The sequence below is a fragment of the Ovis aries genome, chromosome 15 (assembly GCF_016772045.2).
Source record: "Ovis aries strain OAR_USU_Benz2616 breed Rambouillet chromosome 15, ARS-UI_Ramb_v3.0, whole genome shotgun sequence".
Lineage (NCBI taxonomy): Eukaryota > Metazoa > Chordata > Mammalia > Artiodactyla > Bovidae > Ovis > Ovis aries.
In genome coordinates this window covers 57,081,646-57,225,824 of record NC_056068.1, presented here as the reverse complement: position 1 = coordinate 57,225,824, position 144,179 = coordinate 57,081,646, and the positions used below count along the sequence as shown (strand labels likewise).

The window sequence follows — 144,179 nt, the reverse complement described above, 5'->3', positions numbered from 1 at the left end:
ATTCTCATCATAAAATGAATCCAATATAAAAGGCAAAGATATTTTATGGTAGATGGGCCTGGTGATGGGGGCAGTTATAAAAGGCTGAGAAGTAACTAAGAATAGATGAAATAAAAGATTTTTGAGGAATGGTGGGCCAGGGGATAGAGAAATAAGATCTCAAATGTAGGGCTAGCTAATTGATTAAGGATTAATCCAAATTTGCTCTTTATCTTAAAAGCAAAGGTGAATCACTGAGCTGTTTTTTAAAACATAATATGAATTACGATCATGGAAATCCAGGGCACCCTGAGAACTTATAGCTAACATGTCTAAACTGGATGGGGAAATAAGGGTAGATCTTACGGAGGAAGTGACAGTGAAGTTAAGAATCAAAGGGGAAGAGCTAACAGGGAAAAAGAGGGTGACGCGTGCTAGGCAGAAAGAATGTAAGAGAGCCGCACATTCAAGGAAGTGAACAAAATCCAGAGATGGCTGAAGCATGATTATGGAGGTATGAAGAGTGAGGTGGCTAGAGAAACAAGCAATGTGTAGATCATGGAAGGCTTTGCAAGATTTCAGAGCTTAAATTTAAGGACAAGTGCTTTGGGCATTCACTGAAGGGGTTAACTGTGATCAAATTCATGTTTAAGAAAGACCATTTCTTGGGCTCCAAAATCACTGCAGATGGTGACTGTAGCCATGAAATTAAAAAACACTTGCTCCTTGGAAGAAAATCTATGACAAACCTAGTGTATTAAAAAGCAGAGACATTACTTTGCTAACAAAAGTTTTGTTAACAGAAATCCATCTAGTCAAATCTATGGTTTTTCCAGTAGTCATGTATGGATGTGAAAGTTGGACGATAAAGAAGGCTGAGTGTCAAAGAATTGATGCTTTTAAACTGTGGTGTTGGAGAAAACTCTTGAGAGTCCCTTGGACTGCAAGGAGACCAAGCCAGTCACTCCAAAAGAAAATCAACCCTGAATAGTCACTGGAAGGACTGATGCTGAAGGTGAAGCTCCAACGCTTTGGCCACCTGATGCAAAGAGCTGCCACATTAGAAAAGACCCTGATGCTGGGAAAGATTAAAGCAGGAGGAGAAGGGAATGACAAAAGACAAGACGGTTGGATGGTATCACCAGCTCAATAGACATGAATCTGAGCAAGCTCTGGGAGATGATGAAGGACAGGGAAGCCTGACTTGCTGTAGTCCAAGGGGTTGCAAAGAGTCAGACATGACTGAGTGAACAACAGCAGCAATTTTGGCTGCAATCTGGGGAAAGAGAAGACAGCCTCTGGTTGTGTCCTTATGGTAGCAAACACAGTATTTCTATGGGATATCTTATCTCTGCTTAAACTTACCTAACTGGGAAAATATCTTCCTTTCTCTGCTAATTTGTTTTTCTTGATGGGATTAAAATAAAAGGGGTCCCTCAAAACTTCCAAAGAAGGAAACAGGATTGCGTGTGCACAAAAGATTTAATTGTATGATCGGGGCATGCTGAATCAGAGCAGAGATGGACAAAGCTACCTAAAAATGAAAGGACTCGGGTCAGAGCAAACATTTGACTAAATGCAAAATTGTATCTAAAAAAAGAATTGTTCATCCTGGTAACCCCAGGCAAAGGGAAATAACAAGGCAAATCTTGGTGTTGTGACTAGCCATCAACCAGGAGAGAGGGAGTCTTCCCCCTAGGGACTTTGGATAATATGGCACCATGGCCAAACCATTGCTCTTGGGGAGACAATTGTGTAGCACACTGATGGTCTCAATCATGATTGACCAAGAAAATCATATGTAGAGTTTTTAAGGAAAAAAAAAAAAAAGGCTGACCCTCATTTTAGGTCTGAGGTAGACCCCAACCTTCTGAAAATTTTGTAAAGGCCACTGGTTTCACAAAAGAGACATAGCCTGTGTAGAGAACCACCATTGTGTCAGGTAATCTTAGCTTGATGCTGGAATCAATTTAATCTCCTTTATTCTGATTCTGTGCTTATCAAACAACCTCTCATTATAATTTGGTGTCATAGGTAGGTCTTTGTACAGAGAAAGAATATGCTAGTTCTTACCACACATGTATTCCAGTTCAAAGGGTTATTACATTTCTTCTCATGAATGGATTAACTAACAATGGCTATTTATACAGCAATCTTAATATACCTAATTAATATAAAACCATCTTTGAGAGAATAATATTTCTCTTTGGGTGATAGTCTCAGGGACTGTAAGCTTTGAAGATGGTCTAACTTCACCAAGATAATATCATCATTTGAGCCTTTGATCAGCTCAGAGATGTTACTGATTTTTCATTAACCCTAACACAAATGGTTTATCCCTCCATTCAGCCTCCAGAAATTATCAAATAGCAATATTTTAAACTCAAGCATATGTAGTAATTGTTTAGAAGCAAAAATCCAGGTACTGGGACATTGAACACATTCCTTAATGAGTCCCCCGATTATACTTAAACTAAAAGCCCCACTTACCTTTAAAAATATTGTTTTCATCATCAAGGGAAAGTGTTCCCTGCAGTGTATTAAGCTGCTCGGGGGAGAAAGGGAAAATATTAAAACTTAAATGTGGAAATGAATATAAAAGACGCATCATAAACTTCACAGACCCAGCAGCAGGTACTAAAGGAAGGTTTTTATTTTATTAAAATATTAAACGACTGTTCAGCTGAGTAAGTGGGACTGAAGCTAAGCTTTAGGAGGTATTGTTCCAGCTTTACAACAGAGTCGCTACCCTTTTTCAAATGTAAATGGAGGGTATCTTTTGTCATCAACAAAAGTTGCAAGGAATAATGGAGAATGGAAGAAATGTCATAAAAGCAAATGTAAGAAAGCGCAGAGGTAGATAATTCAGCAGCAACATCCTTGAAAACGTGCCAAAAATCCTTATCTATGGAGGGAGCTTTGGTGGGGAATGAGAAATGGCATGGGGCCAGAGTAGCCATTCAGAGGAAGTTGGAAGACTAGAGTTTCCTCTAAGGAGGCCCAGGTGAAAACTGAGTTGTGAGTCAAAGGGAAAAAAACAATTGCTCACTGTTTTCTGTGGCTGCCTGGGGAAGCACAGGCCTGGATGCAATCTGGGTGTCCCTGGATCCCTGGGGCTTCTGTAGGAGACACTCCTAGAGATAAAAGAAGAGCTAACACTTCTGCATGGGCTAGATAACAATAGGAAATTGGGCCTCTTAACTACCTGTGCACTCTTAACCACACAGTCCAAGCCTGAGCCAAAAGGAAAATTTACCCAACAGCACCAATGTTCATGAGTGTATATCGGGGCTTCTTTGGTGGCTTAGATGGTGAAAGAATCTACCTGCAGTGCAGGAGACTGGGGTTTGATCCTCTGTGGTCCAGTAGCACTCATGTTCATGCATCCTCAACTTACCAGGGTATTAGAGATAGAGAAATGAGAGAAAAGAGAAAGTTCAGCGTTGTATCAATGCAAGGACCAGGGTTCAATCGCTGGTCAGGGAACTAGATCCCCTGTGCCTCAACTAAGAGTTGGCATGCCGTAACTAAAGATTGTACATGCCTCAACAAAGAAGATCCCAAGTTCCACAACCAAGACCCAGCGCAAATAAATAAATAATTTTTTTTTAAAAGAAAGAAATGTGGGCTATTCTAGAGAAAATAAGAACACTGATAAGCAATATAGAGCATGCATCATGAAGGCAGGAACCATATCTGTTTTGTGCACTACTAAACCCATGGTGCTGAGGTCAATGTCTGGTTCATAATAGATGCCTATCCATTCATTCCCTTCATTCATTCAGGAAGTCAGCCATTCCACAAGTATTTGTTGAGCATGCAAGATACTGTTCCAATAGTTTGAAATACAACAGGGAATAAAATAGGTGAAATCCTTTCCCTCACTGAGCTTATATTCTGTTGGAGCAATTTAAACAGTAAATAAATAAATAAAGACATAAAGTGTCAATCATTGATAAACGCTTTAAAGGAAAATAAAGCAGAATCATGTTAGGGGAGTATAGGCAGTGAAGAGATGGTACATATTGTTTGAGATGGTTAAACACCTCTCTGACGAATGTTCTTTACTAAAGAACTGAAAGACTCGGGGAGTGAGTCATGTGGTTGTCTAAAACAAGAGCATCTAGGCAGAGGAACAGCACATCCAAAGGTATCAAAGAGGGACCATCTTTGCCAGTGTCTGGCAAAGATGTTTCAAGAACTGTCAGGAAACCAGTGTAGCTGGAACAAAATAAATGACAAGGGTGGACAGAGATACAGTCAGAGAAGCAGTCGGAACCTTCAGAGCCTTGAGGAGGAAGAAGAAAATGTAGAGCTCAGAAGTCCTTTAAGGACAAAGGATAAGTCTAGAAGAATATCAGCTTTTGTGCCAAATGAGGCTGGAAGCCCTTGGAGAGTTTTGTTCAGAGGGGCAACTTGAGCTGACTTTGATTCTACCATGATCTCTCTGAGAGTTATGCTGAGGGAGACTGGAGATGCAACACAGAAATGGGCCAGGGTGGGAGCAGGTAAACCGATGAAGAGGTTGATGAAATAACCCAGGTAAGAGGTAATGATGGCGAGAATCAAGGGAATATGGGAGGCTGGTAGGAAGTTGTAGGTTCTGGTTATGTTTCAATGATAAACAGCTGAAAGGATTTGCTGATGGATTGAAAATGGGATGTAAAAGAAAAATAGGTGTTAGGGATTATACTGAGATTCTAACCCTGAGCAACTTGAAAAAATTAAATTGCCACTGAGATATGGGAAGACCGTGGGACAAGCAGATTCTGAAGGTGGGGCAAGAGTCTGCAGTCCAGTCTGGGACATTTAAATTTGAGGTAGTTACTGGATATCGAAGCATCTATCATGTAGACAATATGATATATCAATCTAGCATTAAATGGAGGGGTCTGAGATGGAAGTCTAAATTTTAGAGTTGAGTTATTTAAAAGATATTTAAAGTTATGAGACTTAATTAGTCAACTGAAAACTGATTATAAATACAGAAAATCACTAAAAGCTGAAACTAGGAACTGAACCCCATAATTTAGAAGTCTAGGTGCAAAGAAAAAAATCAACAAACTGAGACCAAGGAGTAACCACTGAGAAGAAAACCAACACAGAGAACTCCAAAAATTAATTTTTATTGAAGATGAGTGAATGAATAGGATCATTGATTTGGGAGAAAATTCCAAGTCATAATCATCCTTGCATTCCTACTTGCTGCTCCTGCTGCTGCTAAGTCGCTTCAGTCGTGTTCCACTCTGTGCAAGCACATAGACGGCAGCCCACCAGGCTCCGCCGTCCCTGGGATTCTCCAGGCAAGAACACTGGAGTGGGTTGCCATTTCCTTCTCCAGTGCATGAAAGTGAAAAGTGAAAGTGAAGTCGCTCAGTTGTGACTCTTTGTGACCCCATGGACTGCAGCCTACCAGGCTCCTCTGTCCATAGGATTTTCCAGGCAAGAGTACTGGAGTGGGGTGCCATTGCCTTCTCCAGCATTTCTACTTACATGTAGTTAAAAGCAATAGGCTTCCCTGGTGGCTCAGACAGTAAAGAGTCTGCTTGTAATGCAGGAGACCTAGGCTCGATCCCTGGGTCGGGAAGATCCCTTGGAGAAGGGAATGGCAACCCACTCCTGTATTCTTGCCTAGAGAATTCCCATGGACAGAGGAGCTTGGTAGGCTACAGCCCATGGGGTTATAGTCGAACACAACTGAGCGACTCACATGCACACACAAAAGCAGTATAATTGTGAAAGAAAATAGTCCTAATTGTAATGTTTCGAAGTAGAATTAGCTCATGAAACCCAGACTACCAGTTTCCGGCCTCACTTTCCCCTCTGAGGCTGTAAACATTCCAGTTAAGAATGTGGGCACAGGGACCAGGCTATGAGGGTTCTCATTCCAGTTCTATTACTCACTGACTGCATGGTTTTAACCAAATTACTTAGTCTTTCTCTGCCTCAGTTTCACCATCTATAAAATGACAATAACAGGATCTATCTCACAGGTTTGTTAAAGATGAACTGTTAAGACATAAACTCTCTGAACAGTCAGGAAGAACTCAAGTAACTATAATCATGTGGCTCATGATAGGTGATCAGTGACTGATCGAATTTGTTTTAAGCCAAGAAATCCCTCAAAAGGAAAAAGAATGGACTAGAAAATAAAGTTATTGTGGGACATTCTCACGGGGCCCCAAACTTTCTGCTTAGGTATATGCACATCTGTTGTATTTTTTAACACATTTTTAACGTACCTAAAGTTCTTTTGCTCATGTAACATTTCTCTTTGTATTGTGTGCGTGGGGGTATGTGCTTAGTCGTGTCTGACTCTCTGCGAGCCCAGGAAATGTAGTCCACCAGGCTCCTCTCTCCATGGGATTCTTAGGCAAGAATACTGAAGCCGGTAGCCATTTCCTTCTCCAGGGGATCTTCCTGACCCAGAGACAGAGCCCACATCTCCCACATCTCTTGCATTAGCTGCTGCTGCTGCTAAGTCACTTCAGTCGTGTCCGAATCTGTGCGACCCCATAGACAGCAGCCTACCAGGCTCCGCTGTCCCTGGGATTCTCCAGGCAAGAACACTGGAGTGGGTTGCCATTTCCTCCTCCAATGCATGAAAGTGAAAAGTCAAAGTGAAGTCGCTCAGTCGTGTCCAACTCTTAGCGACCCCATGGACTGCAGCCTACCAGGCTCCTCCTGGAGTGGGGTACCATTGCCTTCTCCACCTGCATTAGCAGGAGGATTCTTTACCACTGTGTCACCAAGAAAGCCTTTATCATTTTTTAATTAATTTACTTTTAGTTGAAGAATAATTGCTGTACAGTATTATGTTGGTTTCTGCCAAACACCAACATGATCAGCCATAGGTATACATATGTCCCCTCCATCTTGAACCTCCCTCCTACCTCCTACCCCATCCTACCCCTCTAGGTTGTTACAGAACTCCGTTTGAGTTTTGCTGAGTCATACAGCAAATTCCCATTGGCTATCTATTTTACATATGGTAATGTATGCCTTTATCTTTTTAAAATCTTATGAGTTCTTAGGAAAGTCCCCATGTTTTAGTTTGTCCCAGCTGCTAGAACCACACAGCATAGATTGGGTGGCTTATAGACACAGATATTTATTTTTCACAGTTCTGGAGGCTGGGAAGCCCAAAGTCAAGGCCTCAGTATATTTGGTGGCTGGTGAGAAAACACTTTCTAGGTCACAGAGAGCCATCAGTCATCTTCTCCCTGAATCCTCAGATGGAGGACAGGGTTGAGGGAACCCTCTGGGGTCTCTGTTATAAGGGCATTCATCTCATTCGTGAGGACTCTACCTTCACGACTTAATCACCTCCCAAAGGTCTCACCTCCAAATATTATACTGTGGATTAGGTTTCAACACATGAATTTTGAGAAGACACAAGCATTCAGTCTACAAGTCCCAAGTGAAGTTGCTCAGTCATGTCCGACCCTTTGCAACTCCATGGACTGTAGCCTACGAGGCTCCTCAGTCCATGGGATTTTCCAGGCAAGAATACTGGAGTGGGTTGCCATTTCCTTCTCCAGGAGATCTTCCCAACCCCGGGATCAAACCCAGGTCTCCCGCATTGTAGGCTGACGCCTTTACCGTCTGAGCTACCAGGGAAGCCTCAGTCTACAGTCTACAGACCTTGCTAAATTGATGTCTTACTTTAAAAAATACTCTATGCTTTGTTAACATATTAAGGATTAGACTTTGCTATAAAAGCTAATCTAATAGGAATCAGAGGGTTTTTTTTTTTTTCAATCAGGAAACAAAAGAAAAATGAATATTTTTTTCCTGTGTCAAATGGAGGGTGGAAGAGATTTGTATAGTAATTTTAGTTTCATATTATTTCTCTTCACTCTCATGCTGCTGCTGCTGCTGCTGCTAAATCACTTCAGTCATGTCCGACTCTATGCGACCCCATAAATGGCAGTCCACCAGGCTCCCCCGTCCCTGGGATTCTCCAGGCAAGAATTACTCTCATTGAATGCTTAAATTTCATTTTCCTACTCTGAATTGTTTTTCCTTGAAAACCCAGTCTTCCCTATTTGTTCTGCTTCATCTCATAGTCCGGTGAAGGAGTTTAATTGAAGTTGAACACTTCGTACATGTGTGATACATATACAAAATTCTATGCACATTTGATCCTGTTAAGCAGGTCAATCAGAGGATGATAACCTACTTTTGAAGTATATGTTTTTGTTTTTCAAAAGATGATCCAAATAAGATTTCCTCTAAGTCGTTTTCATCTTTGGGACATAACTACTAAATCCATTGTTGAGAATTTGATCCAGTATGTAGTAAATACTTAAGGAATATCTATTTTTGTTAATGATATGGTCTCCCTGATAACATAGGTATTTGTGTATGTATCTGTCCCCCCACTAGAGTCAGGATGGCAAATGGATTTTCTTTCTTGTTCTAACTTAGATGGATTGGAAAGAGCTGCCTAGAGCATCAGGTTTTAAAAGATTTTGAGACTGAATCCAGATTCAGACAGAAAGAGCACCATCATCGATTAGAAATGTCTGACGTGGGAGCAAGAAGGGACAGTGGCTGTCCATGTGCTTTCCACCCTTCACTAGTAGTAAGTGTCTTCAGAGAAATTATGCACTTTTTAAATTACTCAGAGAACATAACACAATTTATGGCATGTGTAGACAGTTTATATTCATTAATTAAATTAAATGGAAGATTAGTGACTTTCAAGACTATTTGCAATAAAGCAAGTTCCATCTTTACACATGGCTGGTACTTTTGTTATGCAACCAGTCCATCTATTGAGCATTTACCAGCTGGAAGAAGTATCTCTATAAATAGTCAAATTCCCTCTCTCCCTCCTTGAAGAAATCAAAGTGTTCACACACACACGTACATACACACACACACACACACACACACCTCAAGCATAAACCCATGATAAGAGAGATTTTGATTCTGCCTGTAGAACCCAAGTACCCCCAGAACCCTCCTATAGTTACCAACCCTAAGTCCATGATCATCCATGAGCCTTTTTAGTCTGCTTCTTTTTGCTAAAGTCGTGACAGAAGGCAAGTAAAACAGAGATAAATGGGTCTGGCCTAGAAGTTGTATAAATACCATGTCATACTTTTGACTTCAGTCTCCTAAATTAAAGGATAATGTTGACACTCCTTTAAACTAGATCATAATCACTAAAAAAGTATATAATCCAAAGATTTTCTAACCATCAGAAAAAGAGTCAGAAGATTAAGAGAATGTTAACTGGTTGAAAATTAACTGATATAAAAATGATATAATATTATTATTACCGATTATAATAATGATAATAAATTTAAGGTCATAAAGACAATCTGGCCTTTTAGCAGGAAACTTCCTGTCTTGAGTGACATATTGAGCAATGCAATAAACCCCAAGGGGAGATCAGCAATCATGTGAGAAATCTTACAAGCAGCACATGACATGCTTTGGATAGCAACACAAATGTTTACTCAATTTCACCCAAATATACTGTTATGGAGCTGGGTCACGCGGAAAAACTTCTGTGAGTCTGTAAATACTCCAAAATTCCAAGCCAAGCTTGGAAATGGGTCCTTTTTCTAAGAGATTCCAGAAAAAAGTCCAAATAGAGTTAGAGGACCCCCTACAGAGACTTCATTTCATAATTCATCATCAGCACCCCTTTCCTCTTTCCATGCCTCATCTCATTTATCCTAACTACAGACACAGTTAGTGAAATTGTTAGTTTTTTCCAATATGTATACTATCTGTGTCAAGGAGGAAATGGGTAACAGGGTCATAGCCGTACAGCAATCGTTTTATCAGTCTCTTCATACTTAGCCAAAGGAAGTGCTCAGTAAACATCTGGTGATGAAAGGGATGAACCATCTATTTATAATAGCAGAGTCATTGAGCTGTTAAGATTATTACGGGCCTCAAGTTAGGGTTTGATTCGGTGTCATTGTGTTTACAACTTGACTCTTTTAAGAGCTACAGATGAAGGAAGAAACTCATTTTACTTCTGAATTTAAATATTACAATAGATAGCAATTAGCACAGACATCAAAGGAGTGGAGAAAATTTCATCATTAAGAGGATAAGGATGTTATTATTATAACCAAAGAAAGATGATCAGATGGAACCTATTATAGCAGCTGCTAATAAAATAAAGCTTCACAAAATGGGTTAAATTACCTCCTTAATATTAAACAAATGATTTTACAGAGGTATCTTGCTGGAATTGAATATCAAGGCAAGCTACGGCACATTGCCTCCTCTGTTTCTGCATTCCATGACGAAGACAGAAAATAAACCAATAAATGTAGTCATGGTTATAGCCACAGTAATGGAGCCACCATAATTTCCAATACCTTTCACATGTTTCATTCCTTTATTAGATTGGGAGGTATATCAGGTCAGGTTAAGGGTGTTTTAAGACACAAGTATATAACACTCTGGAATCTACAGTTATCTTATTAAAGAGGTAACATATGTGGCCCCTGGCAATTTCTAGAGGCAAGTCCATGCCTCTGTCAGAAGGGAAGTTCGACTTCTCATGGCATTTTATTCTCCTCCCATAAATACGTGGATCGATCACTGTGAAAGAATTTTCATATTGCAGGGTCATTCTTTAACACTGAAGGACAACTAATAAGGTTTTAAAATATCCCCAGCATATTATGTAGGCACAGCCTTTCATCCACGGTAATAACACAAAGTCATATAATATTTTTTGTGGTCAAAATTGTTATTAAACCTTAGCAAAATTACATAGTCCTTCAAAAGAAAGAATAAAATGGCTTACAGATTATGTGTTTAACAGCCAAGGACAGCAGTGCAAAATAATTTGAGAAGGGAAGCGAAGTCTACCTTAAGCAATTGAAGAGTGCAGGGAAACTTGAAGTTGTCAGAATGCAATTATCCCTGTTGGAATTTGGGCAAGCCAGCATCTGACACTTCCAAGCAATGCCGTAGGCCTTTTTAATGAACAGGAGCCCTCTAGATTGGATTTCACCTCAATTCAAGGTAGAAAGCGCGCACTCTGAGAATAAAGAGCGCAGAGATGTTAATTAGTTCACTGCTGTCAGATTCAAAATTGCCTTCCTAGAGATCAATAGATCTAAGTCCATAATTTCACAGAAGGAAACTGAGGCCAGGTGAATATCACACAAAAAAGAAATAAGTTAGTAACTTTGTGTTTTTTTAAGCATTTTTAAAAAAAATGTATTTATTTGCCTGCACCGGGTCTTAGTTGCAGTACGTGGTATCGTTGATCTTCCTGGCAGTATGCAGGATCTTTAGTTGTGACCTGTGAACTCTTAATTGTGGCATATGGGATCTAGTTCCCTGACCAGTGATTGAACCTGGGTCCCCTGCATTGGGATTGCAGAGCCTTAGCCACTGGACCACTAGGAAAGTCCAATAACTGCGTTTTGTGTGTTCTTTTTTGTTCCTCTGAGTCCTCTGAGTTTCCTCAATTCAGTTCAACAACTATTTATTAACTCCTCTTTGCCAGATCTCTAGCTGGGGTCCTAAGAATTTATAATGATAAAGGAAACCTGATTTCTGCTTTCTCAGTGCTGCTACTCTGGATGGAGAGACAGACATAGACACAAGTAGTTCTATCAGAAGGCAGAGTGTGCTATGGACTAACGGACAGATAGGGCCTTGGGAATACAACAGAGAGAAAGAGTTCCTTCCCTGGAGGAATCTAGGAGACATTGCTGGGAAAAGCCTTCCTCTCTGTGCTTCCAAAACCCCACCTAACTTCCCAGTGGGTTTGCCCTCCTGATTAGTCTCTTCTCTGCCATTTCTCAGACCTGAGCTTTCATTCCAAACTTCTCTGGAGGACTTCCCTGGTGGCCCAGTGGTTAGAAGTCTGCTTGCCAATGCAGATGACACAGGTTCGATCCCTGGTCCAGGAAGATTCCACGTGGCTTGGAGCAACTAAGCCCATGTGCCACAACTACTGGAGCTTGTGAGCCCTGAAGCTATGCTCTGCAACAAGAGAAGCCACTGCAATAAGAAGCATGCAGACCACAGCTACAGAGTCACCCTGCTCACTGCAGCTAGAGAAAGCCCGCACGCGACAATGAAGACCCAGCACAGTCATAAATTAGTGAAGTGTCAAAGGTGGGAGTTTGACTCTGCGGCAGGCCAATGAAAGCTGCTCGTTTGGAAGATGCATTTCATCCAACTCCACTGGCAGATATAGGTAAGTGCAGCTGGTTTCATTACCATAACTGGAAGAAGTGGTAGCATTACTATCAAAGGAATAGTGGTTATCACCTACAGGAGGCTCACTATCTGCCTAGCAATGTGATGTCTAACACATTAAATTCTCACGAAGCCCCACACAGCAGGGGTGATTATCCCTATCTAACTGATGAGGAAACTCGGATCAAAGATATCAAGTGACTTGAAATAAGAGACTTGTCAAAGGCAGAACTTATCAAAATCCAAATCTTAGCCCAAAACCTTTTCCCTTACTAATTACACCTTACTTCTTCCCCCAAAGTGAGACCTTGTAAGAGAGGCTTGTATAGAGTTAATAGAGCTGTAATATCCAGTAAATCAGTGTAGAAATGTTCATTATATCATTGTAGCAAACTAACAAGAATCTTAGTGGTTCACTTATATCTGCAAGCTTGTTATAACTGATGTTTTTGTGAGATAATAATTCAGACAGGGCTCAGCCAGACAATTCTTCCACTCTACCCGTCATCAACCAGGGTCACTTGAAAGCCTTCAGGGGTAGCTGATGTGGTCTGGAGGTTGTAGGACAATTTCACTCATGTGCCAGCTTCTTGGCAGGACATACTGGAAGGTTAGGCACCACGGGGCCCATTTCTTCTCTATGTAATTTCATGGCTTTGCGCATGGTCTTTCTAACATGGCAGCCTAAGGCTCCAAGAGCAAGCATTCCCAGAGACAGGAAGAGGAAGCTCAGAACCACTTAAGGCCTAGACTCAGAAACTGCCACAGTGTCTCTTTTGCTATTTTCTGTTAGTCAGAGCAGTCACAGAGTCTACCAGGATTTGGGAGAGGAGCACACTGATCCCACTGATGGGAGAACTGTCAAAGCATTTGCAGTCAGCTTCGATGGATCCCAATACTAAGTCTATTGAAGGAAATTTCACAGAAACAGGAAGGCAGAACATTCGGCAGTTTGAAATATGCATTCATTTTCTGGACTGCCATTACAAAATAGCACAAACTGGGTGGCTTTAACAAGAGAAATTTATTTTTTCACATTTCTGGAAGCTGCCAAAGACAAGGTACCATTAGGGTTGGTTTACCTCTGAGGCCTCTGTCCTTGGAGTGCACATGGCCACTGGCTTGCTATGTCCTCTTGTGGTCTTTCCTCAGTAAAAACACATCCCTGATATCTTTCTTCTTATAAGAACATCAGTCATATTGGATTAGAGCTCCGCTTCCCTGGTGGCTCAGATGGTAAAGAGTTTGCCCACAATGTGAGACCCAGATTCCATCTCTGGATTGAGAAGATCCCTGGAGAAGGAAATGGCAACCCACTCCAGTATTTTTGCCTGGAAAATTCCATGGATGGAGGAGCCTGGAGGGTTACAGTCCATGGGGTCCCAAAGAGTCAGACACAACTGAGTGACTAGCACTAACACCCTCATTTAACTTAATCACCTCTTTAACCACCCCATTTCCAAATATGGTTATATCTGAGGTACTAAGGATCAGGATTTCAAAAGATGAATTTTGGGGGGATGCAATTCAGCTCAAAACAAATGTCAAATTGAATGCCATTATGTGAGTAGAAAAACTGAGGCCCAGAGAGAGAAAATGATTTGCCAGGGTCAGAGAATACAGCTGGTAAGAATCTGAATGAGAGTTCTTTCCAGTGCGGCCCTTTTCTAAGACTTGTGTCTTGCCTTACGGGAGGCAGAAGACAGAGACCGAAGAACCAAGAAAGGCCCAGTGTGGGGGCCAGAGATTCCTCTTTTTCTCTTGAAATTCCAGGCTTTTCACAATTATTTTATTCAGACCCAGATCTCTATCCTGCTCATTCCTTTTCCTGTCTCTTGGCTGACATTTCTGGTGTTTAGGTCACTATTTAGATTCTGAATCACAGTAATATTGGAGAATATGATGTCCTTGTTTCTGCCTTAACATAGATCTGTCAAGACTTTGGGAACATCTCTTCAGTGATTTGCAAACTCAGACCCATTCTGGGACTCTGAGTCATCGCATTAGTGCCCCCTAATTTGCAGTGTATACCCCATCTTTGATTTGTAGCTCTTGGGTTTCAAGAATAACCTGCATCGTAGAAAGGAGTTGGCCTACGTTTTGGCAAAGCTTCTAGGATGCATCTGCTCCCTTCTAGGATGGAGATGGGGGAAGGGGTGACTCCAGATGTGGCTTAAGGCTTCCTGGAACGTGGGACCATTAGTATTCCTTGCTCGTCTTCTGGCCTCACCTTGCATTTCAATCTAGCCTTCTGTGTTGTATGAGGTTAGAAAACTAGTCTTCCCAGAGATAAAGGATCAGTTTAATTCTAATTCACATAACAAAATTATATTAAGCTTCAATTATATACCAGCCACTATGTGTTGAGCGGGGTGGAGGGAGGGAGGGGGGCAGTATAGTTAATTAAAACTGGCCTGTGGCAACATTCTAACACAAACTATGATAAAAACAAAAATGAACAAAGAGCATATGATATCACTTACATGTGAAATCTAAACAATGATACAAATAAACTTATTTACAAAACAGAAACAGACTCATAGACAAAGAAAACAAACACGCTTTGCCAAAGGGGAAGGGGGGAAAGATAAATTAAGAGTTTGAGATTAATATGTACACACTACTATATATAAAATAGATAATCAACAGGAACTATGTTCAGTTCATTGTAATAACCTACAAGGAAAAAGAATCTGATAACTGAATTACTTTGTTGTACACCAGAAATTAACACAACATTGTAAACTATGTATGCTTCAATTAAAAAAAAAAAAGCTAAAAAACCCCAATAATGAATGCATTAAAAGAGGGGAAAGACAAGGAGAGATCGTGCAGTCTAGGGCTTAAAAGCACAAGCTCTAGAATCTGAAAATCCTGAGTTTTAATTTCTATTCTATCACTTACAAGCTGTTTGACTTTGGGAGAATTAGTTAACCTCTCTATGCCTTTACTTAGTTAGCTTATTGAGAGGATTAAAAAGATTGTAGGTAATGTCCTGAACACACTGCCTTGCACAGAGTTAGTGTCCAGTAGATGGTGGCTATCATTTTAACTTGTCTCTCAGTTGGCTGTGAAAATTAAATGACCTAGACTCTTGGTCTCTCCTTCCCCTCACCTAAACTGCAAATCTGCTTTTTCTCCGATCTTTTCTACTCAGTAATAATTCTTTCAAACGTTCTCATTGCTCATGCCAGAACCCTCTCTCCTCCTTATCCCATAAACTAATCAATCATCAAGTCCTTTGATGTACCTCCAAAATATAGCTCATATCTACCCACGTTTCTAAGTCTAAGCTACTGTCGTCTCTCACCTGATGCCTGTAATAGACTCCAACCTGGACTCCATACCTGTGTGTGTGTTAGTCACTCAGTCATGTCCCACTGTTTGTGACCCATGACCTGTAGCCTGCCAGGCTCCTCTGTCCATGGAATTCTCCAGGTAAGAATATAGGAGTGGGTTGCCATTTCCTGCTCCAGAGAATGCAGTCTTCATAGGGCAACCAGAGTATTCATTTTAAAATGTGAAACCTGTCATGTAACTCTTTCCACTGAATGGTTTCCCAAAGCCCTGAGAATAAAAATCCAAAATATTCTCCAAGCCCTGCATGATCTAAGCTGCAGACTTGTTTCCCAGCCTCCTTTGGCACTCTTCCCACCCTCTTCCATCATGTCCCAGTGGCATTGCCCTTTTTGGGGCCATATACAAGTTAGAGTTTTTCCACCTATGGTGGCTTTAAAAAGTTATAAAATTCTTTGACAACTTTCCATTTAATAGATGAAGTCTAATTTTCTTCTCTTTGCATGTAGAACAAGACAGGGATTCACTTCTAACATAGAAAGTGACAGAAGTGATGCTACATGACTTCCGAGGAAGGTTATACAGACAATGGTGGCTACCTGGCTCTGTTTCTGGGATTGCTTGCTCTGCAGGAAGCCAACTGCCATGTTGCAAGGACACTCAAGCAGCCTGTGGAGGGGTCCACATGGGGAGGAACTGAGGCTTCTTGCCAACCAGTAGCACCAATTTCCTATCCACGTGAGTGGCTTAGAAAATTAATCTCTCAGTCTCCATCAGGTCTTCAGATAATTGCAGCCCTGGGCTGAAATCTTGACGGCAGTATCATAGAAGTCCTGCCCCAGGGTCTTCCCTGGTGATCCAGTGGCTAAGACACCATGCACCCAGTGCAGGGGGCCCAGGTTCCTTGGTCGTGAACTAGATCCTGTAGGCTGCAACTAAAGATCTTGTGTTCTGAAAGGAATATTGAAGATCCTGCAAGTTGCAGCTAAGACCCAGTACAGCCAAATAAATAAACAATAAATAAATAAAGGGCTTGCCCCACACCACCTCCCCACCTACTTCCTTCCCTCAAGCCAGAACTACCTAGCTAAGCTCAGTAAGAATTCCTGACCCACAGAAAGTGTGGATATAATAAATATTTATTTTAATTTTAAGCTACTAAGTTTTGGAGTGACTTGTTACACAGCAGTAACTAACTAAAACACCACCTCAGGGGCTTCACAGAGGCTAGTTTCTCTTCTTGGAACACTCTCTCCCTATCTCTTCCTCAGGTTAACCCTTATTCAGGATACAGAGGAGGGCAGGGTAGTATAAAAGTGAGAATAGAGAATTCCATGTTGTCTTGGTGGAGGAAGAGGCAGGAAGAGATAATAGCATCACACCTTTCCAAGGAGAAGCTAGAGAGAACTGCTTCCTTCTTCCAGTGACTTCCTGAACTACCGACCATTCACAGCAGTTTGAGATCACTTAAAGCAGTGGAGTGTTTGAGTGTTAGTTACTCACTTGTGTCCAACTCTTTGTGACCTCATGGACTGTAGCCCACCAGGCTCCTCTGTCCATGGGGGTTCTCCAGGCAAGAATACTGGAGTGGGTTGCCATTCCCTTCTCCAAGAGATCTTCCCAACCCAGGGATTGAATCCAGGTCCTCTGCATCATCTGAGCTACCAGGGAAGCCCCCAATATATTTGAAGTGTTTATTTAATGCCGGAAATTCACCCTAGGGGACAGAAGGATGTGAAAGGAAAGTGAAAGTGAAAGTCGCTCAGTCCTGTCCGACTCTTTGTGACCCCATGGACTATAGCCTACCAGGCTTCTCCGTCCTTGGGATTCTCCAGGCAAGAGTACTGGAGTGGGTTGCCATTTCCTTCTCCAGGAGACCTTCCCAACCCAGGGATCGAACCCGGGTCTCCCACATTGCAGGCAGATGCTTTACCATCTAGGCACCGTAATTAAGCCATTCTTGGAAATGATGAGGTTTTTTTTTTTTTTTCCTTTTCTTTTCTTTCCCAAATACGTTCAGATTAATGTAACTTCAAGCCCAAACATTCTGGGAGGTAAACAGTCTGGTAGCTACAAGGGATGAGAGGCAGGATGCGCCCCAGGAGGAAGGGAGCACTGGTGTCTGGCCACTCCATTGACTCTACAGCAGGGCCTCAAACACGAAAGTCCTGAGCAGCTGGAAGACAAAGGACTCCTTAGGTTCCCATGTGAAGGCACTCTGTGATCTAGAGTAATATCTCTTGCATGGGTTGACTTATTGAAAAGACAGGTCATGGTATGGCTAATATTTTCTGGAGAGTTCACTGGGGAATTTTCAAAGTTTCTGAAAAGTGTATATGCTCCAATACCAAACAGACAAAATTGCATGATTATCAACTCAGTGAGTTCTGTATTCCCCTGCTATAAAACGATGGGCTTGACAAGAGTAGCTTATAAGTCCTTCCGTCTCTGAGTTTCAGGGATCATATGAAAATGTTAGGATCTCATACGCAAAATCATGGACAGTACTTTTCTATCAACTGAAAAAGAATGTTTTCCAGGATTGATAAAGAAGAAAAAGTAAATTAGAGGAAGAGCCTTGCAATTGTAATTGAATTTATGGAACCACTTGAGGGTGAAGAGGAAGCAGAAATGTGTTACAGAAGCAAAGTCCTTGAGCCTGAAGAGTGTCAGAAAAGTCCATCATGGGCTATGAGTGCAGTGCTTCTGTGGGATTAATAAATGCCCATTTGAAAATTTTCTCAATGAAAAAAAGAGAGAAGATGCCTCTTTGTCTCCTTATTTTACATCCCTCACTTATTTCCTGATCTAAATTCAGTGTTTACCACTCCTTTTGTGACCAGTGGAATTTTGCCAGTAGGAACACTGCTAGCTGAAGGCCTTTAGAAAAGCTAGAGCCGTTCTTCTGGCCTTCGTTCCTTGCCAGGATCCTTCTCCTCTTTGTTTCCATAAGGCACTCTTGTCGCATCCTATTACTTCCACTACTTTCAGAATGATATCACCTCAGTGAGGTACCATCTTTTCTCTCCTTACAAAAGAAAACAGACCTAGTTTCTTTAACCTTTCAGCAGAAGCAAATTCCCCAAATCCCTCTGTCATTCTGGTTGCCTTCTGCTATGCCTTCTCTAGTTCCAAAATATCCTATTTATAGAAAGAAACCCAGAATGAGCTCAGGACTCAATATGACCTAACCAATCCTCTTTACATGACTAGAATAATTTTCTCTGACTCCTTTTCAGTTGTGCAATGTGCTCAATATATTCCAAGCTGATTCTCTTTTCTTTTCTCCCAATACATATGAAATGACAAACATTCAAACTATGGCAGTGTGACTGATCGATGTGAGAGGTTGATGCCCATTATATTCAGGAACTTTCTGGAATCAATGGATTGAAAAGTAAGCTAGACTTTGTGATTTGTGTAACATTAGGGTTAAAGGAACAGGTCTTTTCCTTGAATTATTTCTTGTTATTTGGCATTCACTTCAGTTAATAAAGAGATTAGCTAGTTTTCAATGAAGTCATAATGCAAACAATACCATAGGCTGAAGTAGCATTCACAAAGAGTGGTCCAGCCTCATCACCAGGGGATTTGTTAAAAATGCCAAAGCTTCATCTTCAGGATCCACTTTTAACAAACTGCCCAGAACACTCACGTGCACACTAATTATGAGAAGCATGTTTCAGCACCTATGAACATTTCTTTCCAGATACTCTAGGCAAAGTTGATTGGAAACATACCTTGTTGGGCCCAATCACAATATGGACCCTTTTACTAGTTTTTACTTGCCTTTCCATGGTCCTAAGTTATATGAGGGTTTCCCTGGTGGCTCAGTGGTAAAATATCTACCTGCCAATGCAGGAGATGTAAGTTCCATCTCTGGGTGCGGAAGGTCCTCTAGAGAAGGAAATAGCAACCCATTCCAGTATTCTTTGCCTGGGAAATCACAGAAGAGTCAGACATGACTTAGAAACTAAACAATGACCACAAAGTTGTATTACTCCTTCGGGATTTGCTTTCTCTTTTTATTCAATTTCTAATATCCTCTTGTGTTCTTTGGAAGGAATGATGCTAAAGCTGAAACTCCAGTACTTTGGCTACCTCATGTGAAGAGTTGACTCATTGGAAAAGACTCTGATGCTGGGAGCGACTAGGGGCAGGAGGAAAAGGGGACGACAGAGGATGAGATGGCTGGATGACATCACCGACTCGATGGACGTGGGTTTGGGTGAACTCCAGGAGTTGGTGATGGACAGGGAGGCCTGGCGTGCTGCAATTCATGGGGTCGCAAAGAGTCAGACACGACTGAGCGGCTGAACTGAACTGAACTGAACTAAACTGAATATGCTCTTACATTTAGCTCAATGTATTTGCTCACAAGCCCTGACCTGACATGCTCTTGACCTGTCTTAACTCCTATCAACTTTTTTTATTAACAACATCACTTCTCCTCTACTTGCCACCCAGACTTCCTCTTATTCATCTCTTGTCTGTAGGATGGTTTAGACAGCATCATTCAGTTCTTCCTCAATATTCCATGTGGTCTTGCTTTGGCCTCATTATGGGGTTGTCTGGTTTTCCTGAAATTGAGTTAAGTCATATCCAGATCTTCTGTCTCATGCTTACTTGTCAGGCTCAGGAATGCACAGAGGTTATTGAAACTACCTCATAACTTTTCTAAGGTTTTCTCTTGCTTGCTTTCTTTTTGATGCTTGGATTGTTTCCTTTCTAACTAAACTAGGTTTGTAGATGGAAGATTCCTTGAGTTCTTTTTAAATATGAGCTCAACGTCAGGTTCTTGGCAATCGCTGCCTATTCTTGTTTTCAGAAAGCCTTCCAAATTGTGCATCGTGATTCTTTGCTTCTCCTTCTATTGCCTGTGGAGAACCATTAGAGATCAGGAAGTGACTAAGAGAGCCAATCTTTCTTCCTACCTGGTCAGAATCACTTCTTATATCATGAGCAGAACTCCTTTGCTACCTGGTTTTGTTTTGTTTTTTTCCTGAGCCTCCCAGACAGTAGCTATGTCACTATCTGAGGCCTTTCTGTGAATACTTTTCTTCATTGATTACAACTGATCCTTAGGTAATGGCTGGGAGAAGGCAACTGTTGACATCTCGGCAATAATTAACCATGTGCGATTCAGCTGTATCATCTTCACCTGACTCATTGACTCTTTATAGATTAGATTTTGGGTCTATTAGACTCTGAGATTCTTTAGGGTAGGGAATTATTAATACATGGATCATCAGCTTCTATCAAAGTACCTGACAGAATAAGTACTGAAGGGGAAGGAGAGGAAATATAAGTAAGGAGGAGGAAAGGAAATAATCTATCCAACACAAGGTGAGATGGAAAGCTCAGTAATTAACTACTAACAGATTTAGGAGGGAAAGCTGGGAGAAAAGAAGAAAGTACTCTCGTTGATTCTGCCTTGACACAGGGGAGGGAGTACCAAAAATATTCTTTTGAATGTGGCTTGCTGAATTTCCTTTTAGAAATTGAGATAGAGGGGACTTTGTCTCAAGAGATATTCCAAGCATCTGCTAATTGCCTAAACAAAAGAAATCCTTTTTCATTTCTGATTTGGTAGACTCCTGTTTTGTTACCTCTCTCCCATTAACTCCAAGACTCCTGACACATCAACTTAATGATATTTTTGTGCCTCCTAGTCTTGATAAGCTCCTTCTTATTAATTTTTGTACCATTCTTCATAAAGGTACAGGCAAAGGATAAACTTTATGGCTTTGGTAGAAAACTGCATGTGAACATCAGACCATGCCCTGATAAAGAACACAGTACTCCTGGTTTGAAAACAAAAATCCTTCCTTCTAGGTTGTATTAATACACTTGCCTTTAAATTTGGCTACACTGTTGCATTAGTAACCTTTAAGAAAGCAAGCTTTGTTTACTGTTCAGTTTGAAATGTTCTTACCAGTACTAAAAATGAATGGGGTCAGATGAACCTAGAGAGGTGTGATATTCATATCATAGTGGACCAAGGCTTTGTGGAGAAAATGAGATGGTCTCAGGAATAAGTGCTCCTGAGATGAACACTGTGGAAGATCCAGTGCTTGGCATCTATCTTAACAAATTAAATGAATGCAACTTTTGCTTATTTTAGAAACTGGATTTTTTTTGCAGATGTTAAAAAAGAAAATATATAAGTGAGTGGATGGAGAATAAAAGGTGGAAGGCTGATAACATATCAAGAGAAGAGAATTCTTCTTCAGATCACTGAGACATCAAGAGAGGAAAATATATGCATGTCAAACACCATCTCTTAACTCCTTTCCCCAACTCTCTATGACAAGTCTCTTTATATAACAGCTCCTGTCTCTCACCAAGGGGCTTCCCTGGTAGCTCAGACAGTAAAGAATCTTCCTGCAATGCAGCAGATACAGGTTCCATCCCTGGGTTGGGGAGATCCCTGGAAAAGGGAATGGCTACCCGCTCCAATATTCTTGCCTGGAGAATTCCATGGACAGAGAGGTGGTCACTAACAGTTGGACATGACTGAGTGACTTTCACTACTTTTTCGTCCCTCATCTTGGTCTATGAGTTATAGGTTTTAGTAATGATTCCAAGAAAGAACAACAATAGTCAAAAATATTCCTTGGGAAATATTTTCAGCACCATCATGTGTTGTCTGAATCATTTCAGACTAATCAGTCATTCAGTTCATGCTTTGAGTCCCCAGGAACCCAAGCTCACAATTCAAGATATCCCACTTAGTATCATACAAAATATGACATTAATTTTCAGAATAAGGATCCATCAGAGAAGTAACTTAATAGTCTCTATACAGACCACAAACTGTTGAGGAAAAAGTCATATAAATATATCATAGATGATGGGGAATAATCATGTTCATATAGTAATCATCGCCTTGGGTTATTTCAAGATTTCAGATCTATACATGAGACACTGAATACTTAATTACAGTATTGTGAATTGCATTCCCAGGAAACTGGTTTTGTCCACAAAACCTGTACCCCAAGACCTCTGAGGATGGCATGTGCCAGCTGTTCTAGTCTTAGGGCAGCATCTGCTGGCTAATTCATGGATCGACAAAAAGTGGCAATTTGTGGACAATCTGAACAGTCCTTTCAGTTGGAGGGAACTGTTACACTGGCGATTGTGAAGATGTGTGGCACCCTTTTATGATGACCTGTCTCAGGTCTCCAGGAACCTGGCAAGTCTAGAACTGTCCCTAATGAGGTCCGACAAGCATTTGTAGAATATGAACTTTGGCTGGATCCAAGTATAAGCTAGGTTGGCTCTGGAAACATCTCTTGAGCCATCATCAACTCAACACTGGGCTTACTTGTAGTAATAACAACCCGGTACCAATGGAGACTCCAACGAACAGAAGTCCGTATACAGAATTGGGAAGTGAAGCCCATTTTCCATAAGGAAGGCATTTCTGGGATGGGAGGGGGGAGGGGAGAGGATCTTGAAGCAGCCACTGAATGCTAATCTTCTGTTGCTTCTAATCATCCTATCGTGTAACTGAGGTTTATTCACCTAAGGAAGCACGAATGTCATTCAGACACAGCACTTTTGATCGGCATAAAGAAACTAGAAATTGGAAACGGTTGGATGGTCTGAAACTTAAGAGCTATCCACCATCTTCTGCAGCATCTCTCTGCCTCATCCCTGCAGTCGATAGCGCCGCGGTCAGGGCCTGTGACGCCGTTGGTGGGCTTCCCCTTCGTGGGAACTCTGGGTGGAGAGCAACATCTTGGTGTTGGTGCCAAAACGACGAAACCTGAAATGCGTCTGGGGACTTTCCAGGGCACTTGCGCTCCTCAGAGCGACCGGCATCTCCATAACAACTGGTTTACAGTCGTCTTCCGTTCCTCTGCTCCGCTGTGGAGGCGCCGACTGGGGGTAGGCAAAGGGCAGCTTCAGTGGAAAGCTACGTTGGGTTAGCGCCTCCCTAGGCCGGGGGGACGCTGCGGATGACCGGGTTATACAGCTCTTTGCCTGAGATTTCGCAAGCTCTCCGCAGGTCTCCAGCAGAGAGCCGCGCCCCCTCCCACCTCTTCCTTCTTTGCCTTTATTTTACACATGGGGTTGGGGTGGGGCGGGGGTCGAGGGAGGTGCGGGTGAGAGGGTGGGGAGGTGGTTTGTTTTCTTTTGCTTTTTTCTCTTCTCCTTGAAGTTCATTCTATCCCTTCTAAGTTACTTTCCGCCAACACGTGACCTCTCCAGCGGGAAGCGCGGGTGCTAACCGCGGGGCTTCCTGGGAGAGCCCCCTCTCGCGGAGCTCAATCCCATCTCCGGCTTCTCAAGCGCCGCTCCGCTTCCCCGTCGCTCTCACCCGGGCACCCTGATGGCCCGGGAGCCCCCGGATGATGCGGAAGCGACTCCGGGGAAGAAGCACCGAGCGGACGCGGAGCGTCAAACCGCTGCGGATGCACCCCTCCCTGCCTTTGCCCGCGGCTCCACACTTCGCGGTGCGCCATGCCGACCTAGCTGCGCACCCGCGCTGTTAACTCACATTGGAGAAGCCATAACCATTACAGCAAACGCAGTCAGAACTTCATTCAACTCGGCCGCTCGAGAGCTCGATTTACACAGGTTCCTGTGGGCAACTAGTGGCTCGCTCGGGTGCCTCTCGCCTAGTCATCAGTCCCTAAGAGGGAAAGGGAAAGTTGCCGGGCTCCTGCGCGCTTCCGCGCATGTGGTTGTTCCCAAGGACAAGTCACTCACCCACACCCCCTCCCCGCTTAGCCCCCATCGCCCCCGCCCCTCCGACTTGATCGTCACTCACGACCTCATCAGCTGGAGACCCTTAGTCATTGGGGGAAGGGGGAGGGGTACGAACTTTTCTAAGAAGTTTCCTTTTTACCAAAGGAGTCACAGTAAGTTGGTCACGTAAACAGCACGGATAGTCGTCGTCGATGCCGCCCCCCGCTTTCGCCCCCCTCCCCCTGCGTTTTTCTGGAATTATTAAAGCGGTAGCCTTCTGGCGCTGATAAGCAACAAGTTCCCCAGCGGTCTTCCCGCCCTAGCCTGTCTAGGCGAAGGTTTTCTTACCTGGCGACAGGAAAATCTCCCGAGTCGAGCTCAGCTTTGCCAGAGCCCCAGGTGTGACCTGAGCAGTGGGCAAGGGAGCAGTGTGCAGGCTGGGTTATTTACATGAGGGTACCCTGAAACTCCCCACTTTCCCCGGGAACTTTCTGTGCCAGGACCCAGTGACCGGCGGTTGGAAGGCAGCCTTGGGAACCACCGCTATATAGCAGGGCACTTGGACAGTCATTGGTAACCTCGCTCATTCATTAGAATCACGTAAGAACTCGAAAGGAAACGTGTCTCTCGGAGTGAGGGCGTTTGCGTAAATCTATAGGTTTTCCAACATCGATGCGAGTTGCTTTGTCTTCTGTAGTCGCCAAGGTGGTTGAGAGTTTAAGCTTGCGGATATTGCAAAGGGTTATTAGATTCATAAGTCACACCAAGTGGTGGGCGATCCACTGAGCAAAGCCGAACTTCTCACATGATGACTTCAAACAAGACACATTACCTTCCAGCATCTGTTGGGGAGACGGGATTTTAAGACACTTGAGTCTCCAGGACAGCAGAGGCACAATGGTGAGTAGCAATAAACCCTGCATTATAATTGAAAAATCTTGACATGTTGCTTAACAACGGGCATATCACAGCTCTTCCTAGCACTTCACACGCCAAAGAACAGCAGCTACTCAGGCCAGGAGAATCGGGTTTTTACATAGTGCAACTTTAATTGGAATCATTTGAGATTTAACACAGCAATGTGGAACTGCGTGGAACAAACTTGGAGTTGGAGGGAGGGTGTGTGTGTTATATTGGCTGTTCAAGGCTGATGCTTCTCTCCCAGCCTTCTTGCATTCGGTTCTTTGCTTCTATGTGTGTGATATATGAGCATATTCTATGATTTATATGTGGGCATGTAACTGACATTCGCAAGAAGATTAATTTCCATCTTAAAACAATAATGCTCTTAGAGTTTGGGGTCGGGGGTGGAGTGGGGGTAAGGATAGGATAAAGACTGGGAGTTTGGGTGCAGATGGGGGTGGGGTTGGTGGGAGAGAAATAAGTCAGAAGGGCATATTGCCGATAATGAAATGGGTAAGCCTCTCATAGGAGAAAAGGGTCTCATCAACATGTGATCAACTATTAACAGGATGGCTTTGGCAAAGCCATCCGCACGTGACAAAACGTAAGGAAGTGGAAGAAACCGTCTAGAGCAATATCAAATATCACTTAATTACAGATTTTTTAGTCTTTTCCTCCCGCCGCGCCGGGTGTGTAATCCTGGAGATACGAGCCCATTCAGCACCTTGGACAGAGCCGACGGATTTGTCTTAGGTGGTTGTACCCCAGGTAGCTGTCTCGGCCCCGCAGTAAGCCAGCCCTGTGTCGCCCTTAAGAAGCGTCTTTTCGGAGGTTCGGCTCACACTGAGATCGGGGCTGGAGAGAGAGTCAGATTTTGGAGCGGAGCGTTTGGAAAGCGAGCCCCAGTTTGGTCCCCTCATTGAGCTCGCTGAAGTTGGCTTCCTAGCGGTGTAGGCTGGAATAGACTCTTGGCAAGCTCCGGGTTGGTATACTGGGTTAACTTTGGGAAATGCAAGTGTTTATCTCCAGGATCTAGCCACCGGGGTGGTGTAAGCCGCAAAGAAGGTAAGCACCGGGGCGGGGACCCCTGCAACCCCAATTTTTGAGCTATTTTGATACTCGATCTTCCCGAGAGGACGCGCGGTGGTGGGGAGGAAGTAGACGGAGAGTGTGAGAGGGGGGTTGTTTCTTGGTATTTGCCCAGTTTGAATTGCCCTAGGTGAGAGCCTTGGGGTAAAGCGAGAAGGGGGGTGGGGAAGCTCAGTTTTCCTGCGGATATAATGAGTTTAGTTAACTTGGACCTGCAAATGTCTGATTCAAATGTAAGATTTCTCTTTTTCTCCCCTTCATCTCCTTCTTTTCCGTTCTCTGCTGGTGTGTGTGTGTGTGTGTGTGTGTGTGTGTGTGTGTGTACAGTAGGTTCATTACTAATTATGAAGCTTTTACCCAACATTCGATTTCCTAAATTTTGACTTTGTACCATTTAGAATTAGGCGGTGGAGGTGGTGTGCGGTGAGGAAAGGGGCGGTGGAGGTTGGGAGAGGGTAGGAGGTAACGCTAAATCTCCAACACAAAATACATCAAGGTAATTTCAGCTCTTCTAGGCAGAAGGATTCATTCTCTCTGTATCCCTCCCTCTCTCTCCCCCTCCCTCCTTCCCGCCCCCCCTCTTCCACCCCGCCCCCTCCTCCTGCCTCCGTCCCTTCCTTTTTCTCTCTTTCCCACCGTCGCCCTCGCGCCTGGCTGGATGTTTCTGTTTTTGTTTTTTGTTTTTTTTTTTCACCCCCCTCTTGCCTTCTTTCCTCCCTCCCGACGAGTTTCGGGTGCTGGCTTAGAGGGCTCCCGCTTTCTCAAGGGAAGGGGAGCCTCCGAGACCGCGCTCCGCTCCCCCGCCGGACTGGATGCCTCTCTGAGCCCAGGTCCGAGTCAGTAGGGGTAACTAAGGAAAAGGGGGCCTCTACTTGGGAGGAGATGTCCTTTACGGGCCGAAGAGCCAGGGAGCGGGCCGGGAAATGGGGTCTGGGCGGCTGGAGGAGGAGGAGAACACGAGTAGCTCCGCGCGGCGGCTGGACCCAGCCACCAATCAGCTGGGTGCACAGACCGCCCAGCCACCGCGAGGTTGCACCCGGAGGCGCGTGTGGAGGGCGGCCCGCTCGCCGCCGCCCGGGTGGGCCAGGGGGCGGGGGTGGTCAAAGCTGCTCAGAGCCTCCCAGTCCTCCGTTCCACCTCCCCTCCTCGGTCCCGGGGGGACAGAGAGCGGCCGGAGAGCGCGACAGCGTTGTCTTGCCTCCCCTCTGGGAGTCCAGGGACTTGCGCGCCCCTGCGCAGGGGCTACCAGCCTCTCCACACTCCTACAACCCTCAACCTACCCACTTCCCGGCCCCTTTGTTCCGGCCTCCGAGCCAAGCCGGGTGGTAATTTTCACCCCAGGGCTTGTGCGTTCTGGACTCCTCCTTCCTGGATCAGCCCTCTTTAATTAAGAGACAAGGCTTGAGGTGGGGGTGGGGGAGCGTAGGGGAAAACCTATTTCCGAAACTCACTGGACTGTTTTAGCGAACGAAAAAGAAAGAATTCCAACTCTGCTCAGGTGAAAAGAATGGATTCATAGGCAACGCGAGGATATTGTGGCGATTTAGAAGGGGGAAAAAAAAAAACAACCAGGCACTAGGATCAGATGACGGTGATAGGCTGCTACGCACACAAAGGGAGCGTTGGGCAGGGTTTACGGAGCAAGCCTGCAGCGAATGGGGCACAGATTGTTCCGAGATCCAGTCATTTTCTCAGTCAGATCTACGCGCAGGGAGGGGAGGGGAGGGACTGGGAGGGGAACGGGGCGGGAGGGGCTGGGCTTGGGGGCGGGGGGATTTCTGATCAGTCTGATGCAATTCCAAGCGTGCTGCAAAGGAACTCCAAGGAGTCCGCATCACCGTCGCCGCCCACCCTTCCCAGATGGTGCTGTTTTAAATACGGATCTGCAGGGCTGAACGCAGAACTGGGAGATTTATTGCAAAATCCCGAGAAGGGGGGGAAACGGGGAATGGAGGGGCAGAATTTAAAGGTGCAACACTTGCTTTTCCCCAAATCAAGCGGCAACCGGTCGGCATTTTTTTTTTTCCTCGTCTGCCTGTCTCTGGATTCTAATTCACCAAGAAAGAGGTGTAAATATTGTGACATTTTGAGGCGGTTTGATGGATGAGAAAAAAATCATCTGTCACTCTAAATTGCAGAGTTCCTGTCTCCTCGAAATGCTTTGCTAGCGAATACTCGCTGCTGCCTAATACAGTTGCTAGGGCTTCAAATGAATGCACCGTTAAGGGAATATTATCCTTTTAGTCGACTTGCCAATTTATCTGACAGTCAAATGGAGAAAATTGTAGATTTCGAGTCTTCGAGAGACAAAGAGGGAAAATGCTTACCTAATTCTTGTAACCTCGAGATCTTTCATAACTTAAACCTCAAAAGTGTCACGTCATCCTCTTTCACACGCGCTCACATACATATCCTTGACTTGTAGGTGAAATGGTTTCGCCTGGTGTTGTGAAAATGAGTATCACTTTAAGAATAGTGCACCTGATCCTCACTGTTTATGTATATTTACATGGAGCTCTTCAGTAGGAAGGCAAGAAATTTCAACTGTCCTGTTTGAAACTAGAGAGAACATTAGAAGGTGTTAAAGAGGAGAGGGGAAGAAAGAGGAAGGGGGTATTTTTGACCTTAAAAAAAAAAAAGAACAGTAAACTAGCCTACTTTTGTGCCCCCTGGTCTTGCATGTTAATATTTCTGTGTGTGAGACTTTAGCTTGGTCTAGCTCCCCCAATGGAATATATCAGTATTGATTCAGATGAAAATATATTCATTTTGCCTGTAGCTTTTTCAGTGTCATTGATAGTAAGACCTACAACACAGCAATTTTTGGAGGATAGAAGAGAATGTCTGAAAGAGCTTTGCAAACTGGGAAGAAGACACTCCATAAGGGGGAGGTATCACTATGTCATTCTGTGCCTACAGCATTTCCATTTCAACCAGAGTGCTAGTTATTTTTAAATATCATCTAATGTATATGGTAAGGCAGTAAATGGGATTTTAAAAGCAAGTTCTTGTTGGCTTACAAAATATTGTTTGTAAAATTGCCTATCTGTAAATTGGAAAGAATACCTTTAAAATATCTAAAATCAAAATTCACATGCTGCTTCGTTCATTTGCCAGACTCTTTCCCTCTCGAATCTGTAATCTGTATTCTTAATAAGAGGAGAAGCTAGTGAAATTTAGTTTCTTTCCTTTTCCTGGCCTGTCCTCTAGGGGAAGCTTAGTAAGAAACAACATTCCAGTATCAGGCAATGTGAGAGGCAAAGGCCTGGATGACCACAAAATAGATAATAAGCCACAAAAAAACAACAAATAGAAACAAGGAAAAAATCATCACTGTGGCATGACTTACAAAGGATTTTTATTTCTAATTCTGTGATTTAGGGACGAGGCTCCAACTTGCTCAAATAACATTCATTTAATCAAACTGCTTACAATATGTCAGTTAAAATGATGTCTAACTGAACATAGTTTTTATTAAATATACTTCTATCAAAAGCCAGGAAAGCTAATCCTTTTCTTTAATTAGGAAAAGCTAATCTAACCATTTAACTGATTCTAGTGAATATGAGCTGATATAATCTGATTTTAAGATTCTGCTTAAAACTAAATTTGTTCTAAAAAGCACTGACTTGCCAGAAAAATATCTATTTTTGTAGCTCTCTTTTCACTCTATGGATAATTTAATGAGTTGCCTATTTTAATTTTACAACTGCTACCTCAGAAGTATCTCAAATTATCTTTCTTTGGCTGGTGTCTTTCTCTGCTGATCTGCTACTGCTGTGTGTATGTGTGTGTGTGCACTTGTGTGTATGGATGTGTTTGTGTGTTTCTAGAGAATTTAACAAGCGGTGAGTCTCTTAAATTTACATGCCATGATCCATGTAAAGGATACTTCATGGCATTTAATAAATAACAATAAACATTAACATTTAGTGAGAGCTTACTGATATTGAATCCTATGGAAATGGGGAGAGGGGCTGTTGCTTTTAAGGGGAGAAAGATTAAATTCTTAAACAATAAAAAGAAATTTTCTCTCCTCTTTGGCCAGAGTGGCCATAATTTCAAAAATATTAAATCTTCTTTTACTGTGGATATTAAAGCTACTGCTTGTACAAGTGTGTCTTGAGAGAAACAGGTAGTCCCTAAAGACTAATACCCCCAAACACCAGGGTGCAAAAATCAAAATGTCAAATCTTTATCCCTGCCTCCATTGTCATTTGGCAATTTTTGGAGTGTTCATCCTGAGTTTTCTAAAGTTCAGATTGACGTTTCCCCTTTTTTCTAACATTCTAAAGGAGTCCTATAAAGAATTCTATATAATGCAGACTTTATTTGTATTTGCTAGTAATAATACTTTATACGCACATAGTGGTTTGAAAGTTCTTCACAGGTTTCCTAATCTGATCTCAGCCAGGAGGGAAGAGTAGGAATTATCAATGACCTTTCACAAATGAGGAACCTCAGGTTCAGGGTTTCCCAAGAGCACATGGCCAGTAAGAGGGGAAGACTGACTCAGAATCTTTCTTCCGATTTCAAGGACCACACTTTCAGCTCTCTAGCCCATGCTGCCTCAAACCCCACTCTGGCATCTGAGGGGCTTGTAGGCATTATTTGCTCCTGTTTTGATTTCTTTAATTTAAAAGGGGGGAAAGGTTATCTACAAATCATTCCCACAATTCTATAGGCCTAATGAAAAGTTTTTGCCAGTCTCTGACCTTTTCTTCCTAAGCCATTCTTTCACTCTCCCATAATTGGAGGCTCAAAGAAGGCAGGGATATTTCTAGGGTTGACACACTGTCTAAGGAACAGTCACTAATTCCCCCCAAAACAACACAGAGAATAAGAGGAGCTGAAGACAAAAAAGGACTCTTGTGAGTTGTAGAATCTGGGGCCTGGCAAGTCTCTCAGGGGTCATTTCTGATGCGTGAATTTATGCTTATTTATGCTTATTTTCTTCTTGTTTAGTTGTCCAGTTGGGTCCAAGTCTTTTGCAACCCCATGAACTGCAGCCAGTCAGGCTTCTCTGTCCATGGGATTTCCTAGGCAAGAATGCTGGAGTGGGTTGCCATTTCCTTCTCCAGGGGGCTCTTCCTGACCCAGGGATCGAACCCATGTCTCCTACATTGGCAAGCAGGTTCTTTACCACTGAGCCTCCTGGGAAGCCCTGTTTTCTTTTAACCCTCTGGAATTTCATCTTAGTGTTGAATGCCTGGGATCTTGCTTCTCTTGATAGATACTCTGATATTTATGGGGATCATGAGCTTAACAGGCCATTTTCCATTTGCCCAAGAGGAATGCTTTCTATAGAGACTCTAATGTTCATAATTTTATTTTGTAAGCATTAACTGACAATCTACTATGTGCCAGGAACTATGCTAAAGTCTGGAAATTCAGCAGTGTGTAAGACTGAAAGGTACTTAGCTTGGGTGGACTTACAGCTTAGAGACCTGATTTGTCCTTTAATTTCCCTAGAAGAAGACAGACTTCTGGATTCTTATCTTTTCCAAGAGAACACAGTGAAGTAGATTAAAAGCCTGAGTTCAAGCTCTGCTCCCAGCTAATTGCCAGTAGCTAGAAAAATCAATTAGTCCCCCTTGATCCATATTTCCTCACACAGAAAACAAGGAGGATGTTCTTAGGATAAACTCTAAGTTCCATTTTAGCTCCAAGTTTGAGTGATATGATGGCTAACTTGTTTCTTGGGCCTAAGTTACCCTAATCTTTGATGATGTAGTTTTGGGCGTCACCAATTTTTAACTTGTTTGTTAGGAAGTACATTATGAAAAATCAAAGCAACATATTTGAATCTAGCATAGAAAGAATCGGGATATTGAACCAATCGTTTTTGAGAAACAGACTTGGAAAGTTTTCATCTGAATGATGATCTCAAACTTCTGCAGGTTATTTTTTGAAGGGATGGGCTGATGAGAGACTCACTAACAAATTAAATGCTTATTTTCTTTGTGCCAGCAGAAGTTCTCATTTTTCAGGTCATTTCCTTTTAAAATCAAAGATATTACACCCTGAAATTGTCTGGGCCTCATGAATAATGCATTATATACACATGATAATAGGTAATTAGATGGACCAACCAGGAGAAACATGAAAGGGAGCTGGTAGCCCAAGGATTGCAGAAGGTGTGTGGGCATTTTGACATCCAGGAAATGCTATAGGTCTGTCCTTAGCTAACTCAGCCTGGTGGAGATAATTAAGAAAAATGTGGGTGTAGAAAGGCTGCAAGCCATTCCTTGGGATTGGCTAGATCGCTGCAGTAGTTCAAAAACAATTGGCACAGCCACCCACACTGGACATGATTGCCCTTTGATGAGGCAGCTATTGACTTTTATAAAGATGCCATATTTAAAATAAGTTCTGATGCGCTCAGGATGACATGCATCATTCTCAAATTCTATTTTAGACAAATGGGAAAATATATTCCAAAGTATTAATTTAAAAATAAAAAAGTTTAAAGTCGAGTTGCTAAAAATCAACAGTTTAGCAGTATGTGACCTCCAAATTTACCTTCAGTCTGAGCTAGGAGAAACCTGTGGCCTGTGTGAGGTATTTTCGACCATTTATGAACATTTTCTGGATCACCCCAGGAGGTAGAAAGTATTTTGCCACTGTTTCTAACCTCTGAGTGAATGTTAAATGCACTTAAAAACCTTCTCACACTGGAAAAGGGAAACCCAATCAATTGCCTGTAACAGAAGAAGAAGATGCTTTGAAATCTTTGTGCCCAGAGTGCATGCTATGATGTTATGGAATTCAGGATTCCTTCAGAGTATGCTAAACCTCATACCCATCAGCACCAGCAGGACAGAAAGGCTCCATAAACATCTAAAGCCTGTGGGATAGGACATTACAGGGCAAGTGAATGGGAAAAAAGAGAGGGAACATGGGAAACATTGAGCCAAAACAGGGTTAGTATTAGAATACTGGGCGTGTTCTTAGATAGACATGTCCTCTCTGAGGGTAATCTTCACATCCAGTTGTCCACTGAGCTAGATCTCGGCCACCCTTACTCCTTACTGTTCTGGTTATGTTGGTAGGCAACAATGATTTCTTCTGCTCTTACCTTTGTCCTCCAGTAAGGGCTTCTTTCTCCCCTAACAACTTCCATAGCCAGTGTTTGAGAATGGCCTTGCTATTACTTCTCCTTGGGGTGTGTTGGATTAACATGGGCTTGGTAACCACTTCTGTGCTGTGGACTCCACTCTTTTGGCAGTCTGGTCAAGTCTAGAAACCCTTCTCAGAAAGTTTCTAAATGAATAAAACTTAAAAGTATACGATTACAAAGGAAGCCAATTACATTGAAATATAGCTGTAAAAATATTTTAAAAGTCGATTTGTATGATATAGTAATAGATATGCTGTGCTGTGCTTAGTTGTATCTGACTCTTGCGACCCTATAGACTGTAGCCTGCCAGTCTCTGTCCATGGGAGTCTCCAGGTAAGAATACTGGAGTGAGTTGCCATTTCCTTTTCCAGAGGAGCTTCCCAACCCAAGAACCGAACCTGGGTCTCCTGCACTGCAGGCAGATTCTTTACCAATTGAGCTATGAGTCAGATGCCCAATATATGTGCTTTCTTAAAGATTAAATAAGATCAAGCAGCAAAGTGAATTCTGTAGTTTTCCAGGAGTGATAAGCATCTGTGTATTTTGGGATATCTATAACAACTGACATGTGGTGTAAAGGGGACTGATTTCTATTGGTGGCAAAGTCTGGCAAATACTACTGAAGCATTTCCCAAACATATTTGACAATAGAACACTTGGGGAAGGGGGTACTTATTAACATGGCATAGATTCAGAAATGTTAATTTAGTCTCTCCCTGCCTTTCAGTATGAGCCATTGAATGTTCCATCCTGGCAAAAGGAAACTGGCATTTGGAGAAAACTTTTAAAGTTCACTTCTGCCACTTAACAAGTTGCCAAGTGGATAAAGAACTAGCCGATGAGATGGCTAAGGTGTAGTGGACATGTTTCTATTAGCTGAGCTTGCTATTGTTGCTGTTTAGTATGTCCGACTCTTTTGTGACCCCATGGACTGTAGCCTGCCAGGGCCCCTCGTCCATGGAATTTCCCAGGCAAGAATAATGGAGTGGGTTGCCATTTCCTCCTCCAGGGGATCTTCCCAGCCCAGGGATCTAACTCACGTCTCCTGCATTGCAGGTGGATTCTTTACCACTGAGCCACCAGGGATGCCTCTATTACTCTGAGGTTTATCTGTATTACCACTAGCACTACCCTCACTGCTCTAGAAATCCATCACTCCACTGATAAAGACAAAAAGTTCAGATTCGGGTCATTAACTTAGGGAGCATTGCCTCAGATTCCTGGTGTGGCTTCACTAACCTCAAGAGTTTATAAAGACTTCATTTCTGTCATTACTACACTATGAGAAAGTACATGCAAATTATGATGGGATGGGATAGCATTCATCTTGCATTTACCCAGTGTTTCCTTTGCATTTGACATTTATTATTTAACCCTCAAAGCAATTCTCTGAGACAGATTCTATTATTGTATAAAGAAGGAAACTGGAGCTCAGAGAGTTTATTTACCCCAAATTATACAGCAAATCTTAAATGGAAAATCTAAAATTCAAACCTAATGTTCTCTAGTTCCAAAGTCCATTATAATATTACACTTCCCTATGGAATAGCTACCACACAGATTAGACTTGGATTCCCCATTGTCAGGTTGGCACACATGTTTTTGTCAAGAGATCTTTAACACAACCCTTTGGTATGGCTGAGAATCTCAACATCAGTGGCCACAGATGCTGCTTTAGAACTATATTGAATCTTTGCTAACTAATGAAAGATTTTCAAACCACTGATTGTCCCCTTTCCTTTTTAAAACCCCGTTTTCACAATCATAATATGGCGAAAGTGCTACTGCTTAAAGTGGGGGAGGATCAAATAAATTAATCATTTAATTTAACTTTGTTGAGTTCACTATGATGAGAGTTCTACATTCCCATAGCTGAGTTCTTGCAACAATCTTTAGCATACCTATTTTAAAGATAAGGAAACTGAGGCAGCCGTTAATCCCTTGAATGAAGTTGCTCAGTTGTGTCTAACTCTTTGCGACCCCATGGACTGTAGCCCACCAGGCTCCTCAGTCCACGGAATTTTCCAGGCAAGAGTACTGGAATGGGTTGCCGTTTCCTTCTCCAGGGGATCTTCCCAACCCAGGGATTGAACCTGGGTCTCCCGCACTGCAGGCAGACGCTTTACCGTCTGGGCCAGTATCCTAAATTAGCAGAGTCAAAAAGTAGTTAAGCTTGACTAAACCCACATCTGTCTAATTCCAAGCCCTTTCTTTTACTCAGTAAACTAATCTGTAAGTCCCTACACAATCTTAGTTGTTCTTATTATAATTGTTGTCATGTTTAAAACACTAACAAGAGAGAAATAAGTATATATTGTCCAGAAATAAGTATATAGTCATTGAAGAGAAAGATTACTCCATGGAATATTTCACCTGCACACTCTTCCTTCCACTTACTTTAGTTTATGAACCCCATGGATGATGTCTGATGCTTTTCTTTAACTTGTTTAGGGCAGTTCCAAGATAGTTGACTTCTGAGAGTTATTGAGTAAGAAACGTTATAAATTGTTTAGATTAGGATTTAGTATGTTTAGAAGCCTTTTCATAAATTTGCCTTTTCAAACTGTTACTGGCTATAGCACTGCAGATGCTGTGATGAGGAATGCCTTCTCCAAAAACCCAGTGGATGACAAACTTCCAAAGCTAACATGTTGTTTACAGAGATGGAGAAGAAGGGGATTGACAAGCACAATCCTAAACGTAATTACAAGGCTTATAGTCCCTGCTGGGGACTAAAATGTTTATTGGCTTTTCTTGTGCAATTTAACGTTCTTCCTCCCAAAGCCCTACTCCAAACTTGGAACTTCTCTGGAATTAGCATCTCGTTTGGGAGAATGCCAAGTATTGGTGTCTGGGTCCTTTGCATCTTTGCACCAACTCAGAATAGCAGCTCTAGAAACTAAGCTGGGAGTAGTCTGGGTAAAGGAGTTAAATATCCACTTGGGCATCTTTCTAATAAATTTCATCCATCTTCCTTGTGGAAAACAACTCTTAGAAAGATGTGGTCTTTAATGAGGAAGTGGATGCAAACTGGTAAGTCCAAGATAGTACAAGTCAGTGGTCTTTGCAGAGTTGCCAAAGTTATATACAGAATCAAGGACCTGGAGGCGATGGAAAAACCTCATCCCACTGCCATTGTGATCTATGCAAGGAAGGATGGCCTGAACTCAGAATGCATTTGATATGTCCCAGAGCTAAGAAACCAGCCCAGGGGGAAAAGATGATATTAAAGGACATTTTGGTATATGAAAAAGTCTACCTAAAACCTCATCAGAGATAACTATGTAGTATAAAATTTAGAAGAGTATGACTCCTTACCTTGGCTCAAGGCTCTAAATTTAGGGGAAATAATTACATGAGTTCCAAGTTTAGTTTACCAAATATATACAGTTCCTGTAAGCAGCTCAAATTTATATGGAAAAAAAGTACCTTAAAGATGATCTAGTTCACAAAATTCCTTATACACTAAAATCACCTGAATTATGTATTCCTTTGAGCTAAAGTCTGAATGTGCCTCTAGACTTGGCAACCACGGCTTATAGCCCGCTGTCCCAGCCTCATTGATCAGGTGACTGAGATGCACAATAGTTAAAACTGTTCCACTTATTCAATAAATATTTCTATGAAACTGATAGTATTGATGTGAACAAGCTTGGGCTGGTGAAGTGACTTTCCAGGTCACATGACCAGAGAGTGATAGAGTTTAAACAAGAACCCAAATTCTCTTGACTACTAAAGGACTTGCAAGCATATCATATGATAATGATACTTCTTCTATTTTCTAATAATCAAAACATAAAACAATAGATAGCCTGAACAAGGTTTTAATTATCTTGATTTTTCAAAATATCTTGATTTTTGTGTCTATACCTTAATTTCTTAAATATAAACATAATTAATAAAATGTTAATAACATTCCAATAAAACATTGCTAATTTCAAATTGTTGGGACAAAACTAATTATAATATTTTAAGTTTCTTCACTACTCCCTTGATCCTACTGGTGGCTCAGATGGTAAAGAATCAGTCTGCAATGCAAGATACCCATGTTTGATGTCTGGGTCAGGAGGATCCCCTAGAGAAGGGAATGGCAACCCACTTCAGTGTTCTTGCATCGAGAATTCCATGGACAGAAGAGCCTGGCAGGCTTCAATCCATGGTTTGCAAAAAGTCGGACATGACTGAATGAGTAACTTTCACTTTCAGGACAAAACTAATTATAGTATTTTAAATTTCTTCAGTACTCCATAGTTACTTTTATGATTATTGAGACGCTAAGACAAGATGAATTGAAACCTCAAGTTTTCATTGATTCTTATATTATTCCCAGTGTTTTCAGTTGGTTCTAGATTTTTATCTGAGGTTTGGCAACAGCTTTATTTATTTATTCTTGTAGCATACTCCCCTCTTACGCTAGGAAAACAAAGCAAAAAAAATTGATTTATTTTTCTTAAAACAACAAAAAATAAGGAAAAAATTCTAAAATTCCTTAAAATCCTTTTTCTTAAAAACACTAGGAAATGTTTACTAATATAAACTTTAAATTTTTTAACTCATATCATTTTCCGAAGAAATATTCTTTGAGACTGTTTCTTTGTACTTCATATGACATTTATACATGTCATTCTGTTTTTAAGATTAATTTTATTATTAAATACTGTCCTGAAGTTGTGCTCTTATCAATTCATTGAAGGGTAAGTTAGACACTTTATAAATTTTTCCTAGGAATGGAGGGCAAAATCATATCAATAAATAACAATTTGACTTATCAAAAACACAGTAACAAAAAGTAAAATTAGAAAAAAATGTTAATTAGTCAAGCAAATAGTCAAAAATATGTCAAACTTTGACATATTTTCTGAGATAAATTGGCATCATGTATGTTAGCATGAATCTTTTTTATAGAATTCAACTTATTTTTACTCACTTTAATTAGTTTTTGTGTGCAGATAAAATGAAAGGCAATGGAAATTTGGCTTGCAAAGTAGTTCTAAGATGATCTACATCCACAATCTGGTTGTAATACCATAAAAATATGTTTATTATGTGAGAATGGTAATTCAAGTTAGCATTCATCATAGACATAAAGCAATGAGCAATGCAAGTTAACTTCAGTTATTTATCCTGGGAACTTTTTTTTTTGCTAAAAAGGCCAGAATGCATGATAGCATTGGCTCATTCTTCCCAAAGCCTCCTGGAAAACATGTCTTTGAAATAAAAGCTTCTCAATGCTAAAAATTTTACTGCATTTGGGAGAAGCATAAAATTTGATAATAAAGAGTTGGGTCTTCATTTTTCTAATTCAGTATGGAGTCTGTTTTGAGGAAAATTAACTGTGGGCTGAATTTGCATCCTAGAAATATATTTAATTTGTATCATAGACTCAAAATCTGACTTCCAGAACTGGGCATCTATTTTCCCCCACCTCTTATATATCACCCCCTCTCCCAGGTCATGACTTTAGTCCAAGCAGAGAAAAATAAATTTCCCTGAGGATATATGTAACCATAACTAAAATGACAATAATAATAATAACGAAGAGATCTTGGAATTTAAATGTGTGGCTCTGCTTTTCCCCATTCATTTCCCACTCTACCCCAGCTCTTTGTCCTCGTGTTTTATGAGCTATTATATTTGTCTTATCCATCTGTATCACCATCACTTTTTCTTAGGTTCAGCTAGACTTTGCACTTCTTGGTACCCTTCTTGGTACACTAAAGTTTTAGAAGCAAATGCTCTCAGTTTAAATCTTTTGGTCACAGAGTGCCTTGACAGTTTCTCCAAATGATGTTAGGAAGGGGAAGTAAATGTTCCCCATTTCTACTCAGTTTCTTTTTAGAGTATTGATTTCATTCCATGTCTGGCATAATTTCTTTTGGGGATTGCTGGATTGATTTTGAAGTTACCGTTGAATTCCTTCAACATGGCCTAAACAGACAACCAGGAGTAGTGGGGATGATATTTATGCTAATTTCATGCTCTTCAACTGGGCTATCAAGAATTAGAAGCCCCAAAATAGTTGGTCACATTGGACTGTGAGATCATAACAGATGTATTCTTGACAAGTGAAATGATCAGTTAAACCTGATTCTAGCAATCATGTAGGTTAGCTTGATTCTCTTTTATGGACTTCAACTTAGTGTTACTGTATTCTAATTAGGTTTGGAATGCAGATGAAATGAAAAGATGGTTCAATTTAGGAGAAAGTTCAAAGTTCAAAAGTCATGTAGTGTTTTGTAGACCTTACGTTCTGAGAGAAATTACTTGAGACTATGAAAGTACTATCCTAATTTACCAGATAAGGTCTACAACGTGGGACATTAAGTGAACAGAAAAATTACTTGTTCTTAAACAATTTTGCTGAGGATAAATAAAAACACAATGTCCTATTAAAGATCTGTTTCTTTTGAAAAATGTTTCATCTGAAAACTAAGGATAGAATATATAGCTTTGACATAAAGGCTCATCTTTTTCTGAAACAACCGCTTCTGTCTCCAAGTTGCAAGGGAAGGATTCATCAATCTGATTGAATCTTCCCTTTAGTTTTTCCCAACAGCTGTGTTCATATAATTCATGACTCCCATGTTTCCTGAGCCCTGGATAATTTCACAGACATGTCTAATACAGGCCTCTACATTTTCAGAAGAGTATGGAAATCTTGGAGGAGGTCCAGGGTAGACCAAAAACATGATTAATGGATTGGAAGTTGGAGTTTATGAAGAAAGATTGTGAGATCTGATTTCTCGCTATGAGAAAAGCTAAGGGGTGACTTAATAACACAAGATGGTTAGGAAGCAGCTGGTCTCTATCTTCACTAAGGTTGGATAAAATGAAATAAAATATAAATTGCAACAAGAACAAAAATATGTTACAAGTGGGAACTTCCAAGCACTATGATGACTGGATTCTTAGAAAAGTCGTCGGAGGAAGTCGGAGGAAGTATGTGTAGTCTATTTTCCTGGTCTGTTGTGATAGGCCTATGAGTAGTGAGGAAGAGGAGATAATCTTGAAAGATCCCTTCTGGATCTATCTTTTTATAAGTCTGCATGTATACATGCTAAATTGCTTCAGTGGTGTCTGATTTTGTGTGACTCTGTGGACTGCAGCCTGCCAGACTCCTCTGTCCATGGGATTCTCCAGGAAAGAATACTGGAGCCAGTCACCATGCCCTCCTCCAGGGGATTTTTCCAACCTAGGGTTCAAACCCTTGTGTCTCCTGCATTGGCAGGTGGGTTCTTTACCATTAGTGCCACCTGGGGAGCCCATTTTATAAGTCTACCTAATCATATTTAGAAAAATTATTTTCCCGATCTATGTCTCATTTTCTCCCTATCACTAACTCTACCCTAATTTCTTATCCTTTGTCTGCCTTCTGTAAAACACTGCTAACCAAAGATGGCTAGGGCACTGATCAACCCTGAGGGGCCCTCCCCAGCTGCTAGCTTCCCTTTCAGCTTTGGGAGCAGGTTTCTTGTCCATCACTACTACTCCTTGACCACTAGGATCATGCTGATGGTCATCTTTCTACATAGTAAACCCAAGGCAAGGGGAAACAAAACTAAATAAAGCATAATTTCCTACTTTTAACTAACTCATATGTGGCCCAATGGATTAAAACACAAACCTTAGGTGTAGGATTTGAGCAGCTGAAGGGCTAAGATGTGTTTTACTCATTTGCATGGATGCTAGTCCATAGAGCATTGTCTGGCAGGAGGTGCTCAGCAAGTTTTCATCAACTGAATGAATGGAACTATGAAGTGAAGGTAGTAAACTGAAGTTAAGACAATCAAGAGTCTCAGAGGTTTCTAAATGATTCTGTATGTGACACAAATCTAAAACCTAATCCTTGCATGGGTACCACTGGGGACTTTATTCCTACCACATCTGGGTTACCCAGAAGATTTTGACAAGAGTACTTGAGTCCTTCCTCCCAAAAAATAGTCACCATAGACACTGTGTAGATTCAGAATCATGGAAAAATAGGCCAAATTCTTGGTGTGATTTTTAAAATATGACTTTAGGAAGTTCAGTAATTATTTTTTCTAAATTATCTTTTTGCATACGTTGCTAACTTTCTCCATGAAGAATATAAAATTTAGCAGTAGAACATCTCTCACTCCCATCATCACACAACCTAAATAGTTGGGTTTCAAAAATAAGGTAACCTGCTCCTTACAACCTGATTCAATGTCCTAAAACGCTTTGGTTTAAACTTACTATGGTTCTTTCTGGCTCTTCTCCCTGCACAACCAGCAAACCATCAGCTACCATTGTCAGTCCTAACTTTGGTCCTAAAGCCCACAGTCAGGTCCTTTCTGACTATCCTTGTAGAAACATTGTAACAAGTAAACCAATTTATTGCTCACTATTGGTTTTTAAATGTTCTGGGGGAGAATCTGGTAACTTGGAGGGCTACAAGTTGATGACTCTCATATGCTTGGGAGTTAGTTGTTTCATAATGGTTTTTGTGCCTTTTTTTTTTTTTTGATCCAGCTAAATATTATTCCCAGATGGGATCAGTTTTTGACCTTTTTGCGCTACTCTCCTAATCTTGGCGCTTCTAATATTTTCTTACTGTGTTTTTCTTTTGTTCATCACTAATGGCCATGCCTGGTTACATAATTTCTGTAACAGGTGTTGACCCATTTGGATGTATTTCAGTATGGCACACAGTTATGGTTCATGAAAAGCTTACCAGTAAGAAGTACACCTCATATTAAGGTACCATCTGATGAAAAGGGATATTATTTCTCCTGTAAGATTATTCTCAGGACGGCCTTGCTCAATAATTTGTAGGATTGAGTGACAGTTTCTCAGGATTGGCCCTTTGAAACCATACATCATGAATTTGAAAACATCTTTGCCATTCTGCTCAGCAGGAGAGTTTTCTGTTTACTTATTATTTCCAATATGCCAATTTTCAGCAGTTTTTGAGGTCAGTTGATTTGATCCTAGACATTTTTTTTTTTTTTTTGCAAGGAAGACTGAAGACAGGGGTAACTAGGAAACTTAAGTAAACATAATTAAACATAAAATGCTTATAGTGATAGTAGAATTGACCTCAGCCAATTAAAATTATTAATAGAAAAAATATGTCAATGTCACATCTAAGCTTACTGCCTCTGCTCCCACTTGGGTAATGAGGATTAGTTCATATTTCCTGACAAGAATAGATGGGAATTTCTCCCTGACCTTTGTCCTTCTAGAATATCGTGTTAGAAGGATTGATTAGATCCAACCAAAAATAGAGATTTTGATTAATTCAAAATTAATTTTGTAGGTCCCACAAAAGTAGAATCGAGAGCATTTTCTTTTCAAGCAGTGAAAATTTTCCCCATTTTGGTGACTGAGAAAATATTCAGATTACAAACTTGGAATCTTTGCTCCCACAGCAATCATGTCAGAGACCAATCTTTAAAAATAATCAGAAATACGTGCTTATATTTTCAGCATCACCCTTGATCACAATAGAAAAATGATTTTTGTAAAGCATTTGATCTTAGACCTCTAACACTATCTGTATATGCCACCTGAATTAACCAAATAAAAAAATTATTCAGAATTCCAATCAAGACACTGGTACAACTTTATCTTGGCATCATTGTTTTTAATGTAAGATGTATTTTTAAGGCAAATAGGCAAGCATTTAAGTCTGTGTTTTTATTGTTTTGGTAACACCATTATCACAAATCAGAAAGTTGGGAAATGCTCATAAGTGTCCAGAGGTCTGATTCATCAGAAGGTTTATCTGAATTGGCATTTGATCTTCTTTTATTTTTAAATATTCTTGCCATTTCTGGCTCGTCTGCCTTTTCCTCAGTAAAACTGCACCACACACTGGAAAGTAAGGATATATCCATCTGTATAACATCGAGGGAGAGTAGAAATAAGAAGATTGGCTATATATACAACCAGAGTCTCAGAAATAAGAACACTCCTTGCTTCAGCAGAAATGCTGACGTGGCAATGTGAATTTAGCAGGTAGATTTGCCATAACTTCTCATTTAGCAGTATTGAGAATGCTCAGATTCTTGATATTCACTGGTTAGGAATTTCTCCAGAAGGAACGCAATTACAAAGGAGCTTAAAAACCTGGGGAAATAACTCATTTTCAAGTGAATTTAAAGTTGGAAAGTAAGCACTGGTTTGAAGTCATCATAAAGTCATAAATGTATATATATATATATATATATATATATAGAGAGAGAGAGAGAGAGAGAGCGAGCTTAGGGTAGGGCTCCTCCAGTATTTTATAAAGCAGTACAGTTTTTTTTTAAATTTATAAACTAGCCTCTCAAATTGTTTTGCCATATTAAAAGAAATTGGGTTTGCACTCAGCCTACACCCCTAGGAATCAATTTGTTGTTTAGTCACTAAGTCGTGCCCAGCTCTTTTGTGATCCCATGGAGCCTGTCAGGCTTCTCTGTCCATGGGATTTCCCAGGCAAGAATACTGAAGTGGGTTGTCATTTCCTTCTCCAGGGGATCTTCCCAACCCAGGGATTGAACCCAAGTCTCCTGCACTGCAGGCAGATTCATTACCACTGAGCCATCGGGGATGTCCTAGGGAATCATACAGAGGTTTTTTGAGGGGGCCAAGCTGGGCTTCTTGACCTCTGTCCTTCATTGCTTCCAACTAGCCTGTATATTTCACATACATTAAATATTCCACAATATACTTCACCATCTGTGCTGCAGGGTAGTTTGTGCTGGTCATGTATACTGTCAAGTTGATAGAGGTGCAAAGCTAAATGTGTGACACTCTAAGAATATGCATATATTTGAATAATTTGACTATTCAGTCCAACAATTTGCAAAGAGGCGCTGAAAGATCGCACATCTTGGTAACACTTCCAAGAAACATAGCTTCCCTTATTGGGGGTGGGGAGAGGCAGGGATATTTCTAGCTGGAGTTCCTTATTTATTAAAGTCTTGTCTCTGGCATTTTAGCTGTGTGAACTCGGGCAAATGATTTCGTGGCACTGAGCCTCCGGTTTTCATTTATAAAATAAGAATAGTAATTTCTGTGACTGGTCTTTAGAAGCTCTAAAACAGCTAATATAAGTGCACTCATTTTTTTTTTTAAACTGTAAACCCTTAGGCAAACTGAACTGAGTATATAATGATATTACATATTCAGTTCAACAGCACATTCTTGATAACCACAGAAGGGTTCAGGGGAGGAAACTGTTTATAATCTTTCCCTTTCCCCAAATTAATGTTGGAGTGTTTAGAGAAATTCTTAAAGCAATGAGTCTTAGCAATGATTAGGTCAAACTCCTTTGAGATTACAGAAGAAATGCACATACTCATAAAACTGCCTACCAAATTTGGGGGAAACAAGAGATTCCTATGACACCCAAATATGCATTGCTTAAGAAAGAGTGCTTCTCAAATCTGACCCCAGATTTTCTGCTTCGCAATCGCTAGAGGTGATTGTTAAAATGCTAATTTCTGGACGCTGCCCCACCCCTACTAAATCACAATTTCAGGAGGATAAATCTACATTTTAATAGGCAACCCAGGAGGTTTTTTAGGCTTCTCTGGTGGCTCAGAGACCTGGGTTCGATCCCTGGGTCAGGGAGATCCCCTGGAGAAGGAAATGGCAACCCACTCCAGAATTCTTGCCTGGAGAATTCCATGGACAGAGGAGCTTGGAATGCTACCGCCCATGGGGTCGCAAAGAGTTGAACACGACTGAGCGACTAAAACACAGGTGGTTTCTATGCTCGAAAGAGGTCCCAGGATTACAAGTTAAATGTCAGGGTCTTTTTCCGTTCCTTATTCTAAATTTTAAGGTCTGTACTCTCGCGCAGGAACTGGTCGAACTAGTGGGAAGAAAATTCCGCCTTCAAGCAGGAACCTAGATTGACGGTTGAAAGCGTTTGTCCGATAGTATATTGAAAGTGAATATGAAGTTCTCTGCAAGGGTCTTGGCTACCTGCAACTAAGAATCAGAAAGACTGCTGCGGGGGAAGAGGGGCGAAGTGAGGATTAATTGAGCCAACTGCCCACCCCGAGACACACACACACACACACACACACACACACACACACACACTAAAACAGAAGGCTTTTTATTTATCTTTGCTACCCAGGTTCTTTATTAAAAGGGTTGGTTTATGTGTGTAAGTTTGCTAGGGAGGGAAGTGAAAACATCTGCAGAACCATGCAATGCCCTGGAACGGAACTCTTCTAATAAAAGATGTATCATTTTAAATGCGCTGAATTTTGATTCTGGTAATTCGTGCACTAGAGTGTCTATTTCGAGGCAGCGGAGGTATCATATGACAGCGCACGTCAAGGCACCGTGGAGCCCTCTCGTGGACTCCCACCCACTTTCCCATTCACCCGGAGAAGGCTGCTCGCGCAGCCGCTCCCCCCACAAGCTAGCATGAAATCTCCCAGCCTCTGCCGAGATCAAATGGAGCTCTTCGCTCAGGGGGTGCGAGTATTACCTCCGCCATGCAATTTCCACTATCAATAATTTAACTTCTTTGCTGCAGACCAGAAGGAGTACATACCGGGCACCAAAGACTCCCCTCAACCCCACCCCTTCTTTTTAACCAAAGGGAACGTGAAAAAAGAATAGAGTCTGGGAGTTTCGGGGCCGAAGTCTTCCCCAGAGCAGCTGCCTTGATGTTTACTTTGACAAGTAGTGACTGAAAAGGTGGGTTTCTTTTCTTTCTCTCTCCGTTTTTTCCTCTTGTTTGGTCGACTAGAAAGCGTGTGGCTTGAGTGAGGTCTGTCATTGCCTCGGCTTCCCGACTGGAGCAAGTAACTTGGTGTAACGTTATCTGCGGGTGTTCATGAATAAAAAATGCCGTTATTATCTTGATTGGATTCCTATTAGGCAAACTCCGGAGAGGTCAGTGCACGAACTCTGTTTAAGCCGCGGCGTGTTTAAGGCAGCGGAGTAAACCAATAGCCCCCCTGCTCTGTGCGATTTCATTGTGTGCTCGCGTTGGCAAGCTCCGTCGTGCGGGAAGGTGCGGGAAGGTGTGTCCGTGGCCCGGGAAACGCACGCCCTCTCCCACAGAACTTAGGTGCCGGGATGAAGCGGGGGGGAGTTGCCACAGAGGGGAGCGAGACCCCGGGGGCGCCCGATGCGCGCTCGCTCCCTTCAGTCCCGGCGTGGACCGCCCGGGTTTCCGCGGAGGGCCCGGGACGCGGGGTTCCCCCGGGGCCGGGGCTAGGTCACCCATCGGAGCCGCGGGCGTGGCGCGCGCGTCCCGTTGAGGCGCCCCAGGGACTGGCGCGGGGCTTACGGGGCCACATCGCGGGGCCCGGGGGACTGGCCGAACGGGGGCGCGCGGGTCCGGGGCGCCTGGGCAGCCCGGGGACTCCCCCGGGCCGAGCCGGGGCGAGGAAAAGGCGCGGCGTTCCCTTTAAGCGGCCGCCCCGCACGGGTCTCAGTGGCGCGGACGAGCTGGGGGAGGGGGGGCGGGGGGCGGCGCCGTTTGACCAATCGAAGCTCAACCGAAGAGCTAAATAATGTCTGACCCGAGCTCCAGGCGCAGGCTGGAGCTCCGGGTCCCGGTTGCCGCCGCGCCCGGGCGCACCCGCCCGCTCGCTGTCCCGCGCACCCCGTCGCGCCGCGGGCTTCCGGGCGCGGCCGAGGAACCGGTCCGGCGCGCCCCCCACCTTCTCCTCGGGAAGCGTTGATGAGACGCTTGAACTGCAGCTGCCACCGCTGCTGTGGGGCCGGCGGCGAGCGGCTCCGCGACGGGGACCTGGGCTGGGCGCAGGGGCCAGGAGCAGGACGACGATGTGACTCCGCCGCCGGGGACCCGTGAGCTTTGTGTGGACCCGGAGGTAGGCGAGCATCGGACGTGGGGCTTGGCTCGGGAGCCGCCGGTTCGCCGGGGAAAGTTGGCTGGGGCGCGAGGGGTGGGGGTGCGAAGTTATGGGGAACAGGCCAGAACTCCTTTCTTCCCCTCCAAAAGAAGGGGGCATTTTGCGTTGTTCCTGTTGAGCTTTCTTCTCCCACTGCACGATCCAAAGGGGTAGCCAGGACGCCCGAGAGAGAGGGGACCCCGGGAAGCCCAGAAGTGGCGGAGAGAAAGCCAAGAAGAGACGCAGAGCTGCGCGATAGAAGACGGCGCCCCGAGTACCCCCCAGAAGAGGAGGGGTCGTGAGAGCGATTTAGGGCGCCAGCTGTGGGGGGCCCCGACTAAGGTGACGGGGTTGGGGCTGAGATATGAATCTTTCCCAAGGGCTGGGCGGCCCCTGCGCAGGTTTTGGGGGGCCGCTTGCTCCTTCAGCCCGCTTACCGCGTCCCCGGGGCTTCAGCAGGGCTGCACACCATCAGCTGTTCCCCAGGAGTTGAGTTAAAAGCGGACCTATACGGGTCCAGTACGAGTTTATCTTGGGAAACTTGACACACTCCTGCAGCCCGGACCTGAAAGGGGCTGCGGGACTCCGGGGCTAGTTGTGCTCACGCGTCTCCCCACCCCGGCCACCTCCCTTGAGGCACCTTGCAGAAAAGTGAAAAGTTTTGGCTTTCAGGGGCTGGGAGGGATGTGTGTATATGTATGTGTATGTGTTTGGCGGAGGGTGATGTTCTGACTCGGGTAGGTCCCCGGGGATGCCATGCACAGCCGGGAAGAGGAAATGGGTGAATGAGACGTGCGTGGAAAGAAATAGCTGAGGGTTGGAGGCTCTTTGCTCGACGGGCAGAGAAGGGGACTTCCAGACTGGTGGCACCCCCTAGGGAAGAAAAGCCTTGGGACTGCCTGGGTGAACTAGAGTCACCGTCGAAGGATGCTGTTTGTGTGTTGGGGGTGGAGCGGGGTGGAGGGACACTGTTGGAGGGGCCGCGAGGAGGAGGGGTGGGGAGAGCGGCGCTAGGGAAGGTAGAGGGTGCCCTCTGCCGGCTAAGCTGCCCAGAGCGGCTGCAGGGGCGGGAGGCTGGGGGGTGGGGAAGTGGTAAGAGATGGCTTTGCGGGATCTCTTCGGTAGCTGGTAGGAGGGACCTGTTGAATGACGCTTCTGACTCCCGACTCGGATGAATTTCGACTCCTCGCGCCTCCCTGGCTGCAGTGCAAGTTTTCCTTGAGCTGGGGGAGCTTTGACAGGCTATGGTTGGTGGTGTGTTAGGGATTCCTGGATCTCATTTTAGGGTCCTTCAGGGATCTTAACACTTACTCCTCAATGTCAGCAGTAAACAGCGAATATTTTCTGACAAGAGTGCAGGAATGTTCTTGGCCAGAAGCAAAGAAAAGCATATTTCTGAGTGTGTATTAATTCTCCTAGTACAGTTACCTTTTTCTAGCAAAGTCATGTGTAATTGGGAACGTTGATTTCTTTTTACTGCATATAAAACTGCATATTGATTTTAAATAGGAAGTAATGTTATTAAATGAGACCTTCAAATTGGTTTGACTTCTGGGAAAATATCCCCTTACCTTTAATTTTACCCCCAAAAAGTATTTTTATGTGAGTCTGTTATAAAGTCAGAGGCCATTTTGGTCTTAAAATTATATCTGTATATACTTATATTTTTTGCAGTTTAATTTATTGAGGTATAATTACTGATTTAATTCATCTACAGGTGTTTGTTTACCTCATGCAACATTATGATTTTTAGGTTGAAAATTTATGAGATTATGGGATGTAGTACTCCAAATTATTATAAGCAATGGATCATAAAGTTTTTACCCAAGGGACCATACCCCTTTAAAAGCGTCATTAATCCTGTTCCTTGATTTTGCAAATACCTTGCTTTAGATTCTTCTTTTGCAAGTTTAGCTGGAGGTAAGGGAAAGGAAAGAGACACTTGTTGAAATGTAACCATAACCTTTACTGGAATTTAAAACACGTTGGTCACCATTACTGGAATTCCCAGGCCGTAAAGTCGTCTTTTTTTTTCTTCCACTTTATTTTGCAAAATGTGATAAATGTTGGTAAATATAGACCTGTACTAAGTATTATGACAGGAGAAGCATTATGTATGTAGAGCTATTTTAAGTCATTACAAAACGTTTTCTATTTATAAATGATATAAGCAGAAAGAAATGATTTCCAGATAAACAAGACTTACGTACATGTTTTGAAGCATTAGAACATTGCAGACACACTTAGACATCACATTTTTTTAAAAAAGGAAAATAACAGAGTAATTTTTCACATACCTTTGGAGGCTTTCATTGCCTATTCAGAGCTGAATTAGTGACTGGAAATCTCATTTATTTTAAGATTATTTAAGACTTACAGCAGGTCAACATTTGGGTGTCCAGAAAATAAAACATTTAGGAACTCTGTTTTAGGATGTCTTTTCAATAAGTGTGACTTTTACTTGCAAACAGAAGGAACCAAGAAAATGATCATTTGCCAGAAATACAATGACCTCACCTCAAATGATTCATTTGTACTATGTGAGTTAATTGCCTAAATCTCAAAATAGCCAAACAGGGGTGGGGAGATGCTGGAATGTTGCTGGTTCATTTGATTCACCTGGAGAGAGGGAAGTTCTGTAAATAATGCAAATTTCTAAAATCCTGGCTCAAAACCCTTGAATTTTCTGCTTAATAGGGGCACCATTAGAATGTAAGTTGTTCTCTTCTTCCTGGAATCTTTGAAGAGTTCCAGCTTTTCAATACTCAAAAAGCAGATGATTGGTAATCTCATTTCTTTTAAATATAAATAGCTCTGGTTTTCAGCTTAACACACAGCAAGTTGAGCATGCCCGCCTCATAGTACAGCAAACAGCTTGTTGATATTTTGGGTACTTTTGTCTTTAGAACCTACTGTTAAGTATCCAATACCTCCCCCCCCTCCCCAACCCTGGTCATATACACACATCCACAGCGCTGTATGCAGGTGTGAATTTGTGGAATGTAAGAGCCAGCAGCTTTGGATCTCAACCATAGACTTAATCTTCTACTAAGTTTTAGAATATCGAAGACGTACACAATGGAAAGGTAATCTACAAGTACTTCATTAACATTTTAGTTTTAGGAAGTTAGTCCCACAGCAAACAGACTGATTTTAGGCTGCTTGAATGAAAACAGAATGGAAAAGTATATGAGAGCTCAACTCTAAGTATCTTTTAAAATGAAAACCATTGCCGTTTCTGATGTCCATAAAACTGAATTTATTTTAATGGGGGAAACATTTTCAGCTAGTGTCTCCCTGTGTAGAAGATTTCCCCTTCTGTGAGGGGGCTCTCCTAGCCTAGCTCTGCCCAATGCATGTGAATGTATCCCTCTAATAGGGTAATTGCTAACTTGTCTCAACTTGTTGTCAAATGATTGTTATGGTTCCCTCAGTTTCCACTAATTGCAAAATTGCTGCTTAATTGAAGGACTCTCAGCCATCTAGTGCAGTCATTCAGCCACCGGCAGACTCTGTAATCTCAAACTGTGAATTGCATTTTAAAAGAGGAATGGAGGAGAAAATTCCAGGGAATTCTAGGTTTCAAACGGCTAGCTGTTGCTTCATGGAGGAAGAAATCTTTGAATGTTTAACTGCATTGTGATAAATTTTCTCCATTAGGATTAATAACATGCCCAGATGGGCTTCAAAAGTGAGTGAGTGAACTTCTTGGTTATACTCTGCATCCATTTACTCTGTTTAGGATGGAGTCACGTTAAACAGTAAATGATGGCAAATGAAATCAGTATGTCATTTGTACACGGGGTTTAACCCTAGGAAACGGAGGAAGGCTCTGGTATTTTTAAGCTTAGACATATGTGTCCTCAAAGTCTCCTTAAACTTCCTCTTAAGTCATAAAATTATTTGCTGCCGCTGCTTAGTCACTTCAGGTATCTGACTGTGTCACCCTATGGACTGTAGCCCACCAGGCTCATCTGTCCGTGGAATTCTCCAGGCAAGAATGCTGGAGTGGGTTACTATGCCCTATTCCAGGGGATCTTCCCAACCCAGAGAGCGAACCCTGGTCTGCTGCATTGCAGGCAGATTCTTTACCACTGAGCCACCAGGGAAATCCTAGAATTGCTTAATCCTAAATATGTATACTTTGAATGCATCCCTGGCTTTCCAGAATACTCACACCAAAGGCTTAGAAAAGTCATGGACCTAGTTATTAAATATATGGAATCATTATTGATGCTAGATATGGAACAGTGGAGCTCACTAATATATGGACTTTGGAAAACTTATGGGGGTGATGGAGTGGTAAATGGGCATGTTTTCTAAGTGAACTGGAAGGTATTCTTGTTTCTGTAAGAAAAACATGAGTATCTGTCAAAGAAGTAGTGTGGAGCTTTCTTTAAATGAAAGTACTCAAATTCAAGTACAAACTCTGCGACACTACGCTTTTGGTGAAACAAATCTGACCCGATAACACTGGATGCTAAGAAGTGGCTAGTTGCAGTGATGTCTCATCTATACATTGTCTAAAGTTTAAGCATGGGTTTCATTAGATGAATTGGGGGGTGGGTGTCGGACAGCAGAGTGACTGGAGGTGGGGAAGCAAAGTCATTTCATAAGGTTCCATGACAGCCATCATAAAATAAAAGTTTATTTCTGAAGAGCCCAGAGAATAATGTGTGTTATGCAGTTTTCCCAAAGGTTCACTTGAAAAACCTTTTCATTGGTTGTCATGGTAGTAATGTCCTGATTTTGAGAGCTCGCAGAACCTAGTAGCTCTTAAATGTGCTTTCAGCTTGGTTCCTTTGGTCTGGCTGAAGCTTCATGATGCTCCTCTGTGTTTCTGACATGCGTCTGCATTTTAAAGGGAGGAGGTCAGGCAGAGGAAGATTCCTTAACTCTAAGACAACATCACTAGGAAATGTGTAACATCAAGTGGTGAAAAAGTCACTTTACTTCAAAATAGCTTATTAAAATCAAACTGGAAGGCAATCTGTCATTTAATTACAACTAGTACATATAAAATTAAGATTTATATGATGGAAATAGAACATAGACAGTTGCAAGGAATTTAATCAACTCATCAAAAGTGGAATAGCGCCACCTAGAGAACAAAATCACCAGCGTTACCAGCCAAACGGATTCTGTGCCATATGAGCCTCTTTTCCAAGGCTACGGTTACTAGGATTGCCTTGCCACCCTATTCAGATTTGGTGAGTGTATGTGTTGGTAGGCGTGTGGTGTTTGTGTGTGGGTGGTTTAGGATGCACTTGGGTTTGTAGATGAGATTTTAAAACAGGCACATACATACCTCAATATCTACACCAAGTCCCTTTTAGTGTTTTAATAGTAGCCAAATGTAGAATAACCTGCCAGGAAGAAGAGCTGGCCTCCTTTTAAACGTTTTTTATTTTCAACAATATATGCTGAGGCACTGAGTACAAAGGTTCTGGTTTTGTTTACTTGCTACAGAGAGTTCATTGCCCTTTCTGAGATATAATAACACCAAATAAATTGAATAGAACTACCTTAAGAATGTCTTTGATCTGTGATCTAATTTTAACTTTAATGATTTGAGAATTAAAAAAGGGTCATATATGTAGCAAGACTTTAAACACCAAAAAAACAAGGGGGTAGGAGGAAGACAAGGAGAAGGCATTGTATGTAAGAGCTGCCTCAACCTTATGAGCCAGCTCCAAAAATTTATGGAACCAGGAACCAATCATTACAAATTAGCTTAAAATTATTTGATGCCAGAATCTGCATTTTCTTCATTTTTGCATGCTTCCGCAATAGTATCCAAAATGATTCTGGTCGGAGAAGAAACTCTTCAACAAATATTGTTGAATGAACAAATAGATTGATTAAGAGCTGCCTCAGATTCTGACAGTGTGGACAATGAAGAAACTTTGTAATTACAAAAAAAAATATTTTTTGCTGGCAGAGAGGCAGAAATTGGAGGAAATAAGTGTAATATTTTTGTTTTCGTGGTAGGTATTATAAATGTCCTTCAGTTGGGTGAATTCTAAGGTTGCTTGTGCCCAATTTGGTTCACTCATAAAGTTGTCATGTTTGGAACATGAAATGTTAAAGCCGATTTAGATAGTAGCAACTATAAACCTGTTGGTGAATTTTCACTTAATGTTTTCAATTTGAGGTACTGGTGGCGATGCTGATCATTGTGCTTCAGGGAACAGAAAACAGTGTATGTTAAGTGAGTGTCAATTTCTGGTAAGCAGATAACCAAAGGAAGTTATTATATTGTCTGTGCATTGTGTCATGCATAGGAGCAATCAGGTGCAGAAAACTTAACTTTTCCGGAGAAAAATCTATATATCTCACACATACAGAGAGAGCAAGATGGAGGGTGGGGTGCGAGAGGGAGAGAGAAAAAGAAGGAAACTCATAGAGTAAAATTTTTGCCACATGGGATTTAATCTAATCACTCTTGATTCGGAGCTGTTACCATCAGCATTTGCTGCCTGTTCTGATACTTGCTTTCTGCTTTTGAAAACTGAACCTGTGCCCAAACTGAAACAAGTTTCTCTGTCTTTTCACATGTTCATTTATTTCTTGAATTATGGGGAGTGTTTTTAAACATAGATAAATTTCTTTTACATCACACAGAATCTGAAGGTCGAGAAATTTGCTTCACGCTGCTGGCAGAGATGCTTGGCGGAGTCCCAGGCCACATTCCTAGACCAAACTGTTGAAGGTGTTCTCTCTTATGCAACATGGGGAAGGCACATTCAGCCTTCTCGCACCGGCTGATAATGTATCTGAAGGCACAGACGACATGCTTATCATTTTGAAACATAAAGCCAGCAGGCATTCTGTTGAATGATAGAATCTGGATCAGCTAAATGTAAAATACTATGATTAGTTAGGTTCAAAGTCAACTGTATAAATAGAGAGAATATGGAGTTGGGACCAGATTTGGGGGGCTGACTTAGACTGCACAAAGGAAACTCAGAGGTTTTAAATGGTCGAAGGCTATGAGTGTGAGACAGTGGTGTGTCTATATGGCCGTGGGGGTGGAGGAACTTGGATATAACTACTGCAGTTTAGGGCCTCCCAGGCAGCTCAGTGGTAAAGAATCAGCCTGCTAATGCAGCAGACCCAGGAGAGACAGCTTTAATTCGGGTCAGGAAGATCCCCTGGAGGAGGAAATGGCAACCCACTCCAGTATTCTTGCCTGGAAAATTTTGTTTACAGATGAGGCTGGTGGGCTACAGTCCATGGGGGTCGCAAAGAGTCAGATACGACTTAGCGCACACACACACACACACACACACACACACACACACTGCAGTTTTGGTCTGCAGTTTTAGTTTGGGGAAACTAATAATTTCCCCCCATTTCTCAAGTAAACTATACCTAGAATAGTACAGGGAAGTCCACTCAGTGTTAAGTGGCAGCCTGGACAGGAGGGAAGTTTGGAAGAGAATGGATACATGTATAAGTATGGCTGAGTCCCTTTGCTGTCCACCTGAAACTGTCACTACATTAACTGGCTATGCTCCCAATAAAAAAGAACAAGTTTCAGTTCAAGAAATGAAATAGGTTGCTTTCGGTACAACACTGACGAAAGGGTATATATTGAGATCAGTGTGACCAGGATGCATAGGAAGTTGGAAACCATTGCAAGTAAGCAATGACTGAGGAAACTTGGAATGGGTGGCGTGGGGACAGGAAGACTTAGGCTGGAATGACAAATGTATTTTTGTCTTCTTTAGTCTAAATTCACATGATGGTAGCTCCCAGAAGTCTGGGTTAAGAAGAGTTCTGAACCCAAACCTAGCCTAATGAGAAAGAATATCCTGTCACTGCCCACCATGTCTGGGGGACTAGGGGGCAGCGTGTCTGACTTGTTCTTGATGTCCAGTCTAGAGGACCGTCTTCACAATTGTGAAGAACTGGCATATGGAGGAAAGAGAGAGTTTACTTTATGTTGCCCCAGAGAGCAGATCTAGACCCAGTGATATAAATTTAAGTACTGTACGTGGTATCTAGAAGAACTTTCAGTTCGATTTAATTAAGTAAATATCACAGGCTCACCATATACAAAGCATTGAATTGAGTGAATTTATGATTTAACAAAGAAAGAATATGGAATATGTTCAGCTTCCTGTTATAAGCACAGACTGAAACCCTTTTAGAAAGGAGAGATATTAACATGGAAGCTTGGAGTTAGGTATATTCTGAAGTACCTTTGTACTCCTAAGTTTTTTCAGATATATCGGTCATATCATCAGTTTGCTCCTTGTTTTAGTTCGCATACAATCCTGATGACAATCATGTATTTCTTTGGGTCTTCTGCCTGAGATAGGTGCAGCATCATGAACTGAGCATCAGAAATCCTTCCCATTTCTTTGAAAAGTGCTGGACTTTTGCTTTTTTCATACTTTCACGTGGGTTCTCAAAAGTAGTTATTTTTCCTTTGGATCATACAGAATGGAATGTTTTAAAAAAGAGTCCTGATCAGGTTCAGACACCCAAATTGCTTAAGAAATTAGCTTTTGACGTTAGATTTTTTTAGAGTTCAGTAACTGAACTAAAAAAAGCCCACAGCACTCACCTTCTTCCCCCTCTCAAAGTACGGCACCCTTGGCTATTAACAGTTTTCCAACGAGTTTCCTTTTCTAAATGTAAACTGTCCAAGAATTGGCCCCTCCCTCAACCTTTTCATGTTTCAACATGGATAGATTAACTTTCTTTTTTTTTTTTTTAACAACTTATTTTGCTCTTCTGTTGAACAGTCAGAAATTAATTAACCCACATTTAATATGCAAGTTTAGACCAGAGGTTTCACAGCCCACTCCTAGGAGTCATGACGGTTTTATTCTGCATGGTGGTCTCTCATTACTGCTATCAAATATTCATATTTTCAGTCAGCAAAGCAAGCAGTTTACTGTTTACATACTCTTTAGAGCTTCACATATTTTATAGTTCATGTTGCTGCATGTATGTTTTCTCCTGTTTCAAAGCTTTTCTTTAAAGAAAGTAAAGGTGTTATACATGGGGAATGATTCTTTTATTTATTAATTCATCTAGCATTAATTTAGTGCCCAGTGGATGCCAGGCACTGGGCTAGATGGATCCATCCATCATCAGGTGCTCCCTAGTAAGCCACTCCATTGATTCTCCCAGGTAAGGCTTCCGTTACTTCCTTATATACTCACTTCAAAAGAGTATTTTTAAAAGCTGTTGAACAAATTCTCTGAGTCATTTCAGAACTTCCTGCCTGTCTTGTATTTTCAGTTGTGGATTGTAATATTTTGGAAAAACTTATGTCACTCTTAAGAGAATAATCTCTTTTATATATATAACAATTGAGTATCATTTCATGTTCAAATTAAGGCAGTGAAAATGCTTAGACATTGCCTTAAACATTTCGCTATTGGTATTCTTATTTATTTCTGGAGGAACTCACATTAACGGTGCTGGTAGAAGCCACAGTAGAAGAATTTCTGGACTAAAAATGCCATTCATTTCCACTGGTGTTATGATGGAGTTTTTTCCTTACTTACAAGGACATGTTTGGGCCTCTTAGTATCCAGGAATGTGTCTTTTATTTGACAGTGTTTATAAATCCCATGTGTTTCCCCCCTAAAGGAGCTAAAATGTGAGAATGCTTCCATTTACTAGAATCTGGTTTCATGATTCTCCTGAGTAAGAAAAAGAAGGAAAGATCAGTGTTGTGAATATTATCATTAGTCAATAATATGTTTAAGTTTAGTAATGGTATTTTTTAAAGAGTTTACTGAAAACCACTTTTCAATCTGTTGGGTGGTCTCCTTTCACCATGAAGTCAGGAGGTATTTTGACTCAAATATATGAAATAAATAAGAATACCATGTGGTATTCATGGATCGTGTAAATATGTCAATGGAACTAGAGCGCAGTTTGGCACCATCAACTCAGAAATATTTAACCTCTTGATATACAGCAAGGAAGCAAACTCTCACATAGTTCTCTTTTGAATCTCAAAAAAAAAAAAAAAAAAACAAACAAACCACCAACCCAAGCCAAAATTAAAAACAAAAAACCCACAGGATTAGGAAGTGGTGAGAAATCCCATTTTCCTGCTAATACCAAACCTATAGCCGTGTTTCTAACCTTCTCTTTCCCTCCTGAGCAGGGGAATCAGATTAAATTATAAACCCATAAACACAAGAGAGTAAGCCATAAATAGTGACCGAGACCTTTGCGTTCTTTGAGACAAAACCAGAGGAGTAGACACAGATCTTCTAACCTCCAAATTAGTAGTATAGATGTAAATAAGTAAATTGTAGGACTGGATTATTCTCGCTCTGACAAAATCTCCAGTAGAACCCCAATGTATAAAACAAAATAAATAGTGCTGGGCTCGTTGAACTGTAAGTGGGAACAGCAGAGTCCTGCTTCCTTGACCTTGACTTTGCCCCTTGCAAGAAGCCTCTTGATACTCTTCTCTGCAAAACCATGTTGGAAAACTGTTGTTCTTGAGAAAAGTCAATAAGTAGAAATCCCCAAGTCCTAAATCTTTCTTCCTTCCTCATGGAAATGACCGTCCTGCCTATTCTTGCAGCCATTCTCTCGCATTCAGGATTGTGTTCATCTTTTTGTTTAAATTATGCAGAAATGGAAACTCGGTAACGTAGATATGGATATGTGAAATTTTCCCTACTGGATAATTTTTGGTAATAATCGTAGACATGTAATGGCTTAGAAGCAATGCAGGGTGACCTTATCTTAAAGATTTTAATAATCATTTAAGTTTATCATCATTAATAAAATTTTATCAGGAATTTCCTGGAGGGCCAGTGGTTAGGACTCTAGGCTTTCACTGCTGGGGCCAAGTTCAGTCCCTGGTCTGAGAACTAAGATCCCTAAAGCTACGTGACATGGCCAAAAAAATAAATAGAATTTGTTTTAAAATGTTCTTCCTAAAATACAAGTATATTTTTCTGGTTTTCACATCCCTGGCAATGATTTTCTTAACACTTGAAAGTGTCTATTATTCCAGAGTATTTGATTGTTCTTCAAAACTAATCTCATGTTGAAATTTAGGGGAACCCTTGCCATCACTGCTTCAAGCAGTGTCAGAGGTTTTGATAGCTTGTCCTAGTGCCGCGCCCCGATAGACATTGGTACTGGGACCAAAATTTAGTTGACTTGTCATCATTAACATTCCTACGTGAATGTATGTCATATGTAGGTAAGATTTTATGTACATGCTAAGTTGCTTCAGTTGCGTCTGACTCTGACCCCATAGAAGGTGGCCTGCCAGGCTCGTCTGTCCATGGGATTCTCCAGGCAAGGATACTGGAGAGGATTGCCATGTCCTCCTCCAGGGGATCTTCCCGATGCAGGGATCATAACCCATGTCTCTTATATCTCCTGCATGGGCAGGTGGGTTCTTTACCACTATCACCAAGGTTGTACATTTCAATAACAGTCTTGTCCACAGGTATAGTGTTCCATACATTAAGAAAGCTTTTTTGCATTTCTTTTCCATGGGGATGGTCTTGATCCCTGTCTCCTGTACAATGTCACGAACCTCATTCCATTGTTCATCAGGCACTCTATCTATCAGATCTAGGCCCTTAAATCTATTTCTCACTTCCACTGCATAATCATAAGGGATTTGCTTTAGGTCATGCCTGAATGGTCTAGCGGTTTTCCTTACTTTCTTCAATTTAAGTCTGAATTTGGCAATAAGGAGTTCATAATCTGAGCGACAGTCAGCTCCTGGTCTTGTTTTTGTTGACTGTATAGAGCTTCTCCATCTTTGGCTGCAAAGAATATAATCAATCTGATTTCGGTGTTGACCATCTGGTGATGTCCATGTATAGAGTCTACTCTTGTGTTGTTGGAAGAGGGTGTTTGCTATGACCAGTGCATTTTCTTGGCAAAACTTTATTAGTCTTTGCCCTGCTTCCTTCTGCATTCCAAGGCCAAATTTGCCTGTTATTCCAGGTGTTTCTTGACTTCCTACTTTTGCATTCCAGTCCCCTATAGTGAAAAGGACATCTTTTTTGGGTGTTAGTTCTAAAAGATCTTGTAGGTCTTCATAAAACCGTTCAACTTCAGCTTCTTCAGCGTTACTGGTTGGGGCATAGACTTCGATAATTGTGATATTGAATGGTTTGCCTTGGAGACAAACAGAGATCATTCGTCGTTTTTGAGATTGCATCCAAGTACTGCATTTTGGACTCTTTTGCTGACCATGATGGCTACTCCATTTCTTCTGAGGGATTCTTGCCCACAGTAGTAGATGTAATGGTCATCTGAGTTAAATTCACCCATTCCAGTCCATTTTAGTTAACGCATTCCTAGAATGTCAACATTTACCCTTGCCATCTTTTGTTTGACTACATCCAATTTGCCTTGATTCATGGACCTGACATTCCAGGTTCCTATGCAATATTGCTCTTTACAGCATCAGATCTTGCTTCTATCACCAGTCACATCCACAAGTGGGTATTGTTTTTGCTTTGGCCCCATCCCTTCATTCTTTCTGGAGTTATTTCTCCATTGATCTGCAGTAGCATATTGGGCACCTAATGGGGAGTTCCTCCTTCAGTATCCTATCATTTTGCCTTTTCCTACTGTTCATGGGGTTCTCAAGGCATGAATACTGAAGTGGTTTTCCATTCCCTTCTCCAGTGGACCACATTCTGTCAGGCCTCTCCACCATGACCCGCCCATCTTGGGTTGCCCCACAGGCCTGGCTTGGTTTCATTGAGTTAGACAAGGCTGTGGTCCCAGTGTGATTAGATTGACTAGTTTTCTGTGAGTATGGTTGCAGTGTGTCTGCCCTCTGATGCCCTCTTGCAACACTTACCATCTTACTTGGGTTTCTCTTACCTTGAGCGTGGGCTATCTCTTCACGGCTGCTCCAGCAAAGCACAGCCGCTGCTCCTTACCTTGGACGAGGGTATCTCCTTACCGCTGCCCTTCCTGACCTTCAACGTGGGATTGCTCCTCTAGGCCCTCCTGTGCCTGCACAGCCACCACTCCTCGAGCAAGAAGAGATAAGAAAGCCTTCTTCAGCGATCAATGCAAAGAAATAGGGGAAAACAACAGAATGGGAAAGACTAGAGATCTCTTCAAGAAAATTAGAGATACCAAGGGAACATTTCATGCAAAGATGGGCTCGATAAAGGACAGAAATGGTCTGGACCCAACAGAAGCAGAAGCTATTAAGAAGAGGTGGCAAGAATACACAGAAGACCTGTACAAAAAAGATCTTCACAACCCAGATAATCATGATGATGTGATCACTAATCTAGAGCCAGACATCTTGGAATGTGAAGTCAAGTGGGCCTTAGAAAGCATCACTACGAAGCTAGTGGAGGTGATGGAATTCCAGTAGAGCTATTTCAGATCCTGAAAGATGATGCTATGAAAGTGCTGCACTCAATATGCCAGCAAATGTGGAAAACTCAGCAGTGGCCACAGGACTGGAAAAGGTCAGTTTTCATTCCAATTCCAAAGAAAGGCAATGCCAAAGAATGCTCCGACTACCACACAATTGCACTCATCTCACATGCTAATAAAGTAATGCTCAAAATTCTCCAAGCCAGACTTCAGCAGTACGTGAACCATGAACTCCCTGATGTTCAAGCTGGTTTTAGAAAAGGCAGAGGAACCAGAGATCAAATTGCCAACATCTGCTGGATCATGGAAAAAGCAAGAGAGTTCCAGAAAAACATCTATTTCTGCTTTATTGACTAAGACTTTGACTGTGTGGATCACAATAAACTGGAAAATTCTGAAAGAGATGGGCATACCAGACCACCTGACCTGCCTCTTGAGAAACCTGTATGCAGGTCAGGAAGCAACAGTTAGAACTGGACATGGAACAACAGACTGATTCCAAATAGGAAAAGGAGTACGTCAAGGCTGTATATTGTCACCCTGCTTATTTAACTTCTATGCAGAGTACATCATGAGAAACACTGGACTGGAAGAAACACAAGCTGGAATCAAGAAAATATCAATAACCTCAGGTATGCAGATGACACCACCCTTATGGCAGAAAGTGAAGAGGAGCTAAAAGCCTCTTGATGAAAGTGAAAGAGGAGAGTGAAAAAGTTGGCTTAAAGCTCAACATTCAGAAAAGGAAGATCATGGCATCTGGTCCCATCACTTCATGGCAAATAGGTGGGAAAACAGTAGAAACAGTGTCAGACTTTATTTTGGGGGGCTCCAAAATCACTGTAGATGGTGACTGCAGTCATGAAATTAAAAAGAGGCTTACTCCTTGGAAGAAAAGTTATGACCAACCTAGATAGTATATTCAAAAGCAGAGACATTACTTTGCCGACTAAGGTCTGTCTAGTCAAGGCTATGGTTTCTCCTGTGGTCATGTATGGATGTGAGAGTTGGACTGTGAAGAAGGCTGAGTGCTGAAGAATTGATGCGTTTGAAGTGTGGTGTTGGAGAAGACTCTTGAGAGTCCCTTGGACTGCAAGGAGATCCAACCAGTCCATTCTGAAGGAGATCAACCCTGGGATTTCTTTGGAAGGAATGATGCTAAAGCTGAAGCTCCAGTACTTTGGCCACCTCATGCGAAGAGTTGACTCATTGGAAAAGACTCTGATGCTGGGAGGGATTTGTGGCAGGAGGAGAAGGGGACAACCCAGGATGAGATGGCTGGATGGCATCATGGACTCGATGGACGTGAGTCTGATTAAACTCCAGGAGATGGTGATGGACAGGGAGGCCTGGTGTGCTGCGATTCATGGGGTTGCAAAGAGTCAGACACGACTGAGCGACTGAACTGAACTGAACATTAAGAAAATGCATCCACATGTTCTACTTGATCCTATAAATAACCCTTTGAAAAAAACTGGGCACACCTTATTCCCATATAACAGTTGAGGAAACTGAAGTTTGGAGTAAATAAATTGATCTAAGTGGCACAGCTGTAGAACCAGAGCAAGGATTACAGCTCTGTGATCCTAATCCAGCCCTCCCACCATCACACAGGCTATCTAAACCATGACCTGCAGAATTCAAGACATCATATTCCACCCTTGTTAACATGAATGCTTGGCACAGATGGAGACGAGTGTCATCACCGTGACCTAGTCTCCGCTCTCTAGAAAAGAGATTGGCAAAAAGTGATGGTGGGAAGATTAAAAAGAAATGTTTATTTTACGGACTTTTTAAAGTTCCTTGTTTTAAGGAAATAAAATACTTGAAGAGAGGAAAAGGGCATGTCTTGTTCTTTGAGCTTCTTAGTAATAATTTTGCTTAAAGCTGAGGATCCTATAAGTGAACTATTGGAGAGCATAGCATGGAGCAGTGGTTCTTAAAGAGGGTGATCATCAGGGCCTTTCCTTGGTGGTCAAGTGGTTGGGAGTCCACCTTGGAGTGTAGGGGACGCTGGTTCAATCCCTGGTCCAGGAACTAAGCCTGTGTGCCACAACTGCTGATCCTGTAGGCTCTAGAGCCTGTGCTCTCCAACCAGAGAAGCCACTATAATGAGATGCCCTTGCATCACAACAAATAGTAGCCCCTGCTTACAGCAACTAGAGAAAGTCCACGAGCAGCAATGAAGAGCGAGCACAGCCCAAACTAACTAACTAAATAAAATTATTTATTTATTTTTTAGAAAGGTGATGATCATCAGAATTACCTTTGAAATTTAAAAAAGAAAATTCACAGAGACTTTTCTGGTGGTCCAGTGGTTGACTCAGTACTTGCAATGTAGGGGGTGTGAGTTCAGTTTCTGGTTGGGGAACTAAGATCCCACATGCCACCCAGTGTGGCCAAAAAATAAACATTAAAAAAACAAACAGATATCAGGTTCTAGTCCCTGAGATTTGGAGGTTTGGGCTGCAGCTTGGGCATGTGTTGTGTTTAGAAACTTACACAGGTGGTTCAGACTTGCAGGAAGTTTGAAGAGTTGCTGAGCTTGAACCCGAATACATTTTAAAAGACTCATCATTGACTTCGCCGTCCAAATACTTGGATTTGAACATGGTTAGAAGGGATTTGCAGCCTTATAAATAATCAGAAACTCCAAAGCTTTGAAGTAGGAGGCCTGTTGAAGATAATCTCCTGACTTGAAAGATGTTTCCTAATCATAGACTTCCATGCAGCAGCAATAGAGTAGGCCTGGCCCAAGGATGGAGTAGGATTCCATGGCTACCACTTACTTACAAGGTCTGGGACCTTGTACAGACTATGTCTAATCTCTGTGCCTCAGCCTCCTAACAGGGTTGCTGTAGGGATTGTTGTCGTTGTTTAGTCACTAAGTCGTTGACTCTGTGCGACCCCATGGACTGCAGCATGCCAGGCTTCCCAATCCTTCACCATCTTCCAGAGTTGCTCAAACTCATGTTCATTGAGTCCATGATGCCATCCAACCATCTCGTCCTCTGTCGCCCCCTTCTCCTCCTGCCCTCAATCCTTCCCAGCAGCAGGGGCTTTTCCAGTGAGTCAGTTCCATCAGGTGGCCAAAGTATTGCAGTTTCAGCTTCAGCATCAGTCCTTCCAATAAGTATTCAGGGACATTTGACCCATGTCCTTTAGGATTGAATGATTTAATCTTTCTGTCCAAGGGACTCTCAAGAGTCTTCTCCAGCACCACAGTTTGAAAGCATCAGTTCTTTAGCGCTCAGCCTTCTTTGTGGTCCAACTCTCACAACCATGCACAACTACTGGAAAAACCATAGCTCTGACTATACGGACCTTTGTTGGCAAAGTGATGTCTCTGCTTTTTAATCATCTTTTTATGTTTGTCATAACTTTTAAGGAACAAATGTCTTTTAATTTCATGGCTGCAGTCACCATCTGCAGTGATTCTGGAGCCAAAGACTTATTGTTGAGACTATTAAGAAGTTTATCAATGGGCTTTCACGGTGGTCCAGTAGTAAGAATCCACCTTGCAATGCAGGGGAGCGTGGGCTTAGTCCCTAGTCTGGGAAAATCCCATGTACCATGAGTGACAGATCCCATGAGCCGCGACTACTGAAGCCCAAGCGCCTAAAGCCTGTGCTCTGCAGCAAGAGAAGCCACTGCAATGAGAAGCCTTCACAGCACGAAGAGCAGTAGCTCCTGCTCTCTGCAAGTAGAGAAAGCCTACACAGAGCAACGAAGACCAGTAAAATTAAAAGAAGACTTTATTAGCATGCTCCCTGTCTAAATCTGCTTCACTTTGCTCCAGCGGTAACAAGAAAAGAGCCCTGTTGTTGTCATCTTTGGAGGCTAATTTGTTTACTCATTGACTTTCTCTTCCTTTCATCCAACTAAATCCGACTCATTGTTTAGACTCAGCTCGAATTCAACTTCCTCTGGAAAGACTTTTGCCCAAGAGAAACCTACCCTATTTGGATTCCTGAATCATTCACAGTCTCTATCTTACAACAGTTAATTATATAAGCAATAATTGTGCGACTGTTAAACACTGGGTACCTTCTCTGTATAGGTTCTCTGCTAGGAGCTGTGGATGTGAAGTTTAGTCTAGAAAAACATTCTAGAATATCCTGCTTAGGATAGTCTGTGACTTTAAAGGAACATTTCTTTCTTTCTTTCTCTTTCTCTCTCTCTCTCTCTCTTTTTTTTTTTTTTTTGGTATACCTTAAGGTACATTGTGTTTTTATTTTTAATTTTTTAAATATTTATTTATTTATGGATTTTTGACTGCATAGAGTCTTAGTTGTGATATGCTGGGTCTTCCTGTAGCACGTGGGATCTTTCATTGCACACAGTCTTAATTGCTTCATGGCTTGTGGGATCTTAGTTCCCCCACCAGGGACTGAACCCCTGTCCCCAGCTTTTGGAAGGTGGTTTCTCAAACAAGGCCACTAGGGAAGTCCCTAAAGAAACATTTCTTAAATAAAAAGTTCATGAAACAGTCTCAGCCTGGGACCCTGCATCTCTGGAGCTGATGATCAAGTTTCATTCCATTGCTCAATAGATCTATGATCTTGGGCAAGTTACTTAAATTCCTTGTGTCTAAAATAATGAGGGAAATCCTCTTCCCCCTCCTGTGTTTCCATGAGGGAACTTGATCTGAGGTAGTAGGAAATAGGCCCCACTGCATTTTCTAACACAGCTTTCCTAACATGACTCTGACCCTGTATTATTCCCATTTGACGTCTTATTTCAATTCTGTTCTCAGCAGAAAATCCCAAGGAGAGGAGGGGTGGTTAACCCAAACATTTACTAGTGGGAAGAGTTAAAAAGAAGTGGTAATTTTTTCAAAGTTGAGTGAGCTCTATGTCCCAAGGAAGTTGTCTTTTAAGTTAGGTTTTTTCTTTTGTGTATTTTAAGCAAAAGCTTTATCTCCTATATTGTCTTTAGTCTCCATAGCACATAGCTGACTGATGTGCACATAGAAAGTAGGGGGTTCCACAGCTATTTGCTAAATAATTTAGCATGTCTTTTTCCCTGGAAAAGATAAAGATTCCAGCATTGTGATATTCAGCTAAAAAAGCACTCTAAATGGGAAATTGGTTCTATGTAAATATTCATAAATGAGCCTTTTGGTTTCCAGTTTATAAAGCCCATCAACTCTGGACTTTTTGTGGGTCCTTCATGGGTGGTAGATGCCAAGCAGGTAATACAATCTTTTAGTGTCTAAAACATGATCTATTTTAAACAAAAACTTGCACTGACAATTTCCTCTCCTCTCTCACCTTCCCTTCCTTTACTCTGTAAGGAATCCCCATGTGCATGTCAATTACAGCACGTTCTACATTGAACCATAATTGTCTGTAATATGTCTAACCTGTTCCCCACCCCTCGCCCTCCCGCCCTACCCTTTAATAGTGAAGTCCTCAAAGGCAAGGATTCTGTCTCATTCCTTTTGGTATTCCCAGTGTCTGTGCTCAGAGAATGTCTATTAAATGAACAAAAGTTAAAATGTCAATTTCAGGAGAATCTAAGCCATAGTCATCCTACGTTATAGTCACCCTAAGCTATAAATTTGACAAGTTGACATATCCAAATAGAAGATAACCCAGCCATAGAAAGAGGATGATGACCTTTGTAGCTATGAAGGGAGAAGAGGCCAAAATGTAGCTTTAAAAATATTTGTAGGTTTTTTCCCTCATGGAATAAACATAGAGTACAACTTAGTTTCCTTCTCATGAGGAAATGACAGAAACATAGCCTGTTATGATCTTCAACTTCAATAAAATGACCAGAGCTCTGCTGATGAAATATGAGCTTGTATCCTTGACCCTGACATATACCTTGGAAGTGTTAACGCATTGTCCCTGTGTTTCTGTGAACATTTTTTTTTAAAGAATTGTTTTTGATCTAGTGAATCTCTAACTCAGTATTTAACCATATAATATTGACTATTTTGGGGTAACATTGAAACACCTCCCTTGAAAGCTATTGAGTTAGCTGGGCGTGCACCCAACCTCCATAACTAATTTTTTTTATTATATTTGAAAATCAGTGAGAATTTAAACTCAGGATTCAGTCACTTGAAGAATCTATTAAGAGTTACCAAGTTAATTATTCCTGCTTTACAAGAAACTTACTTGAAAATTATTTTCCTAAAGCAAAGTGCATTTAAACTTGGTAAGTTCTTAATAACCTGTGCTGAATGAATAAATGAATCCTGAACTAAAATAGAACACATTCTGATTCTTAATCAGAGGTGGTTTAAACCTTTTGTGCAAGAGGGGACTCTGACTTGAAATAATACAGGATAGTAAGCCTCCTAGAGAAATTTCTGTAAGGAAGCATGGGTTGATTGTGAAAATGAAGCTAAAAGTGAGAGGACATGGCATTTGACCCCAAGGAGCCTGAGAACGTCTCAGCAGGGTTCATCAAAGTCATTAAGTGGTGGTCTCAGAATGCATGGTACTGTTTCGACTACCTAGACCCAACTGGAATCAGGAACCTTGCTCAAAGACCTTCCTTAATCAAAGCAGAAAGGAGTTCTTCACTTTCTTCTGAGTTCCAAAGAGGCTTCTGGTTTCCAGGCATCTAGATAGCAGTACCAAGTTAGGGTACCACCAGTGAACTTCCTCCTGTGGTTACTTCCTACTTCTTGGAATGTTTCACTTCAGGAAGGTGAGGAAAGCAACCTTGGGGTTTTCATGATGAGTTTAACATTGTGGTGCAGCTTTGGCCATCCATTTCATAGGAGATCTGCTTTCCAGATGATGTACAGATGTACATATGGAGATGAGTGGGTTTTTCCCTTTCTTGCCTTTTTAAAGAGTCTTTTTTTTTTTCATTCTGTTTCTAAATTTGGTGCGTAAGGTCCTCCAGGGAGCATTTGTAAAAGTATCTGAAGTTTGCATCTGATTTTGGAGGAAAGTTGGAGGCCTACCTGCATGTGACAGGCACACGGCTTCAGCGGCTACACTGATTGCAAAGATAAGGGCCATCCTTTGGGATCATTTGTTTGACATTGATCATGCATCTGTATTCAGGTCTGAATGTTTGCCCCATATATGTTTCCCTGATTTCCCTGTTAAGGCTTCTGGATTTTGCAGTATATTCCGTTGCAGATGACCACATATGGAGTCATTTAACCACGTGTTTTCCTCTTCAAAGTCTTTCTTTGGCATTCTACTCTTATGTTCTGTTTAATTTAGGTTCCATCGTGTAGAAGTCTTCTTTCTTCGCCACCATCTGAGTATCTCAGAGACTTTGGGGGATGGGTCTCGTTCTCCTCCTGTGTTTGGCCATCACCACTCAGCTTGGTGTTATGCTTTACTTGCAAAGGTTCTTTATAGGACTGCCCTTTGTTGGTGACCCTTGGCGTGATGCTGTGGCAGGTAGGGTGAGAACTCTGACCCTCTGCCTGTCACAGAGCTGAGGGAACAGAGTCCTTGAATGGGCTCACTCGGGAAGGTTCACCCACAAATTTGCCCAATTTGTTGGTTAAAAAAAAATGAGTAGTTATCAGCCATTTCATAGGGTCAACTTAATAGCAAGTGGGAAAAATAGGACCAGAACTCAGATCTTCAGCCCCCTAGCCCCAGAGACTATTTTCTACATCCAACCATCCTACTTTAGACTGGTTTCTTCCAGGAAAATATCTCCAAAATTGAGATGGGTGGCCACCGCCACCCAGAGTTTTTAAGATCTTTCTTGAATTTGTTACGATATTACTTATATTTTTATGTTTTGGTTTTGGGCTACGAGGCACATGGGATCTTAACTCCCTAACCAGATGTTGAACCCCCTGCACTGGAAGGTGAAGTCTTAGCCACTGGACCACCAGGGAGGCCCGCCTTCCCCCAACCCAGAGTTTTTATTTTAGTTACCACCAGGTGCCAGAACTTCTCTGAATCTCTGGAGTGTCTGTTGCATCAGAGCAGTTTGAAGGATTCTTTGGTGCCAAAAATGAAGCCTCTAGGTTAAACATTTTAATTGGTTATTTTTTAAGTTTTTGATAATTTATTGACATGATTCATAAATCAAAATAGTATTAAAATGTCTGCATTGAGAAGTCTTGTCCCACCTGTGCTATGCTCGCTTGTAACCCCACCTGACACATACTTCCTGTGGGGTGGATATTTGTTTCCATCTCATGTGAATCCTTTACAGTGTGTTTATATGGAAATACAGGTAAATATGGATATTATTTATATTACCCGATTTTAAAGCAAAAGATAGTATGTATATGTATACATGGGCTGATCTGTATCTTGCTTTTATCACTTACCAATATATTTCAGAGAGCTTTCCATTTCAGTATATGGAAGCTAACTTGTTCCTTTCAATTGTGTGAATTTATTATGAATATGTACTATAGTTTATCTGTTTTCCTTTAGCTAGAAATGGGGCTTCTTTTTAGTTGCTATTCTGTGCTTTATTGCAATTAATAACCTTGTGTATTCGTCATTTTGTACATATGTACCTACCTGTTACTGTACATGTATTCTCAGGGAAATTCATTTAAAAGTTTGATAAATATTGCCTTACTGTACTGCAGAAAGGTCTTGAACTGTTTGTATAGCCACCATCCGTAAATGAGAGTGCTTGTTTCAGTACCAACCTTATCAACAGAGTGCATATTAGTCTGAAAGATGAGAAACAGGAGGTGACCTTGTAAGTGAGGCCTCAGTCTCTTCCCTGGCCTCTGGTTTGCAGCGGGGATGCTGCCCAGTTCTAAGAACTGGTGCCGGCATCAGTTCCAATGGAAGTAATGTCTCAGCGTGGCCATGGGTGTGTGCCAGCTCTAGTGACACACATGGAATGGACCCGCGTTGCCACTTGCAGAATTTCCTGCAGTGGGAGGTTACACCTGCATTCATTATTCACCTAATAGCAATACTGGGTCGAAAGAGCCCAGCAGTGTTTACTGGGGCAGAAAAGGCAATTGTCCCACTGCAGTGCACCGCGTACCAGGCTTTCAACACTTGTTTCCCACCTGCTAACCTTATTTCTAGGGACTGAGTTCAAGAGAGAGATCCCAAATCACAGTGGAAGTCTCCCTAAGCTTGAAACTTTCATTCCCACGGGGACACTCTTTTGAAAAATAATTTTGTGCTTCCCCCAAGAATGGCAATCCACTCCAGTATCATTGCCTGAAGAATCCCATGGACCGGAGAGCCTTGGACTACAGTTCATGCGGTTGCAAAGAGTCAGATACAACTGAGCAACTAACACTACTAGTACTAAGTCTTTTATAAGATAAATTTAAACTATAGGATAGAATGTTACAGTATTGCTAGACTTCTCCAGCTGTAGGGAGTTTCCTGCATGATGCCAACAGGCCATCCTGTAAATGCAGATTTGTACCCTAGACAACATCTCCAATTGTTGAAGAGCATACATATATTCCATGTCATCTTCGCAGGACTCTCTGCCACTTTCACTGCTAAGATTGATTCTCCATTACTTTTCTCTGTGAGTTCCTGAATTTAGGGGAAAAAACTCCTTTTCATTCCACTGCATAGAGAAGTGTGCCAAATGAGACTGGCAGGATGGTTATTCAGTCCAAATGAAACTTCTTCTTTCTCATAATTTTTGATGGGGCCACTTTAAAGCAGAAAGCCACTCCTCTCCCCCTGTGAGGACCAGTTGCACTTGGGGAGTTGATTGATGACTGTATCTGGCCTACACAAGAAACATGGAATGATTCCTGGGCTTAAGGGTGGACTGCCAGAAGCTAGCTGACACACCACTGACAAATGTAGATACACATTTTCTTTTGTTAATACCTGTCAAGGCTTCACAACAGGCATTTCCAGTTTTGTTCTCAAGCTCCTTACAGCTGCTTCTCTAGAAGCTTGCTGTCTTCTGAGGGTGACTATTGCCAGAAGCAAGGTGTTGTTTTAGGCCATCATCATCTGACCCACCACACACATTCAGGACATCATCCCAGGTGTATGTTCTGCATCAGCTCTGTAGAGCCATGGGGTCCGTTTTGCCTAGCCCACATGGAGGGCCTCAGGGTACCAGTTGGGTGGCAGAGAAGATGCATGAGGCCTGCATTCCATTACCCTTCTTCCTTTGGCTTTTTGGCACGATGGTTCCTATTAGCGCAGTCTGAGAGTCCGCCGTTCTGTCTACACTGGACCATCTGGTCTCCTGTCTTTGGGGCCCTAACTTGTCTGAACTGCTCCCCGAGAATAACTTTGACACTCTCTAGCCTTACGTTCACTCCCGTCTCAGACCCTCAGCTCTACTCTTTTTTTTTTTTTAATTTTTGACTTCACTGGATCTTTGCTGTGGTGCTCAGGCTCTCTAGTTGTGGAGCGTGGGCTTGGTTCCCCGCGGCATATGGCATCTTAGTTCCCGGACCAGGGATCAAACCCGTGTCCCCCTGCATTAAAAGACAGTCTCAACCACTGGACCACCAGGGAAGTCTGCCCACAGCCCTGTTCTTGAGTAACAGGACAAACTGCACGGATCAGAAGCGGGGTAGCCTATTTTGCCAGGTCTCTACGCTTGGAAGGGATCAGGTTGAGATACTAAAAAGAAAGATTTTTATGTCACAAGTATTTTTTAAAGGCACTCGGGTGCTTCTTGATTGAAGTCATTCTTGCATATGTGGAGCTGACAGGCGTGTCCTTGGTAGTTGTGGCTCCTAGTCTGAAAAGCATGTGGTTCTTTTCCAGTGCCCAAAGAGACCTCCAGGGGAAAATGTCTGGCCATGTCCAATAAATTCCTGCAGAGTTTTGACACTCTGCCCTGTTAAGTATGCATGTATGGTTGGTACCTTGAGGGATAATTCAATATTGGGAAGAGGGTAGTGAAGAGGAAACCTTAGGATTATATTCAACCTCTGTGGAATTAGCATGTAAACAAACTACTTATTAGGAATGATCACATGGGGCTTTGCTTAAATAAATAAGAAACTGGTGCAATGGACTTCCCTAAAAATATAAGACACCACATCCACATCTGACCCCATATGGATAAAAGCATGCAAGCCAGCCGGGTTCACATTCCATTTCCACCACATGCCGGGCATATGATGTTAGGCAATATGATTTATAAATCTCTCTGAGTCTCAGTATTCTCAGCTGTAAACTTACTATTCATAATTAGATTATTTACCTCCAGAACCAATAAATGTTAGCTATTATTTTAAATCACTTTCTAATTCGAAGAGAAGTTTGACATTACTTATTTAATGTAATGTCCCAGAGCATCTTCCGCAAATCCCCACTATATACACCACTACCAATACTGTATGTCTTTATGGTACTGTGTCGAAACATGGCCTTCCTTACCTTGCTTAGATTAAATATATTAGTGTTAAGAGTCTGCATGTCTTCAGTTCAGTTCAGTCGCTCAGTTGTGTCCAACTCTTTGCAACCCCATGAATCGCAGCACGCCAGGCCTCCCTGTCCATCACCAACTCCCGGAGTTCGCTCAGACTCAATGTCCATCAACTCAGTGATGCCATCCAGCCATCTCATCCTGGGTCGTCCCCTTCTCTTCCTGCCCCCAATCCCTCCCAGCATCAGAGTCTTTTCCAATGAGTCAACTCTTCGTATGAGGTGGCCAAAGTACTGGAGCTTCAGCTTTAGCATCATTCCTTCCAAAAGAAATCCCAGGGCTGATCTCCTTCAGAATGATGTAGGCGTCAATGTTGAGTGAAAAGGATTGGAGGCAAGCAGATGTTCTCACAGTCCTCATACTCATGAAACCACAGAATTGAATGTTTCCTATAGGTACAGTCTGTGATGTGGATATTTCCTGACCAGCCATATGGATCTTCTGTCATCTGAGATGTTAGTATTTTCCTTGTATCTTATAGTAGCTCTGGAGCACAGCCAGTTTCTAGAATAGGGTCCACCTGGTTCATTATGTTTAGGGCCCAGAAACCAGCTTCCCTGGGCTCTTCAAATGAACGGTGACACACAGAAGAGTTAGGGGCTGGGGTGAGGGCAGTGGGCGGGGGACTGCAATTATTCTTGCTCCTGCATTAAGCTACAAATAATGAGGACTTTCCTGTGCTTTATAGTAAGCAATTAAAAGAAATTATAGAGTTGGATGCAAAAATAACCTGAAGGACAACTCTGTGTGTGGAGCCACCAGCTTTCTCCATGTGTGGAAAAGGTTAATCCTCGTGAATGCTCAGAACACTGTGTTGCTGCAGACAGGGTGGCGTGTCCACACATGTTTGGCCTCTACCCACACGCTTCTCTATGGTATGACTGTGCATCCCAGAAGGAGGGCTGTGGCTGTGTACTGGTGCTGCAGTGGAATTTAACAAACTGATTCCTGAAAATGGTCTCATAAAGGTGAGCTTTTCTTCTCTTGCTCACTTTATCTTTCCCCTAGGATTTCTTGGTAGTGGCTTCTAAAGGAATGTTATTCTTTTGATTCTAGAGGCAACTTATCCATCCACATTCTTCCCCTACCTGTTTTCACCTCTCTTGCTTTGTTAAAAATTAAAATTTTGTGTATTTCCGAAGATGGGGTCTGATCTAGAGGGAGGTCTCTTCATGCATCCCATTCTCTTTCCACCCCTTCTGACTTAATGACATTGAAGCCTTCCAGTTTGGACCTAAGATGGGTCTAATTATGTGCGGATATTCTTTCTATATGGAAATTGCTCAGATAACTAATTAACCACAGGCATACATTGGCTATGGAAATTTTCAGGAGCACCATCTGTGGAAACACTGAGAAGGGCATGCCTTTACCGCAGCTCTGGGGTCCATTAAGAGCGTGTTTGTGTGGCGACGGCGTCGAGTGGGTGTCGGCTCACAGCTGTCAAACTCCCCACAGCATCTCCTGGCAGGAACTCAAGAGTTTTAAGTCCAGCAGCACCCTGAGAGCAGCCCATCGATGTGACATTGCCGCTTCTGAAGAAAAAGACTGAAATAGGACAGACGGGTCTTAACTTTCTTCTCTGCTTTTTTTTTTTTTCCCCCAATTGTAATTGTTCTGGCATGTTCCCAGTCTCCACATTGTGGCAAACTTCTTAAAGGGGGCTTTTCTTTATCGTCTGGTTTGAGTTACTGCATGTTCTCCCCTTAGGGACAGAGAATGCAGTTTTGTTACCCCTGCATTTTTTTTTTTTTAAGATAGAGCATGCTCCTTCCTGGATCCAGAAACCTAGAAGAAGATCTGGGTTCTGCTGTGCTTTCACAACAGCCCCTGTCAGTAGGCGCGCCTTGTTTGGGGAGGCAGTCCCTAACAGCACTGACGTCTGTGTCAACTCTGTGGGGCTCAAGGTGTATCTGGCTGGGAAAACAGGGTTCTGTGGCATCTCAGCCCCACCCATTCACCAGTGATTTAACAGCCACGATATCAGGGTTCTCCATGTGAGTCATTCGCATTTGTACCGGTGAACTTGGTGACTTCTTAGGCTTTGGAAATTAGCCATCTTTTCAGTCCTTTGTAAAAGCCTGAACAGTGGACCAGTCTCCAGTTCTGTTTATGAAACTACCCCATCAACTTCCTGATAATGTCATTCAACTCAAATTTTTTACTTTTCTTTAGAAATCTTTTTTTTTTTTAAGCATTTTTGGTGCTTCCATCTTGAAACAAATGATCCTAGATGTTGGAACTCAACTGAGAAATTGAGTTGCTCCTGGGTACCTTATTGAAATAAAGACCGACTTGAGTTGTGGAGGGGATTTTGATGCTTTATACTTTCGAGTTTGACTATTTGCTGCTGCTGCTGTTGTTTTTGTTTGTTTGTTTGTTTGTTTTAGCCTCACCGTTTGGCTCGCAGGATCTTAAATTCCTCGACCAGGGATTGAACCCTGAGGTTGAGCCTCAGCAGTAAAAGTGAGGAATCCTAACCACTGGATTGCCAGGGAATTCCATGTTGTAGTTTTCTTTTGTGAGTTTTTGTTTTAATTTCATAGTACTTGGTAGGAGAGAGCTGGATCTGTTTGTTTTAGGACAAGCCTAGAAATAAGAAATCTCCATTGAGTGGGTGAGTCTGTTCTTTCTGCCTCTGTTCCATTATTTCAAGACAGAAGCACTCAAAAGGATCAGAGACATCTGGCTGAAAGTATTTGCCTGGATATCTACTAGCTGCTGTAACTAGTCATATCGTTTCCAGTGTCATTCTGCTTGAGTCAGTGGTGTTAAGGTTGCAATGATTAGGGAAGCCAATTATGCTTGCCTTTGCCTTGTAGCACTGAGATAAAAATTAGTGACTGAGTGGAAGTCTGGATTTAGGTCAGTAGTACTCTATAAATTTTCATTCAGCCTGTCACATTTATAGGTATCCTGCGCTTTACGGTATAAACACAATAGTGGAAAAGCCAGTTGACATAAAGGGAACCCAGATTTTACTTAACATTATAGAAGCAAAACTACTTTCCCACCTAATAAATGTCCAAATAAAACAAGTTGAACCAAGGAAGATACTTAAGTTGATGTTAACCCTATCATTTCTGTGTCTTATCACTTAGTCCAGTGCTTCTCAACTTTTAATATGTATGTGAATCACCTTGAAGTTTATGAGCCTTGTTGAAATGCAGATTCTGACTGAGTGGATGTGTGGATGGGATGGAGCAGGGGAAGCCGAGAATCTGCTTTTCTTATTAGCTCCCAGGTTTTGCTAATGGTATAGGCCTGTGGATTCCACTTTGGGAAGCAAGACTTCATTTAATTTCAGCCCATGGAAACTGATCCCATACCGATATTTCCTAAAACTTATTTCAGGCTCCACAGGTTTTTCCTTCTGTTGTAACAGATTGGAATTGCATTAATATACTTAGCTTATAAATATAGCACTAAAAAAATTATCTGAAGTTTGAGACTTTAGGTTGCATGAAATAAATTTTATAATTAATTTTTTTCTGTAAATTCAAAGCCTGTGTGATTAAATATAACTTAAATGCCTATGTTATAATGAGGTTTGTATCTCCTTATTTACTATTTCCACGGTTATTTCCCTTTGTAGGATAATTTTCCCTATGATTTCACAGGATTTGTAGAGATCAACACTTGATAATTTTTTCAGGCCCTTCCTTACACAGTGGATTACTAAAACTTCACAGCACCAGGTAGACAGTGTCTTCATAATTAATATTACTGTCTACCCTGTGTGGAAATTTGATAAATAATTCCTTGCTTTGGATCATTTAATAGTCAGAACATTATTAAATATGAACTTTATTTTAGATCATTATGATAAATTCCACCAGAGATTCTAAGGAAAACAAAATCCTATTAATAATTAAAGAAGTTAGTTTTTTAATTGAATGTTAACTGCCATTTGGTTCTTACAATCTAACAATTGGTAGTTTGTTTTTTTTTTAAAAAAAGCATCTTTTAAACAGTCTGCTTACTTGATACGCACATGACTTGCATATGCCTGAGACTTCTTTATTAGAGGCTAGAGATGTGCCCTGTGGGGCAGTATTAGCGTGCAGAGCATGGGTAAGACTGCCAGCTCTGTGCAGCTCTGCTTTCAGGGATGCTCCCTTGGTTCTAGCAGAACAGCAGGTTTCCCAGGGCAGTAACGATGGAAGCACTTGGAGACCTTCACACGGCGACAGCTGTGCCCAGGGTTAGACTGCCAGGTGGGGTGTTCTCTGCCCAGACTTGGTTCATCTGCCAGGCATTTTCTGTCTCTTATTCCAAAATTCAGTCCATCATTGTCATTCACTTCAAGTCTTACTGTTCTAACTTTAATTGTGCTCAGTCGCTTCAGTCCTGTCCAGCTCTTTGCGACCCTGTGGACTGCAGCCCACCAGGCTCCTCTGTTATGGGATTCTCCAGGCAAGAATACTAGAGTGAGTTGCCATGCCCTCCTCCAGGGGATCTTCCTGGCCCAGGGATAGAATCTGAGTCTCCTCCATCTTCTGCATTGCAGGTGGATTCTTTACCTGCTGAGCCACCAGGGACACCCCTTACTTTAACTGCACCTTCCTGCTTTAATTGTGCCTCCCTAAAAACCACGCAAATGTTGCCAGCACAAAGGGAACAGCGTCATTTAGCATGTGTGAGGACGTAGTTTGTGCAAGGTACTGTACAAACTGCATTAATTCAGAAAATGCCTAATCCTTTGCTGATGGAGAGTATGATCTAGTTTGACTCCTGGATAAGGTGGGTCTCCAACCAGTGAAAAAAAAAAATCATTTTTTCAGAAATAGGGTGGGGAATAGAAAGAGTGAATAGAGGACCAGAGTTATACGGCTTTCTATCAAAGGAGTATGTACATCTGTGTATTAAATTTATGCTTCAGGGAAATACACTTTCTTTCCATGGTACTTGCATGTATGTGTCACTCTGGGTTTGAACTAAGAACCAGCAGTTTCTCTGGCACTCCTGGTGAGGCTAAGTAATGTCCCCAGGTGTCACTCATCACCATGGGCATCCTCAGGGATCAGAGAGTAGTGTGAAGCACTGTGTTTTATAGGAAGTATAATCAGATGCTCTTGGACATAAACTATGTTTTGGTTTAAAAAAAACTACGTTTTTAAAGGAACTTTCTTCACAGCTTTGGAACATGTACATGATCAGATATCATTTACTGAAATATTGATTAGTTTCAATTGATTGGTCATTCAAGTAAGTAGGTGAACATCTGAGCTTTTCCCTCTCCATTTTATTTATGGATTCCAGCGACCCATTATTTTAGTTAAGGAATGTGAGGTATTTCTGTTTTTAAGTCTTCTTGGCTAAGCAACATGTACCTAATGGGCAAACGATACAAAAATAATGCAGAGGGATAGAAGAATCTAGTCCCTGTAGGTTAAAGCCAGGTTTTCCTCTGGAATCTGAGATTCTGACCTTGTTCTATCAGGGGACCCACAGTGAGTGGATGAGTTGATTAAAAACTCTGGGTCTCTTTCCTCTTAGATGAAATGGGGATAATTATAGTTACCTGCACCTCTAGGGTACTATGAGTCTTAATTACTTAATATTTGCAAAGCATTTAGAGATCTTTGAATTAAAAGTGCTGAGCAGTAGAACCCAAGTTCAGTGTAATCATAATTGGAATGAGAGTTTATATTCTTGCCTTCTCTCCATCTCCCTCTGTTCTGTTCTTTTGGCCAAGACAGACATGGCTTGTGGCTACCACCTAACTCTGCATACTTCTCTCTAACCCCTTTGCTTTTGGCAACTAAAGCCTAAAAATACATACATAGAATAAGTTAAAAGATATGTCCAGGCTCTTAACCCCTACTCCATACGTACTCCTTAATATTTACTTTCAAAGCTCAATAGCCACTAAGAATAAAATCAATTAATTAACTTGTCTCTTCCAGTGTATCATTTCTTTCAGGTTCTCCTACACTTGGTGATAAACTGAACTTCTCAAAGCATTCCTCCCACTCAGAAACTCTGGTTGATTCTTCCATGCTTGTTTGGCAGGTTCCAAATTCTTTAGCATCACCCTAAAAGAGTCTTTCAAAACCTGTCAGTCATTCTCTCTTATTCCTCCCTATTCTAGAACTCTTTTCCCCAGAAATATTGTTGTTGTTCAGTTGCTAAGTCATGTCCAACTCTTTGCAGCCCCATGAACTGCAGCACACCAGGCTTCCCTGTCCTTCACTATTTCCCTGAGATCCATTGAGTCAGTGATGCCAACCAACCATCTCATCCTCTGTTGCCCCCTTTCCTGGCCCTCAATTTTTCCCAGCACCAGGGTCTTTTCAAATGAGTCAGCTCTTTGCATCAGGTGGCCAAAGTATTGGAGCTTCAGCTTCAGCACCAATCCTTCCAATGAATATTCAGGGTTGATTGCCTTTAGGATTGACTATTTTGATCTCCTTGCAGTCAAAGCTACTCTCAAGAGTTTTCTCCAGCACCACAGTTTGAAAGCATTAATTCTTTGGCACACAGACTTCTTTATGGTCCAATTCTCTCATCCATACATGACTACTGGAAAAACCATAGCTTTGACCATACAGACCTTTGTTGGCAAAGTGATGTCTCTGCTTTTTAATACATTGTCTAGGTTTGTCACAGCTTTTCTTCCAAGGAGCAAGTATCTTTTAATTTTGTGGCTGCAGGCACCACCTGCAGCGATTTTGGAGCTCAAGAAAACTGTTTCCATTGTGTTCCCATCTTTGTGCCATGAAGTGATGGAACCAGATGCCATGATCTTAGTTTTTTGAATGCTGAATTTTAAGCCAGCTTTTTCACTCCTCTTGCACCTTCATCAAGAACCTCTTTCATTCCTCTTCACTTTCTGCCATAAGGATGGTAGCATCTGCATATCTGAGGTTGTTGATATTTCTCCCTGCAATCTTGATTCCAGCTTGTGAGTCATCCAGCCCAGCATTTTGTATGATGTACTCTGCATTTAAGTTAAATAAGCAGGGTGACAATATACAGCCTTGATGTACTCCTTTCCCGATTTTGAACCAGACTATTGTTCCATGTCCAGCTCTAACTGTTGCTTCTTGTCCTGCATACAGATTTCTCAGGAGACAGGTAATAAGTGTACTCCATGCCTCTAACCCAGCTGCTGTCCATCCAGTGGGATCCTTTCTGGATACATTTAAATCCTTTCTATCCTTCGATGTCTTGTTCACAAAGTATTCTTCATTCTGTAGCTAGAAGTAACCTCGTTCTCTTTATAGAACTGTACCTGTAATTTCCTGGGTCATTTCTACCCTTATATCTTAGTTACTTTACATATATGTTCTACTTCCGTCCTAGACTGTAAAGCTTGAAAACAGATCATGTCTGATGAATGAACAACAACAGTAAGCCTAATATATGCATGGAATGAAACTGGATACAAATTAAAGATTATTGATATTGACTTGAAAGATTTTGTTAAGGTGGCTCTTAATTGATTTGCATCATGTATGTTAGAAATTAAATATTAATTGATAATTTTGCCAACATTACCATTATTCTTGTTGCTTATAGAACTAACATAAGCAAGTATATCTTTAAACTGTGTTTTCTTTGACTACATGCTCATAGACAGAACTCAAAGGGATTGGGGAACAAACAGAGCTTTGTAGTTCTCTCCCTGTATTCCCGAATTATCCATATTATTGTTTGGTTCCCCTTCTTAGCTCTGGCATGAAAACTTGGCTCCAGCATGCGTAAATTTTTGCAAAGCTTTCTTTTAGAGGAGGACTGAATTGTCTGAAATTCCATCTGCTGAACTAATCAAGCCTTAAAACTGAAGGGTCTTGAAGGTCAAAATATCATCTTAATGGTGCTGCCTTTAGAAAGTTGGACTCTGAGATATATACAACCAGAGAAAACTGTGTCCACACTTTATAAGCTTCTTCTTTGACCACTTTTCATAGCACTGCCTCTCCTCCCTGCAGTTAAATATTTTAAATTTAAAAAATATTTAGAACATATATCCTGATGGTAAAAATGTAGACAGTGAAACAGGTAACCTTTTATTAATAGCTGTATGATGTCTGACAGATTACTTGACCTCTCTGAACAGTAATTCTCTCATCTGTATAATGTGGATAATAACACCTGTTCTATCTCCTTGTGACAGTCAAATGATGATTGTGAATGTTCTGTAGTTTTTTAGACAAATAAAAGCTATTACTACAGCATGCTGTCATGGATATTCATCTGGTTGAATGTTTAAAACTTGTGAGTAAGGCTTAAAAGCAAACCTCATTTCTATTTCATTAAGTTTCTTTTTAGCCCTGTGCACTGTGTTTAATTTTTCAAGAATGGGGCTAAAAACAACTTGCCTAGCATTTTATACATGTGGTTGAGTTGATTGTTGTAAGGCTTGGAACAGAATTAGCAGCAATGAATTTTGTTGTATATAAATAGATATATAGACTAACAATCTACTTAGTAATTTTGCATAGCCTCTTTTATCTCCTGCATAATAAAGGCTCATCTGAAGAAACTGTCAAGAGAAGAAAATTGTCATGGAAGTACTTACTTAGCCTTTTATGATTTCCTAATATGGTATATAGAATCACTCATTAAAGAGGTAAATAGAAGAAAGGACATTAAAAGACTGAAAGTTCTAATTTTTGCTATAATTATTATTACTGCCCCCTTTTCAAGTCTTCTCTTACAAACAGCTACACAGGAAGTAGTGTTTCTCTTAGAAACAGCTACACAGTTAGTGTGTTATAGTATTATTTGTAGTATTATTTGTTTTTTAAAATTATTTGTAGTATTTTTAGTAGTTGTAGTATTATTTGTTTTTAAAAATTATTTATAGTATTATTTGTTTCTCTTAGAAACAGCTACACAGTTAGTGTGTTGTAGTATTATTTGTTTTTAAAAATTATTACTCAAGTAAAATTTTATCCTATTAGAGAAACTCCATGGCTGATAATTACCATCTATCAAATACTTTAGAGCTTATAATTTGGGATTAGCACAGCCTGTACTTGGCCTAATAATTTCGGTGAGTTCACTGGTACGTGCCATGTGGAAAGACTTCCTATGAAAATGATGTCAGAACTATGTTTTCTCATGATTTAATAAAATGGTCAGTAAGTTTGGCCTGAGTACCACTGTATTATTCAGTGTTAAGCATTATGGGGGAGTCACCTACGATTCAGCGAGCTTATCATCCAACTGAAGACTGACCATAATTAACAAACACTGTTAACAATTAACAAGTGAGTACGAAATGAAGTACTAAATGAGACGTCATGTGGAGTTTTAGAGGCAAAGAAGGTCAGTGTGTGCTGGAGCAATTAGAGAAGGTGGCACGTGTGATTTGATGCTTGAAGTGGGTCATGAAGAATAAGCAAGATTTAGTCAGAGAAAAAAAGAATTTGCCAGAAGAAAGGAACAAGTCACTTCCGGGTAATGATGTATATGGGACCCCAAGGACACTGGCTTGATCAGAGCAGAGGTGATGGAACACTGAGTAACATAAGAAAGTCAGCTAAGTGGGATGATGCCAGGTTTTGGAAGGTGTTGAATACCAAGTTAAAAAAAAAGGATGGATTTGATCTGGTGAAATAAATAATCATTGCATGTCTTCATATAAGGGCCTAAGATGAGAGGTTAGTCAGACAGTGGTCATCAGAGTTAAGTGGAGCAGAAAGGATGTCCTGTACATTGAAGGGGATGAGAGGATTATAGTCAAAATAAGATGGTGAGGGCTGTGCTGAGATAGTGGCAGTGGGATGGAGAAAATAGGATGGACAGGAGACATATTTTAGAAAAATGAGCAGGATTTCTTCATTGACTGGATTTAAAGGCTCTGAAAGAAATACATTATCAGAATTGATTCCAAGATTTCTAACCTGCATCTTGGGTGGTCCAAAGTATCAAGAAACCATTGTCAGAAATAGAAGAGTTAGAAAGGAACATTGTTCCTACAGGAAGTATTGACCTGATAAGCCAGCAGGCAGGCAGCATTGTAGAAAGGTGGCGGGTTGGGGGGAGGGGGGGTTGGAGGGGTGTGCAGGGAGGGCTTTATCACCAGGTGGGTTAATTACTGAATGTCTCCCGATGTTCTGCTCTAAGGAAGGCCCATGTTTGGGCTCAGGGTGAAAGCCAAATTATATTTACTCAGATGCCATTTGTTCCCCTGAAGTACTTGCTTGTGGAACTAATGAGAAAGTCATATATGAAGTGCTAACTACTTTTATAAGCCAAAAGTTTTTAATAAAAAGACAAAATGAGACAAGTGAAAAGCAGTAACTTTACAGTGTCAGCTTCTTTAAGCTAAGTATAGAAAAAAGGATCATTTAAAGACTCACTATGATAGTGATAATAAAATAATTTTTCAACTGTATAGTTTAAGATATCTTAATACCTTGGGCCATTTTAAGCAGCAAGTTTGGGAAGTTAGTAAACATTTACTAAACTTACCCATTTTGTTAATTCTAAGATGCACATTTTCTTATTCATTTTTTTAAACATCTCTGAATTGGCTCGTGTCTTACAGTTAATGTCATTTTATTGTCACGGGCTGTGCAGCAGTTGCAACATAGTTGTCATTGCCTTAACCAGGTTATTTTGCTTAATTTTCGTTTTTACATATGCACAAAAGTTATCTGGAGAAGGCAATGGCACCCTACTCCAGTACTCTTGCCTGGAAAATGCCATGGACGGAGGGCCATGCCTGGTGGGCTCCAGTCCATGGGGTTGCTAAGAGTCGGACACGACTGAGCGACTTCACTTTCACTTTTCACTTTCATGCATTGGAGAAGGCAATGGCAACCCACTTCAGTGTTCTTGCCTGGAGAATCCCAGGGACAGGGGAGCCTGGTGGGCTGCTGTCTATGGGGTCGCACAGAGTCAGACACGACTAAAGCGACTTAGCAGCAGCAGCAGCAGCAAAAATTATCTATGATAAAATATGTCCAAATAAGTCTAAAAGAGCTCTTTTCCATTCTAAGTGGTAATGAAAGCAATAGTTTATCTGGCTGCATTTTTTTTGTATCCTAGTGGTACCTAAAATTATGTGTTTTATAAGGATGGTATCTTAGATTTCATGAAATATGGTATTAAAAGATAGCTCAGGGACTTTTCTGGTGGTTCAGTTGTTAAGACTCTACACTTTCATTTCAGGCGGCCCAGGTTCCATCCCTGACCAGAGAACTAGATCCCTTAAGCTGCAACAAGGACCTGGCACAGCCAAAATAAAATTCTTTTTAAAAAGGTAGCTCATCACAGCAAATCTCAGCCAGTATGATATAGAGGGCAGGAGTAAAATATTCTATATTTGTCTTTTTTCAGTGACCTGCATTTGAGGTGCCCCTTGGGTTGCTTTAATTTGGACAGGGAATGCTGGGAGAAAGGGTTTTCATTCAGTGTGTAAATACTGCCTGCCAGGAATAGAAATCTCCTTGGAGGATCCAGTTCTTTGATGGTGTAGAATCCAGAACCTTTCCAGAAGCTCAGGTATTAGCAGAATGGATATCTGTGTTTTTTCCAAACCATTGTGTCTGTGCCAATCTGAGACTGTGAACTCCAAGTAGCTCCAAGCATGCTTGCTATTTGCACAAAGCAAGAGTGAATCTGCAAGGAAATTGGTTGGTGTCTGGGGACGATAATTAAGTCTCAAAGAGGGCTTTCATGATATTCATTACCTCTGGTGGCTCAGAGGTTAAAGCGTGTGCCTGCAATGCAGGAGACCTGGGTTCGATCCCTGGGTCGGGAAGATCCCCTGGAGAAGGAAATGGCAACACACTCCAGTAATCTTGCCTGGATAGTCCCATGGACGGAGGAGCTTGGTGGGCTACAGTCCATGGGGTCACAAAGAGTCAGAGACGACTGAGCGACTGACCCCCCCATAGTAGTAGAAACTGTGATTTCAATAAAAGTAGAGGACAGACACCTTGGCTCCTTATGCCCAGAGTTTCAGTTCTTTCTGCAGCATGACCTACTGACTGGAGGTAGGTTACCTTCCCTGGCAAGTGACATTTCATGGGCAGACAGGCAGTCCCCTTTCCTGCTGATTGACACAGTATAACAGCTATGGCACGTGAGTGTCTTTTTGTAAGTCCTTGCTCCAGAACTGAGGAGTAGGAATAAGTTAGAGTGTCCAGGTGTGGGGGGCGGGGAGGATGCTTCTCGTTACTACTCAGGGATGCGATGCCTCAGGTAAGTGACTCTGATGTCCTCCACCATCCGACAGTAACCTTGTGTCTGTAGGTATGTTCTCATTTCACTTGTTCGCTCATTCTAATTGGCTTCCCAGAGCATGCTTGTAAAGAGAGAGTCAAATTTAGAGTATAGCTACCCTCTGGCAAACAGGAAAAGATTAATTTTGTGGTGTGCTCTTAAGGGACTTCCCAGAAAACTTCAAAAGCCCAGAAAGAATCACCAGCTGCCTGTACCAAAATGTATACAATGCTCCTCGGCCTTTTAAAGGTACGATCAGCTCAGGGCTTGCGTGCATCCACACATGCACACAGGCCACATTCCAATAAAAAGAGAGGCTACGCTCTCTTAGATGGGTCTGCATATGAGCCAGAAAAGCAAGGGGCAAGGGGCCAGGGGAGTTAGTAGAGATGCACATGGATGCACATATGGCAGGCATTGGGAATTGCCTTCCAAGCTTTTCGATGCCTCCTTCTTCAGCTCTCTCTTAAGCAGACACATTGCTTTCATGATAGCAGCCCCAGGCATAGACGCATCATTAAAATCAACATGTAGCAAATGATTTCTGTTTGGGAATAAGCAAAACTTATATTCATTACGGCCACCCAAAGTGTAGTAAGGAAAATAAGTAGAAAGACACTAGAGCTTGACTTGGGAGCCCTGAGTTCTAACAGAAACTTTCTTCATGATGGGAGGCAAGTCCTCCGTGGCCTTTGGTTTTTTAACAGTAAAACTGGATGGCTTGATGAAATGATCTTTCTGGTTTTTTTTTTGGCCATGCCACACAGTTTTGGTCGGTTTCCTGACCAGGGACTAAACTCAGGCCACAGCAGTGAAAGTGCAAATCCTAACTACTAGACCACCAAGGAAGTCCCTCCTTCCTTCTAATGTATTATCTCCATGGGAGGAAAGAGTCAATGGGAAGACTCCTTGTAGCTCCCTGACTCGTTTTCTCATTCATGCCTGGATGGTCTATAGCTAGAAAGGCCCACCCCCCACAGGCCACTACTGGTCCCATCACACACTCCTGCCTTAGAGCCATGTTGCCAAGCTGAGGGGAAAAAATTACTATTGCCCCTGCAGTTGTTGCTTGGTAACATTTTTGATGTGTTTCTTGTGACAGCCTGAGCAGAGATCATTAAAAATTAAACTTACAAAGCTGCTCAAGTGGGAGGAAAAAACACTCAAAGCCATAGTTTTTTTCACTTGCTCAGGAGCCATCAAATTTAGGGTTTACATGCTCAACCTTGGGACCAGGGCTGCACAGCTCTGGTTTATATTAAAGCCTACTGCGCACACTACTGACATTAACCCGTGCCTGGTGCAGCTGCAAGTTTATCGCCAATACAGCAGAAACCTTGACCTTGCAGAAGGGCCTGGAATTACAGTCGGAGGGCTGCCTTGCATCCCAGCAAAAGAAAGCCCTAAACCGTCTTGTGTCCTGTCTCTGCTCTCTCCCTACAGTTCCACCAGGTGAGAAGAGTGATGACCATCCTTTTCCTTACTATGGTTATTTCATACTTCGGTTGCATGAAGGCTGCCCCCATGAAAGAAGCCAACCTCCGAGCACAAGGCAGCTTGGCCTACCCAGGTGTGCGGACCCATGGGACTCTGGAGAGCATGAATGGGCCCAAGGTGGGTTCAAGAGGCCTGACGTCCTCGTCGTCGTTGGCTGACACTTTTGAACACGTGATCGAAGAGCTGTTGGACGAGGACCAGAAAGTTCGGCCCAGCGAGGAAAACAATAAAGACGCGGACATGTACACGTCCCGGGTGATGCTCAGCAGTCAAGTGCCTTTGGAGCCCCCTCTCCTCTTCCTGCTCGAGGAATACAAAAATTACCTGGATGCCGCGAACATGTCCATGAGGGTCCGGCGCCACTCGGACCCCGCCCGCCGCGGGGAGCTGAGCGTGTGCGACAGCATCAGCGAGTGGGTGACCGCAGCGGATAAAAAGACCGCAGTGGACATGTCGGGCGGGACGGTCACGGTCCTTGAAAAAGTCCCCGTCTCGAAAGGCCAGCTGAAGCAGTACTTCTACGAGACCAAGTGCAATCCCATGGGTTACACGAAGGAGGGCTGCAGGGGCATAGACAAGAGGCATTGGAACTCCCAGTGCCGAACTACCCAGTCGTACGTGCGGGCCCTCACCATGGATAGCAAAAAGCGTATTGGCTGGCGGTTCATTCGGATAGACACTTCTTGTGTATGTACACTGACCATTAAGAGGGGAAGATAGTGGCTTTATGTTGTATAGATTATATTGAGACAAAAATGATCTATTTGTATATATACATAACAGGGTAAATTATTCAGTTAAGAAAAAAAATAATTTTATGAACTGCATGTATAAATGAAGTTTATACAGTACAGTGGTTCTACAATCTATTTATTGGACATTTCCATGACCAGAAGGGAAACAGTCATTTTTTTGCGCACAACTTTAAAAAGTCTGCTTTACATTCCTCAATGTTGTGGTTTGTTGCCGTTGCCAAGAATTGAAAAACGTTTAAAAAAAAAGTTTAAAAAATACTACTAATAAATTGCATGCTGCTTTAATTGTGAATTGATAACAAACTGTCCTCTTTCAGAAAACAGACAAAAAAAAAAAAAGAAAGAAAAAAAGTCTAACAAAAATTTGAACCAAAACATTCCGTTTACATTTTAGACAGTAAGTATCTTCGTTCTTGTTAGTACTCTATCTGTTTTACTGCTTTTAACTTCTGATAGCGTTGGAATTAAAACAATGTCAAGGTGCTGTTGTCATCGCTTTACTGGCTTAGGGGATCGGGGATGGGAGGGGTATATTTTTGTTTGTTTTGTGTTTATTTTTTGTTTGTTTTGTTTTTTAGTTCCCATAGGGTGTAGGGATGGGGAAAGAATTCCTTCCATCTATATTCTGGTTGATAAAAAGATTCATTTGTCTGTTGCAGAGATGTTGGCAGTATCAATCAGATGATTGGAAAGTGAATAAAATTATGACAAGTAAATGAAGTGCTCACTCCACTTCCCATGGCGCACCACTTAGGCGCCCACTCACCCTCTGGGCCTTGGTCGGTGGGTGGGGGTGTGGGGGGATCTTCTTCGGTCAGAAAGATCTTCATTTACTCTGAGCACATTCTTTCCCCCCCACCCCCTCTGGTCCCCTCCTTGTTTTGTTTTCTCTTAAGGGAGAAACACCAATTGCAAGCTCTGAAGTAGTTTACCACTGCTGCAAATGAGTAGACACGTTTTGTCACACCGTGGTACTCATAAGCCTAGAGAATAGTGATTTCTTTCTTTTCTTTCCTTCTTCTTCTTTTTTTTTTTTTAGAGGAGAGAAAAAACAACAACAAAAAACTCAAAAATGAAAATTCTTTTAGATGAGGGGTAAACATCTGGGTCAGTCATTATAAGGATTAAAAAAAAATCATGGTAAAGTTTAAAACTGCCTTGGAAGCAAAAGGTAGAGTTCTATACAGACCCAGAAACACCTAGATATAGAGCAGGAGTCCACACTGCCAGTGAAATGAGACTAAACAGCCATCTGGAGGCTGTGTGGAGCGGATGTATCCTTTCCAGGTGGTGCAGGAAAGATTTCTGAGTGGTCATGCTGAGGTCTAGATGGGGGTGGGGAAGGGGACTTGAGACATTCCAGAAGGGAGACCTCTAAAGGACTCATCAGGGGTGGCTCTGGCATGACACGTGTCAAGTTGCTTGGACCTCGAGCTTTAAGTGCCTACATTATCTAACAGTGCTAAGAGGTTCTCGCTGGAGGACCCCGCTCAAGCTGATTATACCCTCCGCCCCTGAATAATTTTGCATGAAGCTGTATTAGCCCAGAGCATTTTTGGAACCACATGGGTGGCATTGTGATCATGAAATGGATTCAATGAGTTGGGAGATGTTTGCTACATGAACATTGATTGCTTTGAAATTAGACATGAGGAAACCAGGGTTTTGTCTTTTGAGAACTTCAGTAAAGGGGAAGGAAAAACAGGAAAAGGTCCCCCCAAAACTCAGGTTGGATGACCACAGTTACCAATAGAAAATCTTGTCCAGGGACAAGACTTTGGAACAGTGTCTACCCATCCAAGATACCAAAGGCTTAAAGGCACCTTGCTCGGTGGGAGAGACCAGGACAAGCTGACAAAATGTTGCTCCCTGGTGAAATGATGCTCCCCACCTCCTGACCATCCTGTCTGTTCATGGAGAGGGTCCCTACCTTCCCTCTGCCATCTTGGGTTAGGAGAAATCGAGTTGGGAGCTGGAATAGTGGTCCTGGTCAAAAGGGATCTCAATGACAATTAGTGCTAAGGCCCATTTAGCCCATCGTGTAAACTTGAAAATCTCCTGGGCCCGTTCTGGAGAATCAGAAAGCCTCAAGAAATTTGCTGCATCTTAGGGTAAGGGATAAACAAAAGAGGCTGTCTACCACAACCCAGGGAGTGAAGATACCATCAGCAAATAATGTGTAACTTGTTCAGTCTTTCATTTAGAACAAGCCTATCTTTTATTGTACCATCCAAATACCTGTCTTTAAAAGAAGGGATAACTTTATGTAGTATAGGTATGTTTTGTGCTGTTTGAAATTATTATCTTTGTAATTATCTTTAACATGTAATGAATTCTCAAAATATCTGCTGTCAATTTTTCCCAGCCTCCTTTCGAGGGACAAAATTCTAAAACCAGAAAGAAGTCCCCATCACAGTTTTAAAGTGTATTGCAAAGGCCGAATCTGTGGCCAAGTAGGAGACATTTCAGCAACCATGTGGTCAGTGGCCGTCTCTTACTCAACAACCTACATCACAGTCACATGCTTGGTGGTTTACATTGACCTAAGGTTGATTTTGTTCAAATCTTTCTCTGTTGCTGTTCATTTGTGTTCCGTTTTGTTTGGTTTTGTTTTTTTTAAAAGTCTTGCTGTGGTCTCTTTGTGGCAGAAGTGTTTCATGCATGGCAGCAGGCCTGTTGCTTTTTTTATGGTGATTCCCATTGACAATGTAAGTAAATGTCTGTGGCCTTGTTCTCTCTATGGTAAAGATATTATTCACCATGTAAAACAAACCAACAAAAAAATATTTATTGTATTTTAGTATATTTATATAATTATGTTCTTGAAAAAAATTGGCATTAAAACTTAATCGCATCAGAAGCCTATTGTAAATACAAGTTCTATTTAAGTGTACTAATTAACATATAATATATGTTTTAAATATAGAATTTTTAATGTTTTTAAATATATTTTCAAAGTACATAAAATCTGGGGGTTCTGGGTTTTTTTCTCTTTACTGTAAAACAAACATGAAAACGTGTTTTGTTAAATACGTGTGTTCCTTGCCTTAAGATCAACCTGACGAGTTTCAGCAATTGCACAGCCCTCCAGAAAGGTTGCTTATTTCAAAGCATGGGAGGCCAATCCTGCAGTCTGCAAGCTTTCAAGAAGCTCTAGGATTGGGCCTGTCTTCCACAGTGGAAGACGGGGGAGTGTCATTTTCTAGGACACTTGAAAGTTTTCCCCTTTGAAGTGATATACTTTCATCAAATACCAAGCCATGTATCCTAGCAACACCAGGATCCATGAATCAGGGCTGGCTGCCTCTATTTGATTATAAAATAACTGTTTAAAAAAATCAAAGTAGGTTTACTTAGGGATAATGAGGATAAATTGGCCCAAATTTAGAAAGTCAGTGACTGAAAAAAAAACATAGAAATTCAATATTTAGAGGCAGGTCATGTACCCTTGGTTTAGAAATGGTGCCATTTGCATTATGTGCTCACATCCATTGCACTGATTTAATTTTTCTACGTGGAACACGCAGATTTTATATCACAGTACCCACAGTCTAACAGATTGCTAGGATTTCTAAAAAGATTTTGCCTCATTCATGGCTGCCAAGCCACTGGGTAATTTAGTTAAAGTGTTTAAAGTTATCACTAAATCTTAGGGAAATAAATGGAAGGATTTTACATGAGAGAAAGGGCCATTAAGGGAAAAAAGCATCTGTTCCTACTCTTTAGACTCCCCGTTTGAACACTGACAACCCACCCCAGAACGTGGTGAACTATATCTGTGCAATGTATCATTTCTATTTCAAACATATACACACATGGTTTCCTCTTGTATTGTCTTATAAATAAGGATCAAGGAAGTCATAACAAACAGCCCTGTGGATTTGGAGGAGGCAGATCCAAAGACAGAATTCCTCAATCCTAAAGGGTCCAGCGAGTTTGCAAAATACTCTTAATTCTAGAAGTCCCAACAGCCAATCAAGACAGGAGCCCAGCCATGGAATTAGAACTTAGGGAAACTTTGAATCTTGAGTAAAATGAAGTGAGAATTCAATGTGACATTCAAACTCTTTAAAGTTAAAGGAGTTTGGTAAACATGATGGGAAGTTTTCATCAGAAGAAGAGGTCCAAGGAACAAACAAACAACGAAAGATCAAAATTATCCAACTTGAACATAACAGGAGTAGTCAGTAGGTACTCAAGTCACTGAATAAGAAGGTAAACCTCTTTCATCATGAAGATGCCTGGAAATAACCCAGACCATTGTTATTGTTTATCGCCTTATTGATAAGCCTCTCTGGTCATAAGCAGTGTCCATGAAGTCTTTTATTAGCTGTACTGATTCTGAATACTGAATTCTGTCACAGTTCTGAGTTAGAATCTGAATTATTAGCATGGATCAGTGTTAAGTTTTCCCTGGTTCAGTGGTTATTAGACTCTGGATAAAATGTCAACACCTTATGAACTGTAACAGAAGCCTTCATGCCTGGCCTCAGCTCAGCCAGTACCCCAGCACCGTTAGGACTCAGGCTTAATTAAAACATACATGTCTTCTCCATGTTCATCAAGCCTGTCCTGTAAGTCAGCTAAAGTGGAAGTGGCTGCATGTTTTGGTAAGCCATGGTTAAATAAAGGAGGTTGATAACTCGGATAAGAAGCAACTTACGTACATAATGTAGGTAGATAAATTATTTAGCTTGGAAACAGTGATCCACAGATTCGCTCTAACCTTAAACTGTTGAACAGCAAAATTAGTGATGGAATCTGGGCTTTTTCTTTTTTAAGCTGTGGGTTGTTTTAACTTGTTTTAAAGATTAGGTGGTTGGTTTGGGGGAGAAATAATTGGGAAACTGACTGCTGTTGGTTACAATAAGCTAACTGGTGGTTGGGGCTATGAACTCCCCACCTAAGAACCAAACTCTGGCTAGAGTAGATGCAGCCATTCCAAACCAGCCAGCCTTTATGTACCTTTCAGCTAATAAATGCGTGACCCACACCTCATCCCTTGTTCCTTCAGTTCTAGCCACTTTTCGATTTGTGAGTAGATGCAGTAAATTGCCTGAAGAATATGTTTAAATACTACAAAAATATGTGGCCTTACCCATGATGTTCCTCATTAAGAAAAAAAGCCATTTATGTGGCTCTATAGGATTTCCATAGGCCTTTACCTCAATCCCTCAAATTATTTGCTAGGCACAAAATCCTAGATCAGGAGCTGTGCAGCCTGACATGTGCTTTTCTGACAATCCTGTGTGCTTAGTAATGTCAGCAGCATAGACTTGTAAAAGCTGGTCTTCCAGTTCATTAAATCTTATCCCACCCATCACACACATGCAAAATAAACAAATAGGACCTTTGCATTCATTGTCTATTTAACTGTGAGCTGCTAATTTTTGCATCTGGCAAAACAAAAGTACTTCTCCTTTGCAAAAATAAGCCCTTCTGTCCTAAAACACCGCAAACAGAACACTGTAGTTAATGACAGGGTATTAATAATCATAAGCCTGTAAGTGACAAGAAAAAAATGTTGGTTGAAAGACTGAGCTTGGGGTACATGTTCTGCACTTAGAAATCATCACAGGGATGCTTCTGCAGCATTGCATTGTGGTGCTGTATGCTGTTCAGATGGTTCCTTAGGAACCAGGAGCTGGTCTGCATAGAATGGCTGAACTCAGGGGAAATATTTTTGTCCAGCTCAAGTGCTCATATTTTGGAAAAATCCATATCATGTACTGAGGTACACAGTCAAATTAATTTAGTCTACAGTCTCGATTGAGCCTTAACATTAAAAAATAATCACAATCGTTTCTAAACTCTAATTTGGTGCTTAGCGACAGGGGAAAAGCGAAAGACACAAAACAAAATAAAAACCCTCAGACAGTAAAGAGTCTGCCTGCAATGCAGGAGACCCGAATTTGATCCCTGGGTTGGGGATATCCCCTGGAAAAGGGCATGGCAACACATTCCAGTGTTCTTGCTTGGAGAGTCCCATGGACAGAGGAGTCTGGCAGGCTCTTCTGTCCCAGAGTCGGACACTACTGAGCGACGAACATCAGAGATCTTCTTCAAAAAGTACCGAGATGTGTTTACCTGAAGATCGTTCTACCTGTTGTAAAGTCACGCGGTCGCCCCACTCTGCAATCCTATCTGTATGTGCCTCTCATTCAACTAAGCAATGGTTCTCAAGGTGCGCTGTTCAAACAGCAGCAGCAGCAGCACCCCCAGAGACTTGTTAGAAATGCACGTTCTCAGGCCCTACCCTAGACTTACTGAATCAGATGCTCTAGGGGCAGGGCCAGATCAGAGTTTTTAACAAGCTCTCCAGGCAATGCTCATGCATCCCTGGCCTGAAGGGAGTAAACACCCTGCTACATATGCTAGACAATAAGAAGACTCCACAGCCCGAGAAGTTGGAACTGTGAGTTTCAATCCCAGCCACACCTCGACCTCTTTCCAGGGCCTTGAAAACATCATTCAAACCATCTAGATTTTCGTTTCCTAAAAAACACCAGAGCAATGGCTGCTCCCAGGTGGAGCAGCGTTCAGTGATGGGAGATGGCAATGTTGATTTAAAAATCGAGCATGGAAATAACTGCTGGGAAAGCTCACTGCAGCTGACAGTCAATATATTTTTTTTTCCTTTTTTTCCCAAAGCTATAGCAACAGTGGATTCAGGACCCAGAGCATGTAGTCGTTTGTAACACATTTGGAGTGACTGTGAGAAATGAGAAGCAACATACAGCAAATTAATAAGAAAAAGATTATTCCATCTGGGGAGCTGGTCTCTGCATCTGCCAACACAGCCTTCTCTTTGCAAAACAGAGCTATATTGGTCACAAATTAAATAAGCTTTCTGAATTAATCAGCTATTAACGTCCAGCTGAAGAGTCCTAGGTTCACCCCTCCAGAATGACCAGATTGCAAATGCAAAGGGCTTCTCCAGTCTCCGTGGCAAACCTTTTCCTAATCGTAGGAACTATTTCTGGAAAGGAGGACAGGAGAATAATGTATTCTCACCCTCACCCCATCTGTGTGCGTGTGTCTGTGTGTGCATATTCCTGCACATTTAAGACACTGCAAACTGCATTTGAAGAGTCTCCGTTTATGGGCTGGGGTGGAGGGTGTCCACATAGGTATGTGACCTATTTATTAAACAACATGGAAACCTGAGCACTGACAAGCCTACCTTAGGAGCCAGGAATCCTTGTAGTTCAGTCTTTAACTAGAATGGCCAAAGCCATTTCTGATCTCTGAACCTTCAAGCCCTCATCCGTTGCAGGAAGAGACTGAATTGGATGGTCTTGGAGGTAAATTCCACCCTGAGTCTATCATTCTGACCTGGGTTCAATCCCTGGGTCAAAAAGATCCTCTGGAGAAGGAAATGGCAACCCATTCCAGTATTCTTACCTGGAGAATCCCATGGACAGAGGAGCCTGGTGGGCTACAGGCTATGGGGTTGCAAGAGTCAGACACAACTGAGCGAGCACACAGCGCAGAATGTGTCATGAAATTGAAATCAGGAGGCCCTGTCAAAATAAGAGTTGAGGAAGTGGGGGAGATGCCCCCGGAAGTTTTCCCTTCACACACAACTATGAAACTGTTACCAACTCTTTGACAATTGGGCAGGAAATTCCTTGGCAAAGATACCCATATATTCTTCAAGGTGCAAACATTTTCTGCCTGGCTCTAAACTTGCTTTCAAAGCCAGACAATGATATGTGCCTATGTTGTATGTCACTCCATGGCGGAAATGGTTCCTGGGAAAAAGAGATCTGGTGTGTTTTGCTGAATTATGGTCAGGAAACCCCGGACCAAACTGCAGGATTTGCATCCTGTGAAGTCAGGATGCAAAAACCTCCAAAACAGAAGAGACTTGCCTTTTGATTCCTTTGGGTTTATAACTTCACCAAGGTCATGCAGCTCTCAACCTGCTTCTCCCCCCAGCACTCTAGGTATAGCCTCTTTCTGGAGACAATGGCATTGAAAATAAGGGTGTCACATGATAAATCATGGCAACACCACACCCAATAGACTTGTTCACAGCAAACTTTTAGGGAAGGTCAGTCTGAAAAGAACTTTGGCCTGCTTAGGAGACAAACTTCTCTAGATAGGCAAGAATCTGGAATTCCTTGTCTAGTCTCCCAACTTTGGCTTTGGGCCTGAATCTCTGAAAACCTAAATTTTCTTTCTAGTTCCCATGTATGTCTGCTCCCAGTTCATGCTGATTTTCCCTTCTTGGTGACCTCAGGACACTATTTATCCTGGGATCCAACTTATCACCCCATCAGAGCACAGGACTGTGGATTTTGAAGCCTGAGGGCAGGGTTCTGAATTTCAGCTCTGATACTAGAGCTGTGTGTCGGTGGGCAAGTTACTTAACTTCTCTGTGTCCCAATTTCCTCACTTGGAAAGGACAGGTAAAAAATACTATTACTTACTTCATAGGGTTTTGTGAAAATCAAATAGGTCAATACACGTGAAACCCTTAAGAAAAATGATAGACCCATGGAAAAGTCTCAAATTCTATTGACTGCAGATAAGCTGGGCTCATCTAGACCAGATATTAGACTGTTCTCTAATATTCTCTGACCCCTAGAGGGTATCCTATTTCATCTGTGTTTCATTAGCATCTAAGACCACTTTGCCTTTTCTGGAAGACTCAGGAAGGCAACTCTAGTGTAACCCCTTGCAACATTCCTTGACAATTAAACTGTGGCCAATACTCACACTTAGGCAAATGGAGAAGGAGATGTACTACAGTCAAAGATATCTTTCTAGACTGTACGTTAGAAATTATCCTTTAAGTGTCCATCCCAATTGAATGGAAAAAACGGAAGCCAGGGTAAAATGGATGAACTCACAGAGTCATCCTTGGAAAGAGATACAAGGTGCCAGAGCCACGCTTATAACAATAGCCACTTCCCATCAGGAAGATCCCACCTCATCGTTCAGCTGCAGGTCATCCAGCCCTTCACACAGTAAGAATGATTCGTGCTGACTGTTAGCAGGCAACATTCAAGGCGCCTTATGAAGACGTGCTCACTTAAGAGTCCATAGACTAGATGGTTGGATTAGGTCTCCCATTTTAGAGATGAAGACACAGGGTAGAGAGTTCAGTGAAGTTGCCAAAGTCACTAGTGAGTAGCCGAGCACGGTCTGGGATCCAGACAGTCTTGGTCTGGAGCCAGTCTGTTAACTCCTGAAGAATTTAATAGAAGCCATGTAAGGGCAAATATGGAAACAAGAGAAATGGAAGTAGCTACTTATTTCAGAAGAGTTGGACCTCCATCAAACAGGTGGAGCACTAGTGATGCTTATAGTTTTTAGCTTTTGAAAGAACACTGGCTTGCTCTTTTAAGGGTTAAATGCCAAGAGGCTCATATTGGCTGGTGTCCCTTCCAGAAGTGGACACACTCTAGTCTGTGCTGAACAACATGAGGGCACGATTTCTAGAACTCTGTGCCAGCTGAAAATGAGACACCTATCACCCCTCCCATCTCATAGCAGCTCAGAAGGGCTTCCTGTGAGTGGCCAGGACTGAGTAGACAGGCACAGTGTTCTAGAACCACTTACTAAACTTATGAATGCCCAGTCCTTCTAGGTTAAAACTTTATAAAGTTGTTTTGTGTTTGGGCTTGGTGGAGGAGAGACAAGGTGGTGATCCAGGCCCTGCTGGGTTGGCATCAGGAGAGGGCCTATGTCCCCTATTCATCCATGTTGTCCTAGCAGAGTTTAGGTGTTACGCTCTGTGACCTTAAGTGGAACAGAACTGACGCAGGAGATGAACTCAGTTTGCTGTTCAGATTTCCTCAGTTTCTCAAGAACAGATCCAATAGGTGATGGGACCCATCAGGCAGCAAAGTCAACATGCCGAGGATTGGATATGCCCATCAGGTTGGAGCAGAATTGGGGCATGAAAGGACAAAGCATCTTCTACAGATGTGTTCACAGAGAGTGAATTCCATGGGCTTCAGACAGGTGATCTATGTGGGAGAAGCCCAGAAAGAAGTGATCCAGGCCCTGCTTGATTGAACATGGGAAAGAGTTTGACATTCGCAATAATTTACATCATTCTTTTGTACCAGATGCCAGGCTAGGTCCTTTGCATGCTATCTGAAATACTTGTCAACTGTGTGATACATATAATTTTAGAGACAAGGAAACTGACAATAGATAGCCTACATAACTTGCCCAAGGTCACACAGTTAGTAAATGATAAAGTCAGATTTGAAGCCTCATCTATAAAATCTCAGGGTCCCATTTTTTTCAAATCAGCATTGTTTCCTTTCGGTGTTCATATGCTACCTACAAGTTGCTGCTGCCTCTGTGTTAATCTCTTGGCATTCTCATTATGACCCTGGCATTTTTCTCCCCACCTAGATTTATTAAAGTATAACTGACATGTAACATTGTGTAAATTAAGTACAATGTGTACCTTTGATACACTTATATATTACAAGATGATAACCACCATAATGTTAGCTAACACCTGCATCACAACACATAATTACTGTTCTTTTTCGTGGTAGAACTATTAAAGATCTATTCTCTTAGCAACTTTCAAGTACACAATAAAGTATTATTAACTATAATCACCATGCTATAATTCAGTAGTTCAGTCGCTCAGTCGTGTCTGACTCTTTGCAACCCCATGAATCACAGCATGCCAGGCCTCCCTGTCCATCACCAACTCCCAGAGTTCACTTGGACTCACGTCCATCCAGTCAGTGATGCCATCCAGCCATCTCATCCTCTGTCGTCCCCTTCTCCTCCTGCCCCCAATCCCTCCCAGCATCAGAGTCTTTTCCAATGAGTCAACTCTTCTCATGAGGTGGCCAAAGTACTGGAGTTTCAGCTTTGGCATCATTCCCTCCAAAGAAATCCCAGGGCTGATCTCCTTCAGAATGGACTGGTTGGATCTCCTTGCAGTCCAAGGGACTCTCAAGAGTCTTCTCCAACACCGCAGTTCAAAAGCATCAATTCTTCGGCGTATACATTAGTGTCCCCAAAACATATTCCTTCTAATAGTTGCAGGTTGTATCTTTTGCCTCGACCCTCAACCCCTGGTAGCCGTCATCTAGTCTCTATTTTTATAAGTTCAGTTTTTAATTTTTGTTTATTGTGTAATTGATTTACAGTGTTGTGTTAATTTCTGCTATAGGGCAAAGCGATTCAGTTGTCTATATTCTTTTATAAAAGAATATAAAATGCACATGTACACATTCTTTTCATATTCTTGTCTATTATGGTTTATCATAGAATATTGAATACAGTTCCATGTGCTATACCCTTGCTGTTTATCCATTTTATATATAAACGCTTACATCTGCAAACCCCAGCCTCCCAGTCCCTCCCTTCCCCAACTCCCTCCTCCTTAGCGACCACAAGTCCGTCCTCCATGTCTGTGAGTCTCTTTCTGTCCCATAGATAAGTTCATTCGTGCCATATTTGAGAGTCCACGTATACTTGCTATCATATGGTATTTGTCTTTCTCTTTCTGATTTACTTCAGTTTGTATGGTGATCTCTAGTTGCATCTGTGTTGCTGCAAATGGCATTATTTCATTCTTTTTACAGCTTAGCAGTATTCCATTGTATATATGCACCGCATCTGCTTTATCCATTCATCTGTTGGTGGACATTGAGGTTGCTTCTATGTCTTGACTTTGTAAATAGTGCTGCAATGAACATTGGGGTGCATGTGTCTTTTTGAATTAGCGGTTTTTTCTGGACATAGGTCCAGGAGTGGGATTGTTGGATCATGTGGCAATTCTATTTTTAGTTTTTTGAGGAACCTCCATACTATTTTCCATAGTGGCTATACCAACTTACATTCCCACCACAGTGTAGAAAAGTCAAAGTGAAAGTCACTCCATCATGTCTGACTCTTGTGACGCCATGGACTGTAGCCTGCCAGGCTCCTCTGTCTATGGAATTTTCCAGGCAACAGTACTGGAGTGGATTGCCATTTCCTACTCCAAACAGTGTAGAAAGGTTTCCTTTTATCTATACCCTCTCTCGTCTGTTATTTGTTGACTTTTTAATGATGATCGTTCAGACTGCTGTGAGGTGGTACCTCATTGTAGTTGTGATTTGCATTTCTCTAATAATTAACAGTGTTGAGCATCTTTTCCTGTGCTTATTTACCATCTGTATTTCTTCTTTGGGAAAATGTCTATTTAGGACTTCTGCCCATTTTTTGACCGGATTATTTGATTTTTTTTTTTATTGTTCTTGAGTTGTACATGCTGCTCGTGTGCATGCGTGCTAAGTTGCCTCATTGTGTTCGACTCTTGTGACTCTATGGGCCCCTCCTCTGTCCATGGGATTCTCCATGTAAGATTCTGGAGTGGGTGGCCATGCCCTCCTCCAGGGGATCTTCCTGACCCAGGGATCGACTGTTCATCTCTTAAGTCTCCTGCATTGGCAGGCAAGTTCTTTACCACTAGTGCCACATAGGAAACCCAGTGGCTTATGTAGTTTGGAAATTAAGCCCTGGTTGGTTGCATTGTTTGCAATATTTTCTCCCATTCTGTGTCTTTCCTTTTATTTATGGTTTATTTGTTTATGTTTGTTTTTATTTCTATTGCTTTGAGACTGACCTAGGAAAACACTGGTCTGATTTAAGGTTCAGCTTTTTTAGACTCCACATATAAATGAGATCGTACAGTATTTGTCTTTCTCTGTCTGACTTATTTCACTTAGCATAATGCCCTTATGGTCTGTTCTTATTGTTGCAAATTCCAAGGGCCCCAATCTTAATCACCAAACCAGTGGCTCTTGATCAGGATCTATACACTTGAATCATTAGGGAACATTTAAAAAATATTTATGCCCAGACTCCACCCCAGATGAGTTAAATCATAATCTCTGGAGAGGGGAGCAGGCATCTATTAAAGTTTCCCAGTGGTTCTCTTGACGAGCTAGGGCAGAACCACTGCACCAAACTCCACTTCCTCCAGGTAAGCATGACTAGGAAACATCAGAGAATTCTAGTCCTAACCTGGTGCCTAGGACTTGGGCATGGGAGTTTAAGGCCTGTATATTAACCAGCTAGGACTCTAGGCCCAGAGGAAATCAAATAAAGTAGAAGCCACCATAGAAACAAGAAAAACAATTCTAGATATAAAAATCAGCATTCAGAGTCAGGAAGGGATGACCAGAAAGCTCAAACACTGAATCCCAAACTAGGGTCCTCAAATTTCTTCAAATTCACTGTGATCAGCAGCAGGAGACACAAACTCTGGGGGCTGAGCCTGCAGATGAAGGTCCAGTGGCAGCAGTGCAGAGAACAAAGCTCCACCGGCCAGAGGGCAGACAGGTCATCACCTGTCCCACCTCCAAGCAGCCCACTCTGAGCGAGATGAACTCCCATATGTCGTTTCACTAAAGCTTGGATTGTTCTGCAGGACTCCTAAGGCCTTTGTAAAGCTTAAGCAATACTAAGATTCAGTTGTTTGAAATGTCTTCTCTGCTTTCAGATTGACCATTAGGTTTACACTCGGGTTTGTCTTCTGCCCCTTCTAATTTTTCTATCTGCCTCCCACCTCTACCTCAAATTGCCAAGCAATCAGTCTGATTGACTCCTAGTAGGAAAAACACCTCTGCATATCTCACCCCTTCCAGGAGGGCTTCTTTGAACAGCAGTGCCGGACATAGCCAGCTTTGCTAGGCCACAGGGCTCATCGGAATTGGCACATGCTCTGTGTCAGCAGGCTGCAGGGTCAGCTGGTGAGAGCGTGAGTGGGCAAGTGCCTGGCTTCTTCCCCAAATTTTTCAGAACAGGAATCTGAGTCCCAGGAATCACCCGCCTCTGGGACCAGAGGCTATTTTGGGCCTTCACTCATCCAATGGAAAGTCAGGGGTGGTATCATCTGAAACTGCCAAGGAATATCCTATTTCACTGTTATCCAGGACATGTCCCTAGAGGAAATGGAAGCAATGTCAAAGGGACCAAATGCTGGGGTCAGAACTTTTCTTTGTTTTTATTTCAGGGTCATTTCTCCTCATCCATTTCTTCCATTTTCAGCTCACCCTTTCCACTACTCTGATTCAGGTCTTCATTACTTCCAGTCTGGACTCTCAGAATAGTCTTCTGGTGCGTTCTCTACCTCCAGTCTGTTACCCCCATCCCAATCTGTTCCCTCATGATAGCAGAAGGATCTCCCTGAAGATTCAATGGAAATCATGAGAAAACAGTTTGTAGCACATCTGAAGAAATAGCAACACCTGTATACTGACTTGGCAGGAGAGAGGGATGCTGTCCTTACACCCTGGTAAGGGCACTGGTAAGGCATAAAGTCCAGTGCTTTTGCAAAAGGTTGAAACTGACAGACTGAGTGGAATATTTTAGGGTAATAAGGGTAACAGTTGGTACACACAGTATTGGCGCTTTCAAGGAAGGCCTCAAGAAGTCATTTAAGACGACCTTGTTTGCTCAGCACTGTGTGATAGCATGATAATCCTGATGAAAAGGATAGGATGAAGACCTAATTATGCCCATTTCTCAAGAAAGAGAGGCTGAGGGAAGCTGGATGATTTGCCAAACATTGCTCAGTGAACACGTAGCAGAATGAGAATATAAATTCAGAGGATGTGCGCTTTCCCATATGCCATATTCATACAGATACACTGATGCAATGATGGATGGATGGAGCAATGGATGGATGAATGGATAGATGGGTGGGCCATATGATTTCCCTTCCTTTGACATATTGAAGGGATTTCCATTGCTTACAGAGCATATATCAGTCAGACTGGCATTCAGAGCCTTATAGATATGTTTGTAGATTATTTTCCTACTGTATTGCCCAGACAACTCCCAGCCTGCCCTTCGCCATCCCCCAATACACTTTGCATTCTCCCTTTTCCATGCCTTTGTTCACTTCCTGACTCCCTGATTGTGAAAGCCCCACCGAGCATAAACCACTGCCAGATAAAATACAAGATTCCCAGTTAAATTTGAATTTCAAATAAATATTGAATAATATTTAATATAAGTATGTCCAAATACTGCATGGGACATACTTAAAATATTATTTGTATTTATTTAAATTCAAACTAAACTTGATGGAGTTGGAATTTTTATTGCTAAATCCAGCAGCTCTGCCCTTGAGATGTTGCCTCATATGTGTCTTCCGATTTTACTCAGCCCATCTCAAAATGGGACTCAGCATCTTCTTTGTATTTTCCACACATAATTCACTCTTACCAAATCATTGATGAACAGTGCAGATTTTATGGAAGGTTTCTTAGTAAACATGAAAGGTAGAATTCCCATTCCATAATACCTAAACTTTCATCTTCAAAAATCTTATTTAAATGGACTCCTGAGCCACATTTTTTTTTTAAATTGGTTTTGTTTTTACATTTTTAAAAACTTTTAATTTTGTACTGGGGTCTAGCCAGTTGACAATGTTGCGTTAGCTTCAGGTACACAGCAGAGAGACTCAATCATACATATACAAGTATGCGTTCTCCCCCAGATTCCCCTCCAGGCTGCCACATAACATTGAGTAGAGTTCGACATGCTATACAATAGTGCCTTGTTAGTGTTCCATTTAAAATATAGCAGTGTGCACATGTCCACCCCAAACTCCCTAACTATCCATTCCCCTCCCCTTCCCATGCCCCCACGCCTCCAGGCAACCATAAAGTCACAAGTCTGTGAGTCTGTTTTGTCAGTTCAATTGTATCATTTCTTTTTAGATTCCACATATAAGGGATGTCTTACACTATTTCTCCTTCTCTGACTTCCTTCACTCAGTATGACAGTTTCTAGATCCATCCATGTTGCTTCAAGTGCTGAGCCCTAGTTCTTGGTGAAAAAGTCGCCAAGTGTTCTTTTGAGCTCTTCTCTACAGGGCATTCAGCCCTGCTTTCCAGCTCCCACTCTCTGTTATGCAGGGACACTTCCATCTTGCAAATGCAGACACTGGCCGAAGGCGCTTTTGAACACGATGATGGACTTACCGAAGCACCCTTCCCATTAAGCAGGCCTCTCCTCCCCATAGAGCTTCCCCGGTGGCTCAGACGGTAAAGCGTCTGTCTACAATGCTAGAGACCCGGTTTCGATCCCTGGGTCAGGAAGATCCCCTGGAGAAGGAAATGGCAACCCACTCCAGTACTAATGCCTGGAAAATCCCGTGGACAGAGGAGCTTGGTAGGCTACAGTCGCAAATAGTCAGACACGACTGAGCGACTCCACTTCACTTCACTTCACTTCTCCTCCCTATAAGTGAATCATCTACTAAGAAGATAAAATTGTTCCCACATGTTATAGAATCTTCAAGGTTCAATTTTATAAGGCCTTTAGGATTTTCCCAGGAAAAAGTAATTGCTGCCTTCCCAGGCAGTAGTTATTAATGTCTAGGAGATTGAGGCCCTTGTTTTACCCTACATTCTTCTAGGACCACGGGCATTTTCATTCATCTATTCACCCCCTGCAGTCCATCTAACCATCAAGCACTCAACAAGTGTCTATGGAGATTGAATGACGCAGTGTAACACCACATTTTGAGGGCATTCAACCCTAAGTGTATACAAAAAACTTAGCAGCAGCAAAAGGATGGGCCGCAGCAGTCACGGAAAGCTACTGGATCATCCAATTGAGTGGTTTTCCATTCTACTTGCATGGTACACATCTGGGGAGTTTTGTAAAAAATCTTGAGGTCTAGATGCCATCCCAGATCAAGTGAACCAAAATCTCTAAGGGTGGAGCTCAAGCATCACTACTGTTTTTAAAGCTCCCAAGTGATTTTACTGGCCAGACAAGGCTGAAAATGATGACTGGTTGGTAGAGATCAGGACCAATATTCTTTGGATCTAATCTATTTAAAGGAGTTAGAATGGAGTATGAGGGAGAGTTACGGATTTCTTTTCATTTTTTCCATATATTATGTTTACTAGTTCACACAGTGATTCCACACAGGCACATGCCACACCCACGAGCCAGTCCAGCCATTGAGACTTCACCATGTGTTCCCTTTGGGAGTGTGAGAAGCGGGTGGATGCAGCCATGCTGTGCAAAAAGGAAGTTTTGGCTTTGACTGGGTTGGGCCCAGTGCAAAGTTCCCGATTCCGCTTTGACTGGCTTGGGCTCTGGCTTCACAAAGACATCAATAACTGGGATACATTTCGGGGAGGAAAGGATGAAGGACTTGCCAGAGCAGAATTGGCCAGCTCCCCACACCTCCACCCCACCACACACCAACCTGAACTGACCGTCTCAGGAAAACCAAGGACACAGCTTCAACCTGGTATGGATACATTCCACTTGAAGCTCCTCCAGGCTTTGTGCAGCAGAACTCCTTTCAGTGTGTGTGATTATAAAGAGATGGATTCTTGAAGTGGAGACTCTAAGGAATAAGGATGAGTATGTACAGAGAGAAAACATGGGCCTGAGAGTCAGTGGACTGGAATCCCTGACCTTACTCTGCCCTTCTCCAGCTGTGAGATCTGGGCAAGACCCTCCTCACTTCTCTCAGTCTTGGTCATCTCCTCTGCAACAGGAGGACAGTGGATTTGATGATCTTAAAGTTCCCCCCAGCTCTAAATACTCCATGGATTCTATCTTGAAATAGCACATGAGAAGTCTGTTGGAACTCTGCGAACCAACCACTCCTAAGAAACTAAATTCTCCCCCGAGCCCTGCTTACGCATGTGCTCAGATGATGTGCTAAAATGAGCATTGGATGGGGAGCAGAGGATAAAGTCAGGGTCCAGCTCTGCCTTGCTGTTGTCTAGTCATTCAGTTGTGTCTGACTCTATGCAGTCCCATGGACTGCAGCGTACAGGGCTTCCCTGTCCTTCACTATCTCCCGGAGCTTGCTCAAACTTGAACTGGTGTCATGTTCTTGAGAAAGACATGCTCCCTCTCTGCACCTTCGTCTTCTCAGCTGTAATCTGAGGTTATATCCTCTCTTGACAGTACCTTTCAGCTTGGTCATGCCAGGGATATTGGGTGTGCTGGTGGCTGAGAATTCACGATGCAGTGAATGTGAAATTTATTTATTTATTACAAAAATTTTTCATTGCGGTATAGTTGCTTTACAATGCTGTGTTAATTTCTGCTGTACAGCAAAGTAAGTCAGCTGTAGTTCAGTTCAGTTCAGTCGCTCAGTCGTGGCCGACTCTTTGCAACCCCATGAATTGCAGCACGCCAGGCCTCCCTGTCCATCACCATCTCCCGGAGTTCACTCAGACTCACATCCATCGAGTCCATGATGCCATCCAGCCATCTCATCCTCGGTCGTCCCCTTCTCCTCCTGCCCCCAATCCCTCCCAGCAGCAGAGTCTTTTCCAATGAGTCAACTCTTCGCATGAGGTGGCCAAAGTACTGGCGCTCCAGCTTTAGCATCATTCCTTCCAAAGAAATCCCAGGGTTTATCTCCTTCAGAATGGACTGGTTGGATCTCCTTGCAGTCCAAGGACTCTCAAGAGACTTCTCCAACACCACAGTTCAAACGCATCAATTCTTCAGCACTCAGCCTTCTTCACAGTCCAACTCTCACATCCATACATGACCACAGGAAAAAACATAGCCTTGACTAGACGGACCTTAGTCAGCAAAGTAAGGTCTCTGCTTTTGAGTATACTATCTAGGTTGGTCATAACTTTCTTTCCAAGGAGTAAGTGTCTTTTAATTTCATGGCTGCAATCACCATCTGCAGTGATTTTGGAGCCCCCCAAAATAAAGTCTGACACTGTTTCCACTGTTTCCCCATCTATTTCCCATGAAGTGATGGCTGTATGTATACATATATCTCCTCTTTTTTTGATTTCCTTCCCATTTAGGTCACCACAGAGCACTGAGTAGGGTTCCCTAAGCAATACTTACTATAGGTTCTCATTCAGGTCAGTTCAGTTCAGTCGCTCAGTCGTGTCCGACTCTTTGTGACCCCATGAATCGCAGCACACCAGGCCTCCCTGTCCATCACCGGCTCCTGGAGATCATTCAAACCCATGTCCATTGAGTCGGTGATGCCATCCAGCCATCTCATCCTCTGTCATCCCCTTCTCCTGCCCCCAATCCCTCCAAGCATGAGGGTCTTTTCCAATGAGTCAACTCTTTGCATGAGGTGGCCAGAGTATTGGAGTTTCAGCTTTAGCATCAGTCCTTCCAATGAACACCCAGGACTGATCTCCTTTAGTTATCTATTTCATACATATCTATTTCATCCCCCTTTCCCCTCTTGGTATCCAAACATTTGTTCTCTACATCTGTGTCTCTACTACTGTTTTGCAAATAAGTTCATCTATACCATTTTCTAGATTCCACATGTAAGTGATATTATACGATATTTGTTTTCCTCTTTCTGTCTTCATTCTGTATGACAGTCTCTAGTTTCATCGACATCTCTACAAATGACCCAATTTCATTCCTTTTTATGTTTGAGTAATATTCCATTATATATATGTACCACATTTTCTTTATCCATTCCTCTGTTGATGGACATTTAAGTTGCTTCCATGTCTTAGCATGAAATTTAAACATAATACAACATTGAAAATGTGAAGGAGAGAGCAGAATTAAAGTTGGAGAAGACACTACTTGTCCAGGACAAAGGGGTAAGCTAAGTTCAAATGCAAGCAAAAGGAAGGGACAGAGAGAAGAAGGGTAGGAGGAAGGCAAAGAATTCACAAGTAAAGTGTAAGTTTTAGGTATATTTTATCCAGCCTAGGAAAAATACCCACAATAGTATTTTCATTTAAATAGTGGAAATTATATCACATTTCAGAAAGAAAGCTTTTCAAACGAACAAGTATTTGTTTGCAAAATCATTTCTTTTTGTGGTTAAAAAAAGCTTTTTTTCCCTGTAAACTGATGTGACTTTTTCAGAAGAGATCTGGCTAGATCCATAAGCTCATATTTTGCCAGTTCTCACTGATAAATGATAACCGTGTCTAAGACTCTTGGGTCTTACTTTTTTGTTTTCGTTCTTTTTTTTCCTTTCATCTCTTTAAGGGCCATTTTAGGAAACTCCAATTTGAGGTTCCTACACTTTTTAGCTTCGCACTTGAGGCCCGTGGTGATCTGGCATCACTTAGGGTTTCAGAGCCCTTGCCTCCATGCTCCCCTGCACAGCCCTCAGGATCCAGTTTTCCTGAAACACCCACTCCCTGCTTCACATCAGTGCCTTGCCCTTCTCACCCCTGGCCCTTTGCTTGTCCTTGCTTACTCCTGTCCTTGGATAACTAAGTCCTTCAAGATTCAACTTCAGTGCCACATCCTGCAGGACGTTGCTCCTCATTTTCCAAGCTAGAAACCATCTCCTTCAGGCCCTGTCCTAAAGCCTCCATCCCACATTAGCTCTTGGTCTCACTGGACCTCGAGCATTTTCAGTCCTGCTGTAACACTCCTAGAACACAGTTTCCTTTTTTAAAATGTATTTTATTGAAGTAGAGCTGATTTACAATGTCATGTTAGTTTCCACTGTGCAGCAAAATGACTTGGTCATACATATATATACAGTCTTTTTCATGTTCTTTCCATTATGGTTTATCATAGGATGCTGAATAGAATTTCCTGTGCTAGACAGTAGGATGTTGTTGTTTATCCATTGCACATGTAATTGTTTGCATTGGCTCATCTCAAACTCCCAACCACCCCTCCCCCTTGTCAACCAAAAGCCTGATCTCTATGTCTGTGTCTGTTTCTGTTTGGCAGGTAAGTTCATTTGCGTCATATTTTAGATTTCACATATATATTATATCATATATCTGTCTTTCTCTTTCTGACTTACTTCGCTTGGTAAGATAATCTCTAGTTGCATCCATGTTGCTGCAAATGGCATTATTTTATTCTTTGTTATGGCTTAGTAGTATTCCATTGTGGAGAAGGCAACGGCAACCCACTCCAGTACTCTCGCCTGGAGAATCTCATGGACGCAGGAGCCTGGCAGGCTCCAGTCCGTGGGGTCGCTAAGAGTCGGACACGACTGAGCGACTTCCCTTTCACTTTTCACTTTCATGCATTGGAGAAGGAAATGGCAACCCACTCCAGTGTTCTTGCCTGGAGAATCCCAGGGATGGGGGAGCCTGGTGGTCTGCTGTCTGTGGGATTGCACAGAGTTGGACATGACTGAAGCGACTTAGCAGCAGCAGTATTTCATTGTATATGTGAACCACTTCTTCTTTATCCATTCATCTGTTGGTGGTCATTTAGGTGGTTTTCATGTCTTGGCTACTGTGAATTATGCTGCTCTGGGGTGCATGTATCTTTTTGAATTATTTTTGGATATATGCTTAGGATTGGGATTGCTGGATCATGTGGCAAGTCTATTTTTAGTTTTTTTGAGGAATTTCCTTACTGATCTCCATAGTGGCTGTACCAGTTTACATTCTCACCAACAGCATAGGAGGGTTCCCTTTTCTCCACACCCTCTTCAGTTTGTAGACCTTTTTTTAAAAAAATTATTTATTTATTTTTAAATTTTAAAATCTTTAATTATTACATGCGTTCCCAAACATGAACCCCCCCCCACCCCCACCTCCCTCCCCATAACATCTCTCTGGGTCATCCCCATGCACCAGCCTCAAGCATGCTGTATCCTGCATCAGACATAGACTGGCGATTCGATTCTTACATGATAGTATACATGTTAGAATGCCATTCTCCCAAATCATCCCACCCTCTCCCTCTCCCTCTGAGTCCATTATACACATCTGTGTCTTTTTTGCTGTCTTGCATACAGGGTCGTCATTGCCATCTTTCTAAATTCCATATATATGTGTTAGTATACTGTATTGGTGTTTTTCTTTCTGGCTTACTTCACTCTGTATAATCGGCTCCAGTTTCATCCATCTCGTCAGAACTGATTCAAATGAATTCTTTTTAACGGCTGAGTAATACTCCATTGTGTATATGTACCACAGCTTTCTTATCCATTCATCTGCTGATGGACATCTAGCAATCCCACTCCTGGGCGTACACACCGAGGAAACCAGAATTGAAAGAGACACATGTACCCCAATGTTCATCGCAGCACTGTTTATTTGTAGACCTTTTAATGATGGCACTCTGACTTCTATCAGCTGGTGCCTCATTATAGCTTTAGTTTGCGCTTCTCTAATAATTAGTAATGTTAGGTTCTTTCCATGGGTTTGTTGGCCATCTGTATATCTTCTTTGGGAAAGTGTCTATTTCAGATCTCTGCCCATTTTTCAGTTGGGTTGTTTGTTTTGTTGTTGTTGTAGAGATGTATGAACTGAACACAGCTTTCTTGACAGCAAATTTGCTTCTCAGGACAGTACACAGTATAGTGGGTATGAGAACAGGCCTGGCTGTCAGACAGACCTGGGTTTGAATTCTGGTTCTGCTGCTGGTTTCTGGGTGTCCTTCAAGAGGTTACTTGCACTCTCAGCACTTCAGTTTACTCCCATGTAAAAGGTGGAGGGTACCAACTTCATAGAGTTGCCAGGAGACTCAATGAGGTAGTGTATGTGAAACAGCAATACAGCTCTTATTGTATATCATGCACTGTGAACACCTGCTATGTATTAAAATCAAATAAGCCCAAATAATATCTTGCTTTTGGCAATTTAATAGTCAGACATTGTTAAATATGAACTTTGCCAAAAGAATATTTAAACCACTGCTAGGTGAAGCCCATCCTGACACAGGAAAAAGCAAAAGGAAATGGTATTTATCAGTGTCTAGTCCATGTGGGGGCTTTCCTGGTGACTCAGTGGTAAAGAATCCACCTGCCAATGCAAGAGACACGGGTTCAGTCCCCAGTTGGGAAGACCCTCTGGGGAAGGAGATGGCAACCCACTCCAGTATGCTTGCCTAGAAAATCCCATGGACAGAGGAGTCCAGCAGGCTACAGTCCATGGAGTTGCCAGAGAGTGAGACATGACTTAATGACTAAACAACAAAGACTCAATATTTAATTTGAAGAAAGCCGCCTGATTAGATGCCTGTTGGCCGGAATGCAATTGGCTACTTGAATGGTCTATTTGTGGTGAACTGAGAAATAAGTGGTGAGCTTGCAAGCTTTTCTGAATTCTGTCTACTGCCTTATTTCTACCATCTCCACTGGTGAATTTAAGATACATAGCATTGCCCTTGAAAGAAAGGATTTCACTTGAAAAATTGTTTTCTTTCCAAGGACATGTCAATATACCAAAGACATCAAATGTTCCCAAGGAAGAATAATGACATGCAAAGGTTACATTTCACTGTGTGAACTTAGGCAAGTCATTTCATGTCTCTCAGACATAGTCTTCTCATCCATAAAATAACAGAGCTGAACATAATGATCTTTAAGCTCTAAAATTTCATGATTCTGAGTTGTTATACATTTCTCTCTTCTTTTGATAGCTCAATATGTGCCTTAAGGCGCACAGGATACAGAAATATAGAAATTTGACCTATATAGGATGTTTTTGCCAAATGCAAAGAACAAAACAGAAATAAAAGCAATTTTGCTTATAGAGTTGTGGTTTCCATTGCTACTCATAAATTCGTATAGTATTAGTAATAATAGCACCTCCTGAAAATTTAATAATACCTTTGCATTTGAACAGGGCTTTTTGAGATTTTTCAAAGGCTTTTATGCTCATTGTTAAGAGGTCACCAGACTATTGAAAAACATTGCTACAATAACATGAAAGACCAATGCAGAGAAAGCCTGAATTCTATCTGTATATCTAGCATTTATTAGGCATCCATCATTTCTAAGTTTTGTAAAGAAACATTAAAAACACACCCTGGGCTCAAGACTCGTGCCATCCAAGAGTTAAGATGTGCAAACACATTCAGCTACCAATTGAGAGTATGAAAGTACTGGGCAAACAATGCCTGCTTAAAACATCCCAGCAACCAGGCCACAGGCCAAAAGGTCATTCTAGGATTTTTCTGCCTTAATAATAATCTCTTCAAAGTGTGCAGTGCTTTAGAGGTTCCAGAACATTTCCCATGCATTTCTTAATTTAATCCTTAGAACAGAAACACACATATACCATCACTGCCACCACTTCCATATCTTTGCAGTATTCTAGTCTTCTTATTTTATAGATGGGAAAACTATGATTCAGCATTGTCAAAAAAACCTGCCTTAGGTCAAGAAATTAATTTAACGCTGACGCAAGATTCAAATCCTTATCTTCTGACTCCTAATACTGCTTTCTTATCACTTTTTTCTGACCTGAGAATTCATGGAGAATGAGGGGGTGGTTGGAAAATTCTGGACATTTTGGTTACCGTCAGGTTGAATGAGAGAATAGGTGTGCCTGGATGAGGCAGGGAAGCCCAGATTCGTGGAGGAAGAGAATGAGAGCCTTTAGTCACTTAAACCTTTTAAACTGGAAAGGTATTTTTGTGTCCATTTACAGGTCAGGAAACTAGACTCAGATCAGTCCAACATCACATATCTAATGGCAACCTCAAGATTTGAACCTAGATGTGCCAGACTTTAAATAAAATAAATAGAAGCATAAGTTTTGGCTTGAGCCCTGCTACCTACCGAGATCTTGGTCTAGCCAGCTCCCAAAGCCTTGTATCTTCATTATGAAATGAGGCTAATAGTAACCACTGATATTATCTTGTTTTACATATTAGGTGAGATAATTCCTGTGACACACTCAGTATGGTATCTGGTGTATAGGAAACGTTATGTAACTACTAGATACCAAGATTGTTTGCTAGATCTCACTATTTCTTTTAAGTACCATCCCTCCCCTCCTCAGTGCCATTCCAGGAAGATTCAAGTGAATGTAAGAGATATGATCAGGTAGAATGATGGATGCGTTTTACTGCACTGAGACCATCTGTCTAATCCTGTCCTCCCTTGGACTGAGTTTTTTTTATGGTTTTTTTTTTTGTGTGTGTGTGCAAGTCCTTACTATTATCTTGCCCACTAGGCATGCCTGGATGTCAGTGCTGAATGTGGCTCAGAGTTTCGTTGGAACACCTGAAGTCCCCTGAACCCTTTCTCTGCAGATGGCCTTTGACCCATTGACACAAGCATGTGGGTTGGACAGAGCTAGGTAGATCAGAGGTGAACATGGATCTAAGTAGAAACAGCCAGGTTCTACTCTCTGGAAGTTTGAAAGTGGCATTGGGAAAGACGTGACAAGTTTGCTTCTTTCTGGCTCTCACATGTAAACCTGAGATCTCTGGGATGGCCATACACCTTCCTGTCAACTGAGGATGACTGTCTACAGAGAAAGGGGGTGAAACCAGCCTGCTGAGGAAGGCAGTGGTGTGAGGGTTTCCCACTTCTGTCTCCTCCTAAGGCCCGGCTTTAACCTGTCTTTGGGCTCCATGTCTTGTCCTCTGTGTCACCTCAGGAGTCCCTCCTATTACAGCAGCAACTGGGGCCCTGGGGCCCTGTTACTCAGCCCACACAGTGCAGGAATCTAAACCCCAAATCTCCTTTGAATCATGAGGCTTTCTTCATTAGGAAACAGGACACTGAAAGTGCATACCCAAGCACCCGGAGGAGCACTTAAGCCAACCTGTGTCTGGACTGAAGCTGTAAAATAATCCTATTTCAGATGATTTGGGCTTTAAGGCCATGAGATAATATAAAATGCTACCACCTAAGATTTCAGGGGTTCCAACTGAACTCTGAACCACATTCATCACTACCATCCAGACATGCCTAGAATGGGTAAGATAATAGTAAGGGTTTGCACAAAAAATTCAGTCCTAGGGAAGACAGCATTAGGTGGACTGTCTCAGTGCAGTAATATAGCCTTAGTCATTGAAGGAGAAGGGCAGACTCCAGCTCAGTATCGTGCCTCCCAACCCATTTCCCCTGGGCATCGCCTCTGGATTATGTAGAGCAATGGGAGGGTATATCTGGAGGGAGAAGAGTGCTGTGACAAAAACCATCAAGCTTAGGACTTCCCTGGTGGTCCAGTGGTGCCTTGCCACTCAGAGGATATGGATTTGATTCCTGGTCAGGGAACTAAGATCCCACATGCAGTGAAGCAACTAAGTGCACGCAACAATTAGAGAGTCCCTGCACCACACGATGCGAGACCCCTGGGGCCCACTGAGACTCAGCAGAGCCAGATAAATAAACATTAAAAAAACAAAACAGGCTTCCCTGGTGCCTCAGTAAAGAATCCGCCTGTAATGCAGGAGACCCAGGTTCCTTCCTGGAGAAGGAAATGGCAACCCACTCCACTATCCTAGTCTGGGAAATCCCATGTACAGAGGGGCCTGGTGGGGTTGCAAAGAGTCGGACATGACTGAGTGACTAAACCACCACCAAAAAAAAGAGAAAATTCGAGGTCAGACTCTCTAAGAACTGAGGCTACTGGCAGTTTGGTAGCCACGCTAAAACATCACACAGAAGAGGCATTGGTTCTACCACGACTGCACAGAACTCATATGACCTTGACTTCCCCCTTGGCCAGGGGGTCAGGTGAAACACTGTGGTGTTTGGCAAAAGCAGCTCCCTAGGAACTTGGATGGAGAAGGCAATGGCACCCCTCTCCAGTACTCTTGCCTGGAAAATCCCATGGGCGGAGGAGCCTGGTAGGTTGCAGTCCATGGGGTCTCGAAGAGTCGGACACAACTGAGCGATGTCACTTTCAGTTTTCACTTTCATGTATTGGAGAAGGAAATGGCAACCCACTCCAGTGTTCTTGCCTGGAGACTCCCAGGGATGGGGAGCCTGCTGGGCTGCCATCTATGGGGTCGCATAGAGTCAGACACGACTGAAGCGACGCAGCAGCAGCAGCAGGAACTTGGATAGAATGAGGCAGGTGTCCCAAAGAAACCCAAAGGATAAAAGTCTGATACACACACAGTAGCCTTTATGGGCTCTTAGAAATAATTAAGGGAGGGAAGTCTTTAAAAAATAATACCAGAAGTACTTCAAGAGCAGTTAAGGCTAGTGGGGAGGTGGGAGCAGTAAAGCATAGGTTGAGAAATGGCAGTCTCTTCTAGGGCATGAATATGAACTCAGGAAACACTAAAGATTGGGACTGAAGGACCTGAAAGAATGTATTGAGGCTGAAAATTCAGGCCAGTGATGTCAAGCGCAGATGGCTGCTGAGTTGTAGGACTGAGAGTCATCCAACTTCTTAACCTGAAGCTCTTCACCTTAAGGCAAATGGTAACCTGGCTGACTTACAGAGAACCTCTCCTCTTTGAATATCACTACACACATCCTCATCAGGGATTAAAAGAGCAGAGATGATGCTAGCCAGTGCAAGACTCTACTTGGATTTTCCTGGTATCGAGGATGATGTTTGGTATAATATTAATGCTGAAGGGCCTGACAGGTGCCCTAGGGATTCAGGAATGAGTGGGTATCCTATTCATAAGGAGGAAGAAGATCACCAGTGAGGTCGTTGCGGTGGAAAGGCAGAGTGGGATTCTGTGGTTGCACACCTCAAATGACAGTTCTACCACTTAGCAACCAAATAACATTGAACATGCTAATTAACTTCTCCTCCAATTTCTCTTTCTGCAAAACTTGATAACAATATATGAAGGCAATAGTTGAAAAGTGCCTTTTATTTTTCCTGTTATAAACTGTGACTCTCTTGTAATCCCATTGCTACTTTCCTTTGCTCTTTCAAAGCCAAACTGCCCAGGGGACCAGGCAAATAATCAGGCAAATAACTTGAGTGTGTGGAGCCATGAGCACCGAACCAAGGCTGCAGGAGAGTGCCTGTCCTGTCTGCAGAGGCTTCCTTAGATCCAGCCTACTCTCACTGTGGAAATGCCAGCCTGGGATCATCAGATGTGATTTTTCAAGAGATGCCAGAAATGTGGAGTTTCATATGCAGTCTCTCATTTTAAATGTCGCAACTAATTCCTTTTTTTTTTTTTAAACAAACACATTATGAGGCAAATCCACAACAAGCTGCACTCAGTGTGTGGCTGCTGGCTTGTCTTGAGAGAAGAGGGAGCCTGAGATCCATCCTTAATCTTTCCTCAGAAACCAGTTCAAAGCCCTGAGGCATCATTGGTTTCCTCCAAACCTAAGGCCAGAAACTGAGGGAGGAGGGAAGACTAGATGCAGGGGTTGTTCCTGGAACTCCTAGAGGGGCTCTCGGTGACCCATGTTGGACCAAGGAAGGGCTCTTAGGTCCCACCTGCAGCTTTCCGATGTCCCAGGGGATGGATGACATCTATTCAGTTTCCATCTTCCTGCTCTGGGACTCAAATGCTATGAAACTCAATTTCCCCCATGCATGACATTCCATGCTCTAGGAAGTGTTCCAGCCTCCTGGTTCTCTTCTGGGAGGCCTCACCACTCTCGCGAGAATTGGGTTGTCAAGATTATCCTCTACGCAAACCCAAGGGATGTACAAAGTTTGTGGAGGGATTGATGGATTTTGACATTATCTCTCAAGTTGCTCAAACTCAAATGATAAACAAATCATGTTGGGAATCAGGTAGAAGAGGAAATGCCACTGAGAGAGTCAGGTGCAAACAAATGCAGATGGAGGTCTCCTAGAGGAATTGCCAGCAGAGAAATTCAGCACATTACAATAAGGTCATGTGATTTCTATAGATTAAGATGCTATCAAATTCACAAAGAACATGGCAGTCTTTAAACAAATCCTAGACCAGCAGAGGGGGAACACTTTTCCAAGGATTTTATCTTTAATAATCAAATGACTTTAAAATCATCTATGGCTAGTACTGCAGGCAGAATGAAAGCTGAGAACTCACGTGTGTTAAACATATACCGTGCTAAACCATGCATGATGGTTATATAGGTTCTCTAGCTATGGGAGATGACACAAGTTACTTCAACAGACTGAGACTCAATTTGCATCTGTAAAACAAGAATGATAGTATATCTATCTTGTAGGATTATGCTAGGAAATAAGGCAAAGTGTATGAAAACCCCTGGTATTGGGCGTGGTACATACTAAGAATTCAATAAATCATCACTATCATTATCTTATTACTTTAGTGATTCCTCACAACAGCTGAGGGATATTATTTGCATTTCAAGATGAAATTTTAAGTGCACAGAGACTACTTCTCTGAATTGCTTGCCCAAATTCTTTGAGCTATTATAATAAGGAGCCAGGACTGAAATTTGAGTTTGCTTTTTTTAAATTGAAGAAGAAGATATTAGGAAGAGGTGGCAAGAATACACAGAAGAACTGTACAAAAAAGATCTTCATGACCAAGATAATCACAATGGTGTGATCACTCGCCTAGAGCCACACATCCTGGAATGTGAAGTCAAATGGGCCTTAGGAAGGATCACTATAAACAAAGCTAGTGGAGGTGATGGAATTCCAGTTGAGCTGTTTCAAATCCTGAAAGATGATGCTGTGAAAGTGCTGCACTCAATATGCCAGCTAATTTGGAAAACTCAGCAGTGGCCACAGGACTGGAAAAGGTCAGTTTTCATTCCAATCCCAAAGAAAGGCAATGCCAAAGAATGCTCAAACTACCACACAATTGCACTCATATCACACGCTAGTAAAGTAATGCTCAAAATTCTCCAAGCCAGGCTTCAGCAATATGTGAACTGTGAACTTCCAGATGTTCAAGCTGGTTTTAGACAAGGCAGAGGAACCAGAGATCAAATTGCCAACATCCTCTGGATCATCAAAAAAGCAAAAGAGTTCCAGAAAAACATATTTCTGCCTTATTGACTATGCCAAAGCCTTTGACTGTGTGGGTCACAATAAACTGAAGAAAATTCTGAAATAGATGGGAATACCAGACCACCTGACCTGCCTCTTGAGAAACCTGTGTACAGGTCAGGAAGCAACAGTTAGAACTGGACATGGAACAACAGACTGGTTCCAAATAGGAAAAGGAGTACGTCAAGGCTGTATATTGTCACCCTGCTTATTTAACTTATATGCAGAGTACATCATGAGAAACACTGGGCTGGATGAAGAACAAGCTGGAATCAAGATTGCCGGGAGAAATATCAATAACCTCAGATATGCAGATGACAGCATTCTTATGGCAGAAAGTGAAGAACTAAAGAGCCTCTTGATGAAAGTGAAAGAGGCGAGTGGAAAAAGTTGGCTTAAAACTCAACATTCAGAAAACGAAGATCATGGCATCCAGTCCCATCACTTCATGGCAAATAGATGGGGAAACAGTGGAAACAGTGGCTAACTTTATTTTTCTGGGCTCCAAAATCACTGCAGATGGTGATTGCAGCCATGAAATTAAAAGACGCTTACTCCTTGGAAGGAAAGTTATGAACAACCTAGGTAGCATATTAAAAAGCAGAGACATTACTTTACCAACAAAGGTCCATCTAGTCAAGGCTATGGTTTTCCAGTGGTCATGTATGGATGTGAGAGTTGGACTGTGAAGAAGGCTGAGCGCTGAAGAAATTGATGCTTTTGAACTGTGGTGTTGGAGAAGACTCTTGAGAGTCCCTTGGACTGCATGGAGATCCAACCAGTCCATCCTAAAGGAGATCAGTCCTGGGCGTTCATTGGAAGGACTGATGTTGAAGCTGAAACTCCAATACTTTGGCCACCTGATGCGAAGAGCTGACTCATTTGAAAAGACCCTGATGCTGGGAAAGATTAAAGGCAGGAGGAGAAGAGGACGACAGAGATGAGATGGTTGGATGGCATCACTGACTTGATGGACATGGGTTTGGGTGGACTCAGGGAGTTGGTGATGGACAGGGAGGCCTGGCGTACTGTGGTTCATGGGGTCACAAAGAGTCGGACGTGACTGAGCAACTGAACTGAACTGATAGTCAATTTACAATATTCCAGGTATGCAGCAAAGTGATTCAGTTACATATATATATATATGTGCTAAATGCTGCCTCATATATATATATATATATATATATGTTCTTTTTCAGATCCTTTTCCATTATAGTGTAAGATATTGAATCTGGATCCCTGTGCTATACAGTAGGTCCTTGTTGTTTATCTACTTTATATACTATAGTGGGTATCTGTTAATCCCAAATTTCTAATTTATCTCTCACCCTACTCAGGTTTGCTTTTGCTTTTTTTTCCTACAAAGTTCCTTTTCTGATTTGGTGATGTTAGAAACCAATTTGCTAAATTTTTCTTGTCAGAGTTATTTTTCTCTTCAACCAAAATGGAATGCGGCAGCATTTAGCACCTGAGTAAACCTCCCTATGGCCCTTGGTTCATCCTTGCTGCCTTCCCCTCCTCCACCCAAACTACATCACCTCCTTAAGGCCCAGGGCCAGGCCCACTACTGTCAGTACCCCGTGGCCATGAATCTTGGTTCTGGGGTGTCCATCGCAGGCCAAGTTACTCTCACACCATGCAGCTGTTTTCTCACACAGGAGAGCTTCCTGGATGGATCTGGAGGACTTCCTGGAAAGATCTGCCCCTCAGCACAGGGTTGATACTCATTTCTTGTGACTCTCCCTCCACTCCTAAACTTTGTCTCCTGTCCATCACAATTTCCTTGCTCCTTCGTCCTGACATCTGATCTGGCTTCTTCATCTTGACCCTCAGATCCCTGGTTAGCATGGCTCCAGCAAGCCTTGTTCCACTCTTAGAACTCTCCACCCCACCCCACCTCCCACAACCTGCCATGCTTATCCTTGACTGAGGTGAGACTGAAACTCAGTGAGCTCAGCAGATCAGCTCCTAAAACAAACATTGTCAATTTTAATGGGAGAGCCCACCATTTCTTTACTAACAGCTGATTTTCTGAAAGCAAAGCAGATGGGGTGACAAAACATTTCAGTGTGAAGACTAACTCACCCTGACTTCAGAAGCATTAACAATGTTTGCTTCTCTCTCCTCTGTGTGTATGTCTGTATCTGTGTTTTCTTGGGGGCACTGGTGGGAGTATGCATGTTAGGATAAAGGAAGCATATTACTACACTTGAGTGAAATTTTTGTTTTACCCAGAGTGATTCTTAAAACAAAGCATTTATCTGTAAATGAGTAAAATCAGAGTCTCTGTTCACTACCTCTGTTGGGCTTCCCAGGTAGCACTAGTGGTAAAGGACTCACCTGCCAATGCAGGAGACAAGAGATGTGGGTTAAATCCCTGGGCTGGAAGATCCCCCGGAGAAGAGAGTGGCAACCCACTACCAGTATTCTTGCCTGGAGAATCCCAAGGACAGAAAAGCCTGCTGGGCTACACAGTCCATAAGGTCTCAGAGTCGAACACCACTGAGCAACTTTCCCTTTCACAGAAAGGCAGGCTAAGCCCTGCACTCACTACAAGGGATGTAGGCCCGAGGAAGAACTCTCTGTCCGTAGGAAAAGACAGACTCTTATATGGAAAATACCAGCATGATGTGTTCAGAAGGGGCCTGAGCCCTTAACCCAGTTGGGGGTCTCAGGGCTAATTCCTTCAGTGAACTTTTGAAGGGTAATAAAAATGATAACTGACACATATTAGAGAAGTATTATGTAGTAGTAGGCACTGCTCTAAGTGTTTCCCATCCATTACCGTTTAATCCTAAAAACTGTTTCATGAGATAAGGATTATCATTCCACCTATCACAACAAAAGAGGAAACTGAAGCCCAGAGAGCTTAAGTAACCTGCTCAAGGTCACACAGGCAGTGAGGCGCAGAGGCAGAATGCAAACCTAGGATGTCTCAGGGTTGTAAGTTAACCAGATAAAGAATGGAGAAAGGAGAACATGAGCAAAGGCAAAGAAGAGTTAGGTAGCAGACACTGGTCGTGGCATGCTCATATCCCAAAGCGGTGTTCCAGAGAACTCTTCCTGTACTTTTTAAAAAAAAAATTATTTTATTTATTTATTTGACTGCCTCAGGTCTTAGTTGCAGCAGGCAATATCTTTCTGCGTTGCAACATGTGGGATATTTAGTGGTGGTATGTGAATGCTTAGATGCAAGAAATGGGATCTAGTTCCCTGACCAGGGATCAAACCCAGGTCTCTTGTGCTAGGAGGATGGAGTCTTAGCCACTGGTCTACCAGGGAAGTCCCTGTTCTTGTACTCTTGATTGATCTCCTCTCACCAGAGGAGGCAGAGATGCTGTGCATGGTAGGCTAAAAGTGCTGCTAATTAGTACATTATAGTATGCTGGTGAGAGGTGGTGTATAAACACCCCAGCTTCCTTGCCCTTCTGGCAAGATAACTGTACGGCAGGTGTTTTTTACCTTTTCCCAGGACTGCCTTTGGGAATAAGCTCCAGACATCCATAATGACAGCTGTCCGCATCCACCCTATATTGGCCACTTTCCTTCACTGCAAACTTTCCCTACCCCTTTAGAGGTATTTCCTGAACTTTCCAAATATCAACTCCTTGAACTTGAATTCTGGTCCCAAGGTTTACTTCTAGGGAAACATAAGCTAATACAAAGACGGTATTGCTAAAATATAGTGTAAGAGGCTGAAGAGGTATGCATGTGTGCATGCTAAGTTGCTTCAGTCGTGTCTGACTCTTTGTGACCTTATGGATTATAGCCCACCAGGCTCCTCTCTCCATGGGATTCTCCAGGCAAGAACACTGGCGTTTGTAGCCATTCCCTTCTCCAGGGAATCTTCCCAACCCAGGGATCTAACCCACGTCTCTTATGTCTCCTGCATTGGCAGGTGGGTTCTTTATGACGTAAGCGCCTCCTAGGAAGCCCCTGAAGAGGCATAGTAGGATCCAGAGCAGCCCAAGGTCAGCCGTATACCCACAGATGGATGCTGGTTACCGCCCTAGGACAGTGGATGTTTATGGACTCAAAGAGCATAGGATACGTATGATATGACTGCAGGAAGTCCCTGGGAGGTCCTCTGTGTGTCTCATCCCCACTTTACTAACACACCTAAGACCTTGAATGGGAAGTGACTTGCCTGTGTCATGTAGCAAATTTGTGGTGAAGTCTAGGTTCTTGTTGCATAAACACAAATGGTGAGATACTGCTCCAAGAGGCAAACGAGGGAGCTGTTTGGAATAAATTTTGGACCAACTGCACCTCCTTTATCAAACTTACAGGAATTAGGAACTTGAGAAATCCATTTTAGGGGCTCTGTCTTTCTCTAAAACCAGCTTGTGCCAAACCACCACCAGAACAGGCCATAGCCCATGGTACAGGATTCAGAGAACTCAGTTGCAGTTTGCAAATAAATCTGAGTGCTTAAGCTTCGTTAACCACTTGGTCAAGCCAGTCAGTTCACTCCTAGAAAGCAATGGCAGGAAATTAACAAAACAAAGACATGCATATATGTGCATAACACAACATGGTTTGTAAGAAAAAAATCACAGAAGCAACCTGAACATCGATCAATAGAGCAATACCCAGTCTCATCAAATAGAATAAGATTAATCTAGGAAGATGCTATACTAAGTGAAAAAATGAATTTGTGACTACATATGTTTTTTGTCTATGTCCGATGCAGGATACAGGTTGCTTGGGGCTGGTGCACGGGGATGACCCAGAGAGAAGTTATGGGGAGGGAGGTGGGAGGGGGGTTTATGTTTGGGAACACAAGTACACCCGTGGTGGATTCATGTCAATGTATGGCAAAACCAATACAGTATTGTAAAGTAAAAAAAAAAAAAAAAATCCCTTTTTGTTTTTAAAAAAATAGCTTAATGTGTAGATAGATATTTTGTTTTGTAAACACAAGAAAATTCTGAAAGGATACTCACCAAGGTTTCAACAGTGTGTGGTGATTTAGTTTTGAGAATATTAATTTCTATTTGTCCCACCCTGTGTTTCTTCCTTTCCTGCATTGTAAGCAGATGGTCAGGCCTTTCTGTGGCCTCTTGCCATAAGAGAGACTTTCGTCACAGGGCCAGAGGCCAAAGTTGTCTGCAAAACATTTCTGATCTTGATCCAGATTTTTATAAAACCTAAACCCAGTGAGGAGATTACCTTTGGCATTCTGGAAGGAGCAGAAGAAAGAAGAGAACTTGGAAATGGAAATGGAGTGGAAATCTGTGTATCCTGGAGTACTCCCTGGAGGAGGAAGATCTCAGATGCACAGGCCTAAGGAGCTGGGAATGCTCAAGCCTCAACAAAGATTTTCCTGGCTTTAAAAGAGGCAGCATGGGACTTCCCTGGTGGTCCAGTGGTTGAGACTCCGTGCTCCCAATGCAGGGGGCCTGGGTTCCATCCCTGGTCAGGGAACTAGATCCTACCTGCAGCAACTAGGATTTTGTATGCTGTAACTGAAAAAAAAAAAAAAAAAGATCCTGCATACTGCGAGCAAGATCGAAGATCTCACATGCCACAGGCAAGACTAAACACAACCAAGTAAATCAATTTAAAAATAAATTAATAAAAGAGGCAGCAGAGGAGCCAGTACTAGAAGAGGTCATGTGGTCTGAGATTGTGGATGCCTCAGCTGTAAATATCACAGATGAAATCCAATGGCTAAAGAGACCTCCCGAGAACCTGTGTAAAACTCTGGCACCCTTGTCCACCCCATGAGGATGACAGTAATGGCTGATATCGAATTCCTAATTACCTGATAGGATGAGGAGAGTGGCTGCAGGCTCCCATATGCTTGTGTGCATGCTAAGTCACTTCAGCTGTATCTGACTCTTTGTGACCCCATGGACTGTAGCCCCCCAGGCTCCTCTGTCCGTAGGATTCTGTCCAAGAATACTGAAGTGGGTTGCTATCCGCTCTTCTGGGGGATCTTCCCAACCCAGGATCCAACCTGCATCTCTTAGGTTTCCTGCATTGGCAGGCAGGTTCTTACCACTAGCACCACCTGGGAACCCCAACTGTAGTCTCATAATTATATTTAGTTTACATAAAAGGAATAAAATTCTATTCCTTGCACATCTGAGTTTGTAACATAAGATTCATACTCGGCACAAGAAACAGGCTGGAGATTCAGAAGGGAGAACTTTACTTCTCACGTCATATCATTTTTAAGTAATAGGACTGTGGATAGTTTTGATTCCCCCCCCCCCCACCACAATGCCAAATCCCCAGTATTTTTCTAATAAACCAATTGTTAGTGTTCATTCAGGCATCTCATCCTCTCAGGCTGGTGACAACCTTTCTGGAGGGTCAGAGTCAGTTGCATAAACATCATTTCTGACCTTGAGACATGAGTTCTGTTTATTCATTTAAATGTCACTGGAAAGATCCTCTTGCTCAAACAGTCTGTGACACTAGCAGCAATAAGAATGCCCGCTCTCCTGGTTCTTGAATTTCTGGTTCTCCAGGATGCAATTTCTCTGCTCTCTCACAAAGGAACCCTCGTATCTCTTCATCCATCTCCTGACTCAAGCATTCCCCTCAATGTTCATCAAGTTGTGAATTTACCTTCGTACTCTTTCTCTTGGATTTCCTCAGTGAGATTCTTTTACCGTTTCTCTAGAGGGCTTTCCACTTAGGAAGAGAAAATGCCTCTGAGGTGGGTAGGAAGGAGAGAGGGTATGCTGATGGCTGGAGACAGCTGTAGGCAGTCTGATGTGGATGCTGCTGTCACTGTGCTATAGAAATGACCACTCTGTTTTGAAAAATGCAGGGATTCCAAGCCCCTGCATGGAAGAAAAGGAAGAGGCACTCTTTTACGCACCGGCCCTTGGGTCCCCCACCCATCCAATCTTAGTACCCACTGCTCTCCAGGGCGCAACCTCTCGACTATCAGGCTGAGGCTCTCCATTGATCCTCTCAAGGGCACAGGACCCTAGGTCTTGCACAAGCTGTTCCCCTTCTTTTTTTTTTCCAGATTTTATTGGAGTGTAGTTAATTTACAATGTTGTGCTAGCTTCAGGTGTACAGGGAAGTAATTCAATTATACATATACATTTTTAATACTCTTTTCTCATATAGCTTATCACCAAATATTGAGTAGAGTTCTCTGTGCTATACAGTAGATCCTGTTGGTTATGTCCCTGATACATAGTAGTGATGTTCATCCCAAGCTTCTGATTTGTCCTCCCCCCAGCCATATTTCCCTTTTGGTAACCATAAGTTTGCTTGCTGTATCTGTAAGTCTGTTTCTGTTGTATGAATAAGTCCATTTGTGTCCTTTCTTTAAATTAGATTCAGCATATAAGTGATATCATATGATATTTGTCTTTCTCTGTCTGACCTACCCTCCCTAGCACAATAATCTCCAGGTCCATCCACGATGCCACAAAAGACATCACCACTGGTTCTCCTTTCTGATGAACCACTTCCATCATACTTCTAAACTAGTTTATTTCTCAGTGAAGCTTTTTCTGTCCCTTCCTGGCCATAGTCAACTTCTCTGAACACAGATGTTACCTATACACACCTGTATTAGTCAGCACTCTCCAGAGAGACAGAACCAATAGGAGGTGATTTTATGTGTGTATACAACTGACCTTTGGACAATTCAAATTTGAACTGTGGTTTTCAGTAGTAAATATTTATAGTACTACATGGTCTATGGTCTATATATGTATGTGCTTATATGCTTGCTCACTTAGTTGTGTCTGACTCTTTGCCACCCCTTGAACTGCAGCCCATCAGGCTCCTCTGTCCATGGAATTCTCCAGGCAAAAATACTGGAATGGGTTGCTATTCCTTCTCCAGGGGATCTTCCCAACCCAGAGATAGAACTTGGGTCTCCTGCTTTGCTGGCATATTCTTTACCATCTGAGCGACCAGGGAAGCCCAATATGTATGTATATATGTATGTATGTTATATATATTATATATAATATGTATGTAACACATTATGTATATATGATAACATACAGTATAATATAATATATATCTGTTTTTCCAGAGAGAGAGATTTATTTTAAGGAATTGGCTCACACAATTGTGGGGGCTGGCAAGTCCACCATCTGTAGGGCATATTGCAAATTCAGATAAGACTTCAGCTGCAGTCTTGAGTCAAAAATCCACCTCTAAAAAGATGACCTTTACAACAATATATTGACTGGACTGATGTTTGATCAGACAACTGAGCACTATAGCCTAGCCAACTTGACACATGAAATTAACCATTAGAGTCCTTCTCAGTTCAGTTCAGTTCAGTTGCTCAGTCGTATCCGACGACTCTTTGCAACTCCATGAATTGCAGCACACCAGGCCTCCCTGTCCATCACCATCTCCCGGAGTTCACTCAGACTCACGTCCATTGAGTCAGTGATGCCATCAAGCCATCTCATCCTCTGTCGTCCCCTCCTCCTCCTGCCCCCAATCCCTCCCAGCATCAGAGTCTTTTCCAATGAGTCAACTCTTCACATGAGGTGGCCAAAGTCCTGGAGTTTCAGCTCCAGCATCATTCCCTCCAAAGAAATCCCAGGGCTGATCTCCTTCAGAATGGACTGGTTGGATCTCCTTGCAGTCCAAGGGACTCTCAAGAGTCTTCTCCAACACCACAGTTCAAAAGCATCAATTCTTTGGTGCTCAGCTTTCTTCACAGTCCAACTCTCACATCCATACATGACCACTGGAAAACCATAGCCTTGACTAGATGGACCTTTGTTGGCAAAGCAATGTCTCTGCTTTTCAATATGCTATCTAGGTTGGTCATAACTTTCCTTCCAAGGAGTAAGCGTCTTTTAATTTCATGGCTGCAATCAGCTTCTACTATTCTATTATTTCACATATTTGATTCATATCTCCTCAATGGGATTTTATTCTATTGGAAGGCAGGGAACAGGATAACATCATGAATCAGACAGGGATGAGTCTATTGAAAGCCCTCATATAGTAACCAGAATCTCAAATACATTTCCTGTGACTGTGAACTTAACCTTTCAGGGATAGAAAACGTGGGCTTCTTATTCTTTCTGCTACCACCTTCTGGAGCTTGCTGTGGAAATGGGGTTTTCATCAAAGTGTAGTTCAGGAAAAGAAAAGGAAGCAATCTCAGCTTAGCCTTTAAGTTAGCAACTGACATAAGGGGTCAGTGGGAGTAGATGGTTTAAAGTTGTGATAGAAATACAACTCATTTCTGGATTTCAACTGGATTTCTTTAAGCCATGCTGACCATGATGGAGAATACACAGGGCTAGTTGGACAACTGGTCAACAGTAGGTCAAACATTAGTCAGTCCATCCTCCCTTCCCCATCTTCTCTACCCTCACCTCTACTATCCGATACACACCACCCACTCACACCCACACCCACACCCACACACATTGCTACAACTGGATTTTTGCCTGATTTAACTGAAGATTGGCCAGTTCATGGGAAGTCTGAGGTCTTAATCTTAGGCTCTAGCTTCAAGGAAGCTAGTGGGACTCTGGGTCAGAGATGATGGGTACCAAAAGCAAAGGGACAAACTTGTCTGCTTTTGCTAGCTTTCAGAGTTAACCACAGTTCAGAGCCACACTTTAAAAGGGTCCCCACTGCAGTTCACTGTGGGCAGAGATACAACCCTGTTATAAAATATCTCTGGTGTGGCATCATTGAAATGGCTCCTGGCTTTTCTTGTTCTTTCCCTAAGATCTGTCATTTCCCAGAGGGGTAGTATGTATAATACTTTAATATTTAATATAAAACACTTTCCAGTAGTACTGCATCTGCCTGTATCATGTTCCTAGAAATATATTTAGAATTTTAAGCTGTTCCAACTATTACGCATTTTGCAAATTTTAGTCATTGAGGGAGTTGTGTTTAAACATCTGTTGACTGCAGATGTTCAACAGTGTGAAATATTCCTTTAAGATGCCAAAATGCAATTAAAATCATAATATTTTTCTTAGTAACACATCATGCCACATCAATGAAAATTCAGAAAGATAAAACTCATTGAACAATGGATGGTGATAATTCTCTAAACAAATCAGCTGTGGCTCACAGAAGGCGAGAATTAACTTTTAACTAAATTAGGTTAAATTAATCAATGCCAATTTGCCCAATTTGCCAATTTGAAGAGCTGACGTTTTTTTGTTTTTTGTTTTTTTTCTTGGTTTTTGTTGTTGTTTCAAACCACACAATGGTCAGCTGGAATAAAACACAAGAAAGGACATCTTTTTTTTCCTCAGAGGAGGAAGATAATTAGATAACAAACTTTTTTCCTTACGTTTGGCTAGGCCATTCATTCAGGTGTCAGTATTTAAAAAACTCAGTGCTTCTCTTGAATGACAACATGAGGATGTCCGATTAATGTCCCTGGGCTCTGGATTCAGAGGAAGGAGTATAGAATATGACCTGGACATGCCTCAACCTGAATGATGATCTCCACCCCAAACAGTGGAAGAAACTGATCACAAAAGCAGAGAGGATTCTTCCTTTGACTTTCTTAGGACCTGTAGCTGCCTTCTTTTAGTTGCTGGGTGTGGAGGTTGGAGCAATACCAGAACTTCCAGAATGGAGGACAGAGCTTTCTCTTTAGTGTTAATTAAGCAGTACCAAGAGATCTTACCATTCAAAATAGCTCTCTCTCCCCTGTCTGAAATTCTACTGCTAGAGTTTTTCTTTAGGTTTAAAATCTTGAAAGCTCCATAATGTTCCTGAGGAGAACAATGAAGCCATTAGGAGTCAATGCCTTCCTTGAATGTTTTTTCCATTTCAATTTTAGATCTAATTTTATCTGCTTCCTAAGCATAAGTTTCATATTTTCATGAAGATTGGGCCTACATATGTAATTAGCTTAAACGTCTTAATTTGTTGCCTAAATCAATCCAAAAACCAGATAAAATTGCTTTTGGAGCAAAAGTGAATTTGTCAAATTGGGTGACCCCATATTTCTTAAAATCATCGTTGGTTGATTGAGCATCTGTTATGTGCCAAGGCCTATACATTTGTCCCTGGGTAATAGAAATGAACATTTCTGGCACCCTGTCAGCCTGATAGGGACATGGGCACATAACCAGACCATCACCACGCAGTTTGGGACCTGACGGAGGAGGTAGGCGTAGGTGATTTTGAGTACAGAACCACAACCTAATCCTGGAAGTATACTGGTGACTCTGTCCTTGGGTTTCTAAGTGTATTGTAAAGGAATAATGAGGAAGTGCATGATCAGTAGAGAGTATTTATATGAAGTTCCACAATGTTTCTACTCCTGGGCCAGGTGTTTGGCTTGAGCATGGGTATTAGAGAAAAGAACAGAAATTAGAAAGCAAGAAAACATCATGTCAGCCATCAGAGTTCACAATTTAACTGCAGGAAATAATATGGAAATCAAAGTGGAGGGAACCACAACAATCTATAAATGTGTAAAGTGTAAGCATCGAATTGTGTGGGCAAACTGTAAGCGCTACGGGTGAAGAAAAGAAAAAGAGTGGGATGGGCTGGAGTCATCTCAGATAGGTCTTCCAAGAGTAGACAAGTGTGCAGTAGACCTAGAAGGACTGTCTTTGTGACACTGGTGAAAATACAGGGCTCAAGTTATCTGTGCAGTGGAATAGCAGGGGTACATGTCCAGCGCTGGCAATGAGGGGGGGAATGTTTTTGTTGTATTATAGGTATTGCAGGGGCGTGGGGGAGGGGATTGTGCAATAAGGGACCAGAATAAGGGTCTGAGGTTGAGCTTTGTACAGGGTCTTTTACTCACCCATTTTTGAGGGCCATGCTCTGGGCTCCATACTATAATTATAGGAATTAGTTAATTTCTGCCATCTTGAGTCTTGTGATTTAGTCCTAAAAAGATACTTAGATTTCTCAGAGCCTTATTGTGTCAGTGTCTATGCTCCTTTCATTTCATCCTTCACATAGGGTCCACCAAAGGAAAGTTCTCTGATCTGTTCAGCCAAAATAATGTATAATGACAATAATAGTTAACATTATCAAGTACCTCATAGACCAGGGACTGTACTAAACACTTTGTGTGCCTTATTCACAGTAACAGTTAGCATTTAAGTGTTTTAATGTACCAGGCACCATGGTGTGTTTACAAAGATTACCTAATTTAATCCTTACAACAAACTTTAAGATCCTATCATCTGTGAGAAAACTGAGGCTCTGCAGGGTCAGATGATTTACCAAAGACCACCCTTAATTTTGGAGGGAGGAGAGAAAAAGATGTTCAGAGAGGGTGATGACCGACACTGTGAATCTCCTAAAGTGATAGAATGTGTAGCACTCAGGACCACTTCAGAAGCATGCTTGCCAGAAAAAAGACCGAGTTTGATCTTTAGTTTTGGTTTGTTGAAAATAGAGGGGTAAAGAATCAAGACAAAGCCCTCCCTGGTGGCTCAGTGGTAAAGAATCTGCCTGCCAATGCAGAAGACACAGGCTCTATCCCTGGTGGGGGAAGATCCCACATGTCACAGGGCAATGAAGCCTGCAGACAGCTACTGAGCCTGCGCACTCAGGAGCCAGCATACCACAACTGGAGAGAAGCTCAAGTGTTGCAACAAAGATCTCGCGTGCTACAACTAAGACCCAACACAGCCAAATAAATAAATATTTTTAAAAATCAAGATAAATAATACCATGAGGAAGTAGACAGAAAAATTTAGAATCTGAGAGTGCAGGGATTATAGGACAGCTGATCTGATTTCTTCAACATGTCAATTATGTATATTTAAATAAAATATAATATAATATGATAATGAATAGGCAGGTAGAGAGAGAGAGAGAGAGGAAGGAGAGGAAGTAGAACTTGGTCTGGATTGAGCTAAAGTTTAGGCTTTATTTCCTAATTTGAGCAAACAAATTTAAGAAAAACTTTTTTTGTGTAAGTAAGGAAAACTGAATTTGGACTGATTATTAAAGAATGCAAAGGAAATATTCTTAATTTTCTTGGGTGGTACGATCATGGCACTGAGATTATGGAAGGAAATGCTAATATTTTTGAAGATATGTACACGTGAGTTAGGAAATGACATGAAGTGGATTTGCTTTAAAATATTTAGCCACGGTAACTATAACAAGAAAGGATAAATGACGTAAGCATGGCAAATGTTTGCTAATTGTTGAATCTGGGTACTGGATATTTGGAGGATGGTTGTATTAGTCTCTCAACTTTGCTGTGTATTTGAAATTTTTAAAAATAAGAATGTATTTTTAGAAAGACTTAGCTTAAATAATTAACAAGGCTGAAAGTGAATCCTCCTGTACCACTGAGCCCAGTTTTGTGGCCGGAGTAGCTGATCAATAAGTACATGGTGAGTTATTGGATTTGGAGCCTGGAAAACAGCTGCAGCATGGATGGAAAAGGCTCTGTGTTCCTGATGAACAATCTCAGCTGCAGGCAAGAAACCTCTCTTCTCTTCCAGATGCTACATGTTGCTTTTTAATGAAATATTCTCTTTCTCTGTTTGCCTTCAAGGCTGCCCTGGATGTTAATTTTGATCAGAATTCATACAGGTAAGATTTTAAGTGGGAGAGAGATGGCCCTTTACAGTGTGGTTCACCTTGTAAGTCTGGCTTGCTTGATTACAGTGAGCTTTGAATGCAGACTGGGACTTCAGCCTTGTCTCTGAGGATGGCAAACAACAGCCATAACTTAAGCATAGACCCGATGAAATCAGTGCTCTAAGGGAATCAGTTGCCAATTCTTCTGCCTTTCACAAAGGCATTTCTCTTATGCTAGAGTGAAAACACCCCTAAAATGTGACTGCAGAGGTTGGGAGCTACGATAGACAAGAAGGCCCTGCCCATGCTCATCTACTGCTTTGAACATGACCAGACAATTGTTCCGTATCAAATTTTCAGGGAATAACGAAAATGATGTCAACAGATATTCTTCTGGAAATTGATTTATTAGACCAAATATGATATTACAGATATTTTCCCCAGGGCAAGCAAGACAGAAATCTCTGTACATAGCTTGTTTATATTGTGTCTCAATTCCAGAAGCTGGTGATTGAACTCCCAGAAATGAACTGGCACCAACTCCCATGAATGAAATGACTATGAATCATTTCATTCTTGGATATTAAACAAAGTTGTGACTTAACAGGTGATGAGATGGATGGATGTGCAATATTTCCACAAACACTCAGCCACAATACAGGCTCATATTATTGGTGTTCCAGAACCCTTAAAGCCTTCCTACATCTGCGCTTTACAAGGGAGAAGAAACAGAATGTATCTGTTTAAACATGTTTAGTGAATAATTTTGTGAAGGTCTATCTTTGAGTGTTTCAGATGAGCTGTTGTGTAATTTTTACAGCATGGAATGTCCCATGTAGCCAGAGCATCCTATAAGAAGCCAGTTTCTACTTTAGAATAGTTCCTTCACCTACATAAGGAATAGAAGAGAGAGAGGACAAAGATTACCAGTCACTTCTATTTTTTTTAATTTATTTTTTTGAATTAGAATTGATTTACAATGTTGCGGTAGTTTCTGGTCTATAGCGAAGTGATTCATTATACATATATATACATTCTCTTTCATGTTCTTTTCCATTATGGCTTATTACAGGATATTGAATATAGTTTCCTGTACTATACAGTATAGGACTTTGTTGTTTATCCATCATGCATGCCATGGTTTGCAACTGCTAATCCCAAACTCCCCATCCATCCCTTCCACAACCTCCTCCTCCTTGGCAACCACAAGACTGTTCTCTATGCCTGTGAGTCTGTTTCTGTTTCATGGATAGGTTCATTTGTGTCATATTTTAGATTCCATGATAAGTGATATCATGCAAAATGCCGGGCTGGAAGAAGCACAGGCTGGACTCAAGATTGCTGGGAGAAATATCAATAACCTCAGATATACAGATGACACCACCCTTATGGCAGAAAGCAAAGAGGAACTAAAGAGCCTTCTGATGAAAGTGAAAGAGGAGAGTGAAAAAGCTGGCTTAAAACTCAACATTCAAAAAACTAAGACCATGGCATGTTCCCCTGCCACTTCATGGCAAATAGATGGGGAAACAATGGAAACAGTGAGAAACTTCATTTTGCTGGGCTTCAAAATCACTGCTAACAGTGACTGCAGCCATGAAATTAAAAGACATTTGCTCCTTGGAAGAAAAGCTATGACAAACCTAGACAGCATATTAAAAAGCAGAGACATCACTTTACTGACAAATGTCTGTATAGTCAAAACTATGGTTTTTCCAGTGATCATGTATGAATGTGAGAATTGGACCATAAAGAAGGCTAAGCACCAAAGAATTGATGCTTTTGGATTGTGGTGCTGGAGAAGACTCTTGAGAATCCCTTGGATTGAAAGGAGATCAAACCAGTCCATCCTAGAAGAAATCAGTCCTGAATATTCATTGGAAGAAAGGACTGATGCTGAAGATGAAACTGCAATAATTTTGCCACCTGATGTGAAGAACTGACTGATTGGAAAAGATCCTGATGCTAGGAAAGACAGAAAGCAGGAGGAGAAGGGGACAACAGACGATGAGATGGTTGGATGGCATTGCTGACTCAATGGACATGAGTTTGAGCAAGCTCTGGGAGATGATGAAGGATAGGGAAGCCTGGCATGGTGCAGTCCACGGAATCACAAATAGTTGGACATGACTGAGCAACTGAAAAATGACAATAATATGTGATATCATACGGTATTTGTCTTTATCTTTCTGACTTACATCACTTAATATGATAATTTATAGGTCCATCCATGTTGCTACAATTGACAAAATTTCATTCTTTTTTTTACGGCTGCAGTGGACATGCCTGCATGCTCTGTCATGTCCAGCTCTTTGTGACCCCATGGCCTGTAACTGGCCAGGCTCCTCTGTCCATGGAATTTTCCAGGTGAGAATACTGGAGTGGGTTGCCATTTCCTACTCCTGTGAATCTTCCCAGCCCAAGAATTGAACTCACATTTCCTGTGTCTCCTGCATTGGCAGGCAGATTCTTTACCACTGGGCCACCTGGGAAGCCCAGCATGGCTGACTAGTATTCTGTTGTATTATGTGTGTATGTATATATATATATATATATATATATATATATATATATACACACACACACTACTTCTTTATCTATTCATTTGTTGATGGACATTTACATTGCTTCCATACCTTGGCTATTGTAAATAGTGCTGCTTTGGACATTGGGGTGCATGGGTCTTTTCAAATTAGTCTTTTGCCTGGATATATGCCCAGGAGTGGGATTGCTGGATCATAAGATAACTCTATTTTTAGCTTTTTGAGGAACCTCCATACTATTCTCCATACTGGCTGAACCACTTTACATTCCCATCAAACATTGTAGAAGGGTTCCCTTTTCTCCATACCCTCTCCAGCATGTATTATTTGTAGACTGTTTAATGAAGGCCATTCTGACTGGTCTGAGTTAATACCTCACTGTAGTTTGATTTTTATTTCCCTAATAATGAGCTACATTGAGCATCTTTTCATGTGTCTGTTGGCCATCTGTATGTCTTCTCTGGAGAAATGTCTATTTAGGTCTTCTGCCCATTTTTTAGCTAAGTCACTTCAGTCGTGTCCGACTCTGTGTGACCCCATAGACGGCAGCCCACCAGGCTCCCCCGTCCCTGGGATTCTCCAGGCAAGAACACTGGAGTGGGTTGCCATTTCCTTCTCCATGAAAATATTCCATAAATGAATTTCAGTAACTCTTAAACATTCCACAAAATTTCCTAAGAACCTTTGAGAGTATAATACCTGGCAATCCTCTCTAAAACAGAAATTCACCTATCTGCTATGATGATCTGAAAAGATGTATTTATTTATTTTTGCTGCACTGGGTCTTCGTTGCTGTGCAGGCTTTCTCTAGTTGCCGCAAATGGAGGCTTCTCGTGGTTTCCATGTGCGAGTTTTCTCATTGCGGTGGCTTCTCTTGTTGCAGAGCATGGGCTCTAGGCACGTGGGCTCAGCAGTTGTGATACATGGGCTTAGGTGCCCTGAAGCATGTGGGATCTTCCTGGACCAGGGACTGAACCTGTGTCTCCTCCATTGGCAGGTAGATTCTTAACCACTAGATCACCAGGGAAGCCCTTGCCCTTTATTTTTGGATTGGATTGTTTTTTATGTTGTTGAATTGTATCAGCTGTTTGTCTATTTTGGAAATTAAGCCCTTGTCAGTTATATCACTTGCAAATATTTTCTCCAAGTCTGTAAGCTGTCTTTTTGTTTTGTTTATGGTTTCCTTTGCTGTGTAAAATCTCATAAGCTTGATGAGGTCCCATTTGTTTATTTTTTGCTCATATTTCTATTACCTTGGGAGACTGACCTAAGAAAATATTGGTATGAGTTGCGGCAGAGAATGTTTTGCTTTTGTTCTCTTCTAGGAGTTTTATGGTATTATTTCTTATATTTAAGTCTTTAAGCCATTTTGAGTTTGTTTTTATGCATGGTGTGAGAGTTCTACCTTTAGGGATTTACATGTGGCTGTCCAAATTTCCCAAAACCATTTGCAGAAGACACTATCCTTTCTCTATTGTATATTCTTGTCTCATTTGTCAGAGATTAATTGACTATAGTATGTGGGTTTATTTCTGGGCCCTCTATTCTAATCCCTTGATCCATGTGTCTGTTTTTGTACCAATACCATGCTGTTTTGATTACTATAGCACATATGAAGATATGCTCATGTAAAACATAATCCTTTATCTTATGTGTTAGGAGAGTTATGCTCTAGCTTTGTTCTTTCACCTCAGGAATGCTTTGGCAGTTCTGGTCTTTTGTGGTTCCATATCATTTTTAGGATGATTTACACTACTTCTGAGAAAAGTATCATGGGTAATTTGACAGAGATTGCATTAAATCTGTAGATTGCTTTGAACAGTGTGGTAATTTTTACAATATTAATTCTTTCCACCCAAGAGCATAGGATATCTTCCTATTTCTTTGAATCACTTCAGTTTCCTTTATTAATGTTTTATAGTTCTCACCATATAAGTTTTTCATTTCCTTGGTCAGGTTTATTCCTAAGTATTTAATTTTTTTATGTGATTTTTAAACAGATTAGTTTTTACTTTCCTTTTCTGATATATCATTTTTAGTATAAAGAAATGCAACAGATTTCTCTATGTTAGTTTTTTATTTGCTACCTTGCTGAATTCATTTATCAGTTCTAGCAGTTTTTGTGTGAGTTGTTATGGTTTTTTATATATAGCATCATGTCACCTGTATATTGACAATTTGACTTCTTCCTTCAAATTTGGATAGTTTATATTTCTTTTTCTTGTCTGATTGCTGTGGCTTGGACTTCCAACACTATATTGAATAGAAATGGTGAGAGTAGGCAACAGTCACTTCTTAATTCCTCTTTTACAAATCCAGAATCCCATTTATCTATCACAGCAAATAAGCTTTGCTGTGACATACAGTAGCCACTAACCACATGTGAGTATTTAAACTTAATTATAACATTCAGTTTCTCAGTTGCACTAGCCACATCTCTAGTACTCAATAGCCCCATGTGGCTAGGGTTTCCCAGGTGGCTCAGATGGTAAAGAATCTGCCAAAAATTTTGGAGACCTGGGTTTGATCCCTGGGTCGGGAAGATCCCCTGGAGATGGGAATAGCTACTGACTCCAGTATTCTTGCCTGGAGAATTCCCTGAACAGAGTATTGAACAGCAAATATTTAGAATATTTCCATTGCTGCAAAAAGAATGACCAATGCTAGTGGTCACTGTACTAGACACTTAGAGTATGTGAGGAGAAATAGGCATTAAAGAGATAATCAAATGAATAATTAATTGCAACTGATACAAGTGTCATAAAGACAGAATAAAGGGTCCTATAAAAGCATAGAATAGGAAGACCAAATCTACTTTAGAGAGTCAGAAAAGGCTTTTGTAAAGACATGATGTTCAAGGAAATAGCCAAAGGACGAGTAGAATTTACCCAGGAAAGAATGTATTGGGGAGGAGGATATGCGTGTAGACTTTGTAAAGTAAGAAACAGCATTAGGCATTTGTTGTGTGTCAGAGTGCAGCAAGCAAAAAATAGGAGAGTAACATGAGGCTAAGAGGTAAGTGGGCATGTGCATAGGATGGGCACATGCAAGACATTTTAGTACCATGATCAGTGAATAGATTAATCAACTACATATGCATTTATATAAGTATTGCTTGTATTTTGGTGAAGAGCTATAATGCATAGTAAAAGACATAAGTATGCAGAAGTACATGAAATGGAATACTACTTAATCATCCAGATCTATGAAAAGAAGGATTTCCAGATGGAAAGCAACAGTGTTTTCAAAGCTATGGAGGAAAGAAAGAATATGGAAATCATTTTCTAGAAATAGCTAAGGGAAGAGAAAAAGTTAAATTATAGATGAGGCCAGATTGTTGAAAATTTTAAATGACAGGATGAAGTGAATGAAGTGAACAGGGAACCATTGATGATTTCAAAGAGGAACTTTATTCAGGATGATTTATCAAGTGTCAGGGACTGGTTCGCTGCAGTCCATGGGGTCTCAAAGAGTCAGACACAACTTAGTGACCGAAGAACAACAACAACAGGGCAAGGCTGGGGAGAGAAAATGTAAATGATATTAGAGATATAATTGGATGTTGTAGCCAAAGGCAAGTTATGTTACCTTCTTGATGTGAGGATGAAAACTTTAATGAGCAAAATTATTGAGTAGGTAAGTGAAATAAAGCTGTTGCAACAGTGAAGTAAGGAAGGGTTGAAATGTGTTTTGGGGAACTTCCCTGGTGGTTCAGTGGTTATGACTGCACTGCCAATGCAGGGGGTGTAGGTTCGATCCCTGGTCAGGGAACTAGATGCCACATGCCCCAACTAAGTGGTTGCATCCTGCAGCTAAAGATCCTGAATGCCACAACTAAAGAACCCACATGCTGGAACGAAGATTGAAGATCTCATGGCTGCGACTAAGACCCAGTGCTGCCAAATAAGTAAATAAATATATATATTTTTTAAGCATGTATATGTGCGTGTGTATGTATTGGGAGGAGGAAGTCAAGGGGCTGTGGCTCTGAAGGGCCAGAATCTGGAAGCCAACGAGAATGGGATAGCACATTATCAAGGTGGCCTCCCCAGCCTCGACTTTCCTCTTCTCCCTCCAAAGCATCCAAATTTTCCTTTGAAGAGCTGCTCCCACCTCAACTTCAAGAAATCTTCAACATCTGGTATTAATAATTCACTCAGAAATATACAGGTGACCCTATTTGCAGGCATGCTTGTGTTCAGTCATGTCTGTCTCTTTGTAACTCCATGGACTGTAGCCCGCCAGGCTCCTCTGTCCATGGGATTTCCCAGGCAAGAATACTGGAGCAGGTTACCATTTCCTCTTTCAGGGTATCTTCCTAACCCAGGGATCAAACCCACATCTCCTATGTCTCCTGCAGTAGCAGACAGATTCATTACCACTGGCGCCACCTAGAAAGCCCAACCCTGTCTGAACAGGTAAGAAATAAAGAGATATTTACTGCAGCTTCCTGGGCAAGTAACTTCCCCATGGTTCCTTAGGAGCTATCACAGGTGATGGTCTTTCGTCCTCTGGAGAAAGTGAGATGAGGATGTGAAGCCTGGAATAGCTGTGGGATTTTTGTGGGAAACCTGGGTTCAATCCCTGGGTTGGGAAGATCCCCTGGAGAAGGGAATGGCTACCCACTCCAGTATTCTGGCCTGGAGAATTCCATGGACTGTGTAGTCCATGGCATCATAAAGAGTCAGAAATGACTGAGCAACTTTCACTTCCACTTTCTGGGGGGCTTCCTGGTAGCTCAGTTGGTAAAGAATCTGCCTGCAGTGCAAGAGACCTGGGTTTGATCCCAAGGTTGGGAAGATCCCCTGGAGAAAGAAATGGCTACCCACTCCAGTATCCTTGCCTGGAAAATCCCATGGACAGAGGAGCCTGGTGGGCTGTAGTCCATGGGGTCACAAAGAGTCAGACATGACTGAGTGACTAACACTTTCACTTTTTGATACAAGGGTGAGGAACAAGGATGAGAATGGCAGGCCTGTCACAGGAAGGAGAGCAGAGACCATTGACACAGAGACACAGGTTCAGTACTTGAAGACATCGAGAGCATCTACACTCCAGACACCTGAGCTCGTTAACTCCCTTTTTTGGATGGATTTTTTTTTGTGCAGGTATTTCTGTAGGTCGATACCGCCACAGTAAGGCAAAAGGATACAAAAGGCAGACAAAAATGAGTTTATTTTGAAAAATAGAAAATTGATGAAAAATTGACTCCAGGGAGGGTTAATTCTACAACTATATCATAATCTGAGAATTGTCTTTATAATCAAGATGGATTATAATCTATACATGGTACAGGAACCCATAGGATTAAAACCCAAGATCCCATTTACAGCAATGTGCTGCTGCTTGCTTTTTCCAGAACTGTTGCTCGCAGTAAGGACCCATGAGTAAAAAATGAAGTTAAAAAATGTAAAGAATGTCAAAAGTATTGGTAACTGTTATTAATATTTAGGAGGTCTATCTTTTCAGCCATTTTTGAATATATACCATTTTCTTTTTATAAAACTGGGGTTTATACACTGTATTATACCTTGAGTTTTACACATAACAATATGTAATAGATGTATTTCCATGTTAATAAATGAAGATTTACATCATCTTCTCACTGGCCATTTCACATACATGTCTTGACAAAGAATATCCTCAGAGTTGTGAAGGGAAAGGATCTAAAGCCAATGTGCATGCTCAGATCCTACCTCTGCCCCTCACCCCTCAAACACTCTCTGGTTCCTCACTTCTCTTTGGCATTTTAAATGAAATGATGCCTCTACATTCCTTAGTATGATGCCTGGCATAAGGTAACACTTGATAATGAGAGTTACTATCATCATTTTTAATATTATTAATGTACTGTGTGCTGTAGGGGCCAAGGTGAGGAGGTATAGAAGATATATATCAGATATAAAATAGATCTGTACACAAGACAAACAAATCAATAAGAGAAGTGAAAAGAAATAACCAGGAATTATCATATTCATTCATTACTCATTTGAAGGTCAAATAATTTTTACAGCATAATTGATATAAAACTTGAGCAGTGAGATTGTTAAAAGAGAGCTGAAGTCTTAAGCCTTAAGCCCCCTATTTAATTCCTTCCCACCTTCCACAGATTAAGATGAACAGAAACACAAGATTGGAGTTTATGGTCTTCATGAAGAAGTGATTTTCTCTGTGTCCTCAGGCAAAATGCCTTCAATTGACACAGGCTCCATCTGCACTCCAGGCAAAATTGCACGTTCTTCTTTTTTTAAATGTGTGTTTTTAAAATACCATTTGGCATCCTCCCTACGAAGCTTAAAAATTAGCTTTTGAAAAAAAAATCACCCAAAATGTTGCCTTGCATGTAGAGGCAAGCAAATTGAATTCATGTAAATGATCCTTAAGAAATATCTTTAAGTCTATTCCAACAACTGCATTTTTTAAAATACACATTGATCTGCTTTGAAAATTCTAGGCTCCTTATATTTTTCTTCCTCTTTTAGAAATGGCTTGAATTACTCACGCATATCTTGCATTAAGAAACCTAGTAAATGAAAATTTCTATTTGAATCGTATAGAAATTAGGGATTCATGATCTACTCTTCAAAATGATTTTCAAAAATAATTCAAAGTAAAACTCCTTTACATAGAACATTTACCAAGGAAATTCAAAACAGGATTTAAATTTAATACAACATTTCTGAAACTCATCTACTATGTATAGTAACACAACAAAGAACATGAAAAAAAATTGTTAATATATCCTGTATTATACTCCCAGCAGTATATGTGTGTGTGTAGATATTGGAGCCAGAGAGAGTGGTGTATGTATAGCGCAAATAGCCGTGGTAATATAAGAAGTTGATCATATCCATTGTAGGTTGGCACATGGTAATAGTAGAAGTCATTTGTTCATTGGGCTGTAAGGTCTTCCAAGACAGGGACTACATCTTATTCATATTTGCATTACTGCTCTTTTCCCTGTAGAATATTGACTATTTGCATTCTAAAACTGACATCTTATGAATTATTCAGTAAATAATTGTGTTAACTGGATGACTTAGGAGAAAATGAAGCCATTCCCTACCACACTCTTGAATATTTAGAAATTAATTCCAGCTGGATCAAAGATGTAAACAAAAAAATCACAGACTTATTTCAACAACATGAGAGACTAGGTCCTTGGAAACTCCTTCATGGTATAGAACACCTAAAACTTTAAATTAACTTGCTAAAATGTATTTTAATACATGAATGAGCTGTCAGGGAATTTTTCATCTTTGAGGCTAGACTCAACAGTAAAAGGAAATAATCTAGTGCTGAAATTGCTTATTCCTGGTCATTCAAAGCCTTGGTTTCATTGGGCCACATATGCAATGAAAAGTTGGAAGGGAAAAAAGCAGAATGAGAAAGTAAAGCAGAAATTCTCAAATAAAGGAGGGGCCCCATACCCCAAAGGTTGACATCCTTGTTAGAGAAGAAGTAAACCTGGCCTATCTCAGGCTTGACTCCAAGTGGAGCTGGGGTGGGGAGGGGACCTCGCTCCAAATTCCTAATCATAGGCTCCCACTCACATTAGCTTGGGGGATGAAATTACAGACATACATTGTAATTGACCGGTTTGATTTCCTTGCTGTCCAAGGAACTCTGAGGAGTCTTCTCCAGCACCACAATTTGAAAGCATCAATTCTTCAGCACTCAGTCTTCTTTATGGTCCAACTCTCACATTCGTACATGACCACTGGAAAAGCCATAGTCATATGACTCCTTGCTTACTCACAAATAATGGATCCTCCAAGGATTATTATTATTAGGTTCTTTTTGGTGGAGAGCGGGTAACCTGTAAAACTTAAATGTAGTTGAGGGCCGTGGATTTCCTCCTCCAAAATCTGTCAGGTGCTACTTCATAGTGAAAGGAAATCGCAGGCCAAATTCTGTCACAGAATTAGTAATTTTGAATTTAGGCTTTAGGTATATTCCTAGTAGTGGGATTGCTGGGTCACATGGTACCTCTATTTTTAATTTTTTAGGGAAACTCCAAACTGTTTTACATTGCAGGTATTGCGGATTCAGTTCCAGACCACCACAATAAAGCAGTATCACAGTAGAGTCACATGAGTTTTTTGGTTTCCTAGTGCATATAAAATTTATGTTTACATTGTACTATAGTCTATTAAATGTACAATAGCACACTGTCTTAAATATATACAAACCTTAATTAAAAAATACTTTATTGCTAAAAACTTCTTCATCTGAGCCTTCAGCAAGTCATCATCTTTTTTGCAATGGTAACATCAAAGATCATCAATCACAGATCACCAATCAAATATAATATAATGAAAACATTTGAATTGTTGTAAGGATTACCAAAATGTGACACAGACAAGAAGTGAGCAAATCCTGTTGGAAAAATGGTTGCAATACGCTTGTTTGACAAAGAGTTGCCACACACCTTCACTTTGTAAAAAAAAAAGATGCAGTGTCTGTTAAGTGCATGTAATAAAGCTCAATAAAACAAGTTAATGCCTGTACGTTCTTATGCAACTCCCCCCAAAGAAACTCTAGCTGAGAACTTAATTCAAGGCTGAAGACCTAAATAAATATCTCTCCAAAGAAGACATACAGATGGTCAACAAACACATGAAAAGATGCTCAACATCACTCAAACCCAGGTCTCCCGCATTGCAGGCAGACGTTTTAGCCTCTGAGCCACCAGGGAAGCCCTCACTAATTATCAGAGAAATGCAAATCAAAACTATAACAAGGTGTTACCTCACACCAGTCAGAACGGTCATCATCAAAAAAATCTACAAACAATAAATGCTGGAGAAAATGTGGAGAAAAGGGAACCCTCCTACACTGTTGCTGGGCATGTAAGTCAGTATGGCCACTATGGAGAACAGTATGGAGGTTCCCTAAAACATTAAAAATAGGACCATGTGACCCAACAATCCCACTACTCGGAATATACCTAGAGAAAGCCTAAATTCAAAAGTCCTAATTCTGTGACAGAATTTGGCCTGAGATCTCCTTTCACCATGAAGTAGCACTTGACAGATTTTGGAGGAGAAAATCCACAGCCCTCACCTACATTTAAGTTTTACAGGCTACCCACTCTCTACCAAAAAGAACCTAATAATAATAATAATCCTTGGAAGATCCAGTATTTGTGAGTAAGCAAGTAGTCATATGACTATGGTTTTTCCGGTAGTCATGTATGGATGTGAAAGTTGGACCATAAAGGAGACTGAGTGCCAAAGAAACGATGCTTTCAAATTGTGGTGCTGGAGAAGACTCTTCAGAGTCCCTCGGACAGCAAGGAGATCAAACCAGTCAATCCTAAAGGAAATCAACCCTGAATGTTCATTGGAAGGACTGATGTTGAAGCGGAAGCTCCAATACTTTGGCCACCTGATGCAAAGAGCTGACTTATTGGAAAAGACCCTGATGCTGAGAAAGATTGAGGGCGGGAGGAGAAGGGGACGACAGAGGATGAGATGGTTGGATGGCATCACTGACTCAATGGACATGGGTTTGGGTGGACTCCAGGAGTTGGTGATGGACAGGGAAGCCTGGCAGGCTGCAGGTCATAGGGTCACAAAGAGTTAGACATGACTTAGCAGCTGAACAACAAGTAGTCATATGTCCATTTGCCACAGGTAGGTTATCATTATCCCATTTTGAAGAGAAAGAAACTAAGGTTTGAGTTGTTAACTCACTTCATTAAATTTTCAAAATTAGTAAGTAATGGAACTGAGATTTGAGAGCAGGTCTGCATGGCTCCACAATCCTCATACCAACCACTTAGCATTATATAAGTATGAAACTCTGTCCCGCATAATTGGGCATGTGGCCTTTGGAGGTGGAGCTTGTTTCTCAATCCATGGGTGAGTTGCATGCCCAATTATTGTGAGATTTACTAGAATACACATCATTCTAGTTAGCCTCCTGTCCGTATTACCACTCCTGTGATTTTGGGCTTTCTCTGGTTCACTTTTTGAGTGCATAGGTGGCTCTGGGCAGCAGACATAGAGGTCATTTTTAGCTATGTCTGTCTCAGGATGGAAGATGCAGAGCATCCTGAAATCCTACCGCTTTCCTAAGGCATTTTTCTCTGAACTATTCTGAATGGAATCCTGCAGAGAGAAAAATGTAAGAAGGGGACAAGTTGCTAATCTTATTAAAACAGTCCAATTGTTTGAACTCAGATGCTTGACAGCATATGAATAGGCACTGATCAGTTTACAGCCATGTAATCCAATCCACATAATATCCTGCCTGAAAAAGATATGGCTCAGACCCACTCTGACTGCAGCCCAGGCTGGAAGCTTTCCGGTGAAAGCAAGATGCCCAGGTCAGTGGACTCTAGGGCTTTATCCCTGCTGGGTAAGATGGCTGGCTTCTCCCTACATTTTGATATTATGTACATGTTTATAGTTGTGCCAGGATGATATCTCCTTTCTGCCAACTTCAGTGCTCACAGCTGATTTCTATTTCACTCTCCACCCTTAAGCCTTTGAAGTCATCTTGCTGAATGGTACCTGGTGTCAAGGGGAAGGACTCACTTTGGCAATAGTTAGCAATAAGGCAGTCATTTATTGAGTGCTTATTACATGCCAAGTATTATGGTAAATGGTTTACATACATTATTCTAGAAGAGCTCACAACAGCCCTTTGATGTGGCTATTATTATTATTAATATTATTAGTGGTGTTCTTCTCATTTTACAAAAAAAGGAAACTGAGGCTCAGAGTGTCCAAATGACTTATTGGAACAAGAAATTAATCTGAGTCTGCTTGACAATTTACCCTTCTCTTAACCACTATTTTTACAGGCAATCAAACCCTCATACATGAGACTTTTCTATTGCTATTGCTCTGACTTAAGCCATTTCTTATGGAAAAATAAGCAGTGATCTACCTCAGTATGGTAAAGAGATCATAGTATTTGGAATCAGGGAACCTGGGATAATTCCTGGGTATACTATTGGCAAGCCATCTTACCTTGAACAGATCAATTTCCCATGCATGCCAAGCTGCTTCAGTCATGTCCCACTCTGCTACCCTGTAGCCTGCCAGGCTCCTCTCTGTCCATGGGATTCTCCAGGTGAGAATACTGGAGTGGGTTGGCATGCCCTCCTCCAGGAGATCTTCAGACCCAGGGATCAAACCCAAGTCTTTTGAGACTCCTGCACTGGCAGGCAGCTTCTTTACAACTAGTGTCACCTGGGAAGCCCCCTTAGTCTCTGGCATCTTTTTTTTTTTTTTTTTTGTCTTTAAGATGATAATGATACAACCATCCTCCAGTTATTTGTGGATCAAGTACAATAACTGATCATAATGATCAACTCTCTCCCTTCCCCATATCACTTAGCTTATTAGTAAATATACTCGAATCTAGATCTTCTGTCAGTCCTCTATGCTTTTGAGTTGACTGGGGAAACTTTTGACTCTCTGGTTATTGTCATTAGTATGCTGGGCTAATGTCTGTGGCTCTTGTCTAGCTTGGCAAGTTGGTGATGTCTTCGGCACATTGACAACTGAAGCCTACTAGTAAGTGAAGAAACAGGAGGAAAACTATAAACACAGGCACAACACACAATAAGCATGGGCTTCCCTGGTGGTCCGGTGGTTCAGAATCCACCTTTGCAATGCAGAGGACACCAGTTCGATCCCTGATGCAGGAAGACCCAACACCCTGAGAAGCAACTATGCCCGAGGGCCACAACTACTGAGCCTGCACTCTGGAGCCCTTGAGCTGCAATTACTGAACCCATGTGCCGCAACTACTGAAGCGCTCACACCCTAGAGTCTGTGCTCTGCAACAAGAGAAGCCACCACAGTGAGAAGCCCTTGCACTGCAACTGAAGGTTAGCTCCCACTCACCACAACTAGAGAAAGCCCGCGTGCAGGAAGGAAGTCCCGGTGCAGCCAATAAAGACATGATAAGCAAAGGCCATGCAACATTAAAGGCAAATGCCCCAAGAGCTTCAGAAAGCATCCCGTCTTAGCACACAGAACTAATTATGTTTATTCAACAATGCAAATAACAGTGCGTGTGCTCAGTCGCTTCAGTCATGTCCGACTCTTTGTGAGCCTGTGGACTGTAGCCTGTCAGGCTCTTCTGTCCATGGGATTCTCCAGGCAAGAACACTGGAGGGGGTTGCTGTGTCCTCCTCAAGGAAATCTTCCAGACCCAGGGGTTGGACCCACATCTCTTATATCTCCTGCATTGACAGGCAGGTTCTTTACCACTCGCACCACCTGGGAAGCCCAGATCATAGTGTAATGTCTTTTAGAAATCCATCCACTATGTATGCTCAAATTTTAAAATAA

General features: G+C 41.9%; 1 protein-coding gene across 4 annotated transcripts; it reads left to right on the top strand.

Annotated features, from left to right (window-relative positions):
* The first annotated feature begins 25,911 nt into the window (after positions 1–25,911).
* Positions 25,912–89,115, top strand: BDNF (brain derived neurotrophic factor). Of its 4 annotated transcripts, none has more exons than XM_012096129.5 (2): positions 25,912–26,136; positions 85,447–89,115. In XM_012096129.5, exon 2 carries the CDS (start codon positions 85,468–85,470, stop codon positions 86,218–86,220), a length of 753 nt encoding a protein of 250 aa, XP_011951519.2. In that variant the 5' UTR covers positions 25,912–26,136; positions 85,447–85,467; the 3' UTR covers positions 86,221–89,115. The 4 variants fall into 4 exon arrangements, with proteins under 4 accessions (XP_011951519.2, XP_042089237.1, XP_014956578.2 ...); XM_042233303.2 differs by lacking the exon at positions 25,912–26,136 and adding an exon at positions 45,625–45,949; XM_015101092.4 differs by lacking the exon at positions 25,912–26,136 and adding an exon at positions 46,791–47,094.
* Positions 89,116–144,179: the final 55,064 nt, after the last annotated feature.

What these genes read in the sequence shown, in the direction of transcription:
- BDNF (XM_012096129.5), top strand. Translation starts at nt 85,468, where the DNA reads ATGACCATCCTTTTCCTTACTATGGTTATTTCATACTTCGGTTGCATG.